General features: G+C 40.7%; 13 protein-coding genes and 1 long non-coding RNA gene across 27 annotated transcripts in view; 7 read left to right on the top strand and 7 right to left on the bottom strand.

The window, feature by feature from the left end:
• Positions 1-1,990, bottom strand: part of bhlha15 (basic helix-loop-helix family, member a15) — a 19,352-nt gene extending 17,362 nt beyond the window's left edge. For 4 of the 6 annotated variants that reach the window (XM_051417912.1, XM_051417909.1, XM_051417910.1 and 1 more), the window contains exon 1: positions 1,625-1,990. Coding sequence is in view for 3 of the 6 variants with exons in the window: in XM_051417909.1 (XP_051273869.1) it covers positions 1,625-1,661 (37 nt within the window). In the remaining 3 variants the exon portion in view is untranslated. The remainder of the gene's footprint in view (positions 1-1,624) is intronic. The other 2 variants (XM_051417913.1, XM_051417915.1) reach the window with 1 other exon arrangement.
• A 2,339-nt stretch (positions 1,991-4,329) lies between these two features.
• Positions 4,330-6,405, top strand: LOC127373789 (parvalbumin, thymic-like). The gene is made up of 4 exons (XM_051418547.1): positions 4,330-4,708; positions 4,889-5,021; positions 5,169-5,278; positions 6,133-6,405. The coding sequence occupies exons 1-4, from the start codon at positions 4,648-4,650 to the stop codon at positions 6,159-6,161; spliced, it is 333 nt and encodes a 110-aa protein (XP_051274507.1). The 5' UTR covers positions 4,330-4,647; the 3' UTR covers positions 6,162-6,405.
• A 4,435-nt stretch (positions 6,406-10,840) lies between these two features.
• On the top strand, positions 10,841-13,348 carry LOC127373137 (parvalbumin alpha). Its single transcript, XM_051417270.1, has 5 exons — positions 10,841-10,966; positions 11,466-11,532; positions 12,181-12,313; positions 12,700-12,809; positions 12,926-13,348. The coding sequence occupies exons 2-5, from the start codon at positions 11,472-11,474 to the stop codon at positions 12,949-12,951; spliced, it is 330 nt and encodes a 109-aa protein (XP_051273230.1). The 5' UTR covers positions 10,841-10,966; positions 11,466-11,471; the 3' UTR covers positions 12,952-13,348.
• A 4,439-nt stretch (positions 13,349-17,787) lies between these two features.
• kctd17 (potassium channel tetramerization domain containing 17) lies at positions 17,788-38,591 on the top strand. 4 transcript variants are annotated; one of them, XM_051417269.1, is made up of 7 exons: positions 17,788-18,241; positions 28,697-28,805; positions 29,673-29,764; positions 30,697-30,843; positions 32,547-32,672; positions 33,190-33,340; positions 34,741-38,591. In XM_051417269.1, the coding sequence occupies exons 1-6, from the start codon at positions 17,885-17,887 to the stop codon at positions 33,292-33,294; spliced, it is 936 nt and encodes a 311-aa protein (XP_051273229.1). In that variant the 5' UTR covers positions 17,788-17,884; the 3' UTR covers positions 33,295-33,340; positions 34,741-38,591. The 4 variants fall into 4 exon arrangements, with proteins under 4 accessions (XP_051273229.1, XP_051273228.1, XP_051273226.1 ...); XM_051417268.1 differs by having other exon boundaries at positions 17,801-18,241; positions 30,700-30,795; XM_051417266.1 differs by having other exon boundaries at positions 17,801-18,241; positions 30,700-30,843.
• Positions 38,422-54,538, bottom strand: gucy2cb (guanylate cyclase 2Cb). The gene is made up of 27 exons (XM_051417264.1): positions 54,068-54,538; positions 52,996-53,108; positions 52,758-52,825; positions 52,412-52,627; positions 51,631-51,743; positions 50,356-50,458; positions 49,494-49,608; positions 49,042-49,183; positions 48,004-48,086; positions 47,810-47,918; positions 46,404-46,485; positions 45,709-45,811; positions 45,376-45,435; positions 45,217-45,288; positions 44,980-45,084; positions 44,736-44,822; positions 43,526-43,658; positions 43,301-43,438; positions 42,667-42,743; positions 42,494-42,585; positions 42,220-42,378; positions 41,793-41,985; positions 41,532-41,706; positions 41,256-41,354; positions 40,929-41,023; positions 40,697-40,773; positions 38,422-40,115 (listed from the first exon to the last, which is right to left on the bottom strand). Exons 1-27 carry the CDS (start codon positions 54,258-54,260, stop codon positions 39,902-39,904), a joined length of 3,216 nt encoding a protein of 1,071 aa, XP_051273224.1. The 5' UTR covers positions 54,261-54,538; the 3' UTR covers positions 38,422-39,901.
• Positions 54,539-59,122: 4,584 nt separating this feature from the next.
• Positions 59,123-68,473, bottom strand: csdc2a (cold shock domain containing C2, RNA binding a). The gene is made up of 4 exons (XM_051418340.1): positions 68,261-68,473; positions 63,018-63,398; positions 62,590-62,712; positions 59,123-61,776 (listed from the first exon to the last, which is right to left on the bottom strand). Exons 2-4 carry the CDS (start codon positions 63,203-63,205, stop codon positions 61,614-61,616), a joined length of 474 nt encoding a protein of 157 aa, XP_051274300.1. The 5' UTR covers positions 63,206-63,398; positions 68,261-68,473; the 3' UTR covers positions 59,123-61,613.
• A 1,692-nt stretch (positions 68,474-70,165) lies between these two features.
• On the bottom strand, positions 70,166-78,832 carry aco2 (aconitase 2, mitochondrial). Its single transcript, XM_051417890.1, has 17 exons — positions 78,725-78,832; positions 77,027-77,169; positions 76,202-76,460; positions 76,017-76,109; positions 75,770-75,928; positions 75,480-75,630; positions 75,259-75,363; positions 74,686-74,777; positions 74,215-74,320; positions 73,952-74,109; positions 73,771-73,844; positions 73,547-73,658; positions 73,171-73,449; positions 72,877-73,068; positions 72,355-72,487; positions 72,046-72,167; positions 70,166-71,946 (listed from the first exon to the last, which is right to left on the bottom strand). Exons 1-17 carry the CDS (start codon positions 78,758-78,760, stop codon positions 71,812-71,814), a joined length of 2,349 nt encoding a protein of 782 aa, XP_051273850.1. The 5' UTR covers positions 78,761-78,832; the 3' UTR covers positions 70,166-71,811.
• A 368-nt stretch (positions 78,833-79,200) lies between these two features.
• Positions 79,201-81,945, top strand: phf5a (PHD finger protein 5A). Its single transcript, XM_051417453.1, has 4 exons — positions 79,201-79,328; positions 79,682-79,705; positions 81,150-81,316; positions 81,742-81,945. Exons 1-4 carry the CDS (start codon positions 79,277-79,279, stop codon positions 81,829-81,831), a joined length of 333 nt encoding a protein of 110 aa, XP_051273413.1. The 5' UTR covers positions 79,201-79,276; the 3' UTR covers positions 81,832-81,945.
• Positions 81,946-82,468: 523 nt separating this feature from the next.
• On the bottom strand, positions 82,469-93,383 carry tefa (TEF transcription factor, PAR bZIP family member a). Of its 2 annotated transcripts, none has more exons than XM_051417452.1 (5): positions 93,149-93,383; positions 87,083-87,472; positions 86,148-86,368; positions 85,170-85,381; positions 82,469-84,527 (listed from the first exon to the last, which is right to left on the bottom strand). In XM_051417452.1, exons 1-5 carry the CDS (start codon positions 93,222-93,224, stop codon positions 84,506-84,508), a joined length of 921 nt encoding a protein of 306 aa, XP_051273412.1. In that variant the 5' UTR covers positions 93,225-93,383; the 3' UTR covers positions 82,469-84,505. The 2 variants fall into 2 exon arrangements, with proteins under 2 accessions (XP_051273412.1, XP_051273411.1); XM_051417451.1 differs by lacking the exon at positions 93,149-93,383 and adding an exon at positions 88,569-88,963.
• A 1,854-nt stretch (positions 93,384-95,237) lies between these two features.
• zc3h7bb (zinc finger CCCH-type containing 7Bb) lies at positions 95,238-108,434 on the bottom strand. Of its 2 annotated transcripts, none has more exons than XM_051417639.1 (21): positions 108,183-108,434; positions 107,259-107,320; positions 107,110-107,146; positions 106,652-106,849; positions 106,199-106,357; positions 105,966-106,106; positions 105,840-105,882; positions 105,516-105,757; positions 104,998-105,292; positions 104,456-104,514; positions 104,132-104,231; positions 103,647-103,808; positions 103,322-103,527; positions 103,131-103,231; positions 102,856-103,037; positions 102,579-102,658; positions 102,071-102,342; positions 101,660-101,765; positions 101,117-101,225; positions 100,559-100,692; positions 95,238-99,989 (listed from the first exon to the last, which is right to left on the bottom strand). In XM_051417639.1, exons 2-21 carry the CDS (start codon positions 107,315-107,317, stop codon positions 99,954-99,956), a joined length of 2,721 nt encoding a protein of 906 aa, XP_051273599.1. In that variant the 5' UTR covers positions 107,318-107,320; positions 108,183-108,434; the 3' UTR covers positions 95,238-99,953. The 2 variants fall into 2 exon arrangements, with proteins under 2 accessions (XP_051273599.1, XP_051273600.1); XM_051417640.1 differs by having other exon boundaries at positions 105,525-105,757.
• A 951-nt stretch (positions 108,435-109,385) lies between these two features.
• Positions 109,386-115,248, top strand: rangap1b (Ran GTPase activating protein 1b). Its single transcript, XM_051417792.1, has 16 exons — positions 109,386-109,475; positions 109,854-109,972; positions 110,054-110,181; positions 110,329-110,388; positions 110,494-110,673; positions 110,897-111,031; positions 111,242-111,400; positions 111,497-111,610; positions 111,707-111,806; positions 111,994-112,078; positions 112,232-112,418; positions 112,580-112,663; positions 112,782-112,884; positions 113,035-113,123; positions 113,693-113,814; positions 113,945-115,248. The coding sequence occupies exons 2-16, from the start codon at positions 109,861-109,863 to the stop codon at positions 114,027-114,029; spliced, it is 1,743 nt and encodes a 580-aa protein (XP_051273752.1). The 5' UTR covers positions 109,386-109,475; positions 109,854-109,860; the 3' UTR covers positions 114,030-115,248.
• An 89-nt stretch (positions 115,249-115,337) lies between these two features.
• chadlb (chondroadherin-like b) lies at positions 115,338-122,938 on the top strand. The gene is made up of 11 exons (XM_051417791.1): positions 115,338-115,667; positions 117,665-117,829; positions 117,914-118,108; positions 118,237-118,392; positions 118,487-118,632; positions 119,363-119,644; positions 119,761-119,980; positions 120,669-120,942; positions 121,035-121,447; positions 121,571-121,737; positions 121,914-122,938. The coding sequence occupies exons 2-11, from the start codon at positions 117,665-117,667 to the stop codon at positions 122,212-122,214; spliced, it is 2,319 nt and encodes a 772-aa protein (XP_051273751.1). The 5' UTR covers positions 115,338-115,667; the 3' UTR covers positions 122,215-122,938.
• On the bottom strand, positions 122,711-134,075 carry l3mbtl2 (L3MBTL histone methyl-lysine binding protein 2). Of its 4 annotated transcripts, none has more exons than XM_051417787.1 (18): positions 133,882-134,075; positions 132,790-133,238; positions 132,542-132,653; positions 132,182-132,315; positions 128,401-128,476; positions 128,153-128,232; positions 127,670-127,787; positions 126,757-126,891; positions 126,424-126,524; positions 126,024-126,270; positions 125,675-125,745; positions 125,485-125,589; positions 125,164-125,311; positions 124,949-125,031; positions 124,519-124,753; positions 124,273-124,338; positions 123,981-124,145; positions 122,711-123,881 (listed from the first exon to the last, which is right to left on the bottom strand). In XM_051417787.1, the coding sequence occupies exons 2-18, from the start codon at positions 133,138-133,140 to the stop codon at positions 123,493-123,495; spliced, it is 2,616 nt and encodes an 871-aa protein (XP_051273747.1). In that variant the 5' UTR covers positions 133,141-133,238; positions 133,882-134,075; the 3' UTR covers positions 122,711-123,492. The 4 variants fall into 4 exon arrangements, with proteins under 4 accessions (XP_051273747.1, XP_051273748.1, XP_051273749.1 ...); XM_051417788.1 differs by having other exon boundaries at positions 132,796-133,238; positions 133,882-134,074; XM_051417789.1 differs by having other exon boundaries at positions 126,436-126,524; positions 133,882-134,073.
• Positions 130,747-132,860, top strand: LOC127373374 (uncharacterized). Its single transcript, XR_007886904.1, has 4 exons — positions 130,747-130,832; positions 131,501-131,726; positions 132,188-132,323; positions 132,762-132,860. It is a non-coding gene; the product is annotated as an uncharacterized LOC127373374 (long non-coding RNA).
• Positions 134,076-139,801: the final 5,726 nt, after the last annotated feature.

Genomic DNA, 139,801 nt, shown 5'->3' with positions numbered 1-139,801 from the left:
TATCAGCAGTGTTTTGTAATTATTATTTTCCCTTATTATTTCAGTGAACTAAAAAGGAACAAAACGCACACTGTGGATACACACATGGGCCCACATATGCACTGACACAAAAAAAATGCTTGTCTCACACACATCCAATCTTGAGATCTTGAGTGATTCATGTCAAAACAGAGCAGAGAGACACAGACACAGGACACACTGAATGCCACAGACAGCCACACAGATTGAAAGATTGGTGCCAAAACAGAGGAGTGAGATAAAACTGTTAGCAGGAGTGAAGGGTGGTGGTAGGGGCTGAGGGGGGAGAGGGGGGAGCTTATAGTGGTTGTTGTAAGGGGTATCTTGGCTGAATTTGAGAGCGTCACAGGCATGCCCACGCTGCAGCTGGTCAGATGAAAATAGACGAGGCAGTAACTGAGCCCAGGAAAAACGGAGGAGTGACCACTTTCCTCAGTGATGCATGCATGGATGGACAGGGTGCCTCGCCTCTTCTCTGTCTCTCTGTTTGAGAAGCCAAACGTTTCAGACATTACACAGGGACTAACGGGTTTAGTTTAGCTGGACATTAAGTCCTAGCCTGATGACATTATCGTCCATCTGAATTAAAATGGCTTCCAAGATAAATTGTTTCTACAGCACAGCAAACACTGACTTTTTGAAATCTGACACGTTCTTAGTCTTTTATATTTATTCTTTCCACACGGAGAAGGTTAAAGGTCAATGGGAACATCAAGGAAGAGGCAGGATAGGAGTTTACCCATGAACATATGTATGTTATATGAATGTTATAAACAGGGCACTAAACCTGGATATATAACAACAGCAGCAAATAACAGAGGTGACAGACTACTTATCTATATGCATAAGTAGCAGTCAAATGTAAATTATCATTCAATCAACGCCAGCTGAATTTACGATAAAAAACTGTTCTAAAGAAATGTTTCTATGGGGTGGAAACAAAGGCCTGGCTAACAAAAAATAACACAAAAGTTATCTAGAGCAACATTCAGAATGACATCAGTTTAGAACTACTCACGAAAAATGGTTCAATAATGAAGAGCACTTCTATGGCAGTTTTAACCTGAGATGGACAAATTTCTTCACAATGCCTCTTATCTACCTATTCTTAAATCTGTCTAAGGCCAAAAGCAATAATGATGCAACATAATCTGAAAAAGTCGCAGGAGGATGAACAAAAAGGCAAAGGTACTGACAGATAGAAAGTGAGAAACAAACACCGCAATCAACTATTCACCAGTGAATATCTTGTGCTGCTGTTTGAAGAACTTTGCAGTTCTGTTTTGGATTTTACCTAAATGATAAAACCCAGCAATCTCTATAGTTATACTCATAATATATTATTATTTATTAATAATGATGATGTGATGCTACAGGGGAAAAACCCGCCCTCCAAGACAAATCTGACAATGAATCCCCACAAAAACCAGTATGTGTGAATGCATCCATGATACATCCTGTCAGTGTCCTTGAGCAACACACTGATTGACTCGAGATAAAAGATGAATAGAATAATAATAGAATAATAGATGAAACAATATGAAAGGCTGTCTGGTTCTTTGATTTGTGTCAAATGCAACCTACCATCTGTTTGTGCAATACTCACCTCTGCTGGTGTCCGTGTTCTGTGCTGATTGTCCCATTGCTCAGTATTTCCCAACACAAACAGAAGAACAGGAAGGTTTGTACATGTGAAAGAACAAAACTCCAGGTCCAAGTTCCAACTTGATTTCTATACAGGCTTACAAAATGCTCACATTAAGTTCAGTAACACATTAGCCCACTCCCTGCCTGCCTTCCTGACACAAGACTTCTCAGTTGTTTCAAGTTTTTCATCTACGCAGAAGATTTGTACTGTAATCTTTCCTTTTCTCAGACTCCCTCACAGCTGCCTGTAGCTGTCAGGGAAGCAACCAACGCAAAAAACTCCCCCAAATCACTACGTGCACAGGACCGTCACCTCATCCCTATCCATCTCTCTCTGTGTCTGTCTTTTCCTCTCTGTCCCATCCCCCTCTTCCTCCTCTCATCCACCGCTCCATCACGCAGGAAGCCTGGTCTTCCTGAAAACAAGCATCGGAGCGTGGAAAGGGACAAGGCTGAGGGGGGCAGGTACGTGAGGGGGAGCAGAGGATGTTTTTGTCGTTCCACTGCCCCTCTGGTTGCTGCAGGCCTCACTGTCGTCCATCCTGAGGAAACCAAGTTCGCGTCACTCTGGCCAGGCCTTGGGCCCACACGTGCTGTCTGTTAGGGTGGGTATGACGCAGTTACTACAGCGCTCCAGCAGCCCCTCACACATGGGAGCAATAAAGACATATGTGGATTGAAACGGTGAAAAAAACACTGCTTTTCCAACTTTAATGGCAGCAGGCAGGAAGAGTTGAGACAAAATCACATGGAGTGCATTCCAGTTACACAAAAGGGGTCAAATGTGGTGTAGAGAGATATTGTGATGAGGGTTTGTGTTTTGCAGAACAAAAGTCTATAACTTTGCCAGCTAACCAGACTATTTCCTGTCTGTAATAGTTGCACACTTTCAAGCCACCTGCATGTGTGGGAATTCCTCAGCAGGTGGTTTTCCAGAGATTCCCATCAAATGATTTATAGCACATCAATGTAGTTTTGCCACTAGTAGATGCTGTCTTTAGTTTGCAGATTCAAAGAGACACTGTGAATCAAAAACTGAAAAAAGTTTCACATTTATATGAAGACATTAGTTTTGATATCTGGTTTTGACGCTTCAACTGGTTAATTAAAACCCTGTAGCAGGGAACCATTTGATCACTAATTCACATGTACATTTTGAACAATGTTATTTTCAGTTCCATTTTATTTGGAGAGTCCACCTACTGATATTTATAACATTTAAACTGCTTAGTTTGATTAGGTTTAGGCACAAAAAAACTTCTTGTTTAAGGTTAGGTATTGTTAGATATACTGTAATGCACACATCAGCATAACATTATGACCACCAGGGTGCCCAGGTGGTCATAATGTTATGCAACCCCAAACCAACAAACTCTGATGCACTGTGTGTTCCGACACCTTTCTATCAGAACTGTTCATGACCCTGCCTCCGGTTCACCGCTTTTCCTTCCTTGGACCACTTTTGATAGGTACTGATCACTGCAGACCGGGAAAACCCCACAAGAGCTGCAGGTTTGGAGATGCTCTGACCCAGTCGTCCAGCCATCACTATGTGGCCCTTGTCAAAGTCACTCAAATCCTCACGCTGCCCATTTTTCCTGTTTCTAACACATCAACATTGAGGACAAAATGTTCACTTGCTGCCTAATATATCCCACCCACTGACAGGTGCCATGCTAACCAGATAATCAGTGTTATTCACTCCACCTGTCAGTGCTCACAATGTTATGGCTGATCGGTGTTTATAGCCTGCTAATTTGACCTTGCAGAACACAGGAACTGCTGGTCTACCACTGCCTTAATCAGTTAGTTTGTGTTGTGTGACTTTGGTGTTTTATTACATTAGTTTGGATCAGAACTAACAGTTGCTGTGGATCGAGGCAGTGGCAGATGAGCAACTCTGTGCAGGCTCAAATTACTGTTTTTGTCAAGGTGGCTTTGGAGAGAGTGATATAACGGCTTCAGTTTCACTTCAGATAGGGCTGTATGACGGCAACATAAAGCGATGAATAAGTTCTAAATATAGTGTACTCTTCACTGATGTTGATTTATTTAGGTAGGCCTTGTTAGGTAACTAAACTATGTGTTGTTGCTAACCCAGTCCACAGCAGTACATTGCTTAGTTTCTGTAGCTATACCAGTACTCTTGTCAGCTTCTCCAAACTAGGGGCATTCTGACCGCCATCAACTGTAGGAAATACATTTACTATGGATAAGTACCTCATAAAAGCCCACTCCAAAAAAATGGAATTGCCCCTTTAAGAATTTAGAAAGGGCTTTACACTGAGACTTAGTGATAACTGTACATATAGCTGATGCATGCATTAAATGTATTATGCACATCGTTTTTAACGTACATATACTGGCAGCGTGTGACATATCGCCATCATACTCCTATAGCATGTTAGGCATTTTTTACACTCATTTGAGAACAGAGCTCTTCATATGTTAAATGTAGCAAGTTGGAACAAGGCGACTGTGAGTGGAGACAGCTCCATGGAGCGCAGCCTGAAAGGGAGGCCATAATAACAGGATGTTTACAGCCTGCGGAAACACTGCCAGGGACGACCACGCGCAGGCAGCAACTGTGGCTGGAAACACGAGCGAAGAGGAAATGCAGGCCAGCCAGGTTCCCTCCAGATGCACCAAATATAGCCTCACAGACTGTTTTGTTTACAGACAGATGCTACCTGATTGAGATTTAGTTAGGTAGTTTTAAAGGCTCTGTGACCTCTGACCCCCGGAGAAGCCGCTCTGGAAAATACGGTTTCTGCAATGACAAGATTCTTTATCTTTCAGCCTCTCTTTCACACAGAGTTTGCTGAAGTGGTCAGCTGCAGGTGACAGCAGACAGAAGGACACTGGTGGTTTCTGACACCAGGAGGGTGAAGCCTATTCACTGTCACCAGTAGTTTCTTTCTGCCCATCAGTGGTCACATATTGCTCCAGGCTGCAACATCAACCACAACAACCTCCACCACCATGGCTATTACCGACTTTCTCGCTGCCTCAGACATCACTTCAGCTATCAATGCTTGTAAAGGTGAGGAATGAAGGTGGTTGTGTTTTGAGTTTGTGATTACACTGAAAATTGCTCTTGTCACAGGATGTAAAGCCTTTATTTTTTTGCAATTCACTGTAGTTGCATGAAACCTCAAGTATAGGATATTATCATTTTCCCCGACTGGATCTAATCATGTTTTATCTGTGATTTTGCTTTCAGCAAAGGATTCTTTCAGCTCAAAGATGTTTTTCAAAACAGTGGGTTTATCCAAGAAAACCCCAACAGACATAGAGAGGGTCTTTAAGATTTTGGACCAGGACAAAAGCGGCTTCATAGAACAGGATGAGTTACAGTTGAGTTGTATACACGACACATGTCCTATAAATTAATATATATACTTTTACATTATTATGTTTGTGTTTATCCATTCAGTTCCCTGTTTGTTGTTTGTGTGTGTTCTTCTTTCTCAATGTGGTGTTTCATGCCTGCTCTTCATCAGACTGTTCCTGCAGAACTTCTCCAAAGGAGCAAGGCTTCTGACTGCAGCTGAGACCAGAGCTTTCCTGCTGGAGGGAGACTCAGATGGAGATGGGAAGATCGGCTGGGAAGGTAAGCTAGTCTGAGGGGCAATTGGTCTGTAGATGCTGATCAGGGGTCTATATATTTATATTATATATTTATATTTAGCTTTACATATTTTTTCAAATTGAAAGGTGATTGAGATCAGGGCCCATTTTTATCAAACTTAGATGAATTACACTTAAGGATGTTCTAAAATAGAAACTTTAGAATAAAAAAGCTGTTTGTTGAATGTGAAGTAGAAAAGAATAAGACACAATTATCAAACTGCCTACTACTTACAGTAGTGTGGGAGTACATTGGAGTACCTCTAAAGTGATCACATGATTTTTTTCGAGAGAGTCGAAATAGCTAATCAGATTCAAGCATTTCCCCTACATCTACATATATACATATTATAATCTATTTATTAGATTTATTTATTATTTAAATCTTAAAGTTGTCAGTAAAGAATTTTTACTTTTATCTTGCACTGAAGCCCAAAATTTCACTTTTAGCAGTTTGAAAATACAGCACAAAGGACCAGACTTCAGCAAAATAGTAAAAACTGTGATACATCCTCAAGTTGAGTAATTAGAGTTGTCCTTTAGTGTAAATATGGCAGTTAATAGTGAACCAATGGCCATAAAGTCAACACTAATCCACCCCATGGTTGTGTTTCACTGGGTTGCTAGGCAGCAGAAGTGCAGCCATCTCATACAAAGTGTCACTGCCAGAGCTACGCACTTCAGTATGCCAGGTTGTGATTGTACGTTAATAACGTATCAGGAATGAATTATTATTATTATTATTAATAATAATAATAATAATAATTATAAGCAGATGAATGTGAAAGAGCAGAATAAAAAATATTTACAAATCTCTCTTTCTGTTTTTTTTTTCAGAGTTTTCTGCACTGGTCAAATCTTCATAAATCATGTGTGATCCCTACGTGGTGGTAGTAATCTCAGGGTGGACCTCTTTTTATAATGTTTACTAGCTGCAGTAAATAACATGGATTCGTAAATGTTAAAATTAACAAGATATGTTGTAGATTTAATGGAAAGTCATGTACAGTAATAATGTAATTAAAGATAAGCACAAGTTAAATCCATTCTCTGTCCTATGTGTCTTTCCTTGCCAGAAAAGTGTAAAAAAATAAATTCTTTTCTCCATGAGATGGTCGTAGTTTTTTCCAGCTTATGTCCAGAAAGACTTGTCAACAGATGAGCAGAATTCTCTCATGTGCCTTATGTTATGATGTTATAGCGAGCACTGGGAGAGGTCCAGCCTGTGCAAGAGGCTTTGGTTTCTTCAATTAACAACATGAGCAACTTTCCACTGTGCAAATGAAGTGTTTGACATTCTGGCACACTCAGTTTGACACCTTAGATGGGGTAATTCGGTGTAAATTATATGTTTACACTTGACAACATGTACAGAACATTTAACCCATTTTCTTTGAAATGGTCAGTTGAAAGATTATTTTAATATTTTCACAACCATAAAATCAAATAAACTTAGACTTTGCTCATGGTGGCTTAATACAATGTTAAACAAGCTAATCATGTTAGCTGTTTAATTCAATTTAATTAATTCATTCTCTTACCCTCTCGCTCTTACCTCGCAGTCACCTTTCCAAAAAAATGCATGACATTCAATCTGCAGTTTGCACACAGCTAATGGGCAGCATAAAGCTTCAGCTGAATATGCAGTATGTCACTATGTCCCTCTTGTGTTTCACTCAAAGACTGCATCTGACTGTGCCTTTGCCAGAGTGGATCTTCAGTCTCAGTCTGTGGACAACATTCACAAACTTACTTAAAAGTCCTGCATTTAAAATGCTGCTGAAGTAAAAGTTATTCAGCATGACCTATTTCAGAATAATGAATTAGAAGTGAATTACAATGATTCATACATTCATGTAATAAAACCTCGCTTTAATGTTGGTAAAGGTGGAGATACTTTTGATTAGTTGTAGTAGTTTGTGAATTTCTTCCCTCTTATGCTAATCTATAATAATACATCATAACTTGTAACTAAAGACTTAAAATAAATGTATTTGCCTCTGAACTGTAGTGGAGTGGAAGTATAAAGTAGCAACAGCAGAAATATTCAAAATACCTCAAAACTGTACTTAAACGCAGTACTTAAATGTAGTTTCTTTCCACCACTGGTCACATGTGTTTCCAGAACTATACCTTTAAAAAAAGCATAGCTTATATTCAATGGATATGGATGGAAACTGTGATAATTACTTTTTTATATATGTCATTCAAAAGACATTCATTGTAATACTCATGTGATCTACTTAAAGTTCCCCATACACACCCATAAATATGTTTTACTTCTGAATACATGTCTAGAGGGGATCTTTTAGTAGCAATACAGCAGTGTAAAATACTGCATTACAATTAAAAGTCCTACTTTCAAAATGTTAAAGTACAGAAGTATTGCAAAATAGTTTTTGTCATTGTTATATTATTATGTTATTGAGTCTTTTTTACTGAAGCACTAACCTATGTTGATGTAGTTGGCTCAGATGGAAGTTATTTTAACTGCTTCTTTATACTTTTATTTACAGCTATTAAATAAATGTAGCAATGTATATATGTAAGTATAACATTTCCTTCAAACTGTGGTGGAGTGGCGTAATGTGGCATACTGAAATCAAGTAAGTACCTTGAAATTGCACTTGCAGTGAGTTCATATAGGGACAAAATACCACCAACTTCCTTTTGAAGATGTTTTGTATTACACTTCCAGGGAAACAGTTTACGTTAATCTTGTTGTCAGCAAATCGCATCAGGACAGGATTTACTGGATCAATACCAGTCACTGTGCAGCTTTTTGGCACCCTGGTCTTAAAACCACTAGAGCCCAGAAATGCTTATTGGTCTGAGGGGGGTACAGGCAGGACACAGTTGGACCAGAGGCAGCTCTGGCAGACAGAGAAGTAGCTCTGTGATGGGAGGACTGGGTGTCTGGCAGAGATTCAGCGGTAGCTGGTCCGAGGTGAGGAGTACTTGCAGTGACCCAGCAGAGGAACTCTGGGAGGGGATAGAGTTTCTCTGCCAGCACATTTACAGGACTTCTGTCAATGAAGCACATTTATTTGCAACTTTCTCTCAGATGGCAAGCCACAGTGGCCGAGAATATAGGTCACTTCTATGGTCACTTCTATTTCTGCTGCAGCATGATGGAACAAACGCCTGCTCTCAGGTGGAACATTGAGAAACCTAGTTCATTTGTAACCATAACTAGGGCAAAATGAATATCTGCAGCTTCCAGCTACTTAGCATGACAGTAAAGGGTTCTCATGCGGTTGCTGATATCTTAAAATGAAACCTTAATGAAATCTCAATGTGTTTACCAGTCAAACATGCTCACTTAAATATCGGAAATTAAGGTGTGGCTTTCTAAATAGCCCACAAATTTATCATTAATGTACATTTCAAGCATAAAGTTCAGAATATGATGGGGGATCGTCCTTCACCGTCTCAAATTACAGACGGTAAAAGCCTCGCTTCATGGGTTTCATCCCTGCTGTGAGATATTTGTAATTTTATACCTGATATTGAAGAAGGGCAGGAATAGTTACAGTATCTATGGCCGAGTCGTTTGAGGTGAGAGACCTCATTTGACCACAGCAAATGTTAAAGGCCAAAGATCAGTTTTACAGAGCTTTTCAGAAGATTGGAAGTGAAGAAGCAGTGGAGCAAAACAAATATATATATGTACTATAAGTACCCTTTGTGGATGCTGAGACATCACACACAGAAATAAAGGAAGTGTCTAATTATACAACATATTTAGGATTTATGAAGAGATTAAGAGATGCAGAACTGAAGCTGTGGTTCAAGTATGCATATATAATTATGCAATAGAATTTATGTCATGAGTAAAGGTTTTATACCAACAATTTAATTGAGCTTATATTTCAATATTAACTCTATTATCATATTAGTCACAGGATCATGTCAACACTGCCACCTGATGTACAATAGGCACATAACAGTCTGTAACCGAGAGAGCAAATATGGAGTAGCTCCTCATTTCATTCCATTGTTCGGTGCAATGTGACAACTCTGTGTCATTACCCAACGGAAGTGTTAAGATGACTACGATAATGGCGACGATGTTGATGATATCAGTTTTCGATATTTCCTGAAATAGCAGCACAAATAGTTTCATCACCATAAGGAGAAATGGTCTGAATGGGTGTAAGAGGACCAAAAATAAAAGCTGGCCAGCAGTCCTCGGCTGCATGATGACGATGTACTTTTAAATGAGAGCATTTCAATCAATCTCCAATCAAACCCTACTCCTCTTTGGCACTGGAGCTCATAGTGTGATCTTAAACCTTTATTATCTTGTTTCTCATGATCATATTGCCATTTCTATTCATTGCTATTTCCATTTTACACCAAAATGCATTAATGCATTGAGAGAGAGACATCTAAATTGATCCACTTACGGGAAAGAAATGAGGTGAAAAATGAATCTGTGGTACATATTTGCAACATTTAAGCCAAAATATGCAGAAATGTTAAAAACACAAGAAGCCATGAATGCTAGTTATTCTTTAAAATAATAAGAAAACCCCCATAGAAATGTAGCTATAGGCCTATACTTTATTTTGTTTATGAGCAACATGAGAATTACATATACTTGTTTGTAATATCCAAGTTGGTCAAAATTCAAACAGTCCACGGATGCTGCCAATACACTGAGCCAAATGCAAGAACAGAGGAATGTTAGTTATTGGACGAACACCTGTTACAATCTGTGTTAAAATCAAAAGATAAGAAGATAACAAAGAAAGAAGTCTTTAAAAAATGTACAGCTGGCAACAATCAATCACAACAACTAGACTTTTCTGACACTGGAATGCCAGCAAAGCCATTGCAGACATTTCACGCATGCCAATTGCACACAGGCTCGTTTTCACCAAAACTGTAGCGTTCAGAGGGCACGTGTAGGGTAATTAATCACCATAGGTGATTATGGTGTAAAGGTACAGGGTGGCTTGTGCTATAATCAGAAACAATTACAATTACAATGTTTGTTGTTTTGTTTTGTTTTGTTTTATTAAAGCAGTCAGGTTTATTAGGATGCCAATGTAAACTGACATTTAAATTACAACCATCGCAATAAATATAAAATGTAAAAATCATATTAGAAAGTTTGGGTCTGGCATAATAAAAACCTTTACATCACTCATGAGAAAAGTCTTGGAAACACAGTCTTCGGTTCATAACAACAGCATCAACAGCATTAATAAACAAACCTGTATGATTCCAGAATAAGTAGCTGTAATAACTTACACTATAGAAACCAGCCTAATAATCTACAGCAAAAGTTTACCTCATTCTTCTCTCCATGGAGCTCTGCACAGTTTAACAGATCAAAACTACATGGCCACAGAGTAGGTTTCACCCAAATCAGCAGCGTATATTATTAGCCCTATGCAATATCAAGCACTTTTGCATAGGCCTACACTTAGCCTACCATTTAAGCATCTTCATTTATGTGCATATAAATAGAACAGCTCTGTCTACTGGACACATTTTTCGACAGACTGCTTTGACTGCTTTGCACACAGTGTCTATTACATAGCCTATGCATCATATTTCGGGAGAGTGAAGGTATATAAGCAAGCGAGAGTCTCTGAGGGGTTCACTGCAGTCAGCAGATTCATCTGAGCGAATCCACTCTAGTCTTAGAGATAACCCCAAGGTGAGTTTCACTGAGGAGCTGCAGACCTTTAGGCACTACTGCCTGACTCAAAGAGGGGTTCAGGGCTTCAACTTCATGCAATGGGATATAAATCGAGGAAAGGGGCAGATTCTGAACATCAGAAGCTCAGAGTTTGGCTTTGGACTAACTAAGGAACCAAATGGGGGAAAAAATCTATTTGCCAACCAAACACAGCTGCAAAGGATATTTGATCTTTTGCCTTGGAGGGCTTGGTTTTGGAAAAATTGGACTACCTTTTCTGATCATTTGTGCCTTGTCTTTTGGGGATGCAGAGAGGAATACTCACAGAGAGGAACTGTAAAATATATTGCATGGCATAATAAAGGTTAGATGTAGCTATTTAACTTTGAATGCTGTATTGTTTGTGCAGCGAGGGAACCTAACACAATTTAGATTCAAAGTAAAACTGCTTCATCCTGTCTGATTTGCTACAGCTGAACTGGTGAACTGATGACTTGACTCTTCTCTCCTCCCTCAGCTAAAAATGGCATTCGCTGGAATTCTGAGTGAAGCTGACATCACTGCAGCCCTCGCGGCTTGCCAAGGTAAACCCCGACCCCAAATATGACACAGCATGCAGTATTACAACTTAGGAGAGCCTAGATGGAAGCTACACATGCACAGAATCATGCACTAGAAAAAGGACCTGGATTCTTTACTCTTAACTCATTTGTAGCTGAATGAGACTCAAGACTCAAGACAGAACCACATCACCACATTATAGTCACAGCCAGCTAGAAGGGGCCACACCTTACATCTTTCATGCATTTATCACTGCAGAATTATCCTTTTAAACACTTCTTGGGGCTGGGTCAATAGTGCAGCAGGCATGCAGACTTTAATGCAATTTCCATATGTCTTAGGAGAAAGCATGTGTTCTACTTTGTATCAGTATACCTACTGTAAGAAAAACTGCTGTGCAAATAAGGTGGAGGCAGAGATACTCAAATCTTTTTCTCAAGTAAAAGTAACAACACAACACTGTAGAAATACTACTACTTTATATACCGCTGGATACTCTAATCTATAATAATACATCACAATACATGTTGTATTAATAATCTGAATCTGAAAATTAACTGGTAACTAAAGCTGTCAAATGGATGGAGTAAAAAGTACAATATTTGCCTCAGCAAAACAGTGTGTTATATATCTACAAAGTCTGATACTATTCCTTCTCTGTCTCCTCACAGCTGCCGACTCTTTCAAGTACAAGGATTTCTTTGCTAAGGTCGGCCTGACTGCCAAGACCCCCGAGGACATCAAGAAGGCCTTCGCCATCATTGACCAGGACAAGAGTGGCTTCATTGAGGAGGATGAGCTGAAGTAAGCACCACCTCTCAGACTGCACCTCAAGCTTCTCTGGGTCCCTTGTAGCGCAAGGATTATCTTTCTTTGGACCACAGTGAATTGTCAGAGCCCCAAAGCATCTAAGAAGCTTACCTGACGACTTGATGCCAGCTCTCTCCTCTGGTTTAGGGTGACATAGAGCAGAGGAGAAAACAGAACAGACATAGCCACCTTAGAATATTGGGCCAAGAGTGACTCTTATTTTGAAATTCCAAATATAGTTAAATACAAGGAAAAATATTTTCCGAGCTTCAAAATTGCCTATGAATGAAATGCAAAATACACTGTGATCTTGCAGAAGAAATATTCTAAAGGCATATTTACTGCAATGCTCAGTATTTCTCTCTGGTCCTACTCTCCAGGCTGTTCCTGCAGAACTTCTCTGCCGGTGCCAGAGCTCTGACCGACGCTGAGACCAAGGCGTTTCTCAAGGCTGGTGACTCTGATGGCGACGGAATGATCGGAGCTGATGGTGAGAAAAAAAAATCTCCACTTTTACCACAAGAGGGCCCAGTTTATGGAGGCTTCAGATAAATCTGCAGACATGTTGAAATCTCAAAAACCTTCTTCCTCTTTGTCTCCCTGCAGAGTTCGCTGCCTTGGTCAAGGGTTAAATGAATACGCTGACCAACATCTTACTTCACTACTCTAAAGGAACAACTTGAGCCAAGACATACCCCTCCTCTCTTCTCCTTTTCCCTCTCACTCTCTCTCTCTTTATCTCCCCCTCCCACTTTTATACACCTTTCACCCCCTCCCTCCGCAAACAAACTGCCACCCGCTTCCTCCTCTCACTCTCTCTCTCTCTGACCGTGCTCACCCCTTTGCTGTCCACAATGAATGTACCTGACTAAGTGTATAGCGTGGTTGACTTGTGTCTTTCTCTCTCTCTCTCACTTCTGTCGTCGTTTTACTATGTGAGTTTTGCTTACCGTGAGATCAAATAATGCACTTTTATGGGAAACGGACGGACGATGAGAAAACAATAAAGGTTCTTTTTCAATAACACAAGTCTGACCCTGGTCTTCAGTATGGCTGTAAAAGAGCTGAAAGAAAGTCATAACGGATTTTTTTGACAGTTAAAGGTAACATACCAACAGTCTAAGTATTGGTCTTAACTATTAGTTTTTTACACTAAACAAGATTATTTACATGGTTGGTCTGGGATAGGAAACACATTTTACATAAATCTGACTATTTTATTAGATAAATCCACTAAATTATCACATTAGAGCAAGTGATTTCATCCAAAACTGTGTCTTTTAAGGAATCTCATGTATTAAAAATGCATTTTTAATGACTTGGAGGCCATCGATGTCAAATCATGATAAATCCTTTCACTTAAAGCTTGATCATGTAAAGTGACAGTGGTACTAAATGCAAAACCTTCAGCTAAAATCTCATGTAACAGCAGCACATGTGAGGAAGAGTCATAAAGTCAGCAAAATGTCTCAGTAATGTAGATAATACAGCAATAGATACCTAATGTTTAGCTCAGCGATTCTCAACCAGTGGGCTGCCATCTAGTGGGCCCTGGAGGCAGTTGTACTGTCAAATGGTTAGATTAAAATGATAAAACTAGTTATTTTTATATCTAAATGTGCTCAAGAATTCACATTAATAAAACATGTAAAATTTAAATGCATAATTTTAATGACCACTTACATTTGAAAATCACCATTCATGACACATCATTCATGTATCAGGATGATGGTGGACATGAGTGTCTGTGACTGTGCCAAATGTCATGGCAATCAATAACAGTTGTCCAGACATTTCATTTGAAACCACATGCTTATCTCAAAGTCCGAGGATCACCAAAGTCAGTAGGATTCACCCTCTGGGAACGATGAATGTCTGTAAACAAATTTGAGCCAATCCACTGCACAGATGTTCAGATGACTCTGACTTGCTGATGGTGCTACAGGATAGGTCAGGGGCTCACAAAAGTTTTTACATGTAATCCTTGAGGGGACAGGAATCTCATGACAATCTGTCCAAAAGTTGTTGAGAGATTTAAGTCTGGTCCAAAGTGGTGGAGCGACAGATCAACAGTGCCAGCCCAGACATGCCACTATGGCTACAAATACACGACTTAAACAAGTGAACCCAAAAATTCATTGTAATTACAATATGTTAAGGACATTTCTTCTTATTAAATTGGTTAAAGACAAACATGTTTACCTATCGACTGATCTAGTCATTAACATATACGTGTAATCAGGAGTATATTCTGTCCCTCTTATGACGAGAGACCTTTCCTTTCATCATTAGTGTGACCTTTCATTGAGATCTTTTTTTACTTTTTCCTGAGAAATTCAGCATGAGTAAAGTAACTTCTGTTATAATAATATAATGATGGGTCAGGACAGCGAAATAAGAACAGACAAGAGGAAAATGAGAAGGGCATGAATGATTACCTTGGTCTGAAACTAAAACCCTGGCTATGTAAAAATTCACAGGACAAGTTTCCATAGAGATTTAGCAGACTCTCAAACAGACCATCCTTCTCATTACACAATACTTGTGTGTGTTAATTGTGCAGCTGTTTTGATCTTTCACATCATGTTGCTATGGGAAGGCAGGAGAGGACAGGACAGAGTGTTCTTGAGACTGACAGGCCTCTCATCTCCCAGCAGCCTCTGCTCTCAAGCTCCCTGTCCTGAAAAACTGTTGTGGTGGCCTGCAGGCTGTTAAATCGAGAAGCCTTTCTTTTGCCTGTGTTTTTATTTCATTTAAATAGGGTTAGGTTTGTGATTTATTGTCTGTGCAAGTAGGTAAGAGCCAGAAGTTTGCCTAGTTTCTTCCACAAGGCACCAGCAAGACTCTGCTTCCTGTGCTCCTTCTTGTGTTGCCTGTGTCTGTCTTATGCTAGAAGCAATGCAACTAGAGTTAGACAAATAATGTGACTTGACTGATATTGTTCTTTTATTAAATAAAAGCAACACACTGCAGTGGCCAATTTATTTTTTTCTTTTTTGGCCCAAACCATGTATGTTTTATGTTAACTCTCCAAAGGTTTTAGTAAGTTTGATTTCTTTCCTTCTAGAAAGTCTGTAGTTTATGTCAATGCAGTATCAATGTACTGGCAGCAACTTAAGGTATATATATGCAATCCATTGCACTGAAAATTATAACACATCCTTAAAAAGTTCCAGCAGGGAGAGTTTTTAGGATTAGTATATAGTATCATACAATTATGGAGTAACTATGAGAAATAATAATAATAACAAAGAAAACAAATAGTTCACTGTGATGGTTTATTTATTTAAAGCAAGCTGAAGTCAATTCGATTTTAGTACAACTGTCTACACCCAAGAAAACTAACAGCACACTTTGGGAAATGGTCTGCAAATATGGAAAATATGTGTAACAAAACATGCCTGCCCCAAACATTTAAGTGTTTTTAGTATTAACTGATACAGACCTACAAAACCCATGTCTGTGAGTCAGGAAACAGACACACTTGTTAGAGCCAATGCAATGATGCATTTTTCAATCAAAGATCCCAGAGTTTAGAATATGTACAGTGGGTTACCCAGCCTGAAAGAGCTGCTAACATGGAAATGATTGTGTTAGTCTGGAGATTTCTGCAGAGGTTAAAGAAAAGAAACTGAGGGAAAATACTTTTCCTTTTGTTTTTGGCTTTAAAAAGGTCAAAGTTAATTTGATCAGGTGTTCTAAAATGTCATGGAACTCACATTGAACCCAAATGTTAGAGGTACAGGTTTTGAATTACCATTAATGGCAACATAGAGATGTCTTTTAACATTTTAAGCAATTACACTCACTTTCATTCACTTTCTTTCTTTTACTCACTCATTTCTTCCTACGTGCCCTCCTTACCCATTTCTGTCTCTCGGTACAGTTGACAGGACATCCAGATGGATGTCCAGCTGGTTGCAGACAAAATAAATGGCCCCACAACGCAGAGGGGGTCCCTGCGTCAGTTCTCATGGCAATCCTTCAACCTCTCTACTCATCATGGTCTCCCACACGTCTACAAATTTCCCTTTGTCAGCATGCAGCCTATGTTGCGTAAGCCAGAAAATATCTCCCATCAGACAGAACAGGTCATGGGAATCCTAAAATGTTTTATCACAACAACAGCCATTAGACACAGTGGGATGTTTTATGTAGAAATCACTGAAACTCCCATTTCTCAGTCTCCATCCAAGAGTGGCAGTATTATGACAGTGTACTCGGAATTAACACAAGGATTATGGATTTAACAGCAGTGTTGTCACAGACTGTGTAAAAGTTTGTTCCACAGATTTTGGATTTAGTCCATCAGAGAAATGGTATTATTTTATAAAAGATAGATTCTAAATTTGTTTGTTATCTTTGTTTTAAGGTCCATGCAAAGTCTACTCAGGTTTACACAGATTGGAACAAAGCTATCTGAGTGACTTTATGCAAATATTAACGGTAATGAAGTATTCATAAGTATTCATATATTGTAAACTGTGGTGCGTTTTCTCCTTTATATTATGTCTTTACTTTATTTTCTCTACTCAAAATAGGTTAACAAAAACTACAAGACCCAGTTTTTTTTTGGTTTCGTCAAGTTTGCCAGAGAAAACCAGACCACCGAAACCTTTTGCTTTCAAAATAAAACATCTCAATTCACTTTTCAAAAGAAGTCAGAATCAGAGTCAGAAATACTTTATTGATCCCCGGGATCAATAAAGTAAAGTTCTTTAACACATGTTAAAGAATAGAAATAATACTTGTATTACAATATCTAACACAATATACAGAATAGAAATATATGTAAAGGTATAGGCATATAAGTAAAAGTAAAAATAAAAATGGAATTAGAAATAGAGCCTTAGAGATATAATAAGATAATAAGAACCTATATAGAAAGTAAATGTAAACATATTCCACAGTATGTGGTGACAGAAATGAAATAGTAATGAATTTAAGAGTGTGGTGTTGTAGAAGTTATAGATGATTACAAGGAAGGGTTGAATAATTAGAAGAATAGCATAATAAAGTGTATTGCACATTGACTCAGGTATTACACCTTAATCGACTTATTGCACATTAACAGCACCAGTTTAATGACTAATGACTCAGAGTTTTGACACTGAGGGAGGAGGTGTACAATTTGATGGCCACAGGCAGGAATGACTTCCTGAGCCGCTCTGTGAATGCATCTCTGAGTCTCGCACTGAAGAACTCCTTCATCATTTTCTGAAACAATAATATATTTTTTGTAAGTTCCATACCTAATGGGGGTTAGGTTTTCTACAGAAATAGCGCACATAACAAAGGTACAGCCTGTTTAAATATCTATAGATTCATGAATTTACATTGATGTTGAGGGTTGGCAGCAATGGCGCGAACATAGCTTTTATTTTGACAATACCTCTCGGATGTCCCACGTCTTATTTCTGCAGCTTCCCGTGGCTGATCTCTGAGTTTGTGGGCGTCTGGGGCGGAGCGTGCTCGGTTGGTAACGGAGAGACAAAGCCGAGGCAACAGCGGACACGGACGGACGCCCTCGCTCGTCTTCACTTCGTGTCTAACGCTTGTTTCCAAATGGCAACGACAGCGGACGACCTGCGGGAACCGGCGGACGTCGCTGCGCTGTCGCCGCACCACGACTGCCGCCACCACAACAGCAACAACAACAACAACAATAACAACAACAACAAAGACAGCGAGGCGGGCGAGAGCGCGACCTCCGCCACCGCCAGCGCGACGGAACCCGGCGGGACGGCGTCGCAGAGCATCGGTAACGGCTCAGTCATCAACCCGACCGGCGGGAATAACGGGAAGTGGGTCCGGCTGAACGTCGGTGGCACGGTGTTCCTCACGACGCGGCAGACCCTCCTCAAGGAGCAAACTTCGTTCCTGTACCGGCTGTGCCAACAGCAAGACCTGCACTCAGACACGGTGAGTCCGGTTCCCGGTGAACGTTACTTCACAACGAGCGAAAAATAAACATCACTTCGTTGTAACGTAAAGGCTTGGTATGTGTATGTGGCACTTAGCTAACGTTAGTAGTAACGTTAGTCAGCTAAGTTAACGTAGACCTTCTTCAACACGATTGACTTTGGAAACGCTTCAGTGTTTCTAAGTTAAAGTTTTGTTATGACATTTATTATTTTCTCTTAATTAGCCTTAATAGTCTTAATATTCCTCTCTCTCACACACACACACACACACACACACACACACACACACACACACAGCGACATTAAAGAGTAACTGGTGAAAAACCACGATAACATTTTCTAACATTCCTGTAGTGACTCATGTCGCCCTCAGTGGTGAGTGTACATTGGTGTGTCTTTCACCCCGTCATAACGTTGTTATACCCTGACAGATGGTTAAGGTTTACCAGTTTGGTTGAAGCAGGAGACATGCATTGGTTTTAATCCCCACAGAATATATGATGGTGGTTTACATAGCGGAGGTATGAAAGCTGGATTTACTCCAACCTGACTACAGGGTTTGGCTAAAATATGTGTGCAGGTCTTGGCTTGAAGTAAAGCCTGCTGTTGGCCTTGCTGATAGAAAATCAGTAATATACCAACTAGAGACTGCATCGTTAAATAATTGTTGAATTGTGCACTACTTTTGTCTCCTGAGGTATCACAGTAGCCTTAAATGGACCAACTATATAACTGTGTTATGTGTGTGCAGTTCCCAGAACCTATTACTACAACTCTGTTCTGGCCCGGAAATGTTGTCTTATTACCAGCTGATGTACTGTATATGAGCAGTATAGCAGTGTATGTGTGCCTTAGCATCGTTTTGTGGTGTGAATGTAGCTTGGGTCAGATGGATGAACACGTGCCTCCTCTTCTGCAGGGAGCTGCACAGTCAGTAGCTGTACAGCTGGCATCTTATGGAGAGAGAGAGAGAGAGAGAGAGAGAGAGAGAGAGATGTATTGTGTGTCTTCCAGTCACATGTAGACTGAACACACTGTAAGGGCTGGCTGTAAAGTCTCATGAATGATGCAGATTTCTATTATCTTGCAGCCTTTGATATGCTTGTGTGTGTGTGTGACAGAGAGAGAAGGGGGTATAGGTCTTCCTTTCAGCCTGCAGTCTACTGTAAGTTGACGTGTTTTTTGCTCTCAGGTAAATATTATACAGCAGTATCAATTTATATGGATTGTTTTGTACCATATTATGCCTTTCATAGCTGACAATGGCAAAAATGTACTAGTCAAATGTAAACATTTCTGGCTTTCTCACACTTTTACAATAGTAAACTGAATATAGGACATCTGAAGACGTCACCACGAGCATTGGGATCACTGCTTGCTGATATTTTATAGATTTAAAAGGCGAGAAATTAATTGTTGGATTAGTCGATCATAAAATGATAATTAATTGCAGTCCTAGTCAAGTCATTTATATTTATATAGCCCAGCATTAGAAATCACACATTTTCTGCACAGCATATGACACCCTCTGTCCTTTGACCTTGATTCGGATAAGGAAGAACTCCAAGAAGAAACTTAAACAAGGGAAAAATCTAAGAAACGACAGAGCAAGAGAGGAGGGGATGCCTCTTTTGATAACCAATTCAAGAACTTATGGATATAACAGAATGTCTTTTCACTTTAAATGGAATATATAAAGATAAAGATTAAAAGATAATTTGTCACATTTCTGCAAAACGCCATTACTGCTGTAAAACACTGCTGTTCATTGATTTACAGCATCGCCCATAATGGTCTAAATACTACTGAACCACAGTACAAACGGCTGGAAGAATATCTGACAGTGAAAAAATGTATATAATCACAAAATATACATTGTCTTTTCGCCAAAAGACTTATCAGCCCATGTTAACTGTCAACACCGTGTGGTTAAGTTGTGTTGTTCAGTGGAGGGTCTCAAACATTGTCACATGTCTATGGGTTGCAGAAGAGCAGGTCTTCCTACAGCTAAAATGACTACGCCAAAAAACAACCACCAAAATTGGAGCTGGGAGGTTTTTACCCAGCAGCAGTGATGACTGTTCCCCTGCTGCACCACTCGGCTCTGTGGAAAGAATATTCCCATGTGACCTTCAGCCGCGACCTGTCAAGAGCTCCCTCTGCACTGCCTTAAGACACACAGTCACACACCAAATCTCTCACATAGGCACAAACACACACCTACATCTCTTTCTTTATTTCCTTCCCTCAATGCCGCTCTTTCGTCATCGTCCTGTCCTCTGCTCATCCTCGTACTCAGAAGCTGACTCACTGTAAATGCTTATCGCACGTTTGTCCTTTCTCGTCTGCATCTTTTATTGCGGCTCTTTATCACTAACTATTAAATCTCGAGAGACGTGGTGCTGAGCTGTAGGCGAGTCTCTGAATCCTCTGTGAGGTGTGACCTATGAACATGATGGTTGGGAAGTGCAGAGCTGCTTTTTGTCAGGCATCTAACACGGCCATCTGTGTCAGTATTTAGTGTATGTACATTAATGGATTCCACACAAGAGAAAGACTTACCAGAGAGAGACATGTTTCAGTTTTTTATAAGGGGTTTGTTGAGTTGGTAGTAAAGATATGTATCCTCTGTTTTTAGGATCCTTCGCATTGTACCCAGAGATTCAGATTTTTAAGTCGAGAATGAAACACCGGTCACAGGAGGATTAAGAATTTTACAGATCAAGAATATATTTGCAGCTGAGGTCGTCAGATATATGCAGAGCTGCAGTCCAGTAGCCAAAGGAAAATGTCATTTGGTTAGATAGTCACATGCTTCTAATTAATTCTGTTGCAAGTCACAAGAATAATTACAGTAGAAATGTGAAATCACAAGGAAAAGGTTTTTAAAATTAGTTTTTATTCAGCGGTTTTACCCTCAGAAGCTTCATGGTGAATGCAAACAATGTTTCTTTGAATCAGTAACACCCACTGATTTTGACAGCTGGGAATCCACACAAGCATGAATGATACAACAGATTGGATGCACAGTTAACCGGGGGGAAATATCTCATTCATTAAATTATCATTTTCCAAGTTAATTCAGTTTATTCCTCTCAGCTTGTCAAACTAGCAAAGATGTATACATAACACATGAAAGTTACAGTACAAGCTATGTTGAGCCATATCATAACATCAGCTGACTACAAACATCAGACCACTGCAGATAGCTCTGTAATGGTGCCTACATAACAATAATGGTGCAAGAACGGCAGATCACTCTGCAGATGATATTGCTCAGTTTTTTCTTCAGTGCTTTATAGCAGAAGTGGGTCACCTTGCCTTAAATAAAGACCACCTCCACTAAAATCCTAAAAAGTGAATACACAAAAAAAGAAAAAGAGCTATTGTTGCTTTTGTTCAGGCCGTCATCTATTAACTAAATGAATCAAGAGACCAGATGAATCAGGATCTGGGTGGCACACCACATCTGCTAAACAATTTACAGAACCAACCCTGTTAATGACTTCTTGCAATGTTTCCTTGTACTATTATGGATAGAGCCGTGTATTGGGAAGAACCTGGTGATACGATGCATATCACCATAGAGAAAAGAAGAAGAGTAGTGGGATCTGCCTTTTATTTATCACAGTCCCTGTAACATCCAACATCATAGCCCTGCTATCTAACACTTGGGGGTTTAAACACAAGTAGTGTTGAGAGTGTTTTTGAGAATTGATACAATAACACAAAACAAAATATCATGATACTGAAGTGTATCTGTATTTTCTCATGGAATAAATCAACTAAAAACAATGCAAAATGGTGTCTCTGAAGGGGCTCAGTGAGCCAGCATAGTGTTTTTCCCAGCAGACACCAGGCTGAAACCAGCCTCTGCTCGGGTTGTTTAGTACACAGAGAAGCAGTTCAGCCTGTGTGTTTTCGTGTCTCGCTCAGTGGAGAAGCTGATTTTTATCCGTGCTGGAGTCCCCCTCTAATCCGCTGACGTTAGCGCGTTCTTGCTCAGGGGTTCTTGGCTGTTTTTAAACCCACATACACACAGGCTGTCTGGCTGTGTGTGCCCGTTTTAATGAGATTACCAGAACCTCAGCTACCCTGCCCCCACACCAAACCAAACCCAGAGCTATCTTCCGTTAATACAACCCAAGCTGACCTCAAGCCATCCCAAGCCAATTACGTTTGGCTGAGATTCAGCTCTGATGATGCTAGATGATGTTAGCTAAACAGGTGTAATAAGGCGGCCAGTTGCAGACTATAACTACGTAATCGTATTACCACAGATTTGTGATTATCAATGGTTTAATTCAAATTAAGTACCAGGGGGATAACACAAGTGAGTTTTGATGGCCTGATGCTGTAATGTGGGTTATCTGTACACATTTCATTTTGTTTAAAACTCTGTGGGAGTCTTGGTCCCATCTCACAGTGTCAGCATGGATTCCACCACATGCCTGGACTCACTTCATCACTTTATCTGTGCACTGAGATGTCGAACATGAGGCGTTGGCAGGGACTAGAAAACATGAAGAATAATGCTAGGGCTTTTCTTGGAATAAACTGTTGAGAGTTGTGTGGACCTGTCCCATGTCTACCATCAGAATATCCCCAAACCTTTCTTATTTATCACTAAGGGTGCTCCGATCAGGGTTTTGAGGCTGCCACAAATCACTGATCACATGGTCTATTTAAAGCCTTACATTTATAGTGTACACACAATGTGTGCCCCACCCTTCCTCTCTCTGCTCCCTTCTCCATTTACAGGCTGTATGTGTCTGCTCCGTTACTTTGTTGGTCAGCAGTAAGTTTTAGAAAGTAAGAAGCACAACTCACGTTTTTAATTTTTCACACGATTCTGTTTTCACAGCAGCAGGTGAGCTGCACATTAATGAGGAGGCTCGTGAAGGACGTTGCCCATTAAAACAAAATTATTGCTTTACCTGCTCCATTGCTAAACATCCACCAGATAACGTCTCTCACTCTGTTGCTCTGTAAAATGCTAAAACAAGTCTCTGCCTGTTAATATACTGGCGGCCTGCCCAAGTAAATCTATGTGTGTCAAAGACTGAATCACCTTCCTGTGGAATAAAATAAATGCTTTTTAACACGTGGTTGCCATTTTGGAATAGTTTGCAGGGGAAAAACTATATATTTTCACAAGAGATTAAACCTATCTAGATAGACATTGGAGAATTACATGTAAAAGCTCTTTTAAGAACTTACATTTTTTGCTAAGGCAACACCAAGGGAGTGGATGTGGAAGGATGTGGAATTACATGGAAAGCCCATATATGTTGCTGGATTCAAATATTCACTAAGGCAGTATATAATTTCTGCATCTACATCACAATGTATGCATATGTCGTAGTCACAATGCAAGGGCTGCAATGTAATGAGTCAAATAAGACCCATGGTGGTAGAAAAAAGAAGCCATTTTGATAGAAAATGAAATAAAATGTGGCTTGGTTCAATCTATCCAATCTGTTCTGATGAATAAGCCACAGTCTTTACCCCAGATTCCAAGGAACTATGTAAAAAAACACACTATGGCAGAAGCCGGGATGCTCTGAAATACCACCATGCACTTTTTTTCTAAAGGTTTCCATGCCAGAACAACAGTAACTGTAAGAAAAGCTGGATTAATCAATGAGTATTGACTACATGAGACTGACTGGGTAGGTGTCATGTTGAATCAACCAGAAAATTGGAACGACTGCCCTAGTTTCTCTTAAATACTGTATGTAAGTTATTTCCACATGGTGCTACAGGAGCTACATGTGTCATACATGCAGGTATGTTTAAACAATGCCACAATGGATAATGTAATGTTGTGGGTGGGTTTGGTTTTTTTTGTTTGTTTTTCCTTCAGTATCCTTCAGCCCTAATGTTTACACATACTCGAGCAAGCAGCAGTATGCAGTCAGGCGTGTGTGTGCGTGTTTTGAGAAGTGAACAAGGCTTTTGTTCGGCTATTGGTGTTACTGTAGCCTGTGGGATGTACTTACCTCTACAGGGAGATGTTGTGGAGTCACAACCTATTTCCCTGAACAAATGTTCTATGAAACATTAACTCACCAACTAGTGTCCCTGTTCTCTCAACAACAGAAAATACTATTTGTGAGTCAATTTACTGCGGCTGCAAAAGGGTCTGTCGTTCCAAACAACTACTAATTCTGTGTGCGTGCGTGCATGTGTGAGAGAGAAAAAATGGGCTCTGACACATTCAGGAAGCTCTTTGCCAGTGTTGTCATGCCCACACTGTCAAGTCAAGTCACGTTGATGAGGCGTCGGTCTGTCCTCTACTGCAGCTCCTCCGATCTTGTGTGTGTGTGTGTGTGTGTGTGTGTGTGTGTGTGTGTGTGTGTGTGTGTTTGCATCTGTCTATGCTCTCTGCTGCAGTCACAGCCCTTCCTCACTCTAATCACAGTGATTTTCAGTGCAAACACACATAATGCTGTGTGTTTCCCTCTTTGGTCTTTATATCCCATCCCTCCACCCTGTCTTTCTCTTTCACTGGCACACACACAAACCCCAGGTGTCTTCATGCTGCGTCTCTATGGCAGTGTCCCTCTATGCTTCTTCAAGTACGTCTAGCTTTTATTTCTAATAAGTTATTTGTCATATTGTTCTTCCCACCATTTTTGTTTGTCTTTTTCTCCACTAATCCGTCCTACATTTAGCCACATCTCCATCCTACAGGCTACTTAACAGTCTGTCCAGTTGTGTATGTAGGTCTCCTTCTTTATTGCATTTGTTTCATGTCTCACATTGGGAACGGCTCATCAGAAACTGCTGTCACGCTACGACAGCAAAGATTGACTGGACTTTAAGAGATGAGTGTCAGGAACAAAGCGATACTCCTCATATAAATTGGGTTGACAACACACCATCATTCAAAACTGTCTTCTTGCTGCTAGCAGAATGTCCCTATTCTACAGACTGTCAGTCTGACTGTTTATTTCTTTTGGGATTACTTCTTTTACTAGTCTGTCATATTGGAAATGATGGGTTAGAGCTCATCATAATAGACAACGATGTAGCAAGCAGAATCTGCACTGTGGGATGAGCTGTGTATTATGAGCAGTCATTGCCTCTGGGGTTGCGCCAGATATTTGTAAATCCATTATTACGTTTTTCCATGAAGTCCTTCCATAGTTTTTAGTAGTTCTAAATAGAGGTGGGCGATATATATCGTTTGCGATAATATCGTCATTGTTGTTTTGACGATGTGCCAATTTTCATTATCGAGTATTTAAATTACTTCGCCAAAAATATTGAAACGCACGCGGAAACTCCTCACATCCACTTAAAACATGGTGCAGCAACGCTCTCTACAGCATGGCAGGATTCAGTCACACGACTAGTGGGCCTACGTGATCACATGACGTGATCACATGACCTCTCGCTAGCATCCTCCTTGCAACAGTTTAGCAGCGCGTTGTGATGGTAGAGTGAAAATGCAAGCACCTCCAGTCCCTGAAGCTACCGGTACTTCAGATGATTTAGTGCCGAGACGTGGGTCTACCTCTCTGGCATGGAAATGGTTTGGTTTTGAAAATACTTTTTTAGCGCAGCGCTCAGAGCGCTTCAAGTTGAAATCTGTTCAACTTTTAACACCGCTGGGTGCTTGGAAAAATATACATACATATATACATTTAAGGGAGCCAGTTGAGATTTAAGCTTAAATGCCATTCCTTTATAAATCTAGGCATTGCTTTGTTTTATTTATATATGCATAGATGGGGAAATTTGTGTTTCAGTTAGTATTCATACAGTTAAAAATTAGTTTGACATATCTGATTATGCTAAACTAGTTACTTTATTAGGTAATTTAACAATATGTCATTGGCATAGTGTTTTGTAATTTCAGATACGTAGTGGTATTTTTGTGAAATGTAATTAAAAAACATCCCAGTCTACGATACAATATTTTATGTGTAAAGTCAGATGTGTCAACCATATACTCATAAAGGTCATATATTTGCAAAAGCTAGCAATAGTTTTTGTCAGATTTTTCACGTTTCTCCTACATGCTTAGAACTGAAAGGTGAGGCGAGGGCATTTTAATCTGCTGGTACACCACTAGATGCCACTAAATCCTACACACTGGTTAGCTCAGTTAGCAATGCAACAGTGATACATGGCAGTTACTGGGTTTAAATATTTAGTAACAACTAATTAAAAACTACTTATTTAATAATTAAGTGATGATTAAATCTCCACTTGGTTAACACTGAAGTTATAAAGTTTAAACTTACAAAGAGCTGGTGCAACCGCCTCTAGCTCCATAAGATGGGAGTGGGGGCAGTTCCCCTATAGCTCATTAACACCTCAGAGCCTCACTGCTGCAGCTGTCACCAAGAATGACGACAAAAAGAAATATCATCATATCAATATCATATCATATTTGACTTATGTACCTTCCAGGCTGTTTGACAGGTTGACCTCCTCATAGAAAACACATATGCAGAGAGCAGGGTGAAAGGAGACACTTTTACAGGTCTTGGCCTCAGAGTGACCTAAAAGCCTCTACCTCCATACAGGAAGAGGAATAACACAAGAGAATAACAGACTGTAAGCCACCTTGTTTGTTTACAGTCCAGCTGGACAACTGTACCATTTACCTGGAACTCTCACATCAGGGACAGAAGCTGATTATATTGCTGTTCCAAATAAACAAATTGGGATAAACAACAACCTGAAAGTCCAGTTAAGCCCCTTAAATATTTGTAAAATTCTAATCAGGTCTACCTGCAGCACGAAACACATGACCAAACAGGACCAAGAATGTTAGTGTTAGAGGCAGTTTTTTTGTAGAAATGTTTTGTCCAGATTCAGCCTTTGAGGTTAAGATTAAAATCAAATAATAAAAGGTCCTAACAACATAGTTGGGGTGAGTGGTACTGTATGTGTGAATAAGTAAGGACCTTCTAATAAAAGCGATAACATGCATCTGTACAAGATGCTGCTGCAGGCTAAGGTTGTCCGTTGCTGCTTCTGCAAACAGCAATAAAAAGAATCAGTCATGTGAATGGAGCAGGTTCTCTTTATTGAGCCGAACATTTTCCTCTCATTCTTTGACTCTGTGTATATTTGTCTTTTCACATACCCCGGCCAAAAATATTACTGTGCATGCCACCAGCCAAATGTTAGCTGGTTAAAGCTGTACAAGGCCACCCTTCGGTGGCTCTTTTTTTTCAAGAGGAGAAAATTGTTTGAAAGACGTCATTATCGTGTAACTTTTCTTACATTTCTTATGGCCTGTTCTATCTTTAAATGTGCAGTTGGTGTCAACTGGTGAGAAGAGTTTGTGAATTCTTGGACTTGTTAGCATGTAGTTAGTCTAGTCTGGTTTTCAACTTAAGAACCAAAATGTGACTTTGTCTGTGTCCTAGCTTCTGTCTTCAAGGCTGTCCTGCGTGCTTGTCTCTCTACAGAGACCATTGAACTGTGTGTTAATGACACATTTTCAGCAGATGCTGTTCTTTAACTTCCCCTTTCACACACTTCCCAACAATTCAGCACTTTTCTCCCTCTGTATCCTGTATGTTTTTGTATAGATTTCTTCAGCAGTGGCTATTTTGTGAATTCAGCTCTAAATGGGGGCTCTGCTTCAAGTGATCATCACGAGGAAGAGCAGGGGGAGGGTGTGTGTGTGTTGGAGGGGCAGTAGTCATGACATAACAGCCAGGCAAGCTTGGCAGAAGTAGCCTGGAGGTGGGAGAGAAGCAGGCTGTCGACACACGTGTGATAACAAAGTCACCAACAACTAGGAGGATCTGGAGTACCAGCAAGCACTAACTTCTGTGTCCAGCTGCAAAAAGCTATTGCTGTGGCATGAGGGTCTCAAGGGAAACACAAATAACAATGTTGTATTTGAAACAGGAAGCAACAGGGTTTTAGAGAAACAGAACTTCTTATAATAAAAGCTGAAACATTACTCTTCTATCTGACTACCTGTTGTTACATTACCTTTGTAGAAACAGAAATATTGTTAATATTTCATAAATAAACAGAACCTCCAATCTTTGGGGGGCTTTTATTTTGGAGACCTCTGCAATGCATCTTGCATACGTACATCCGATCTGGGCCGCCAGTACTGCAAGATCAAAATAGCAAACCAGGATGTTATTCTCCAGTATGTGAGCTTTTGGGTTTAAAAATACTCACATTACAGAAGAGATCCATTGCTTGAGGAAGGAAAATTAAAGTAGTCAAATTTATATCCTGATTATAAATACATGAAAAAGTAGTCCATTAAAAAAGTTATGCTGAGCACTTTGACAGCTTAGAATAGAATAGCATTGCAGTGAATACCACCCTAGTTTAGGTCAATAAAAACTCTCCATGTTTCATGAATAAAAACACAAGAAAAGAAAATTACTGCAATATTTAAGTACATTGTGTAATGGACAGTGTTTTCTTCTGTCTCTCTCTTATTCCTCCTCTGTAACAGGATGAGACGGGAGCCTATGTGATTGACAGAGACCCTACCTACTTCGGTCCCATCCTCAACTACTTGCGGCACGGCAAACTGGTCTACAACAAGGAGCTGGCTGAAGAAGGTCTCATATGCTTTATCTACTCATATGGGTCCTGTGTGCATGAGTTGTTGTTTTATTTGTTGGTGCAGGTGGAAAAAAGGAAACTATATATACATGTGTTTCTAGTTTGTTGAATGGAATTAGTAAATATTGTTATGGGGGGTAGTTCTGCATTTGTCAGGGTTTTAAATATTGTGGAGTAGAACTCAAGTTTGAAATACTGATTTGATTAAAACATGTCTACATATTTACTCAACTATAACACCTGAACACCACAAGAGGTGTGTGAAAAACAGCTAGAAAGCAAGCAGAGAATACTAAACAAGTAAGCTAAAAGTAATGGAAGGAGTGCTGAGGGGGCTGCAAGTTACAGATTACAACCATTTTAATACAGCTCAGCCTTCCAAGCTGTAGGAGAAACTACAATGGCTGAGAAACTCCAGTAAAATACCCTATCTAGAGCCTGTGTTTGGTTAGTCTTTAATAAAGAGGCCATTCATATTCATGGAAAAACCATGAATGTCTTGCACCATTTAATATGACGTCATTATAGACTGACTTTCTCTCAGCACCCACAACTCCGATTGACTTAAGCTTCTCTGGCTATAAGTAGTAGATAAATGGTTGAAATGGCTAAAAGGAATGTATAAATCGATGGAATTCAATTGTATGAAAAATTACATCCACTTCTATATCAGTAATATTTAAATACTATCCGGTTAAAAATCCATGCACACACACACACACACACACACACATCCACACACACACACACACACACATATATATATGTATTGGTGGTGTTGATTGGGGTTTGGGTTATGTCTAACAACCACTTTGCTACAGTATGCACAGATGAACTGAGTGGTGCCTTTCTTTTGTTTCAAGGTGTCCTGGAGGAGGCTGAGTTTTACAACATCACCCCACTGATCAAACTGATCAAGGAGAGGATTGTGGAGAGGGACTCCAAAGCCACGCAGGTATACACAGACCTTGTCAAAGTGTTTTTATGAACAAATCTACAGAATACAGTATATAGTGTGTATGTAGCTCCAGTGTAACACAGCAGTAATATTAATATTCTTAAAGCATAATGTACTGTACTACATATTTCAACCATTATGTGTAGCTGCACTGCCTTTCAGTCATCTTTTCTTTGTTGGTGATTTCACCCTTCTGTGCTTCTCTAAAGAGAGTACATGCTGTACATCAGGCTTCCCTCTCCTTTCTTCTCTTTTCTTTTCTCAGGATGGTTGCACTTACGCTTACATAATCCCACTGCCCTCCCAAACATACACCCACTTTCCCTGTGTTCTACTGTATTTTACTGGACTGCTAATGTCGGCCTGGGGTGAAACGTGATGAAAAAATATGAAAATAGAAGTGCTGGATGTGTAGCTAGCCCACGACTACGTGATGTATTTCTCTTCGATTTTGCTGTCCACCGCCTCCATATCATGGTGCAAAGGTTTGGTCAAGGCAGATAAATATGTTTGCAAGAAGTGACCTAGGATCAGCTTTGTAAAGGTTCAATGACCAAATGGCATCTGGTCATTATGTGTCTGTGATGTTGTTGTGAGACCTTGTGGATGTGTTGACCTGAGTTTTTGGCCATTTACATTAAGGCAATATAAATGAAATATAAAGTATACACTTTCTTTTTAGTTTAGTTCAGATTATATTTTATCTTTTTTTTTCAATCATTAAAATTATGTTTTTATTTTTGTAAACAACAGCACTGGTACATAATATTTATCACATTACACACTAATATTAATTTAAGGGCAGTACTAGAGTCATAGTAATGGTTTCATTATTGCTACATTATTTTTTTTTCTCCCTTTGAAGATGAAGGTAGCTTCTGTTTCATCCATCTGCTGTCTCCTAAACCCCCTCTTCTCTCTTTCCCCAGCAGGTGCCCCCCAAGCATGTCTACCGAGTGTTGCAGTGCCAAGAGGAGGAGCTGACCCAGATGGTCTCCACGATGTCGGACGGCTGGAAGTTTGAGCAGGTCAGCGTGCGCGCCTGCAGAAAGCCCCGCACCGGACTGCTCTGGACTGTGGGTTGGACTCACGCTGCTGCTGACCCTTCAATCTTGACCCTTGGCCTGACCCCTTGGCCCTGACCTGAGCCCTGCTATCAGCACTCCCAAAATGAGTTTAGGACTCCCAGATTGCATTAGTTCGCTCGATTTATTTACCTTAAGTAGGACTTATCTTGTGTGTCCCTACATGCTTTCACAGATAGTCCCAACGACTCTAATCTTCTCCATCACACTTCTAAATACATAAAGACATCATGCTACCGCTAATCTTCCCTATCTTCAGCCTTTTTATGAAGGATTCAGACCTCAGATATGGCCCATATCCTGTGATGGTGCTAGAGTGGCACCGGATGCGGCCTGGGATAGTCACGGTTTTTCTAAGACGTTTGTCTACAGCTGTTAGACTTGAAAGTTATGTTGAAGAACCATTCTGTTTATCAAAGTCATAGACAATCAAATGTCCACTATGTATTAAATAAGTCTTTGATACTTTTAATAACACAAACGCTGTGTTTACAATGTGATCAAATACCTTACTAACTATGTAACAAACTAACTGTTTTATGCGTCTGTAATAGATGCATCATGATTGGCATGTCTGAGCTAATGCCCATGCATTGATATGACTACCGGCAAGGGACTCATACACTACAAACATTTATTCTGATAAATGCACATTTTTGCCTTAATAATATTCTCTTATTTTTACTTTCTTGGTAAGAGATATTAGGACAGACTGTACTAGAGCTGAAACAATCAGTCGATTAATCATTAAGTCAATCAATAGAAAATTAATTCACTTCAGTTTTGATAATTGATTAATTGATAGTTATTTTTTTAAAGCAAAAAAAAAAAATTCTGGTTCAAACTTTTCAAATGTCAATATTTGCTGTTTTGCTGTTTTCTAAACTGAATACCTGTGGGTTTGGTGGCTGAGAAAACAAGCAATTTAATGTCAACTTGGGCTCTGGGAAATTGTGATTTAAAAAAAAAACAATTTTCTGACACTTTACAGACTTAAGGATTAATCGATTCACTGAGTTGCAGGCTACTAGACTTTAAACAGTGGCACACAAATGTTTAAATCGTTGTAGCTGCAGACCAGTGTTTACTCTCACACTATTGACCGTCTGTTAGAATAAAGCAACCCGCTGCAACATTGTTCACAGTGTGAACACGCAGTACTAATAGGCACAGCAGTATTGATCTTTTCAGTCACCATAATGTCAGTAATAGGGAAAAGTCCTCCTAAGTTGAGAGGCTTTAGTTCATTGATGCCCTCTCCAATAGTGACACTTAGACCTTCAACTCAGAGCTTCATGGAGTCTTAATAGGTCAGCATAGCAATCCCATTTAGACCCCCCTTCCCCACTGCTATGGCACTAAGCTCCACTGCATGCTGCACAGCTATGATTTGCACAGTTTCCTGCAGAAGCTTTGACCCACAGTTGTTTTGCTGTTGCCACACTTAAAAGATACTTTTTGTTGAGTCCACTGCTGAGTGCGTAGCAGCAGGCTGCCCCCACCCCCACCATGCATGACAAGAATCTTTCCTTGCTTTAGTTTGGGATCTCGGCTCTCTCAATTACTTTCTATTTCCTGCTTTTTGTTTTCTCTGCTGTAATCTCTAATTCTTCCTGACACTTGCTTTGCTTCTCTGTCTCTGTCCCTCTCTCCTCTGTATATCTTTCTGTATCTGTGTCCCCGTCTTTTTCTAGATGGTGAACATCGGCTCATCATACAGCTATGGAACAGAAGACCAGGCTGAGTTTCTGTGTGTCGTTTCCAAGGAGCTTCACACTCCTGGATCTGGACTCGGTACGGAGCAGAGCCACAAAACCAAGGTGAATCTTTTGTCTGTTTTTCTCACAAACACACAAATGTATGTTTTAGAGACTCACTGTAGGATCAAGCTGCCAGGCTGTGTCCATGTGTGGTCCTGTCCTTGTTTTGTATGTAAGTTTTGTTGTGGCGTGTGTGAAAGAGAAGGGGGTATCTCCTCTCATTGAAGAGGAAGCGAGTGTGCTTTGATCCTGCACTCTCCGCTAAAAGCTCCAAATGTCACTTGCCTCGAAATGTCATTCACAAAATCATTCACTCCATCATTCACACAGCACTCCCTCTCTTTCCTGCTGTTATCGACCTCTCACTTTGTCTTCCTGTTTATATATAATCTCTTTTCTCCCTCTTTCACATGGATATATAGATATATATCTGTCTCTATATTTACCTCTCAGCTTCTCACTGTCCACTCACTGACACTCATTAGCGTGTTCATTCTTTTTGTCGTTTTCTGTCTTGTTTTTTTTTTTCTTTTCTTTTCTTTTGTGTTTTCCCCTCCGTCCTTCATGCTGAATGAAGCCGGCGGAGATGCAGGAGGAGGAAGCCGCGAAGGATGAGGAGGAGGAGGTGGAGGAGGAGGAGGGAGGGAGAGATACCACACCAAATGAGTGGCTTAGAGAATGAGGGAGTCATGTTTGTTCATCTTTATTCCAAAGAGAGGCGGGAATGGGTGAGGAACTGTTGCGATAGATGTGCTAATGGGTAGACATGGTAGATTTTAGTATGTGTATATATATATATGTGTGTGTGATGTCTACAGAGATCTGGGGTGTTTCATGGCACAGCATTGTGTATGACCTCTAAGCTCTTCCTCTGTTTCAGTGAACCCAGGGCTTAGTGAGAACAGTGTATATTAAACGTACTACAAGGAGTTCTTAACAGGTTATGAAACCGCGTTAGTTTAATACTGATGCCTCTATGTGACCTAGATAAACAAACAAGACTCTCAGCAATAGTTATTCTTAATGCACCACTGGGTCAGATTCCCCTTGAAATCAATCAAACGATGCAGCAGAAACACTACCACTCTTGTCCACTGGGGTCGCCAGAATCAACAAAAAAATTCTTGGTGAGGTTCTAAATATGACAAATAGACAAATGCAAACAGTGGTGAGCACTGACATTTTCTGCAGCTCACATGAGGCTTTAACATTGCTTGTGTTTAACATGTGGCTACGAGAAATGTTTTCTGTGCCAGCAAAATAATTCTGTATAAGATCCAGTACTCTGCTTTTACATTGAGATGCCCACACACAGGGAAGGGAGTAGCATCGCCTTTTTCTTTTTTGCACCCAAAGTTGGCCCACTTAGCGGCATAACTGATGACTGAGCTGAAGTGGGTGCACTTAAATTAATTATCTTGATATTGGGATGTTACAATACTCATTGAAGTATTTTAAAATAATTTAAAGTGTTATTTTAGACATCATTGTAAAAGAGATTTTAGTTATAATTTAAGGTATCACGTGTCCTCCTTTGATCAAAGACGTTGTGATCTAAAACCCCATTTGATAAAACACTTGGCATGCTTGAGGACTTTTGCTAATTGACCGTTGGATGAAAGGGTTTTAATGACCTGCACCAGCTTGTATATGTGTGTAAACATGGACATGCTCAGTCTGGTCTATCAGTGACCCGATACGGCGTTACAGATATTGATCGAACGCTGTGTCTCTATGGGCTCTCATTACCAATGCTGTGACATGAAATATCTCTGACCTTTCAGTGCAGCAGTAGTGTTAGATGTCCTTCCCAGTCTGTGTACATATTGTATATCTCAATGTAGAGTCACAAACAGTTACACCCAACACATAATGGACACATATAAAGACATTCAGACAAACAAAATGGCATAAATGTTACAAGGGCACACATTTTTAAGACATGTTTTTGTTGATGTTTCCAGCCATTATGCATGTCAGTAAAGTCATTTGCTCTCATTCTGTCACCATTTTCATCATCATCACCAACATCAAAGCCAAATCTTAACCTAGATTGTATTAAATGTGTATAGATTTAGATTGCTATGGATTTTGTAAAATCCTAATGTCTGTTTCTTTTATTTCACAGCTTTTCCAGATCCATGGGTCCCGGATGTAGAAATCACAAGAATTTAAGTTATTTTTTTCTAGACTTATTATAACACACTGTACATGGGGTATGTGTGTATGTGTGTGTGTTGCGTCTATGGATCGTCATCAAAACAGATTTGTAGCATTCCTATCCGTTCATTGACAGAAATGCCAGTTAGAAAGATTACCAAATGACCAAAAAGAGAAAAAAAAGCCTAAATCTCAGTCAGTCGCAGCAATATCGTCAAAAGTATTTGTCAGTCAAACTAATTTTATTTGTAGAAATAATCATGTTTGTGTGTGCAAACGTTATATTGCCAAGGGAAGTAGTTGAGCTTAGTAAATTATAACCAAAGATCCAGATTAAAGCCTGCTGATCTAAGGTGCTCAACCAAAACGTGACAGAGAATATAAAATCTGCATGCAGAAAAGACATTGTCTTTGTTAGCCAGTGAGGAGCTGTTGCTGAGTCACAGTGATCTGATAAATGGCGAATGGCGTGCAAGGATCAGTTTACATCCACGTTGTGGATTATTACATTTCCTAATGTTAACACAGATGGCATGGAGGCATTAATCAGTTAGTCAAAAACAACGTAAATAATTCTAAACTTACTATAATCCCAATGATGGATGCAGTTGTTCCCAAAACTGTGTATTTCAGATAATTGGACCAAATGGGTTATCGCTGGTTTGATCTCATAGTATTTGTTGGTTGGCTTTAAATTGACAGATAGAAACAGACAGACAAGGGCATTTGGTGTGGGATAGATATCCTATTTTTTACTGGTCATGTTACAGAGGTTTCATCTGACCACAGCAAGACTGTCAGACCGAAACAGTCACTGTCCAACAGAGCTCAAAACATGAGCAGCCAGCGCACACACACTGCTCTACATTTCCCCCTGCACCAACACCCTGTTGTGTGTTGATACACACCTGCACCACCTCGTGCCGGTGCATCCTCAGCAGCAGCGTCGTCTCAGTCTGTCGCCCTGGCTGGGATCCAGAGCCAGCTTTGGCCCCAGCTGACAGAGTGCTGTTGGTGTGAGTTAGGAAAGGCTTTAACAGAGAGTCACTGAGAAGGGGGGGGCAAGAGAGAGATCAAAATGAGGAGGAGAGGGTGAGACAGGAGAGCTAGGTGTGTCTCTGTTTGTAATAGTGGTAGTCACACAATGTCCTCTGTCACCACGTTAGTTTATGAAAATAAGGAACAGCACTAAACTAATACTGTAAGATCTGCCGCAGTGCAGGTGTATGATTGAAAAGGGTTTGAAGAAGCAGTTTTTTAAAGAACACATGACTTTTAACAACCTCTGTTGGCAACTTGTAGGAACTGCACCACAGATCAAATTTGTATCCCCTGTGAAAGTATGTGGCACAAACCCTGACACTACTTTGTATAATAAAAAGGAATTGAAATTTTTAGGTGTCATTCCACAAACACACCAAGGTTTTGGCAGTGCATTTACTGGTAAACTCTGGAGGTGTACTTGCTGGAAAATAATGGGTTATACATAACTTAAAAATAACAGGGTGTTTTCTTTATCAGCAGGTAATAAAATGTGTACATACACTTTTAGTCTATAATAGTCCAAAGTCATGTCATAGTTCATCAGACAACACTTAACCACATAAAACATCGAAAATACATTGATATAGAATAGAAACAGAGCAGGATTTAAGGTTAAGGTTAAGCATTTCTTGGAGGCATAAATAACAAAAAATAATTGAGTTCATCCGCAGTGGTAGGAGCCAAACAAAAATAAAAAACAATACAACACAAAAGGGAAAAAAAGGAAGGGTAACCACACTCAGTCATCCAGATCAGCTGGTTATCCCTGTTGACGTTCCGGATTTAAGATAGCTATAGTACCCATATATATAGCATATTTTTTTTATTTTTTTTTTAAAGGCCAATTTCCCTAAAACAGCTGGGCACTGTAGTTTATAGCTAACATTACTCAAACAGGTAAATTGGGAATATGTTCGGGTTTTAGCCACAAATGAAAACACAATTGTGAGGATAAATTCATATTTGGTGTTTGCTATTTTTATGCAAATTGTTGACAAAATAAAAATAAGACATCACTAGACCTATCCTTTCAAGTATGTAATTAAAGCTATCCTGCACTAACCCTAAAAACTGCAGTTGTTTGGTCCTGCCCACTGAGGTACCTCAAGCAGAGAGATTATTTCTGCTTCTAAGATTTCTGCAGCCATATTGAGCGTCGGCTGTCAGCAGCTTATGTCTGCCCCCCTCCCCTGCTGTTTGGCTCCTGACTGACAGCAACATACAATAGGGAAACACACAAATACACTCGGGCTGTTTTATACAGGCAATAAGCAGTGATGAGTTACAACGTGAGACAATCGAGAATTACATCATGGTTGGTGACTTTTTTTGATAAAACTTTGATAATTAAATCTGAAAAAAATCTGTGGATACAATGTGTGTGTGTGTGTGTGTGTGTGTGTGTGTGTGTGCGTGCATAAAATGTGTCTCTTCCATTTCAAGTGTGAAACAGAAACAGATATCCTGGACCTTTTTAAGGTTTATTGCAATATCTTATTAGCTGGATTAGCTGAACACAATAAATGTTAGATTAGTAATGAAACAGTTACTCATCGTGCTTCTGATAATCATAACAGTGATGTTAGCAGGAGGGAGAAGACTGAAAGAGACACAGTTATGTTTATTGTTTTGTCACTTCAGCTTTTTCTCGTGGCTCTTTTTACCTTGGATCATTCGGTGCCTTGAGTTCAAGCAGCAAAACCGACGCGTCGAAAGACAGACACGTCAAAATGGTCATAGGTGTTATTAACATGCATTTTTTAAAATAGCTGTATGAATATGTTAGTCGATAAATGGGTAGTTTATATTCTCACTGAGAGTCCAGGTTTAGTATCTGTGTAATATTCCAGAATTTTATTTTTCTTAAGATGTTTAAGTCGAGACAAAGAAAGTACAAAGCTGCACGTGTGAGCTGAGGCTGTTCCATGCAGCTCTTGTTGAAGGCTTTGTAAAAAGTCATGCCTTTTTTATTTTATTTTTTTGTAAGTTGTAATTTATTCTCAAGGTTTCTTTTTGAATGTTACACAGTAAAAAGAATTGGGCTTCGATTTCTTTTGGGGGGGGATTTTTGCTTTTTATTTTCTACTTGACGACTAGCTTTTATTTTTGACTAACCTGATTATCTTCAGCAGTATAAAGAAATATATCCATCAGGTTTACTAAATATGCTAGTTCTTATTCTTAGTTCACATAAATGCTGTTGAACAGACATTTCCCCACAAATAGACTTTAGTTTTCCTCTTCAATGAAAATGTGTTAATATTAGGTCAGTTTTATAAAGCTCCACTTGCATGTCCAGTTACCTTGTTGGGTTTGCTGGATCCACACTTGATTTTCTTTTTATTTGTATACTATTTTTTGAATTGTTTCTGCTGTACAGTAGTGTGTTTTTCCATAGTATTTGACGTGTAAAAGTCTACATAGCAGTCCTCTTTCATTATTCTGTGCAAAAAACAAATCTGCCAGGCAGCTGTGGATAGAAAACTGTTTTTATCTGATGCTGGAGTTTCTTTCTTCTGCTGTCCGTACAGCCTCACTGTCTGTATACATTAAACTACGTGACACATGCATTGTAACGCCTCAGATGAACCTGTACAGGCTTCAAGAAACGCTCTGTGTTTTGATTTTATTGAACTGTATTCATCAGGACCTGAACAACATACAACATTTTCCACAATGTGACAGAAGGTGAATTGTGTTTTTTTTTTTTTATTTAATGTAAATGAATGTCACCATTCTCAGCAAAAATAAATCTTTGTCCTTTGGTTTAAAATACTGATTTGACAGTCTTGTTTTTTTTGAGGCGGATGTATGTTACAACAATGATATCATGAGTCCACACGTATCTACACTGGTGTTACCTCTGAAATAACAAAGCCAGTTAAACAGTCAACAGTCACAGCCAGTGCAGTGGATACCTCCTAAACCATTTCATCTTAATCTCAGTGGTTGAAATGTACAGCCAGAGCTACATTAGAGATGCAATTGGAGTAAAATGCAGCTGTCTCCAGATGTGACATTTGGGTAAAAACAACATAAATGCAAATAAACTAACCAGTACAAGAATAAAAGTACATATACACAAACAGGCCCTGCGTTTATCAAATTGATGAAGTAAAAATCCTTCACCTTTACTGCTACTTACAAGCTTTTTGCTATTTATCAAGTTACTAAAAAAAAAAATGCTCTGAAATTTAACAGACCCCCAAAGTGTCTTAAGGTGGTTTAAGATCCTGTGACAGAGACTAGCTCACATCTGTTTTGGAGTGATTGTACTAAATTATGTCTTTTTTAGATTGTTTACTTCACATGAGAATTGCTGGGAAAACACTGGACATATTGGGGGATTTCACACAAAGAAAATAAACTTAAATAAAAAATGTTTTTGCTAAATAACATCACAGAACAAAAAAAGCATGTTTTTAAAGATTAAATAATATGGCAGATAAAGGTTAAATCCTTGTGTGTGTGATTGGCTTCTGCCCAAAGCAAAGATGTGATTAATCATGTAATAAGAGAAGTGCTCTTAAAAGTTATTCTTATGTAAGTAGGAATAATTCGCTTGATCTATTTTTATGCTACTAATTCATTCCTTCATTGTCCTGCTTCCTGAATCAACAGATGTACCCACAATTTCCTTCCACAAATGTGAAAGATATAACCACTGGGAATAATGGTAATATCTTGCCTCTCATGGTGATGGCCCAGTTTTAGACCAAGCAGTGTATAAAGTACATAGTTAAACAATCAATGATCAATTTAACACAAACAGGTCGTGGCCCTGTTGTCTTCTTATCGTTTCTTGCTGTTGCACTTCAATGGATTCAATAGGGCACAAAGAGAAAGAACAAGGAAGAAAATGATGTCAGCTGCATATCAGAAATGAAAAAGATTGGACAATCACCTTCCCCATCCTTGACCATCTTATTCATTCCTAACTGAGACTTTGAGCTCTTAAAGAAGGCTCTTATTTTGTATTAAGTGTTTCGTAATTTGTAGTATTCAACTGCATCTACCTGCTTTCTCTTACAGAACAATGTAATCAGTCAATTTGTGACGGGGATGTACTCAACAGTAGGTCTGTACTACAGGAAGGTACTGAGGGTGTTATCCACTGTGGCGAGATGCAGGTACTCAGGATGGCCGCTCTCAGACTCCACCTCTGATTCTTGGTCGTTGTGGTCCTCCTTGCTCTGACTCGAGAGCGGCCTCTTCCTCCGGACCGAGCGGCGAGAGCGGCGCTCCAGGCAGGCAAGGATCATGTGGGCGAGGTCCTGCTGCAGCCGCTGGAAGTTCTCCCTGGAAAAGCAGGAAGCAGGTTTAAACCAGTCAGGCTCAATTATCCTGTCAAGCCACAGTAAATGTGCAGTAGAATACCAAACACATGTCCTAGGGTCAAATTTGAAGTTGAAATGTACAAAGCTGATAAAACAAATAAGACACTAACCTAGGATTATTATCTATAATATAGAAATATTACTTTAACAGGACAAATAAGTATAAAAACAAATGAGACAACATCTTAATTAGTAGAACAGAGAGAGATTTTGCTTCCAGTCTTTATGCTAAGCTAAGCTAACTGGCTGCTGGATGCAACTTTATATTTATTGTACAAACATGAGAGTGCTGTCAATCTTGTTATCTAACTATTGGCAAGAAATTAAAATAAGCACATTTCCCGTATTTTACTGACGGTATTTTTTTCAAATCATTCAGCTTTAAAGAAAAATCTGATGTTGTGGAGAGTGGGAATATAAATCTATATATATTCCCGGAAAAGAGAAAGCCTCGTGTAACCTGCTCACAATGATCCTAATGCGACATTTACACTGACCCTCAAACACATCCCACAAATTTCAGCAGGTGGAGGGTTTGCTTACGTTGTGGGAGGAGTTGGGAGGTCGTAGTCTTTGCCCGTCTCACCTGTCAACCAGTAGGTTGTCTCTGTGCCTTTACCCTTGGAAAAAACCCACATTAAAACATTAAAACATTTTACATCCATGTTCAGCGGTGCAAGTCTGCAGCCATTCACACCACAATCTGTGCTTCTGGATTCATTTCAAAATGGTTCATTTGTCTCGTATGTTGAGTAAATTTAATAAATCTTATTACCTTCAGATACGTTTCTCCTCTCATCTCATACTCAAACTTGCAGTCTGTCCTCTGAAGGATATATATAGTGGGCTGACTGACGTGGATCCGCAGGGCTGGAGGATGTTATAAGATAAAAACAACAGGCATCATTTGTTTTTTACCCAAGCTTGGCTGTTGGAATTAATTTAATTAGGTTGATTGGTAAGGTCTGTAATTGCACATGAGTAATGAGCAGCACATCGCTCTTTGCAACTCGACCATACTAGTTGGCAGCATGAACGTCAGTGTAAATCACTTTGCTCATTAAATGTCTCCTTGTATGCATGTATTTATTTGTGTACTCACGGTGTCCTGTAGACTCCATGCGAGATGCCGTGTTGACTGTGTCTCCAAATAAACAATATCTGGGCATCTTTATCCCCACAACACCTGCTGCACAGGAACCTGGACACCCATACATTAACACACAAATATTCAGTCAATTTAGACAGACAGAAGATCAGATGTTGTGCAAGGATTCTGAAAATGAATGCTCTTATCTATGCAGGACCTTCAAATCAAATGAAAGCACATCAAGTCGTTTCAGATGTTGAGTACAGCCAAAGATTTTGTGCTGTCTACCTGAGTGCACGCCAATGCGTATCCACACAGGGATACCAGGCAGGTGTCGGAGCTGGAAGGTACCCATGAAGGCCAAGATGTCAAGCGCCATGCGACAGATATCCACCGCGTGCCTGTTCCCATTTCGCTTCGGAAGCCCGGAGGCCACCATGTAGGCATCACCAATCGTCTCCACCTGAGGGTAGATAGATGAAATGATGATGTCTGCGTTCTGTGCTGGCTGTCTTTCAGTCTATCCTTCTATTCCACCCGTGTCAATACCTTGTATACATCGTGGTGGTCAACGATACTGTCAAATCCCTTGTAGATGTCGTTGAGCATGTCTACGACTTCCATCGGTGTGCTGTACTGGCACAGAGTGGTGAAACCGACTATGTCACTGAAATATATTGTCACTTCATCGTACAGTTCTGGTTCCACTACGCCGGTCTCCTTCAGGCTCTTCACCACCGGGCTGCACAGAGAGAAACGTACAGAGACAGACGGAACAGGATGATCCACATGTGCCTTCATTCCAGTTCGAGCTAAACCACCAGTTCCCAAAAGTCCTATAATTCTACTGTATGATCAAGTTTTTGCATTCAACACCAAAACCAATTCTCTACTGGAGTACATGTTTGGTTTTGGTGTCTGTGCTCTCGGGCCAGTGTCTAAAAGATGTGGTGTGCTCCTTCAAGTGTTAACAGACCCAGGAAGCAGCATGAAGTTGAGGCAGTCAGCCCTGTCCCTCTCAGCTTTGTAGAGGACCGTTCTCTCCTCCACCAGGTACTCCAGGTTCCTGGAATACATCTGCAGCCGTCTGATCATGTTATCCATGTAGCTCTCATTGTCCTGGTTATGAATTTTACTGATGCACAAGGGAAGGAAAAAAACTTTCATTAAAGCCAACCGCAACACATTTATTAGAGCTTCTATAGGTTCAATTTGGCTACGTACACCAATCCCATAAAGACAGTGATTACCTGATGATTTTCCCCAGACAGTTTTCTACCTTCCTAAAATCGGGTCTTTTTTCTGGATCCTCATCCCAACAGCTTTTTATCAACATGTACACCTAGGAGATGGAGGACGCAAAGCTTCAAAGACTTATCAGACAATACACACACAATCACCGATAAAACTGGCATTAACTCACCTCTAATTCTTTCTCTGAAGCTGTCTCAAAGTTAAGATCAGGTCTGAAGTAGGACATGATGACCTTTGACAGTTTTTCTGTTGGGATACACACAGACATTAATTTCAGCCAAAAAGTCACTTACTAGATCTCTGAGTGTGAGTATCAAAGCAAAACACCAGCTTTGGAAAATCAAGCTATTAAATTGCTCCCTCTTGAATTAATATATTTGATGTGAATTCACCTTGTGTGTCTCTCAACATCTCATTTTGCATCTGTTCGTTTAAAGATAAGGACTGTTTAAGGACAGTTTGATATGTTTCTGTTGGATAAATAAGGACAGTTATTTGGAATATGGACTCATTTATGTTTATTATTCTTTAAAAACATATATGAGGCTTTCCGCGCAGAGAACAACAGAGGATAAATGTGTTGATTTTAAGGGAGAGCTGAAATAAAATATAAATGCAGGATGAGAAAACAACTGAAAGAACCTCCCCTGAACCCAGCAAAAAGAAGAAAATATCCTCCCCCCTTTCTCACTCCTTTTCTAATAATATTCATACAGTCCCTTAAGAAGAAGAAAAGTTTAATTATTTTTATTTTCAAAGGCTTAGTGTGTGAATGTGGGGGTGGTTATGTAAGTGTGTTACACCTGCTCGGTTGGAGCAGCACTTGGTGTAGAAGGTGTTCTTTCTGAGAACAATCTCCTGAGCAATGATGGCAAAGCTGTAGACATCTCCTTTCTGAGAGGTGCCCTGTTTCCTCAGGTGCTCTGGAGCAGTCCACAAGTCTGATAGGAGGAGGAGAAAGGAGAAGAAAGTTATGAAAGTGAAGTAATGAACAAACACTTAGTGAAGGATGAGGACTGAAGTTGTACCTCTGCCGGGGCTAAGAAAGGTGTTGCAGCCAAAGTCTGTGATCTTCACCACCATGCGGTTGTCCACCACACAGTTGGTGGACTTGAGGCGTCCATGCACCTGGATTTCACTGGCATGGAGGTAGGACATGCCCTGCACAGAGAGGAGGAGGAGATGAGAAGGTTTAGATTAAAGGCACAGTAAGTGACCTTTAATGACCTCTGCTGGCAGCCAGGGAGACTGCAGCAACAGTTCCTGTTGATGGATGGGTGTAACCTATATCAAACATTCTGCTTGATATGAACCTTGTAAACCTCAATTATACAGTTAATGCTATTGTACTCAATTCGTGCTATGGCAATTGTTGGGGCTAAGGCATCAGTAACACATTATCAATCACCTTTCTCATAACTATGTAGTGTGAAGCATGATTTTTTTTTATCACAGACAATGTGGCTGTAGACACAGGAGTTTTAGGAGTACTACTGCATGATGCTCCTTCAAGTTGTATGGAAATCTAGGTTATTTTCCTTTTTGATAGAAATTAGTAGTGTAATAAATTATAATAATAATAATCAAAGAGGAATGAGTGACATATTCATAACAATTTAGACATACTAGTGTTAGGGAAGGTTTCTTATTACAGTGACGTGCTGAACATGTACTTTAAGAAGTTAAAAGTTATCAGAAATGACCTACAGAATGTTAAAGTTACCCAGCATGCAGGTAGAAAGAGTAATATTAAGTAACATATTTTTTTTTTTGTGGACTAATTATAAAGGTAGATGCATATGTACTTTCTTTTATGAGAAATATTCTAAAGCTGTGTAATTTAAGCGAAACTTCTATTGTACGCATACGTTTATACTGAAAAGTTCAAGTTTAGGTCAAAATTTCTTAAATACATTCACGTTTATGTCATAATACAAAAGTAACAAAATTCCAGTTTAGGAAGCGACAACCGGAAATGACTGATTACATTAATTTATACGATGTGATTAGTTCTGTTTTTAATACTAAAAATGTATCTGAGTACTGAAAAATCCCTGACACCTCTACTATAATTGAATGTGTCATCCATGTTGTTAAACTGTGATAACATGCTAGAACATATGGCGCCTACCCTTTAGTCAATCATAAAGCCCTCTCCGATATCACGTGCCGGCAGTATATCACTTCAGTGTGACGTACTGTGACGTTCATCAGCGGAGCCCGGAGTTTCTGTCTCACCTTGGCGATGTCGTACATGACGGAGATCTTGAACTCCCAGTCCATGAAGGTCTCCTCTGGGTATGAAATCTTGTCATTCAGCACATACTGGAAGAAGAAATGGACAGAGGGTATGATTGTGGTAAAATGATGGTAATCTGAACCCTTATTTCCTCTTTTATTTCTTGTTCTGTAAGCTACTGTTATTCAGAATAGTCATTTGATATATGCAAACTGAACTTGAACTGAACGTGTGCATACGTACCCTGAGCGACCCCCTCTCTCCATACTCAAACACTCCGAACACACCCGCATCAAACTTCACTGTGCCATAAAACTTAGTGAGGTTGTAATAGTCGATTTGCTGGAGCTGCAGAGAAGAGAGTAGGAGGGGGCATCAAGACATCAAATGAGTAAAACCACGACATCACAGAAACCACCTGATGTGTTGGTGTGTGTGTGTGTGTGTGTGTGTGTGTGTGTGTGTGTTTGTGTATCTTACTGCATTAAGTTCTATCCTCTGGGTCTCATCGAAGTTCCCATCTGAGTGCTTCAGCTCCTTCAGAATCACAACCTGACAATACAACAGCAGTGTTCATACCTACATGTTCAGTAGGACTGATTGATTTGAAAACCACTGCAGGATGTTGTGTCCAGCTACCTTCTTATCATACAATGCACGGCGGATCTTGAAATCCATGTTTTTCCTCTCGTCTTCAATCTGAGAGGGGAAGATGAAGGATATTTTAACAGAGCAAACATGGCAGTTTTTCTTCTTCTTTCAATGTGTGTCCTAGTGCATTCATGTTCAAGAATAAGGTCAGCTCAAGCACTTTATAGAGAACAAATTGTTAGAAAAGGGGTGAGTTCTGTAGAAAATTAGCTCGAGCTGGAGTTTTCACTTGATCACAGATTTCTGACAGCAGGATGAGCTTCAGTGTCTCATATAGGTCAGTCAGTGAGAGAGTTTTGACAAAGCCTACACCTTATTTACCTTAAGGGAGATGACATTGAGTTCATTGTTCTCCAGCAGTGTGATGAGATCAGAGGCGATGTGGGACCAGCGCTTCCTGAACAGGCGGTCTCTCCTGTTCTGTCTACACGGGAGAGAAATAACATCAGGAAGTATAAAATGAACCCACAAAGATGTGCAAGGTAGTATAGAGATCTGCATCCATTGGCACACAATAAACGCACTTTCACTACCTGCTCAACCTCATTTAATTTCTTCTTGTGTAAAATCTACACAAAAATAAAAATAAATGATTCATGGTGGCCAGAACAATCTACAGTTCTAATTTCTGTTTCTGTTATTTCAAAAGACTCCAATACCCATGTTTCATAAGGACATTTTATTTACATCTGTCTGTAGAAGATACATTTCTGCAGTCCTCACTTGTTTAGTGGTACAAATGTGGTTTAAAAAAAATGTGTTGATTTTACATGTGTATATATCGTTCTGAGCTATTGTTTGCTTTCCTCATTTATCTTGAGCATAATGAAAACCTTTAACTGTGATCTGCCATGGAAACTGTGGTCAGAGTGAACCTGGACTTTTCAACAACTACAGTTCCGATACATTTAGAAAATACAGCAGGTGTGCTTTCATAGGCGTTCAGCTCACTCTACCAGTGTGCGGTGATGTACTTGATAAGATGTTTTATGCATTAAAGTTGGTCAGTCACTCACCTGTAGAAAATGAAGGCAATGGTGGCCACCACGACCACTGTAACAGCCAACACGATGACAAGGATGTCATGAGCTGCAGGGCCTGATGGTGTGAGCGAAAACAAACACAGTTATAATTCAAAGATCCCCTCCAGACTGTATTAAGCCATATGTATAAATAGTCTTCTTGGAACAGTAATGTGGGTCTAATTTGTTTCCGAAAAGTATAGTAATTGTCATAATTTACACATTCAAATCCATAAAAAGACATCTACTCCTTCCACCTCATTAAAAATGCCAGAAGTCCATTCTCAATATACGTGCACTAGAGGCTTCAAGTTTCTACACCACACTGTAAAGTTGCAAATTGGACTCATGGAAGAGAAGGTTGCGTTCGTAGGCTCCTAGATCTGCTGGGTCTGTTATTGGGTTTGTCATTCAGTCACTGGTTGACCACAGTGTAAACAGTGACAACCTGATGGAATTTGCGACCACCAGTAGCGCTATGGAGCAATGTTTTAACAGTGGTCCCCCATTTTGTTTGCATCCTGCAAGAAACAAATTCCTGACACCAGTTTCATTCTTTACACTGGTCAAAAGTTGGTGGCAGTAACAAACAAAAAAGTGTAGCAATGTGGCCACTAACCTGCTACAAGCAAGCAAATGTTTTAAGAGTAAGTCTGCATTCAACACATTTGATATACACAGTGGGTTTCGGTGAAAAACACTGGATGTAAACATGACTGAGTTTTGAAATCTTAAACCGGCTACCATTGATTCATGACATGGTATAAAGGGTCAAAGATGGGTTGAACCAGTGCTTTTTGTGAACGTGTTTCTAGGCTGATTTGAACTTTACAAAATGCAACCAAGTTTCAACCCACTGAATGTTTTGCTTCTTTTAAGAATCAGAGGCAAACGTCCTATGAAACAATACATAACATAAATCCAGATGGATTTGTTTGAAAAAAAACTAAACTGAAGGTAAATGCTGTCAGTTTTAATCTGGTTTTAGTTTCTATTTGAAGTGAACGGGTAAAAAATCTCTTTAACAGTATCATGAATCAGAGACACCACTCCAAACTGTGACATTTCCCACTTCAACTGTAAGACGGTAAAACTTTGAATAAAAATAAGAACGGTCCGTCTTTATGACACATCTGGAGCTCAGATCATTGTACTGCAGACTAATAGTCAATCTCACTGACAGCCAGTCGTCACTTCACACTGTCACCTGACAGATGTTATATGTGTCTGTGTGAACAATGTGTCAATGTGCGTAGGAAGTTAATGATTATAGGTTGTGACGGCCAGCTGACACTATCAGACTGGTTGTGGCTGTGTGTGTGTGTGTGTGTGTGTGTGTGTGTGTGTGTGTGTGTGTGTGTGAGTGTGTGTGTGTGTGTGTGTGTGTGTGTTAGCTGTACCACTGTCTGGTCTGAAATTAGGAAGTCTTTTTCCCCAGATGAAGGACGGGTTCGTCTCAATCAAGTTGGTGTTGTTGTACTCGGTGTCGAATGTGAACAAAGTTCGGTACTGAGGATCACAAGGGGAAAAAATTGTTAGTATATTTAAAGATCTTTATATTGCTAAGAAAACATAAATATTTGAAACAAAGTACCTGGTTGTCAGTAGTGGTGTAAATGATTGTGAGATTCACGTCTCTGTCTCCATGCTTGTCCAACTTGTAGGTTCCAGCAATTCCTGAGAAGAATCATAGAAAAAGTCTACACACACACAAACACTTCAACAGAAGCAAAGGAACTTCTCTATAAGCGTGTTTCTCAATCACACACTCACACCCAATTACGCACAGGCTACTTGCAGCTGCACCCTGCAGGCAATAAAACCTCATCGCTTAATCTTGTCAGTGAAAAACACAAATCAGTTGATAGCAGCTGACAGCTTCAGTCTGTTTGGCTTCACACACAACAGTGACCTATGTCAGCTCTAAGGGCCACTTACAGGGCCACAGAGGTTGTGCGTACAGCTGTAGCTGATGGGAATGTCATCTGCTTTTTAGGTCAAATCAAAGTATAGGAAAACATGACATTTTTGATGATTGCTTCTGTGCTTTTTGAGTTATCACTTTGTTCTTTATTCATCTCTTTCCTTGTTTTTTATCTTGGATTTCTTTTTTCTGTTATCTAAGTTTTGAACTAAAATGATTTATTAACCATAAAAAAAGATACAAACACCCACACCGACTGCTAGTACGAAAGTTAAAGGTCCAGTGTGTAGCATTTAGTGGCATCCAGCAGTATAACTGCAGATTACAACTCTCCTTCACCCTCCTCTTCCAAGCACAAAGGAGAAACAACGGTGGGTGCAAAAAAAGTGGCCGGCCCTATCTACAGGCAGTGGTTGGTGTGTCCATTCTGGGCTACTGTAAAAACATGATGGTTCAACATGGTGCTATGATGATATAAATGGCTTATTCTAAGGTAACAAAAACACAACGATTCCTCAGTTCATTCCTAAGTTTTCATCCTCACTGATGAAAACTTATTTAGATACTTATTAGATATTGCATTTCTGCCAAAATATCCTCCTAAATGTTACACACTGGACCTTTAAGTGCATTAAAAGTTAAGATTCATTTTACTTTCATTTCCTCTCTTCTTTCCTACATTATCTCCTTCTCTATCTCCTTCCTTACCATCAAAGGAGATGTTTCTGAAGTAATTCACACTGATGTACTCCATCTGCTGCATCTCCGACTGATTTTTTGCAATAATGTCCTTCATCACTTTGCCTACCAGCAGTACCGCATCGTGGTACGCAGCCATGTAATCATTCATCTGCAGAGAGAGAGAGATAAACAAATTCAAGATTGGAACTACTTTCTGTAACAGCTGTCAACACATTTCTCAGGTTGTTCAGAAAATTTGGTTCTGTTTAAATGTACTATTTCAGTGCTGAGCACCACCAAAATAATTCACCTCCACTGTATCAAATAAAACCAAAACTATCTGTGTGTTTAATTACCAGAGATATGAGTGAGTGACCCTCGGCAAGAAAGAACATTGAAGAGAATATGTCAAAGAGTTTCTTTAAAATATGGGAAACGGAACTAGGAAGTTGAGTAATCTGGAGATCCTGTGGACTCACCGTGTTGTTGTTTTCAAGGTCTGTGTTGATTGTGTATTTTCTGGTGTTGGGCATAGTCGCCACCAACACGTTCTTCATGAATGGCAGTGACGATGTGTTGGTGTAGTATCTATCGCTGTGGAGATGAAGCAAGAAATCAATTAAATGGAGAATGTGTATATATTTGTATTACTACCACTTGGAGTGTCAGAAGCTGGACGTTTTAGTCATGTATCCATTACTTTATGCCAATAATTTCTTCATTACTTTGATGTAGATGACTTTATTACTTACATCATTAATCTTTGAATGTATACTATTATTTAAACCTACTACAGTTTTTAACTTATTAAGACCATCAGCAGGAAGATTGGCTATTTCCATGTTAGTTATTTTTAATGTCTGCCACAAGGTCAGATCCCCCTTAATACCTATTAAACAAGGCCACTGAGAGGGCTGCCAGAATCAACACAAAAGGAAAGTTCCTTGTAGGGGCTTTATCTATGTATTACTTTGCTAACTAGTAACCAATAATTACTTTTAGCTAATTATTTCAACCATTCAGCCATTACTTTAAGTGTTTTCAACTCTGTATCCATTACTTTTAGCTAACTATTGCAGCCATTCATAACTTTAAGCTCACTTTTCTCTTTGCTTCCCAACTTTCATGCCCAATATTTTTATACATTTATTTAATCAAATAAAAAATTCTGTTTTATCAAATTACTTTAACTACTCCAGAATCTTTTCATGTATCACCTGGCCACTAACGTTCCCCCCAGGATGTAAGTAACGCTGGTTGGGAATCACTGCTGTATACTACATGCCAAAGAGGAGATGTAGAGAGAATAGAAAAGAGATCAAATGAATAAAGAACACTGACTTGAAAAGATCAATAAGGATGAAGAGAATATCACTGTTGTCGGCCTCTTTGATGCCATTTTTCATCTCCAATATGTCCATTGGTGATCCACAGACGATGAACACTGCAAACACAGAAGCTGTATGTAATGCTACAGACCAGCAGTGTGTCAATTTTTTGCATAGCAGCCTTGAAGGAAGTCAAATCTTCTTGACCCTGATTTTCATTTAAATTTCCGCTTCAACCTTGAAACCAAAGTTAATACCTAACCCAAATGCCCTCTTTTATAGCTACATCAACATTAAAGCAAAAGCTGTTCAACATGATATATTTGGTAACTTTGGAAAGGACAGTTCTGGACAAAGTTAATAGGTTGAGTGGTTTGGAGTAAAGTTATAAGTTTCAATGGTTTATGGTCATACTTTGAATGTCTGAAGTGGGGAAATTATCATTATCAACCTCTGAAAGTCAAACTTACTTTTGTCAAGCAGCTGGAGCTTTTTTCTACATCAGGCGAGGCAGTGCCCTTCACTAACTGGCTGAGATATCCCTCTCTGAGATTTCTGTCTCACCCCAGTGCAATATTGGGGTGAATGCAATTATTTTAGTTTTCATATTATTATTTTTTCAGTAGGAAATTGTAGACAGTGTGACCTGTAGATTATCCTTTCATCTCATCAAGAGATTGAGATCTGTGCACATCCAGTGGGAAGTTAATTTTAAATATGTATCCTTCAATGAGCGCCTGGCTCCCCTTATTTGGCATGAGATTTGTTTGGGCAGCATGAGGCAAGACCTAGGTGTCTCAAGCCGAAACCATGAGAGTAAACATTCATGTATAAGTAATACTTTCACTGTCATGTCCATTTGATGTCATGTGGTGAACTGAGTGTTAAAATATCCAGATTCATGACCAGAAACGTTAATGTTCTGTTATATGTTATTTTTCATGTTGTGCAGAAACTGAACACAACATTTCTTTTTGTGTGAGGTGTGTTTTTTCACAGCAATATTAACCACCATTTTTGTCTTCTACTCCCTGAAACGAATGCTCCTTCTCCGCTGTTTGGGAAACAGTATGTGTTGCATACCTTACTTTTAATTTGTCACCTAATACAATGGCAACCATTTTGTACAGTATATGTTCACCTTAAAAGTGCAGACGTGTGAGTTTATTCCATAACATTTTGTAAAACAGAATGTAAAATAATTACATGCACTTCCATCTATGACAATAGCTGTACAGTTAAATCAGTCAAGGAGATGTGTGTTGTACGTATTTTTAAAAAGACTTACGGTTGCTTGTCCTGTTGGATGATGTAAGTACCTTTTTCAGCTCGTCTAATTTCCATAGCACCTTGCTCTGAACATATAGAGGAAACCTGCCTGCATCCAGAGCATTTATATACCTGCAAAAGAAAATCACCACATAAAAAACAGAAGATTTACTAAGCCATGTGACGGACTGTGATATCACTGTTTTGTTCTTCTACACAAGCCATACCAGTCTGTCTAGACATCAGCAAGGTCCCAGAAGAGAAGTATTTCTGTTACCAAAAACTTGGTTCCATATATTTCTCTCACTGTTATGATATCACAAACACTGACACATTCTGATTAGTCACCATGATGATTATAAACTAACATGACCAACTGTGCAGGAGAACTGATGTTTGTCAGACTGCTTTTTGGAAGAAATCTCATTTTCTTCCAACTCTGTCAGTCCTTCACGTTGTATTTTATGTCCTGAAGCTGTTCACATTCAGATAAAATGCTAAAATGTAGGTGCAACATGATCACAAGCAGCAGATGTCAATCCACACAACACAAGATATCCCCTCTTCTGGTGTAGACGTGAAGTGAAAAGGCAAAATTACAACATCAGAACACTTCCTTGTTGATGAAACGCATAAGCTAAACGGGTCTAAAGCCATTCCCCTGCAAAATGTACAACAGCTGCAAAAAAAAAAAGACCTGCCATTGCAATAAACAATTGACAGTATAGTAAAGTCAGAGTACATATAATTAATTCACAAAAGTGGGTTGCTCTTTAAAAAGCATCCCCTGGGTGACTCACCAAAAGCAATCCTCATTGTAGCCCTGTTTCTTGTAAATATAGGCCGTCTTCCACGGAGGTTTGATCTTGTTGTTGACTTCCCAGAAGCTGATGAAAAAGTCAGAGATCTTGCGAGCCGGTGGCAAGAGGCGCTGCAGGTTGAGTGTGTTGTCGCAAGAGAGGCCAAAGCTTCCCGCTGAGAGGATGGGTGTACTGTGCTTCAGACCTTGGTCCGCACTGATGGTGAGAGAAAAACAGAAAGACCGCCAAATGTTGGGAAGCTTGTTTAGGAATAAGTTACTGTAACATTTATTCATGTCAAACCCTGTTGGGATATATATGTGACCATGGAAAAACTGGCACTTACTCAACTATATGGAAAGTAGCATAGGTGCAAGTGGGTCCAAGCACAGAACATCCAAGTTTCTGTGAATCCTGTAAGAGCAAGCCTTGTTTGTACATGTGTATTCACAAATGAACCTGTATGTGTCCACAAGATGCAATTAGATGCCAAGTAGGGGGCAATATTTCCTCAAGGTACACACAAAGCATGCAGGCAAGTCGATAAGTGTATCATGAGTGGATATAAAACTGTAGCTACTTACCAACAGGATTTTAAGCTTGGCCACTCCCTCACACACGCTACTCCGACAGCCTCTGTTTCGATAAAAGGTTGTGTTGAACCCTTCAAAGTTAGGCTTGAAATTTAATGGCCCAACTTTTATTGTGGAAAGAAAGAAAGAAAGAAAGAAAGAAAGAAAGAAAGAAAGAAAGAAAGATAGAAAGAAAGAAAAAAACATGATTTATGATATTTTTGTTTTGTAATGAGTGTCAATGTGTGGGCATGGGGCTGTAATAAATGCAGTAATCTGTATACAGTTTGATGGTGGTTTACTTTTTTTAAGCCAACCCTCAATGCTACTTTATCAAAGAGTAGGCAAATGTTAGTGGCTCTGGGGAAGCCAACGGGGCAAAGCAGGAAAGCCTCCCTCGACCCCAGATGTTCAGGGGCCACAAAAGCTTCATTTTCAATGGGTTTGTAGTCATTTGGTTAACTTGGTATGTGGATCGATACGGGTTGCTAAATGAATCTGTGTTTCATCAAATTATCACAAACAATAAGGGCCCACAACAATGTTTTACCCAGGGGCCCCTAGCAGGTTAATCCAACCATGTCTATGTGAGTCTTAATAAACTTAATAAAATGTTATCATTGTCTGGCAGACTAAAGATCCAGCTAAGCTAGTATAAAACATTAAATACGCATTATGGATGATCCCTATGGCCCATTTCCTATAATTTATCACACACAGATATCTGTTATCAGTCATTGCTTCACCTGCACCCTGAAATCTAAATGATGTTATAACTTATTTAGTGTAATTAGGTTGACAGTGAAAACAGTGGAGAAGCTGGAATGCAAGGAATTCAAACTGTGATACAACGCCGTGGCGGTGGTGGGGTGTCGGGTTTGGTGTTATGTTCAAATGCAACAAGCAATATACACACATTCATTATATACACAGATATATCAATCATTTTATTGCACTACAGGGCGCATCATAAAACAATGCAGTCACCTAATATGTTCTGCAATAATATCATTTTGAGTCAATAATTATTCTGTGTGCACACGCAGTTGTCTTTAGGTTGTATTTCTTATTCTATTAGGCCTACCTGAAGTATTGATGGTGTTAACAGTCTCCATGGCCTTCTCTATTTCTCCTTTCACAAACTTCAGACTCCAGGGAGACGCTTCGTCGTCGAGCAGGATCACATCAATTGTAATCTCTTCTGGTCTGATGCCCTGACATGGAACAGCAAGAATCCCCAAGACACAAAAACACAGCCACCACCACACTGCTCCCATTTCCAGCTCTGAAGTTCCTCGTATTTATATTTTTGAGCTCTTAAAGGCAGCCCGGGATCTGATAAAGGCTTTCAGTGTTTTGTCTATAGTCACCAAACTCTCCAAAAACTTCCTCTTAAATTTTGTTTTGTGAATTCCAGAAATGAAAGTTTGTCTGATCCACCACGTCCTCACTGAAAGAGCATTTCACAGGAGCAATATCCAGTACCCGTCCTTGTCTGTTTTCTCCTCTGAGTTGTCTGCTTCTCAGATTCACACTCCCTCTGTTCCTCTTAAGTGGCCGCTCACCTGTCCTTTCCACATCAAGCTGTTAATATACAACCTTTAAAGACACAGAGGCGGGCCGTATAACCTTCTCACTGTGGTTATGCCAAGGTCTGCATGAATTACAAGCCTGAAACACACAAACACACAGCACAGATTTTAGCTGCATGGTTGTGTGCTTGCTGCTAATAAACACAGACTTCAAAGCATTTTTAAAGAGAATGCCACCGATAATAATCCTATGCTTCAGTTAATCAATGAGAAACTGGATATTTGATGTAATGTAGGCCTAAAATAAGCTGCACTGACTTTCAACAGCATGGGGATGGTGAGGCCATGCACACATGAAACATATCTGGAACTAGTCCTGTACAGCCACTAAGGTGGTGGTTAGCAGATGCACCCATTAATCAGGCCCCACAACAGACACATCACTGAGGTTTATTCCGTCCCTCAATTATTAGTATTATTAAGTTGATTTTCAAGAGAGAAGTTGATGCAATACTCTGAGTGAAGTGCATTTTACAGAAAAAGTTCAACAAGATGGATAGCTTATTAGCACAAAGACTGAAAGACATGAGAAACGGATGGCTCTGCTCAGTGGTAATGGAATCCACCTTGCATCTCCGATATTTATTTAACTTAATCCGTACAAACACCGAAGTGTAAAACCTTGCAATAGCTAATCTTCATTTGAAAGTTCTGTTTTATTACCTACAGCTTATCAAGATAGTGACTATACTACTGCTTTTTTAAGAGACAAAAACAACTTGTAAGGAACTTCTGAGGCCATCCTGCAAATGGCAGACGACATGAGTGTGCAGGTTTTTTTACTGTATGTGTCAGAGACAGGCAGACAGCAAACACAGACAAAGCTTGTAAAGTTCTGAAAGATATCACAGGAAAAGGAAGGCAAGGAGAGAAAAGAGAAGAGCAGGGACGCCCGGTTAGCTCAGTGGGTAGAGCTGGCAACCCATGTACCAAGGCTGAGTCCTTGCTGCAGCGGCCCAGAGTTCGAATTCAACCTGCAGCCCTTTGCTGCGTGTCATCCCCTCTCTCTCTCTCTCTGTCCCCCTTTCCTGTCTGTCTTAAGCTGTCTCTATCAAATAAAGGCAATAAAAGCCAAAAAAAATACTTTACAGAAAAAAAAGAGAAGAGCAAAGGTTGGTCTGATCATAAAACTTATCACAGATAACGCGCTGTAAAAGCACACACACTTCTCTCACAGGCTTTGTGCTATTTATTTGTACCACGTACGTAATCCACACCCTTTAGTACAGACACTGATGAAGACTGACCAAAGTAAATTATTCCTCATAACTAATATCACTCAACCTTTAATACATGTCTAAATGATCAGGTTAAACACAGTCAATTAACTCTGGTGTTTGACCCATTACATCCACATGAAGACATACACACACACACACACACAAACACACAAACACACATGCGCATGCATGCACACATCTACACACACACTTATACATTTTATTTACTGGTTAGCTTTGGTTCCCTCAATGAGATTGATAGATGAGTCACATCATGCAGTGGAGGCCTGGGAAATCTGGTCACCCACTGATAGCTCAGACACACACACACACACACACACACACACACACACACACACAACACACACACACAGAATTTATGACAGGAATTCATTATCAGCTCATTACTTGAAACAATCTCAACTCACCTTCTCTATGTGTTTGTGTGTCCGTGTGTGTGTGTGTGTGTGTGTGTGTGTGTGTGTGTGTGTGTGTGTTTTGTTTCATATTAAATATGTCTGCATTGTAATTGATTTAAAATAGGAAAAAGAAAACAATAAAAACATGCTTCATCAAAACAACTTAATTTTCATTCATATGTTTTATTTGTATTTTCCTCCAGTGGTGTTGATCTTGTTCTCAGCATATTGTTCCACCATTATTGTCACCATGATTAACATTCCCTTTGTTTCTCCAGCTGGGATGGTGATGGGCCGGGTAAAGGTTTAAATAGGGTTTGTGGTTTTGTTTTAAAATACATAAAAAAGAAAATGTTTTTTTTTACAAATGAGCAGAACTGGAGCTGGTAGAGAAACAACATGTAGGGATTGTTTTTCATGTATGTCTTTATATTTCTGATCTAAATGTCTCATCCACTCACTGAGCCTGATTCTGACTCAGCTTGTTCTGTGGTTGCACTGATATGGTGTAACATATGGGACGTTATATATTAAATTACAAATTTCCAACTGCTGCCACTCACCCCTAACTCCTTATAATAACTGATAACATACGTATCTTGTTAATTATCATCCAGTGGAGACCTGTACCTTTTTGTCCCTGTTTGTTTTTATTGTATTACTTATTTCTTCAAAGCAATAATTTGCAACGGTGCTTCTGTATTCGAGCCCATAAGCTGAGTGTGGACTTTCACCTTCATTTTTCATATCAGGACCGACTGAATGAACCTTACTTAATACGTATTGTTAATGGATCTCATTTAGTATGATTATTGCAGTGTGATATGATCTGGTCAGAGCTGAATGTACTGTGGGTCAGGTGATGAAGAGATGATCAAACAGACCCTGCTGTAGCTGATTTCCTCTGATAGTTCCTTCTTTCTGGCTGATCTTTCAGATGCTGTAGTGTTTAATTAAAATCTTCATCTGGCTCCTATGAAACATGGCTGCAGGTCGATATAAAACGTCACATCTGAAGACTAAACACACAGTCTGTATGAATCTGACCAAAGTCCTATCTTTTCCGCCTCGTTATGGTTATCATCGTGTTTGCTTTCTTCATTTTTTTTATTATCATTGTCTATTGAATTGATTTCCCTTTACACCTGAAACATCCCCGGCTTTAGTTTGTCATAATTCATTTGTTTCCTTGTAAAGTTTTCAAGTTTATTAAATGTATTCTTTTTTTCTAGTCTATTTAATAAGATATTTAATTGTTCATTGTTTTAAGTTTCTATGTGTGTGTGCCGCTCTCTGTCAGCATGCCTGTGTCTGAGCTTGAACAAAATACAAACAAAGCATTAAAATCATACTGCAATACGTTTTCAACCCACAGTGTTGTAATGATAAAGCGTGAGAAGAACTGACTAACCCTAATTTGAGAAAATGTGCCTATCAAAGCATTGTAATCTCAGACCTGTTCCTCAGGTGGCTTTTCAAAATTAAAATGTTATAAGGAAGTACTTTAGACCCACTGTTGTTTAAAGATGAGCACTTTCTTTCTCATATTTCCATCCAGGCTGATTTTTTAAGCTCTATTCTAACTGGTAATGTTTCCAGTACAACCATAGCAGCCAATGGAAACATATTTGAGAGCAGATGTAATTTATTTTGTTGCATTTAATAATAAATGCTGAGGGCAGAAACATTTGTTGTTCTCCACAAAAGACAAGTGAAGTACTCTACATCTACTCCATCCGTTTCCGGTGGAAAAGACTACTTTCCTTCACAGCAGAGATTGAGTTGGAACGCTGAACTTTAAACATTACTGACATCTTGTGGTCAGAGTTTAGTAAAAAAGCAAAATTAAAAAAATAATACCCTCTTTATTTTGGTGTGGATGTAATTTGACAACAAGCTCAAGAGAGAGGGTTCTTATAGAACATCAGGCATGTTTTTAATCATTCATCTCATTACTGAATATTAAGATATCAGGTGTCAGTTGATTTCCATTAACATGTTGAAGAAGATCATCTGAACAGGATCATTATTATAGTCTCTAATTATAAGTCTGGGGTACTTTTACTTGAGTAATTCCCTTTTATGCTCCTTTATACTTCTTCTCCACTACATTTATTTCAGAGCTATATTTAGTTTACCAATTAAGATTTTACATAAACAACTTTAACATTAAACAGCTACGACAGTAAAATGCTACTTTTACAGCAGTGAAATCAATAATAATGATCTAATAATATAGTAGGCCTATATATTATAGTAGCAATAGTAAAACACCCATACAATACAACGTAGTGGAGAACAGCGTGTTATTGCTTTACTTCAGTAAATGATCTAACTATACTTCCTTCAGCGCTATAAGAAGAAATCCAGTCTGCTGTGTGGGTTGCCAGGTCAGGTCTATGGCAGCCTGTTTCTTCTCAAGCCAGTCTAATTTACCTTTTAAGTCCATTTTGCCTCTTTGCATGTGCTTACTTTGCTTTTTGTTACACACAATTTGGCCAGCAATCTAAACAGCTTTTATAAAGTCTTTTTAGACCTGCTTACAGCCACAGAAGTAAATGTAAATAAATGATTTTCTTATTGATCCGTGTGTTTTAAGCACACTGCGGACAGTTACGTAATGAACTAGCAGATTTTTTTGTGGGTTGTCCTCTAATGGACTCTAAAGCAGACATGGACACAACACAGTCTGTGCCAGAAGAAACCAAGACAAACATTTTGTAAGATCCCAAACAGCTGTCTGAGACACTGAGGCAAAGCGAAAACTTTGTGAAAGAGGGCTCTCAAAATAACCGCCCTAGTTTTTCCACTTTGTACAAAGACCAGTGAAGAGTAGACAGACAGAGGGAAAATGAGAACAGTCTTTGCCCTATATAATCGAAAAAATAAACACATTCCCACACTGGTCTGTGAATACAGTAGTAAGTTTTATTCAAACATTATCTTAATGACAAAAGACTTGACAAAAATAAAAGTTGCGAACTCAATCGAGTTCTCTCACAGTAAAGGAACCAAACAGATACAGTGTGTTACTATGATATTAAGTCACACTCATGGCAAGAAATCAAAGATGCATATGAGACCCGACAACGCCTATCTGAAGGCTCCGACTGCGTTACTGCATGTTGAAACAGAATCAACACATCCTACGTAAAAATTACGACAAACAATACAGAACATGCCGATTTCCAAAACAACAAGACTGCTTGTTATTTTGAACATCACATAGTTATTGAAAATTAGACGAGGATTATGTAGAAATTAGAAACTTGTGTTTGGAAAGGTTGAAGGTATTTTTTTTTTTTGCCCGTCAGTGATGACATGACAGTAGCAAAGGGATATTAACAGGGTAGTATCATTAGAGTAAGGTGTGCAGTGTATTCAAATAGGCTTAAATTTGCACAAATACTTATAAATGCAGCTTTTAATTACCAAACACCTGATGGTTTCATAGTTACAAATGAAAATAAATAAGTCAATAAATAAATAGTATTTTTCAGGAAGCTTTTGCTGCTCTGTTTTTTTTTTTTTAACAGTTTATTTTACAGTCATTTGCCATGACGTATGAAACTTACTGGACTCCCCAATGTTTAACTTTCCACCTAAAAATCAGCAGCTCATCCTCCTCAGCTTGACATTGCTCTCTCAAATTTGATGTGGTTGATTGTTATTTTGCTTTACTTGATCAATATCAAGACAATCTCAAAAGAGGGAGTCATTTATCACAACAATATAAAACGTAAAAAAATCTTGCCATTAAAACTTTATCTTTTAAATAATAAAGTCCAGCCTTAGAGGGGAAGACCAATACCAGTCATAGCTATGCTAAATATAAAGCTATATACAGTTAGCAGCCAGCTTGCTTGGCAAAGCCTAAAGACTGTCATTTCTTATAACACTTATATAACATCTTTTCGAGGTGCTTGTAGACAGATTCAGTTACCTTTGTCTCTCAGTCTTTGGGCTAAGTTAAGCTAACCAGCTGCAGGTTGTATCTTCATGTTTGGCATGCAGGTATATACTGGTATCAATCATCTCATCTAAATCTCAGCAAGGAAAACAACTAAGCATATTTCACAAAATTTTGAACTAACATTATCAAGTTAACCTGACAACCCATAGGTTGAGAACTGCTGACTTTGATCATGGTCTTCCTTCTTTCTTACACGTGCTTTGTAACGTTTCAAACCAAGCTGTGTCCGTGCTCAAGTACATCTATAGGTAATCACTCCATCCTCTGCCTGTTCCCTCTCTGGTTTCCTTCCCTAACCCCAAACCCTCTGGCCTGGTTTCCTAGTGGCAGGCCCACACAACATCCAGCTACTGTCTCTACCACCAAAACTTAAGACCGTCATAGGAGCTGGCTACAATAATACTGGATTTCTACATTTGCCAAGTAGACAAAATACAGTAGTGCTACAATATTAAGAAGGAAAATAATTCCTTATATGTGGAGCTTATCACAGCTCCTGAGGCCGGAACACATTAAGAGCTATTTGGATCTCTGTCAAGCTTACTTTCCACTGTAAGTGCATTTACTGTTTTCATTTGGCATCAGGGTTTTGTGGTATGTAAAAAGCATCTTGAAAATGTTTCGATTTTCCGAAGGCAGTGAGATGGAGGCATATCTGAGCAGCTGTTCCTTTCACGTTAAGCCAAGCCCGATCATAAAAAAGAGGAACAAATTTACTTTTCTCTTTGTTTCCTTTTAAAACAGCGAGGCAGCCATCGCCATCTGTTGTTGTAAACACGGACAAATATGGCTAAGTTGTACATGTTTTCAATCAGATCTTTTCTTTCTTTCTTTATTTTGGCAATGGTGGCATGTAATTTTTATCAGTTGGTTGCTTAGTTGTCAAAAATAAAAGTGGGATTGAAATCCAGAACTCCACTGAGCTGGTCCCTTGAAACTCTCCTCTCTGTAGTATGCCCATGGAGTGGCAAAATAGCTAAAACTGGGTCAAATTTGCTCAAAATGTGATTCGGCCTCTTAAGCATCCCAACTCATTTATGAGATCGTTTCCCTAACATTGATTTTCAAACTAAAATATATTCCCTAGGTCAAAGTAAAAAATGCTAGCACAAGGCCCTGAACCCTAACCACCAAACCCCAACATTCAAACCCTAAATTAAAACATTCAAACCCAAATGATGAATCCATGACCTTCAAAGGAAAACATTCAAACATATACATTCAAAGCTTAATTTCCAACCATAACCTTTATACTTCACCAACACCCTTCCATAACCGAGCCACCTCAGGCCGAACTCAGTGGTACGCCAAGCTCGGTTCCTTCTTCGCCAGACCTGGTCCCAAACCTCACACCCGGAAAACATAAAACCTAAAATTAAATTCAAATTCCCTTTGCCTTTGCCGCCTTGCAACCTGTAGCACTGGTCTAGGAGCTGATGATCTGACCTGACCAGGTCTCGTGTTTGGTGCCGGGGTTCAGGTGGGTGATCACCACGTCGACAGCCTGGATCTTCTGGTTCTTGGGTGGGATAGGGCACACTTTGTACGTGACCTCATCCCCTTCCATAGGCACGTACTCTCCCTCAATGCTGTCCAGGAAACACAAATACATTTACAAATACAACAAAGTGCTGTTGTTTCATTCATGGGCAGAAAGAATTTTTAAACATAAAGTCTCCAACCATGGAATAAACGTTATTCTCCTTCTCCAATTGGAATGAGTAACCTTCCGGGTATGAGAGCTGATATAAGTAGTGACAACCAACAGGTAATGTGACTTCTTTAGCATTCCTCCATCGCTAACCTCCAGCTCCACCAACTCAAGGCATCAACGTGCTGCAGGTAATCCAGCTATTTAGTACTCTACTACCATAAAGTTGGGGGACTTTCTAGAGACAGATTTGAATATTGATGATCAAATTCGACACGGCGGATATAGCTTGACTTTAGAATGTAGTATGGGTCAAACTTCAGAAAACACTGGCTTCTACACTTCCCATAATGCAACTGGATCACATTTTTAGACCTTCCCTGTCTGGTAAAAGGCCATGTCTTTCAGACTAGCACACTCAGTCTGTCACAATTTTCTTTGATAAATGTGTAATCTCTGAAATCAAACTGAGATTACCCTGATGACATACTATGACATAATCAGTGGTTATATTTTTAGACTATTCAGACAGACCACATTAGACAACTGTTTTCTCCCCATAAGTAATAAACTCATCTTAATGGAAAATCTTTTTTTCCCCCTTTAATTGATAACGACAGCTGAAGAGTGACAGAACAGGAGGGGGAGAGAGAGAGAGAGAGAGAGAGAGAGGGAGTGGGGAAGACACGCAGCAAAGGGGCCACAAGTCGAGACAAAACCAAAACCTGACAGTGTAAACAAATTCACTCACTCAGAGATGTGGACAAAGATGTCCTCTCCCCCGTGAGAGGGGCGTATGAACCCATGACCCTGAGACCTGGAGAAGTTTTTACACACTCCTTTAAATACTGGACCTGATTTGGCTCGCACTGTCCTGCAGAGAAAGAGAGACATGGACAGACACACAGGGAGAAATAAATCGTTACCACAAGACTTTTTTATCACCTTAATGGGTCAGTGGCATATTTTATAATTAAAGTGAAAGCTGTTGAGAAAAGATTATGTTATAGAACATTTCTGAATTCTGGTTGTGGGCTCAAGACAAACCTGCCTGTTTTATTTATACATCATAAAACCTATTGCTGACATGTAAAGCAATAATAAACAAATTATTAACCATTATTTAAGTAAATATATTGCACAATAAAAAGAAGATACAACAAGATTCCTTCTGCTCACGCTGAGTATGTGCGGGTACGTTTGGTGGGCAGTGGGCTGGGCAGCTCTCCAGGCTGTGGAGGTTTTCTCTCCCTCTCCCATACCCGACTGCCCTCCCTCAGGAAGGGGAAGGAGAGCTGCAGGGGGGTCCGGGGGGACGTGAGTGGCAGTGGCGGGTCTGCCGGTGAGGAGGCATCAGGGTCTGACATCTTGACTAGTTACAGGTTGGGATTTTTTGTTTTTGTTTTTGTTTTTGTTTTTCTGTTTTGTGTCTCCTCCGATGGTGTGTGATGGAAGTAGAGGAAGGAGGGTTACACCTCCTGCATGGCAAGTATGTGTGTGAGGGTGGGGGAGATGTTCAGGGAGGAGGTCTTATAGGTGGAGGAGTGGAGCAACAGCACCCTGCAGTAAAGGAACAAGGGGAAAAAAGGTTTTTATTAAATATCAAAGGTTGACAAAGACATACAGACATACATATGTAACCTTCAAATGTTATTTCATCCTTAAAGCTTTAAAGGTATTTGACGACCTGGGAATGAGACCCAACAGTTAACTATTGTTCTCGGCTCTGGGAGCACTTGGACGAGCCAACGGAACCTGATCATTTCACAGATTATCTGTCTCATGTGCTACTGTCAGGATATAGTGATAGTTTCTGTAATATGACAAAAAGTTATTTTTTATAAAAGTAACCTACTGCAGCTTTAAGCGCTATAAATTACTTATTGGTTGTACTTTCCCACAAACTACCAATCAAGTACCAATCATTTTCATGGTCACTTTGGCCAGTACTCATACAGATATTTGAAAATTTCACCAGCAAAACTGGTGTGTTGCACTGGAACTGTGTGCTTGGTGCAGATGCAAATGTCTGAAAACAGTGATTTATTAGTGGCCTATCTGTCCTGACCTATTAATACACACTGCCGGGATTCTACAGTTCTACTAGAGATAAGTAAGTAAATTACCAGACATAAAATATAAAAATAAAAGCATTGAGTCATGACAGTCAGTCATTGTTGTTGCATTTTCTTCAGCTGATGGATCCTTAAAGTTTTCATGTAAGATGCTATCACACAGCTGCCTCAACTAAAGGTTTTGTAAATACGTAAATAAAAGGGGAAACCAGCTTCCTTCAATCATCATTAGAGGTTTTAGAAACACACACTGAGGGAGATATCAACTCTTTCCCAAAACTCAAAGAGGCAGTCCACTGAAATCTCCGTATATGGTGAATTGGAAAAGTTCAGATAAACAGAAGGATTAAAATGCTCCTTCATGAGCTCAGACTAATGTCTTACTTTTTAGGATAAATAAACCATTTAAGAAAAAAACACACACAATGGATGATCTAAAAATGCATTGTCATAAAGCTGAAATACAAAACTCGAGCTCTTAAAATGAACAAAAGAACCATCCACATATTAACTCAGTGTCATTGATCAGGCATATTTATAATATTAAAGTGACATATTGTGGACCACTAATCCAGAATCACAAGAGTCTTCCTCAAAATACAACAATGTACTCTGACTGCTTTGCATTCTGTTCCTTGGAGGCTCGTGTCAGTGTAGAAATTATTCTTGGTGCCTCACGATGGATTTTTCTCTGTATGAATCTTAAATGTTGGTGCTAAACATTGACTGACACCAAAACTGATTTTTAATTTAAAGGTTTCCAGTCAGACTCTATTGTGGCTGTGTGAGGGAAAACAAGCGCACACACAAACGGACACAGGCTCTAAAAGCTGCCCTTTTTGTTGCCTGTGTTAAAGTGTTTCGGAGTCATTTTTCCTTGGTTGTAGATATAAAACCAGCTGTGCAACAGCTGGATGATTCTGTGGACAAAATGAGGATAACAAAGCAATTTGATTTCCAAGCGCCAGACTGTGATCCTGCTGGCTTTGAAAAGGTCCCAAGATGATGTAAATAAAAATCCAGCCCCGGAGGGCCTCGGCTCGCCTCATCACACTCTATCATATTAAAATCCCCACTCACGCAAGACTGACATGCGTTACAGGATTGCTCCTTACGGGGTGTGTTCAAACAACAAGCTGCTCTCCGAACCGTTTCAGCCAGTCATTTTATGACGGATGAGCTCGGCCACCATGCAATGACACAAACCCAATTATCATTTTGTAACTGGGAGTTGCAATGTGTGTGTTATTATCTAGCTCATCATTTTGCCACTCAGTACAAATACAAAGGGCTGCAGGGCAGTGTTCTACACAGGTTAACGCTGAAATCTGGTGGATGTGTTCTTGGGGTTATCAGCAGCCGCCTCCCAGTGAATCTTAATATTGATGAAACATCTGCAGGCTGAATGAATTCAGTGTGTGTCAGAGTGAATCCCACAGGCTCTATTCAATATCACACTCTGCCTCTCTCGTTGTCAGTCTAAATATAGCAGCTTGTGCCTGTATGTATGTTTAGATGGAAGCTGGCTTTTACGCTGGACTGAGGAAGAGGTCAAGAGGCCTGTGTTGGGATGTGTACACACTTATAAATGCAGACTCTGAGATACAGAAGCTCCAATCTTTCACTTCTCTCTGCTAGAAGATAATTTATATTAGTGTTGTTCAGGTTTCAACCCTGCAATAAAATCTTTTACTGCATTTGAAGAGGTTAGTATCAGTGATCTGCTTATTGACTGTAACTGTCATTGATGACTAATATCTCATTGTAAAATGTTTGCCTTTATTTAAGAAAGCAGCATGTACAACTCTAAACAGAAATGATGAAGATATACTTAAGAAAACTAGAGCAATAGTCTATACAATAACATAAATATGAATACAGAAAACAATGTGGGGGTTAATAAATTGACTAAAGACTAAAAGTGTTTTGGAATCTCTCTTAATATACAGTTTAATGGTTTTAAAGTAATGCTAGAAACTCAAAACAGAGGACTTATTGTAAATGAATGGTTAGCTTTACATGGTAGAATTGTTTTACTTTACATTTATTAAAATTGAAGCTAAAATTCAAGTCAATACCAACATGGACACTTGTTTCTCTACCTTCTGCGGTATGAGGAAGACACCTGTGCACATCAAACAGTCCCTCCTGGATTTCACAGGGTTTTTTTGGGATAGTTGCGACCTGAAATGCCAAATTTCTTTCTAAAACACTGCATGTAGTGATGGTTTTAGGCATTTTTTTGCAATGACATTGTGGGAGAGAGTGAACATTGTGAAAATAAACTGGGATTTTTGCATAATTCATCAAAAATTGAACGCAACTTGTTCCAGTGAGAAAAGAAAAGAAAAAATTGGTATTAGTTTGGTAGTGTACAGCTCAACATTTTGGACAGGGGACTGATTGGTCGAATTTGTGGAAAAGTTGCAGTGATTGGACAAAATTGCAAGGTCACGCAGATACTTGCGTTAATTTTTGCGATCTTCAGAAGTACAGCCGTGTCACAGTAGCTCTGAGACTGTACTAGTTACAGCAGTGCTTTGAGCTAAATGCTAACGTCAGCATGCTAACATGATGACAAATGATGACAATGACAAAATGCTAATGCTAAGCAGGTATCACCATGTTCAGTGTTTTAGTTCAGCATGTTAGCATGCTAGCATTTTTCCTGTTTGCCTTCAGTCGGGTTCTTGGACCCGTAGCGTGCTTAGGGGCTAGTTTTTATGTTTGACTCGGGGCGATTTGATTGAGGATGTATGTATTATATTTGCTTAGTCTTTGTCGGTAGAATGATACCTTTACATCAAGGATTTGTCAAACAAACTAAAATAAAAAGTAACGTTATCGATAATAATTTTCAGATTTTGCATTACAGGAGTAACAATTGACATGAATTTAACTTATATTAACATATAAATGTCCTGCAGGGTGACATTTATGGGTAATATAAGATAAGATCAAATATAACCTCATTTATGATTCTGGGAATTGTTGTGCATCAGTTAAAGAGAAACAATGCAAAAACTATAAAAAGGTCAACAGTAAGGATTATTCTTGGTGGGTTGTATAGATTTATATTAGTAGTGTATATAAGCAAACATTCTGACTAAATAATGAGGAAGTAATTGTGAGGTAGCCGTCATATATCCTTGAGAAGACCTTACGGCTCCATTATTATTCTTTCAAAAAACATATTTCCCCTATCGACAGGATTAAACAGGGGATTAGAGAAGGGCAAATTATACTTTAGAGTACCATGTGTAGAGAACTAGTGAGGTTTAGGTTGGCCTCTGTCTGCCATGGCCAAATGTCCAAATAGTACAAGGGTTCAAAGGTCTCCAGCATCATCACAGGAGTGGCTTTAATCTCTAAGCTCATTTAGCCAAAAGATCCTGCAAATGGCTGATGAGCAGGGCTTATATCCCCCCCCGGTATCATGCTGGATGGTGTTGATGCAGTGATGATGAACGCACTCATCTGTCATCATGGTGGCACAGGGGAGAGGACTGATGGATGACAAGGCATAAATATGTAACCTAAATAATTCAGCAACTTGACTGGATCAGCCCCTCTTTCATTGGCCCCTCTTACCCAGGCCGAGAGAGGGCCAGCAAGTGGACTCCTTTAATGAGTCGGCAGTGCTTGTGTGTCAGATGAGTGGATAAAACATTTAATCGGGAGGCTGCAGTGTAGAAAAGAGGAGCAGGATCGCAGGGCTGGACTGAAGCGAGGGAAAAGAGAGCAGGGGGATCTTTGAAAAGACAGACAAAAGGCCAAAAGCACCTCCCTGTGAAACCAGGGCACTGTGGCTGTCTGTGTTTCCCTGCATTAGCATTGCAGACACGTCAACTACTCTGCACACACACACACACACACACACACACACACACACACACACACGGGAGCCAGTCTTTAAACTTTATATTAACCTTTTAAAGGGACACACATTGTGTTTCATGGTATGATTTGTTTGAATGTGAGCCTGGCAGAGCTTAAATAATTCACTACAAAATAAAAGCCCTCCAGGCGGGTTGTTTCCAGAACATTCTCACACAGATTGAGACAAGGAGGTGAAAGGATGCTCAAACTAAAAATAATAATGTGACACCAGAATCCAAAAACCCGCATAAAACACCGCCACACACACACACACACACACACACGCACACACACAAAGATGCGGGTTGAGATGGTAAATGTGTTGCTCTGAGTTAAACACATTTCATCACAGCACTGCCATGAAGCGACGCCGTCTCTCAGACAGAGAATAAAGGGGGCTTGGATGTGTAAAGCCACGCTACAAAATCACACATAAAAAACCCCCGATCGATCACACGATCTACTTACCGTCCAAAGAGCCGATCAGCTGCCGGTCAGACGCGGCGGTGTGGCCCCCCCGGGTTTGTTCTTGAGCTGATATGAGGCAATTATGTAATTAAAGCCGGTGCAAGCAGCGGGGACATGTGGTGAATAAGTCAGGGGATCTTGGTATGGATGCGGCGCACACAGGCGGGATGAAAAGGCAGCAAATGAAAAGGAGGCAGCAGCAGCGGGGATGGATGGGGCGGGGAGGGGGGGGTGCAGGGGGTTACTGTGCTAAAAACAACAGCGGGCTTCACCACACTACAGTCCACTCTTTGTTCTCTTCAGGGATCGAAACGTTTCTTAATGCTTTTTTTCCTTCTCCAGACTTTGTGAGATTTAATTGGATGCTGAATGGACTGCCTGTCTTTTTTTATTTATTTGGATTTGCCCATCTCACAATACACATGCAGATATTGTGCGTGAGTGTCCTTTAAAATACAATCTGAAAGTCAAATGTAGTCCTGTTACAAGTGAGGGAGTGTTTGAGCCTTTGCAGTGTATATGCTATAATATATGCCATTTCATTTTAACCCAAACTTCATAAAGCTATGCAGTGCTTTCCAATGTTATTTCCCCTTGTTTATTATTATTTATTTAAATGTATCCCGTCATACTGGTGTACATTTAGATTTTCCCTTTAAAATGAGATGGATGTTTTATATTAGAGGCTGTCTGACAGCTTTGAAACAAAACAAAATATTCACTGACATCCATGCTCCTTTCCCACAAAGTCTCCCATTCATCTTCAATGGACCACTTCCTTCCGTGACGTTTCTGATGACATCATGTAGCGTCGCAAATGACGGTGGAAAGTACCATCTGCACCATGATCTGCACATACACACCCAGTGGTCACTTTAAAATACTTGTGTAATCTACTGCAACAGTTACAGTTACTCTGCCATCCACTCTGACTTCTAGAAGTGAATGTAATGTTCAGTTATTGTTGACATTGTTGTGTAAATGTATCTATATGTTTATTATTGAGGCTGTTAAAAGTGGACTGCAAAATATCTAGAGGTCCTCTTAGTCCTTTCCAATAAATGAAGTAGGCAGAATATTAGAAACAACTCTGAATATAAGACAGTCCAGTAGACCATCACTAACTGTGACCTGTGCTAAAACTAAATTAACACCTCTATAATGTCAACAGATAGGATAGGAGGAGACAAGCATTTTATTTTGAAGGGATGACAACATTCTTAAATGGCCACTTGGGACCTGATAATGAATAGAAGTTTGGCATGTGAGGAAATATATAGCTTAAATGCTCTTTAGACTGGTTTCCTATCCAGTTTATCCTACATCTCTTCAGCTGATCAGTGTCAGCAGTGGCAGGGTATTTGTATGCTGCATTTGCACACACATGCACTGCTTTATGTATTCAGGCCTGAGCCTCTACTCTGAAAGGCCATACTCTTGACAGCATGTCCTGTGTGTATATCACCATGCCTGATTCTGTGCTATACTCCAAATAGAAGCCTGACTCTTGAGCAGTCAAAGCGCTGGTAAACAAGATCAAAAACAGCACGACTTCCCCTTTAAATATGAAACATGAATAGGTTGGATGCAAATTTCCTCCTCTGTGAAGGCAAGGCATTCCTTATTTATTCCTTTTTTCCCCAGACGTGTGAACTCTGATGTTCAGATACATCTGAGCTGTCAGGAACCTGTCACTCAAAACAGGATACAAGGATTCACACATATACATTTGCAGAGATGATAAACACTTCATTCTTGAATATAACTATTCTTTCAATGTACAATCGTACATATATATTGACTGAGTTTTAACAAAGAGGATGGATCTGTGTGTCACTGTACGGCTTTACAAATACGAGTAACTCGACCGTAGACAGATTTTCAGTCACATCACTTGAGCCAATATAAATATATGAGATCGGTGAATTTTTATTTTACAACCCATTGGCATTTCTGTAACACAGAAAAGATAATCTGGGAGCAAATAAAACCACAAACACTTAAATGTACATGGAACCAGACACTCTACATACAGTGGACTAGAGGAACAGAGTGGTATAACTTCATGAGATTAACAACTTCTTCTAAACTGCATTGTGTTTCATGGGCTCCAACAGTGATGGTAAAGATGAGGATAAAAACACATCTTGTTTCTGCTTTGTCGTAATGGCCCCTCATGCTGAGGTTTTAGAGGGAATTTCATTTAATTGTATTGTATTGGATCACTCGTTACCCGACAGAAAGAGCGCTGAAAATATGGGATGGAAGAGGACTCCAGTAAAAGTTTACCCTGTTCAAGAAGAAAACTGGTTTTGTAAAATACACACAAGATCTGAACCTCTTGCAGGAAGAAGTATAAATAAATAAACAATGGGAAAGACCATATGATGCATTTGACCTGGTAAAGAGGTTAGGATTGATCAGGAGGGCAGTTTAAAAGTTGGTTGTAGTGATGGAGTTGAGGAAAAAGAGGGTTTTGTCACTGTATTCTTACACAGTATTAAAGTATACAGGTCCTTCAGTATTTTAGGAAATGTCTGCAATGGTTCTCTGCAACCTTTTGACTTTGTTAAAAGACAGGGATACAAAAAACTGATCCTTAAATGCTCTCACAGAACTCAATGTGCTATGTTAGCCTAATTTAGTTTTATGTTGATTGCACTTAATCTCTCTGTGATTTCCTACGTTTCCAAGAACGCCTTCAACAACACCCAGAAAACATCTGTGTCATCTAGCTGCTGCTTTCAAAGTCGGTAGTTAGATAAAATTAGCAAGCTACAGAGCCCTTTACACTCGACAGTATCTCATCATGGCCACAAGGGGGAAGGCAAGTATGTGAGAAAATGAATGAATGTGTGTGGCCACAAGCTCTCTTTTTAGATCCATGTGATCATTGACAACTACAAATATACTAAACAATAGATCCAGAGATGCAAACAACAGCAGTGTTAACCTCTTCAGGGTGAATGACAATGGTTGACTAAAGCTTCTTATTATTGCCATGCACTGTGCAACACAATCCTAAAGCAACAGGGTGAGTGTGATCAGCTGGCAGAGCTCCAGTGTGAAGTGGTTTCCAGGCTGCGCTGAACCTGTTTGAACAGCTGCAAAAACACCGGCAGCACATCAACTGGCAGAGTACTATGTCATGGCTTGGGTCAAAGCTTAATGTGTCAAAGTGTATGTGGGTGGGTGTGTGTCCTTTGCTTTTACAATAGACTGATGTCTAATGTATCACTGATTGACTTTGAAACATAGCAGCATACAGTACCTTCAAGAACACTATGCACTGACTAATGAAGGCTGCAGAAATATCTGACCAGTTCCTATTGTTCCTTCATCAACATTTGCACTTAGTCTGAAGTAATCTATTGACAACTCTTAGAGGTATACCGACACGCTACTTCAGTCCAAACTGTGTGAAAATGCAGATGATGGAACAATCATTAACAGAATCTATATTCTTCATCCCCCTTTCTTCCCTACAATCCTCCCCACCCTGCTTTCCCCTGAAAATCGTCCTCCACATTTTTGCTCTTCATTTCTCTTCTTCAGTGCTGCAGCTCCTTCATCCTGTTGAGGGCAGAGCCTGCCTTGAACCATTCGATCTGTGTCTCGTTGAAGCTGTGGTTGAGTTGCAAGGTCTCCTCACTGCCGTCGCTGTGCTTCACGACTGCGCTAAGAGGCTGGGGGGCACGGGAGGAAGAGGAGAGGTTCTCATTAAAGACGCTTTTAATTAATAACAGCTGTAGAAAAGACACTTTTCAGCTGTAATGCCCTCTCACCTTTCCTGGAGCGAAGGTTTTGAGACCTTTGATGGAGATCTTGTCATCAGGGCGGATCTTGTCGTAGTCTGATGGGTTGTTGAAGGTCAGAGGTAGGACACCCTGCTTCTTCAGGTTGGTTTCTGAGTACAGGAGGAACATGTTTGTTAACTTAAAGAATGATAGTTTGAAAAAAGATTTCACACTCCTTACTTCACATAAAAATAAAAAAAACACTATTGAAGATGAACCGAACACTGCCAAAATTGGCCTTCTAAGACTTTTTTAAAATATATATAGAATCTTTTGGCAGTAACGCCATCTTCGTACCATGAATTCTGGCGAAGCTCTTGACAATGATGGCTCTTCCTCCCAGATGCCTGGGCTCCAGTGCAGCATGCTCTCTGCTGGAGCCTTCACCATAGTTGTCATCTCCGACCACCACCCATGACACACCGCTGGCCTACACACAACAGAACGGAAAGAGTAGTAAGCCGGATTTAAACTTGAATCAAGTATAATTGAATTGCCATGTTTTTGTTCTTTTATTCACTGTGATATTGAACAGTTGCTTGAAAATAACTTGCTTATCAGGATTTCTGCAGATTAATTGTCTGTTTGTCTACTGACTGATACTTCAACTGAGCATTGCAGCTCTATACGCACCTCTCAATGCATATTTGCACTATAAATAGTGCTTTAGGAAAGGAAGTTTATTGTTCCTCTATTTGTGTTGATCCACAATGAAAACAATGCTAAAGGGTAGACTATCTGAGGAAAGCAGTGGTGCGCTAAAAAGCAGCTTCGGCACAGTAATCCAATACCTGTACCTTCCCCCTCTGTAGTCCTCACCTTGTAGTGACGAGCCACATCAGGGACTCCTCCGTATTCCCCTGTCAGGTGGTTCTTGATCTTGTTGATGCCGTCATTCTCGCTGTTGACTGCACCAATCAGCATGTTGTTGGAGATGTTATCCAGGTGACCACGGAACTTCAGCCAAGGTCCAGCAGCACTGATGTGGTCTGTGGTGCACTTGCCCTTCACCTGTGTCGACAGAAATGGGAAACGTTAAAAACATTCTCAACACAGGCTGCAGTGAGAACATGTAAATCCCAACAGGGGGATGCCATTTTCAAAAGACCTGACCTTGATGAGGACATTCAGGTCCTCCAGATCATCCCCGCTCCATTTGTCAAAGGGCTCCAGCAGCTGTAGCCGGTTGCTCTGTGGGCTGACGTCCACCCTAACGCTGAGGCCGTCAGGGGGTGGGTGCTGGTAGGTGTCCTGGCCTGGGTCAAAGTCCTTGGCAGGTAGTTCGTCTCCGTTTGGGGGCTCCAGCTTGAACTTCTCACCGTTGGGGGCTGTGAGGTAATCTGTCTCTGGGTTGAAGTTCAATGTGCCAGCGATCGCCATGGCAGTGACAATCTGAGGAAGAGGAGGAGGAGATGGATGGTATTTAGCTTCAAAATGTATGCTTGAGGTTGAACATCCAGTGGTATGGATTGGTTTGGTGTGGGTTTACCTCAGGGGAGGTAACAAAGGCGTGTGTTGCAGGGTTGGCATCATTCCTGGCGGTGAAGTTTCTGTTGAATGAAGTGACGATTGTGTTCTTTTCTCCCTTTTTCACATCACGCCTGAGTGCAAAAACACACAATACATTAAGTTACAGAACAATTGAGTCAAATTGAACTATTTTGACACCATAAGTCATGGCATCAACACTTCCGAAGTTATGGCTTCACCTACCTGTCCCACTGACCAATGCAGGGTCCACATGCGTTGGCCATGACCACACCTCCAACATCACCAAGGATCTTTGACTACAGAAAGACACAAACACCTTTGAGCATTGGTCAACTAATCCAGAGCTAAATCATCAGTACAAGGGAGGTGCAACCCCTTGCTTTTTTTGTGCACCAACACTCACATATCCATCTCTTTCAATGGTGGCACGAATCTGCTCGGAGCCGGGGGTGACTGTGAACTGAGCTTTGCACTTCAGGCCTTTATCCAAAGCCTGCTTGGCCACAGAAGCAGCACGGCCCATGTCCTCGTAGCTGGAGTTGGTACAGCTGCCAATCAGACCTAAAATGGGAGGGGGTCAGACCAAATCTCAGAGACTATCTTGCTGAACACAAAGCGTGCACAAAGTGAGAATGACTGAAGCTGTGCAGGCTGGGCGGCTCTTACCAACTTTAACCTCCAGCGGCCAGCCATTCTTCTCAGCAACAGCGCCGACTTCAGACACTGGGTGAGCCAGGTCAGGAGTAAAGGGTCCGTTGATGTGGGGCTTCAGCTAGAGAATGAAACAACACAACATTCAAGGTTCAGTTATTCTCAAAATAACTAAACATTGTAATTGACATTTGTGTTAAAGAAAATTCTGACAGCAAGACCTGGATGTAACAACCAATAACATTCCTGACTTCAAAGATCTAACAGAAAGTATTTTATACCAGTTTCATCTATTCTAAGATCAGTAAAAATAATAGAACAGTCTGGTTCCTAGTTGGTTATAAAAATACTACCGAATGCAAACCAATTTCTGAATTTTTCTGTGCAAAGTTCAGGTTCTCCTTCAAGGCAACACCTCCTGTACTTGTTGTTGTTCTCCACTTTGAACCTAGACGCACCAAAAGATCATTTTAAAAATAGACGGACCTCGTCAAGATTGAGCTCGATGACCTGGTCGTACTCGCAGCCTTCATCTGGCACCAATAATCCAGAGTATTCATCAGCCAGGGCAGCGATCTCTGGGAAGAAACAAGAAGAAGAGTGTTAAAGACACTTGTGTCACACTAAACTCTCTCCATGAAAATAGGCACTGACAGACACAGTTTAGTATGCTATTACAGACACTTCTACTTCCTCTGTAAGTCATTAGAGCAATTTTTCTTGTAATCTTGATTACCCATCCTCAATTTGTTGGGAACTGAATTTGTTTAAATGTAATGTAAATATTTGTAATTTAATTATTTTTCTGGGATTACATTCTTTTGTGAAATTTTGCCAGTTCACATAGGAACGAAAGAACAGATGGAAGGCGATAGAGGGAGCTGACAAGTGACCAAGATTCAAATTAAGGACAATTAATGGTAATTACATTACCATTAGTTTATTGGCTAATTTGTAATTATTTTGTTTTCCCATGTCTCTGTCACTATGCAGCGTGATAAAATTGAAAACTCTAACACTGTATGACATTTTGAAGGAGCCCTAAAGCCCTAAACATACCTCCACGTCCAGTCTTCTCAAGGTAGGTCCTCATGCGGTGGTTGTAAGGGAACACGGATGTCGTGGCTCCAATCTCTGCTCCCATGTTGCAAATGGTGGCCATTCCTACACACATCACATCACACAACCAAACATATGAATACTAATATGAGCCACACAATTAATAAAAGATATTAAAGTGTAATGAAGTCAGGTTGAAAAGGCTTTTTTATTTTACTAACCAGTACAGGAAATGGAGTCAACTCCTGGCCCATGGTATTCTACAATGGCTCCAGTGCCTCCTTTCACTGTCAGGATGCCGGCCACCTTCAAGATGACATCCTTAGGAGACGTCCAGCCTGAGAGGGTGCCTGTGAGCTTCACACCAATCACCTTGGAGAAAGAGATCAGTGAGTTAATTGTGGTGAAGAAAAACAGCTACTGTTACTGAAGAAATAAAACACTGTAAAATTTAAGCTAGGGGTGACAGGACACACACAACAGAATGTTAAAAATGTTGTTTTCTGCCAACCTTGGGGCACTTGAGCTCCCAGGGGATTCCAGCCATGACATCTACAGCATCTGCTCCTCCAACTCCGATGCAGATGGCACCAAGCCCGCCACCATTTGGTGTGTGGGAATCTGTGCCAATTAGCATCACTCCTGGGTAGGCGTAGTTCTCCAGGATGATCTGTTTGTACGTGAAATCTGAATGTTAGCCTACAGTGGCTTTAATAACTGGCATTTCCAGGAACTGTGTTCAAACTAAGTGATGATACCTGATGGATGATTCCAGAGCCGGGTTTCCAGAAGCCAACTCCATACTTTGCCCCTGCGCTGGACAGGAAGTTGTAGACCTCTTCGTTGACTTCCTAGGATGGGAACCATGATGAAAAAGCATGTTAACAAGTCATTACCACATTACTTTTGAGTATATTTACCGTAAACAAATGAGATCCCTCACCTTTGCTCTGGCCAGATCCTTCACTCCTCCGACCTGGGCCTCGATAAGGTGATCACAGTGGATGGTGGAGGGCACAGCCACCCTCGGCAGACCGCTGCTGATGAACTGGAGCATCGCCATCTGGGCTGTAGCGTCCTGCATGGCCACGCGGTCGGGACGCAGTCGCAGGTATGTGCGACCGCGGTCAATCTCCTGGTTGTGGGGGTCATCGAGGTGGCCGTACACGATCTTCTCTGACAGGGTGAGTGGCCGGTTGAGTCTAAACAGAAAAAATTAAACAGAATTTTATTCCTTTCAGGTCGCTGCCATGCGATAGGAAGTTTCAGCAGGTAAAAGCAAGATGATAACAATACAGGCAGCTGAAAAGTGGCTGTAAAAATAAAGTAAATAAAACAATTTGGAGTATAAAGAGTTGAGGTGATATGCAGATATGTTATGCTGACAATTTTTACATATTTAAATTTAAAGCACTGTAGAAATGGTATTAAAACCTGAGTTTGATCCTAGTAGAAAAGTATTTTTCTTCGTCACACAGTACAGTGAAATCGCAAGCCACTGTTTCAGCCCTCATCTCTTCATTCTGTCATCTATCTAATTAGCAGTTTATGGCAGTCTAAACCTTGGGACTAATGACAGGGCCGAAGAATCAGAAGAGAATGATCTCCACACCCAACACAAAACCATCTATAAAAGCTACAACTATGATGAGAAACTGTGGCAAAGGACAAACGGTACCAGTCAAACATTCACACAGATAAGAAAGTGTTGTAGGAAAACAGTGATGTGAGCCAGAGCAAATATAGAGTAGACTAGGAGAACACTGACCTTTTTCGCACAATGTCAACGTTGGATTGGAACTTCTCATAGTTGACAAAGGAAGAGGGCTCAAAGCGGCTCATAGACACTTGGGCCTTGGCTCTGTACGCTGCTGATACATGCAGGCGCCGTGCACCATGGCCCAGAGCCAGCTGGAGACGACAAAACATACAAGTATGAGCATAATCACAGAGCACACACACACACACACACACACACACACACACACACACACACAGTGCTGTAACCTCAGCCTAAACAAACAGATTAGCCCTCACCCAAACAAATCACATTTTTGTATTCTCCTTGGAAGAGCGGAGCCTTAAATTATATTTTTCGTATCAAACTGTGTGCAACTGGAATTACATTGAGTAGTGTTCGAATCAGATGAAGTAACACAAGGAAGAGGGACAAAAACTTCCTGGACCCAACTACAGTTCAGTTGCCCTTGAGAAGGGCTCTCAGCCCATATAAACTGGAAGGAGAAGACTGTGTGTCTACAGGCAGCTCTCTTTGAATATGTACCAATGTGTGACTGTAAAACAAAATATTACCAGGAAAGAGAAAGCCTGACAGTAGACTTCCAAATAGGTAAATAAGTTATCGATGAAGATGCAAGAGAACAACTGAAGGTCTTAAACGACCAGGCAATGTGTGCTAAAGATGACGTGTCCTCCAGCCAGAGAACTGACAGCAGCTGAACCTACAACCATTAATCAGCTGACTTTTACTGTCAAGGAGCTAATAGCAAGGAGGTGCTGCCAATCAACTGAGTTGTTGTTAAAACATCATTAGACATAATTTAGAGCAAATGAAGGGTTCAGTTAAGGCTTTGCAATTTATTGATATTTAATGTTCACTTGCTATTAGCATAAAGCAAACTGTGATCATGTTTATGAGTTGTGATGCCCAGTTTTACTGTCTGAAGGTTCTTCAAGACACAAAGACTTCACAAACAATACCTAGTGTCAATCCAATGTCATGAACTAGACAATATGCTTTTCAAAGCTATTGTTTATTATGCTTATATTATATTATTATTAGAGTGTTAGGGTTATCTGCTCTTTATCTTCTGTATGACCCAGCTCGATGAAGACATCTATGTGAGCTTAAAAACAGTTCACTTTGGATTCAGATAGGAGTTGAGACATGAATAGGTCAGCTGTACAAATATTTACAGCACACTGCTGTTATTGGACGTATGACACACTACCTGCACACTTTAAAACACACTGGATGAATTGCCTTCACTTAGAACAATCCAAAAATAATGAATGGGTTAGTCTGTGTTTGTTGTATTGTTACCTATTATTTAACAAACATGTGTCTTTCACACGCTTCTCGCCCACTGGGAGCTCTAACCTTGTGTTTAACCTTGCTATTAAACACCACACACCTCTTCTGAAACTAACCTAGCTATGTTCGTTAGAGGGCTGAGGATGTCTGTAGTGAGTTACAGTAAACGGAGACATCAGCAGTGTTTCAGTAAGCCATTGATAAATTAGTTGCTGCATACTGGATCCGTCAGTGCAGTCAGGACACGATGACCTGGCCAGCTCGCCAGTGACTGCTTCACACATTATTGACCCCCAGCAACCACTCTCACAGCTTTAATTAGGCAGGATAAACGTTACCTAGGATTTATAGCAGGTGACATCCTTCACACATTTATTAATACGGTAAAAAATAGCATTTTTCGCCACTTACCTGGAGCCGGGCGACTGTGAGACAGTAGGTTGCCATTTTGTTCACTGACAAAGATGTGTTGGTCGGCAGTGACGTCACAGCTTTGTAAGCCGCGGTGTCGCAGGTCCTTTAAGGATAAAATATTTTACGGCACTTACATTTCATTTTTAGATTGTTTATAAGTGTGATTTTTTAGTAGTTAGTTAGTTTAGTTTAGTTTTACATCACTTCTACATTTAATGAGATAAAAACTGGAGTTTCACCTATGCAAGATAGACTTTTGACGTGATTGACTTTTATACAACTGAGAGGATGAGGACATTTCTGTTTATTTAAACTGTATATTTATAAAGATATAAGTCCTACACGATCCTAAATGTTAATGAAAATAAATTATTGTGTTTTTTTTTTTTTTTTTTTTGGTAAAACAAACAAAAAACACAGAGTAATTGATTTATTTTGTCTTTCTCTGTGGAGACGCTAGGTGGCGGTAATCAACTCCTCATTCAAAGTTTACCGGTCAAAGGTGAAAGTTGAAGCAAGTCAGCAGCGCTCTCCTTACGTTAGCCGACAATGGCTAAACATCATCCAGATTTGATCTTTTGCAGAAAACAAGCCGGTGTCGGTAAGTTTAAACCTATTTTACTTCGCTCATTATTATTTAACTGTTATTTCTGCTGCAGCTCGATGTCCATTATTGTTGTTTTACTCGAGATAACGTTAGCTTCAATGCTAACGGGAACAGCATGGGTTTCATTGAACGTAACGTTACGTTAGCCCTGGTGTTCGCCTAGAAATGTCTGTAAGTAGATATATCGCTAGAGAGGATTAATGTTAGCTGCACAGAATATTACTGCGGTGTATTTGATCAAATACTTTACAGTAAATATGGTAATGATAAAGGTTATTCACTATAATGTAACGTTAGCCAGACGATATGAGTTAGCTAACACTGACTGCTTTGTTTTCTTTCCTCAGCTATCGGGAGACTTTGCGAGAAATGTAAGTGTTTCCATCTACGATTCATCCAACAAACTGAGTGTTTTAGCAGTCATGTGCTTTCCTATAAGCTTATTGTAATGATCTAAGCCTGCTGTCACAAGTTTTAATTCATCTTTACTTACTTTCTGCGCACTAACAGTAACGTTAGGTCTCCGTACTCAGTTACATGTTTGCTTTGTTTGCACTCTCACTCCACCTCCAAATGCCAGGCATGGTTCTCCAGCTCAAAAGAGAGGTGTACTTTAACCTCTTCTACAATTAATGACATATTACAGTCATACTAACCTTCTGTATACTTACTTCCACATTGTTGTTAAACCTTTGACATTCCTACAAGTGTGTGATTCTAGTGTTGGTGATCAGTGTAGTAATATTTAGATACAAAGGGTTTGCTTTAAATTGCAGCATCACACACATCCACATACACACGGTGTGTGTTTTGCTACATGGCTGCTGGGAAAACATCAGCTCAGAGATAGCCTATGAGTTGCTGATAGTTCAGTAAGTTTTATAGGTTGATGGCCAATATAATGATGGTATAGCAAAACCAATACCATTATTAGAGTGAATGTTTATTAATTAATGAAACAGAAAAATTCAAATTTCCATGGCAGTATTCTGATCAGAAATAGGTTTGCATTTGAACTGCAGATTGCACTGATGCATTTATTGATGGGAGAGAAATAAGGAGGAACAGTAACTCAGCCAATTAATGAAAGAATAATAAACACTGATTGTAACCAAACACCTCCTAGGTTGCTTTCAGTTTTTATACAGATGTCAGTACAGGGAACAACTTGCAGAACTTACGTGGTAGACCAGAGTGAGTCAATAAGTTACTGGAACAAAGTTATTAAATATATTTAGGTAAAATGAAAAAGATAACTTCAGTTTTGGAGAGTTATTAAGTCTGGGACAATTGAAAGTAGAATTTGGGACAGTTAGTTAATTTTGAGCCCTGGTAAAGCTGTAAATTTCAGAATGTGACTGGTGCTTAAAGGAGAGCAGGAAACAGTGTGTGTGTGTCATTCAACTGCATTATTATATATATTCTAACATAATATATATTTAACGCTAGGCAGTAACTGTTTATGGTTACATTTACTGTCATTTTTTAGAAAGACAATGGTGACTGAAGAAATAAAGGCAAACATTGACAGAAGGATGTAGAGTTATAGTAAAAGGCTCCAAACTAACCTTTCACAACCTTCCAAAGACTCACAAGGGAGAGCACTCACATCGCCCCAAAGCAGCCACACTCACGAGGCTGCCTGCAGACTATTTTTGTTTATCGGCCTCGTGAGCACAGCCATCAGCCAGTGCGGTTATCTCAAAATGCCAGTAAATCAGCTGACTGATGGTCTATCACTACTTTATACAACCAGTAATGAAGTTATAATATACAACCTCTAAATTCTCAATCCTCTCACCATTCTCCCTTCAGGTGATGGAAAATGCGTCATCTGTGATTCCTATGTGAGGCCGTGCACACTGGTGCGCATCTGTGATGAGTGTAACTACGGCTCTTATCAGGGGCGTTGTGTCATCTGCGGAGGGCCTGGAGTATCTGATGCCTACTACTGTAAAGAGTGCACTATCCAGGAGAAAGACGTGAGTGTCCTTGAGCAACCACTAAATAGAAAAGAGACCGTTATGAGGATTTAAAGGTCACTGTGTAACATTTAAGAGGATCTATTGGCAGAAATGGAATATAATATTAATAGGTATGTTTTCATTTGTGTATAATCACCTGAAAATAAGTCACTGTGTTTTCCGTATGAGCTGATTTTATCTACAAAGGGAGCAGGTCCTCTTCTAGGAGTCCCATTCTGAACCGCCATGTTCCTACAGCACACTAAATAGGGCCTCACAGTCACCACCTGAATATCATATCATATATATATCTTCTCACCACCAGATGCCACTGAATCCTACACACTGGTCCTTTAAGGAAATTAACAGCATTTTTCTAAACTGTCTTCTTTGAGATGAATACATTTTTTGTAAAGAGCCTCCTTTTTCTGTTTCCTTCACAGCGAGATGGCTGTCCGAAGATTGTAAACTTGGGCAGCTCTAAAACAGATCTGTTTTATGAAAGGAAGAAGTACGGCTTCAAGAAGAGGTGAAGACTCTACGGCCCAGACCCCTTTTTTTTTTTTTTTTTGAAAGTGTTTCTGTTTTTTATTTTTGGAACCTCAAGAAACATTTTGTTTGACTTGTCAATAAAGCTCTCTTTTATATTTCTCTCTTCATTTGTCTAGCTTTTTCCTTCACATCTTCTCTCTGAGCCTCATCCACCAGATGGCAATGTTTCACACTGTCTTCTTTTGCTTACTCCAACAGCATGAGAGCAAACAGTGCTAATGCATTGACCAATGAAAGTGTATTGCTTGGAGAAACTCAACACAAACAGAACCCATAAATTATATTGAAACTGTTTTAATTCAATGGTTTTGTCCTTAGAAATTTTATTTAAACTTTGATGCAAACTCAAAAGACAGTAGAAGAAATGTAAACGCTAGAATACAATCCAATACTAATTTATATATTACATAAAATCAGAAGGTGGTCTGGTATTCATACTTTTATACTAGTCCAACAACCTCAAGTCCAGAACTGAACTCATTAGTTTCAACTTACTGAACCGCTGTACTTCACTGTGGATCTGAGCTTTAATTATGTATATTAGGTCTTCTAAATTCACTTTTCCATGATAGAATCTAAAGAAACATCTACAAAAGGAAAGAGCTCAACACTCAGAGATGTTCTCAACAAGGCTTTATTTATACATACTGTATATACAAGACAAAAAGTAGCCACACTCAAAATGCCATGATGTTTCTTTACAAAGAAATACAAAGACGGAACCAGGAAGGTTAAAAACAACCCCTCAAAGTTAACAAATTGACCTGTTGCAAATAGAAGGCAGATGCAACCTGTATCATAGCAGAAAGCATTAGAAAATTATTAAAACCAGTCAGGAAGCTCAGAATTACTCTAAATTATTGTCTTCTTTAATTACACTTCAGAGATCTTGTGATGAAGGTCAACAAAGATTAAACATGTCTGTTAATGTGAACCAAAAAAGCACAATGTAAGAACAGACAGCTGTATGTACTGCAGGTTGTAATGATAAAAAAATAACCATTAAAAGGTTTAAACTTTTCCCTAAAAAAAGACAATGAACATTGAATCCTTTTGGTAAAAACTCACTATATTTATGGATAGAAGCACAGCAGCAAAATAACAGTTTCCCATTTTCGTCAGAACCGGACAGTAAAATAATCCTGGGTTTAAGTCACAACTCTAATTTGGGTTGTTAAACAGAAGCGCCTCCCCCGTAAACTGTCAGACTGCACACTGCATTGAAATGGCTTCAAGAGTTCTGGGAGTTCCTTGTTGATGAAATACAGTCTGCACCTATTGATGCTTCCTGGTCAGTCAAAAAAACAAAACAATTCTAAAACATCCATTGGCAACAGACAGTGCCAGCCTACAAGCCTCAGAAAGAACAGACTGAAACAATTGTCCAGCAACACAGTTGTTACAATCTAAATGCACATACACTCCCAGTCAAGTTTTTGAATAACTGACTGTTCATTTCAAGCAATATATTGTGAATTTTAAGTTTAACCAGCAGACAACATGCTTCATATTGGCCTCGCAGCTGATGCTAGCACACTTCACCTCCAACTGCCTTCGGTGAGTCACTAATTAAAGCCCTGTTAGCATCATCTCATTATGAAGGCAAAAGCCAGCCCACCAGAGAGACTGTGAGCTCTTATATTCAGGCAATAAATGTACAATTGCATTGTAATTGCTTGATATGCATCTAAAACTTAACAGTAGTTCCAAAATTTGACTTTTGCACTGTATCCGAGTCTGACGTATAGAAAGTATGTTAGGCTACAACTATTTACAGTACATGCATCAGTGGATTCTACACGCAACACTTCTGAAGTGTTACTGACAGAAATGGACGAGTCAACGTTGAGCACCTGCAGGGAGGGAAGCAGGGAGTCCTACTCTGTGAAAAAAACGGCACAGGAGCGACTGTGAGAGACATACATTAACACACGGAGACATTTATGTACAGCTCTGTGCTGCTGGTCGTGAGTATTTGTACACGAAGAGAAGTGAACATGGCCACCTGTTTTTTGGTTTTTTTGCCACGTCACTGCAATACCCTGAAGAAGCTTAAATTATTGGAAATGTCACAGTCAAAAGTTACTGTGGGCATAGAAAAGCCCAGCTCTTCACATAATCTGCCACATAATATAAATTTGAAAATATAAATGTGGGTGGGTCTTAAAATTCATAGTGGAAAGAACTGGAAGCAACCTGCAAATCAGTTTATTTCTACAATACTATAATAACGACAAACAAATGTAATCTAAGCTATTGCAATTGCTACTAAAGTGTAAGCCATCTCGTTTTAAAAAGTAAAAATAAATCCCATAGTTTCTCCAAAATAAACGTCACAAATGATCTCATTCGGCCAAAGGCATACAAAACATCGTAAAAGTACACTTCATAAAAGAAGTGTACGGAAGAAGCACTTGAATATCCGCTCGCACTCATCTCACATGGATAGTAAATAAAATTAATTAACAAAAATAACAAACAAAAGAAATAAAAAAAACAGATTTACATGCTATTGCATCTCCATGGCAACATCACGCCCTCACACACGCTCTCCTCCTCTTCTTTGTCTGATCGATTCTAGCATTTTCACATACCATCCCCACTGGTTTGATTTATTTATTCATCAGAAAAACAAATGAATAAATCAAGTGCTGCCTATTGGTCTTCTTCCACCTCACTTGAAAGAGAAGAGAACAAGAATGGAGGAGGAGGGGTGGAGAAGGAAGAGGAGGGAGAGAAGTCCACATTAAAACAGCAAGAACACTATTCACAAAGATCACATGGTTTTGTTTTGTACCAAATAGATTAGCTCTGATGTATAACGCCACTGTGGGTAAATCAGTGAATCAAGAGGTTGAATTATAAACTATTCATATTGTAAAGTAGAATATTGGACATAAAGGCTGAGTAATGCGTCACTGTATTTGGACATCAGTCCATATAACTGCAGTTATAACTGTTCACACTCCTCCTTCTGTCTCATTTTTACACAGGATTGCGTGGCGCCAGTTTACTGAACCCACATTTACATGAGACTAATTTCTACCCAGGGGGTGTCTGACCCACCTCTGGTCGGGGGGGGGTCTACCTTTTCAGATGGACTGCCTGCTCAGATTTAACCAACGTGCCTCTCCTTTCCCCCCCTCTTCCTCCTCCCCTGGCTAACCCCCTCTGTAGCAGTTAAACCCTGTCTTCTCAGCAGTACAGAGGGTTTAATATCCGTCTGCCTCTAAGCTGACGTGTGAAAACAAAGTGACTGATATTGTCAATATGAATGTCCGATTGCGGTTTTGTGTATTTGCTTTTCGTGGTCCCTTACAGTGGCCCAAATTTGGCTTCGTAGCGACTCGCGACGTTCTTATAGCGGCCGCAATCCTTCCGTAGCTCTGCGACCTCGGTCCGCAGCGCCGCGTTCTCGCGCTCCAGGAAGGCTGCTCGGACGGTGATCTGGTTCTCCTTCAACCTGCGGGCGTCACGTGAGCGTTTGGCAGCCACATTGTTCTTACTCCTTCTTTGCCAGTACTTGTCATCCTGGAGAGTTGGAGGAAAAAAAAGGAGCAGCACGGTTAGACGCAGTCAAAGAAACACAACACCAGACCCTACCGTGCTTTCTGACTTTGGTTACCACGGTAACCCGGTCAAAAAGCCTTGTATATTTCTTCATCAACATATTAGCTCAAATCTGACAGCAGCTATGTGTATAATACGGCAGACAGCAAGGCTCCTTTGTGCATATAAACAAAACACTGGGAGGAAAACATCAATTTGATGTTTATCTGACTGCTGAGTCATTGTGAGTCGCCAGAACTGCTTCACTGTGACATGACTCGATTACTACCCTGCAGCTCAAATGTGTGCTGCTCTTACACCACTGTGCACTGGGAAGTTGATATCAAATTTCTAAGATTTCTAAGAGGTTGGTAAACAATCCCTATTCTAAGTATCAGGGTATTAAGTAAATATGAGCCAGTGGCACATGGGAAATGATCATAATGTATTATAAAAGTTGCCATATTAAACCATTTTAATTACTCGCTATGTGGTTGACATTTTTTCTATCAGTGTCTAAACTACAAATCAATATTACACCCTAACATGAGTATAGACACCACTCATTAGCACATTAAGTTCTTCCTACAGCTCTACACCTTATTAGAAGTAAAGTTTATTTTGCTGTTTTCCCTCAGTAACAAAGAATATGTTTTCAAATGTTAAATTAATTATTATAAAAGCTTGAGTGTGCAACTCTAAATATTGAAGCCCTGTTGAGCCCCCTGATGTCTCCCTCCCAGCATACCTTCTGTTCTTCAGGCACAAACACCTTCTTGGCCTTTTTGATCATAGGTTGTGGCTTGAGCTCCTCCTCAGAGAACTTGTGTTTGCGGGGGTCAAACAGCTCGCCTCCAGGCACACTGGACAGGACCAGATCAGTGGGATCGGGCTCGTAGTTGATATCCACCTCGATCTCATCGGGGCTGATGGGCTCAGGCGTCACCCTGCCTGCCTCAGTGATCACCTCTGAGCAGACAGAAGAGGAACATGAGAGCTCAGCAATGCTGTCAGCACCCATTTTTTTAAAGAAACTTATAGAAGTTGTTGGGTAATTTAAGATCTTTTCTGTGCTTTACTTTGTGGCTGTTTCCTCAGTGTAATTGGTGAAATAAGAGGTAATGCTGGTTTACAGGTGATCTGCACCAAGGCCTCATTTCCTGTTATGTATGCAGGGTGGGTGAGTGTTCTCACACGTACCCACTGCTGATCGTTCCATAGTTAACTCTACTATGTTTGCTATGCAAGGGCTCCAGCAGCTATTTCTGTCGTCCCATCAACCTTTACCACCCATGGCTTGTTTCAGGATTGAGATCACTCCAGCATATCAGGTTTGTCTGACATTAGTGGCAGAGCGAAATAAATCCACATAATTTCAATATGGAAACCAGATGCAAAGATTTCTGAGGTAACCGGTAAACTGGTTAACAGCCAGGTTAAAAGCATTGGTATTCAATTGAAGGCTGTAGTGCTGAGGCTCTCTTTCATTGATGCCGGCCCATTTTAATATTCTAACTGGGCCAACAGCTTTCTAAATGTAGATCTGTGTAACATAGTAAACTGTCACATCAACTTTTTCAGTCACTTCACTTAACCTGAAAATCTGGTTTTCTGCCTTGTAAAGCACACTCAGCAACAGTTTAGTGAAACACTGCAGTCGCTGATCTTCAAGCCTCCACTCACCTGTAGTAACATCGCAGATGATATCAGAGTCGCCCTTGGTGAGGATCACCACTTCCTGCTCACACTTGTCCAGTTCCTGAATGGGCAGAAGGGCCACTGGGGAGACAACTGCTGGCTTTGTAACCTTTTTCTGTGTGGCCTTTACTGTCCCTGTTTTCATGGTGCTTGCTTCTGGGCTGCCCTTTGGAGAGTCCTCGTCTGGCAAGGTGGCAATGCCGTTCTCCATGAGGAACTCCTCCAGGTCCATGTACTCGAGGTGGAAGTTTTCACCATCATAGGGAATGGTTTTCTCCCAGATAGCGGGGGTCAGGGCGGCTGAAGGACCCATATCGCTGTCTCCTCCACCCAGGTCAACATTATCTCCCAGACACAGCTTTTCTTTGTCGGTGTCTGAAGCACAAGAAAGATACACAAGAAAGATACCCGTTTAGATATAAACAAGACAGCTTGCCTGGAAATGTGTGAACACGTCCGTCATGAGTTTTGGTGTAATCGCATAGAGGCAAACAGAAAAACTGCTCAAGTAAAGCAAAATTGAAAGTTTACTGTTTTTCAGGAAGTAGGACAGAATTTATTTTTCCCGTACAGAAATGTCCCCTGGGCACCAAACCCCAAGTTTTTATTGCAGCTTTTCACAACCTCACTGCTTCAACAACTGCTAATGAAATTCTCATCTGCAAACTGTTAGAGAAAACACTGCATCCAGCCGATGTTTGCTGAGGTCCATCTGTCCGTCAGAATATCAGCCACATCATTGTTCACTTACAGCAGATGAGGAAATCTTTTGATTGGATCTATGTAAAGAAGTCCATTACTGCACATGCAATTTGTACAGAGACATTTACTGTTCATGAATACTGTATGAGCACTCTAAACCACTAAAAGTGCACACTACCTTTTACAAGTTTTATGACCATGCTGAAATGTTTTTTGAAGAACACAATAAGAACCTTCCTTCATAAACATCAGACACAATAGCTAGGACTAAATATTAGCAGCTTTTAGTACAAACGTTGCCATGTCACGCACTAACCTCCGTGTATTCAGAACATGTCTGTCAACAAAATACTGAATCATTGCAACTGGAAAGGAAAGGAGGAACTTTCCGTCAACAAAACCGCATTTAAACTGGGGGGGGTCTAGAAAAGTCTGCGTGGTGATGCGGGTCTGTGTTTCTCATCCTGCCTCAGTATTTAAAACTGAACCGCAGACTCTATTAAGAGGTGATCCGTTTTCATAACACAAGTCTTACAGAGATCAATAACAATAATCGGTAAACCTATTTCACCATGGTGAAAAAAAGAAAGCTTCTCTGCCATCACTATACGAGAGACCTGTGTACACAATAACACCAGTGGGGTATCCGTGTCGGTTACACTGTTAGGACACCATTTTTTCCCCATCAATTGTTTCGGCCTTTGTCGACTGAGCTCGTTTTTACCCTACATCGCTCGCTGCTTCCTCTCCGTGTATGTACTGCATTTACCGTCGTCGCCGTCCAGTATATTCGGCGGAGGCATTTCCATTATTTTCTTCAAAACCACGGGGAAAGAACCGGGGGCCCCCGTGGCTGTTGCCAGTGTGATGAGAAGTGGCTCTCCCGACATTTTCAGCCTTGTTGTTGACACAGAAGTTCCACAGTTGTCCCTGTTTGCTCGATAACGTCAGTCAACTTAACTATCCAGTCGGTATCACCGCCGATTCTGGCTCTAAATAATCTTTTAAAATTCAAAAAAACCACGCTAATGTGTGCCAGCGACCGTCAATACATTCCCGGCAGCTCGCTGCGTTAGCTCACTTCCTCGGTAGGTGAAGTGATCCGGAGGGTTTTGGTGTTGAGGACAAACTGCACCCCGTCAAAGCACGTAGACGAGAACAAAAAGTTCCTACTTGTTCTGAACGAAGCCCGGTTGACGTAGAAAAATGGGCGGGACAATAACTCCGCCCTCCCGCGGGGCCGATTGGCGGGCCGTGCACTCTCCTTATGAATATGAACTAAATTATTAAATATGGGGGCGGGGATTATAGCGAGGAGCCAATAGCGGTTGTCTTGTTGCACCTAGCTGAGCTCTCATTGGTTGCCCGAGTTATATGTAACATTAACCAAAAAAAAAACGTGTCACGAGCAAAAAACATTAGCACATATATGTGTGCAGCCTGACCTGGATCCATTTCAATGGACCCAATCCGGTTTCGGTGTTGTCTATTAAGGTTTGTTGTCTTATGTAGGTTTTAAATAAACGTTAATATTGTATACACTGATATACGCCAATACAGGCGTTTACATCTTTCCATAAAGGATGATTAGTTAAATAATGTCTCTGCAGTGCCATCAAATCAACTTCAGACATGTATATTAAACACGAGCTCCCATTTTTAACTTGATTAACTATCCCAACTAGTGGCAAAGCGATGTTCAGTAAGTACACAAATCATATGGTTAATGTATCTCTCACTGGTGCTTCATCGACGCCGCGGCGCTCACATGCAGAAACATGTGCAGCTGCCTCTCTTACATATCTAACCTACAGGTTCAGTGGAAAATCACTCAGTATGTTCACACGCAGGAATGATGGGCGGGCTGCAGCCTCGTAAAAGTGTAATTGGCCATATTGAATAAGCACCATGAGGTTTAAGTTACATTAATTCTGTGTGAGTCCCAAGGGCAGAGATCTGCTTGTAACACTAGAGTCCTAATGCTGAGTGGCCACAACAACAGCACAGAACATATAGTGTTGTATAAGTGTCAGTGGCTGATACCTCCGCCCTCTCACCTTCAGCTGTTAGTAAACTGCTTGTTGTTCTTATTATGTAGCAGTAACATAAGAATCCAGATTTCCTGCTAACCCAAAACATCATGCTATGATTTGTCTGGTTCATACTGATGTTGATATGTGTTTGGTAGATACAAGCTGCAGCTAAACCCCACTCACTGAATTTTTTTTCCTCTTTCATTAAGAAATCAAGAAGTACAGAATGTACTGCCAAACAAAAAACAGGATGTACGTATGTCCATTGAGCTTCAATAAAACATGGTTATAATGCAAGCCCATCCTGTTGTCTTTGACTGATGAATACATTTAAATAGAGGATCATACATCATCCAGTGTTCTCTCAGTATATTTCTATACCAAAATCAGTATGAGTTGCAAAAGGTGCACACTATCTAGCCCAGGGTTTTACAGCAGTGGCGTTCTCCTCCCATGTTGCTTGTATGTGGCACACAGAATCTGTTTTTGGCACAACATTGTGAGTGGTCAAGGTCAGCTGCTACAGTGTTGGGTTCACAACTGTTCACCAGCTTCTACATCACCTATTAAAGCACCACAATGCAGTGTTTCCTCTATGTTGATTTTGTTCGGACGGGCCTGCCCCCACTGCTAAAAAAAATCCTAGAAGAAACACTGCAATGCCTTATTTAAAACCTCCAGCATTATCACAGAATACTTAAATTCCACAATGAACCTCTTACTTGAGTGTCCAGTGCACTTTTCTACACAATGAATTCCATGCTGCAGTCTGAATCACAAAAACAAGACACACTTATATTATTAAAGACTAATAAAGTTAGCAGTCGCTCTGTTTAAGAGTATCTGTGCCAGGACTAGAGAACAAGGTCTACAGAAAACCATATCCACTCCATTTGAGGGCATGTGCTGTGTGTGACAGAAACATCCTGTCACCCTGCTGTTCTACGTACACCCACTTTGCCAACAGGTGCAGATATGGCCGGATACAGCAGCAGACACAACCTCTTTAATCTAAAGTTTAATTTAATCTGTCTACAGTGCCATTTCCCTGTCTGGCAAAGATAAAAAGTGAATCGATTTATCTGAAAAGACAAGCTTTGTCGTCAGCATGACTCTGCAGTTTGGAACAAAATAAATATGCTGAAAAGCTACGTCACTTTGACCAGATTTGTATATTTATACTGAACAGCCATAAATGTACAAACTTAGGAACGTACTGCTTTAACTATTTTTTAAATTAATTATATGTGTTATGGCTCAGAAAAGGCATTGTTCTTTATCTCACACAGTGAAAACACTCAGAGGGAAACAGATATTGAGCCTGTGTGAGATTATATACATAAAGAAATCTGTCTCAAAGTACATTATGTTAAGTATTTTTCCACAAGTGTTATACAGTTAACAACACAATCTAAAAATATAGAAGGGATGACTTTGAAGCCAACATAGTAAATTCTTGCATGTTGAGGGTCCTGGATCAACACACACACACACACACACACACACACACACACACACACACACACACTCACTCCTGGTCACTCTTATGTGTGTTTGATGTGCCACATATTCACTGTAATTATGGTCAGTGTTACTTTGGGCTGACTGACAGTTACACTGTCTCTGCAGGTTATGATCATGGTCAACAGACTGTATGATGTTATTCTTTAATCTAATTATTGCATTAAAGGAGCAGTTCAACCAAAAATTATACTTCACTTCCACGTTTGTATGACCATCAGAGACACTCTGAGTCACAATCTACTACTGAAGTTAATGTGAAAATGTTTGGACAGCTCTAAAATTTAAAAATGATCAAATAAGACATTTCACAAGTATAGAGGAGAGAAAATGATGATTGACATGTCATTAAATATACGTTCGTGGGGCTCCCATAAAAATAAAAAAGTCCTGCAACATACTGAGATGTGTTTTTGAAATCCTGCTAAATGGGGCCAGCAGCAACAGTACACCTCTCAATGTAATGATATTACTAAATCTAACCCGATTTATCAAAACAGGAACCAGAGAAGGAGGACAGAGCCATCTAGTGATTTAATCAGGAATCTACAAACCTCTTTACACACACACACACACACACACACCAGATGAAAGCACGTCACAAACACAGATCCACACACACTAGGTTATATCAGCTACCTTCACCATCAGTTACATTTGACCAAAAGGTTCCCTCAGTACTAAAACATCAAACAGAAGCACAATTACAGGACCAAAATGTTGTGCCCATCCACATTGGTGCTGAAAGCCACTTGTAACATTTGTTTAACACAGATGCAGCAAAGAGAGGCCCTGCTGGGAGTAAATGTTGTTTTTTTCCCCACTATGCAGACAAATCACTGTTCATCTCAGTCAGCTACAGCAGACAGATATATATTGTGTGTGTAACTTGTCAGTTAAGGGCCATAAAGACATTTTAAATAGGCTGTATTATAATATGACGAGTTCCCAAAAATGCTTAGATCGCATATATATATATATTTCCCTGCTCCACCTTGATATACCTGCATTACTTTGCACTATTTATCTCAGGTTAGATATCCTACCAATTCATATTTATACATACTATATTAACATAGGCTATATACTTATAAACTTGTAATTTATAAACATAGTATACATTATACACATTATTCATATGCATATCCTTTATATAATTTAATTTATATATCCTTTATATTTATACTTTACAGATACACACACACACACACACACACACACACACACACACAATGCTACACACACACCAAGTGTGTATTACAGAGCAATAAGTAAACCCATTATTTTCATGTGTATAAGTGAAATGTGTATATATTTATATTTATATTGTATTTTCAGTAACTATTTTCCTTTTACTTTTGACTCTTGAACTTCTGCAGCAAATGAAGTTGTTTATTTGTGCGATCAATAAAGTTTATCTTACTTTATGTCTTGTCTTTATGCAGACTCTATGGCTACTAAAGATTTTATTTTGAAAAGGTGCTGACAAACTACCGAAACCCTTAAACACTGCTTATGATTCACTCTGCTAACCTTTGGATTACAACTAAAGCCAGTCAACAGCTGCAGATCCCTGCAGTCCAGCCTCTGGCACAGTCACCACTTCAACTCAGCTGACAGGGATTACGCAACAAACACGCAGTTTTTTGCTGATACACAGAAACTGTTTATTCCTACTTCGGCGATCTTCTTCGAACAAAAAAAACCCCAAACTCTTGAATCACGGTGCTGCATGTAACTTGAATCAAAAACTCAAACAAAACACAATTCACTGTTTGATTTGACAGCCACTTACCATTCTCATCAAAGCTCGGGAGAGTGAATGGATGCTCAAGAAGAGCCCTGAAGATCTCCGGGATCTCTGTAGTCATGTTTTTACCCCTTTAAAAGAAATTAGTTGGACAGATGTTTGAGAGCTGTCAGCGGCTCACAGTAAGTAGAAGCAGAAGCAGCTGAGGAGGCCGACTGTGGTTTACACGGGCCTGACAGCTCCTACACAGTGCTGGGAATATTAAACCTCACACGGGTCACACACTACGAACTCTGGACAAGTTACTTAACGCAGATCCGCCCCTTCAGCTTCGGCGCAGCCAATCAGAAGCCCGCGTTCCTCAAGAAATCTACGGATCGAGCACCGAATGGTCGGGACGCGCGTCCGTCACAGCAGTGACAGCCAATCACGAGTGGCGTCAAGATTACCTAAGGTTAAAAAAAAAAAAAAAAAAAGCTGGAAACCCTAAAAGTAGGCCGTTATTATGCAACGCGGCGGGTAATAAAACAATACAAAAGAACAAGTTACTCACACCACCTGTAGCTCCTCCCGAGTCGACTGCCTACACGAAAACTGAAATGACACATATGAAAAATTTAAAATAAATTCAAAAATAAATTCAAAAAGCTTCTTTTTTGTTACTAAGGTAAGTTTAAGCCCATTCAACAATTCTAATGCTTTAATAGTCCTGTATTGCATTTAACCTGTTGTCTGTGTCACAATGACAAAAAAGGTAATAGGCCACTTAATTAAATTCACTGTTTCAATTATTTAGGATTAATATATGCCCTGTTGTCTGAAGTATATTTGAAGAAATATAAACAAAAAATGATGTCAAATTATTTAGGTTTTAATAAAATATTTATTTACCATGAACGCCCATTGTGACTTATATGTCACAAAACAAATATTTGACATTTAAAAAAAAAAAAACATCAGAAATATGTTCTATGTGTTCCACTTGTTCTGTGGTATATCCCCAATAATTTTCCTTCAGGGAGAAATGGATCTGGGTTCTTATGGGTTAAGCAATCACGGATTTCAAGTTCCAACTAGAATTTTATTTCGTGGATGATTTACTTTTACATAGCATATGATAATGCATGTGTATAAAGAAGACACACGTGCTATGTCAGACGTGTCGGAGCAGGTAGAGCACAGGTGAAGTTAAACACATTAATAACGAGTCATTTGCCTGAAAGACATACCAGCGAGCCGGCACGAGATAGTCTGACAGCTCATGAGAAAACAGAGAGCTTTATGTTCCCAGGGTCCTAAATGCCCTAATCCCATAACTCTAACCCGAGAAATGGGCAACATGACCCCAGAAAAAAAAAAAGTAGATTAAACAAAATGCTCAAAATCCGAGTCTGTACCCAGACTGAAGAGCAGCCTGTGTATTGTATTTGTATTGTAGTGCATTTACACGTGCAAGGCTGCTTCTACCATTGGTCTGTGGATTATTGGGATTTTAAACAGAGAATTTGAGGATAAACCCAAAAGCTACACAATATGGCCAAAAGTATGTGGACACTTAGTTCTGTGTACTTGACTGGTCTGCACAGAGCCCCCTGACCTCAACCGCACCTTACCGCCCAGCATCACTCCCCAAACCACCATCACTGGCCAGGCTCCAGCGTGGAAAGTCTAGAGTACATATGGGGGTGATGGCCAGCTGTCCACATACATTTGGTGTATGTGCAGTGTATGTGCATAGGTAGATACCACTAGGGGTATTTATGATTTGACCCATAAACCGACCCTGTGTATGAGTTTATTAGTGAGTCTCCATTTGGGCAAATTTGGACACTGAAATTGTTTTTGCTTGTTTTAATAGTTTCTACTGTCCAAAGCAGCTGTTAAGAGATTCCTTTAGTCTATAGTTTACAAATGTTTTCTATATATATATATATATATATATATATATATATATAAATAAAAAAGCACTATTTGTCTAACTCAGGCTTCACATTAAACTTTGGACTATAGTGTTTAGAATAGCAAACATTCACAAACTGAACTCAAGATGTATAATTATTGTAATAATATCAGTAACATTTCATGTCAGGGTCCTATAATGTGAATTATGTGCATCAATTAACAAATACAACTATTATTTTCTAAAACAGTCTGTTTATTAAATGCTTTCAAGAGATTTGGTCCACTTATGTGATCATGAACGTCCAACCAGGGAGGAGAAAAGAGAAAACAAAGTCAAGAGGATAAAACGAAACATAAAACAACGAAATGTAAAAATACAGTACAAAAAGAGGCCTTGTTTTTTCCACTTCTTACAACCCTGGTTTCCTCATCCGAGTTGTTGAAAACAATCCAAATAATCAATAATTTCCAACTGATTGAAAACCGATAAATTAAGATTCTTTTGTGGCTGTGTGGGTGTGTGTTGGTGCTGGGGATCAAATGACACAAACTGTATTGGGGGTCAAGAGGGGAAAGGCAACATGTGCCACGTGGATATCTGTTGAGCAGACACTTATCTCACAGTTAAGAACCGTATAATTTCATTAAACCGCAGCAGGATGTAATAACCAGGACTGATCTACAAAGTCAAGTCAGATTAAGACAAAAGACACTTTTGTCAGACAACGAATAAACAAGTTTAAGACAGAAAACCTGAGCCAATGTAGACGAATGAGTACGTGAGATCGATCACGTGTACAGATACAGTAGCAGAAACCTGTCTCTCCTTGAGTTTGTGTCACAATTCCCCTGCCTCCGACAACACATGCAGAACATGCAGTACAGCTATCCGGTTCTCTCTTTTTTTTTTCTGTGCGTGTCAGTTACATCATTATGTAAGGAGGAGCCTGTCTGCAAATGCTTTGCTGCTTTTTTTAAAATGTTATTTTACAGTTTACTCCGACGTGTCTTACAAGGCCAGGATTTAAACATGGATGGACATTTTTTCCCCGACTTTTCACTCACTGTGTATAAAAATGCCAGCCATATTCAAAATTTTATGAATGAATGAAGCCAACTGGAATTTTAAAATTAAATTTCAACTTTGGGTTTTTTACCACTGACTTTTTCAGACAAAATTAAGATTTACCAAGTACATTTTTAATCCCAGCTGCTTTTCAAATATCCTGATATGAAAATAATTGAATGATGAGGAGCATTTGAGTGTGCAGCACTCTCCATACACCCTAAAAAACAAGATGGAAACACTTTACTGACCACAGCAAACTCTTCCACAGCCACAGAAAAAAAAAAAAAAACAGCTCCACCATCTCTTATCTAAATTACCTTATAAGGGTGTCTAATATTATAATAGGTATCAGGTATCATATACTGTATATAGTAAGCAGGATTATACAATAGGGGTATGTATCATCTTATAGGTGTAGTATATCGAATAAGGCGCTATACGGGAGTATATAGGCTACTATGTATGCTTTTGTTTCCAGATCTGTCTTTGCCTGGTGAATCAATTTAAACAAAAACGCACAGCACAGGCAGTGAGCAGCGAGCTCTGTTTGTAGGACCAACACAGCAAAGGGCAAACAGCTAACAGTATATATACACTGTAAACTTCAATCATCAACTATCTTTTTTTTCTTTTTTTCTCCCAAAGGCCAACAAACAGCAGGTCTGCCGTACTGCGTAAAATGTCTCGTACCACAGATAACCTCCAGCTGTTGGTAGCTGACAACTGACATCGCCACCTGTAGCATTAAAAACTCAACAGCCTTACATTTAATATCAGAAGCTGGACGTTTCCTGCTCACTGCCTCCCAGACAGAGCTGTGCACTGCTGCATACACAGACGCATATTTACTGTCAATTATTATATTCATACATGGATACATATATAAAGAGAGTTATACATTGCAATTAACATACATATATCAATAGCATATAGAGAAGAAATAGAAATAGTCAATAGATAGCAATCATTATCGTCATCATATTCATCATAATACTAGGAGTAGTAGTAATACGATCCCTCAGAGAAGCTATTAGCTGAGTTGTTCCAGACAAGGGCTCATTACCAGCAATCCCCAAAACCACTGCCGAGTGACCAGCAAAACTGACCTGGGATCTGCATTTTAAATGTGTTTGTCTAAAATCTAATGAGGCATGAAGTCAGGTTTTAGGACCCTTTTCTATTTATCCACTGAGTTAGACTATGCTGTGGTTTTTAAGATCTCTATCGGTACATTTCTGTTCTCAGCACTCCCCTCCATTAACAATTTGCTCTAATTGACAGATGAATGATCTTCAGTAAATATTTTTGGGAATTCAAGTTGTTTGGTGATTTTAAGCACTGAGCCGAGGTCCCTCTGGGCAGGAAAATTAGATTTCATACTTAAAATATAAAAGTGCAGCACACATTGCAGAACAGGAACATTTCCATATTCTGTACATCCAGTTCATCTGCTGCACTAAAACAAAACCTCTCAAGCTGGGTAGTTACTCACTGGATTTCTAGCCCCCTGCTCAGTGTAAAGATTTAACCCTCAGTCTAGTCCATTTCTACAAATTCAGCATTAAACTTAAAATCAATCTCTGCTGTAGCCTTCATTCATACCATGTCTGGAACAACCCACACAGAAGGAAAAATTACAAAATAAAAGAACCCAAAAAAAAAAAAAAAAATAATTCACTATAGTCATCTAGTTCAGCGATACATGTCATATAGCAATACCTCAATAACAAGAAGTTCTCCTATGTAATCAATACAGGTTCTCAGGTTATATATTTATTAAGCTTAACCGCTAAGTTATCAATTATTATTAGTAGTATAGCATTATTTGTAAATATGTATAATATGTCTGTATATGTATCTGAATATAGACATACCTCCATCGTGTCTCCATCCACATTAAAGGCTAGAATAAGATGGCAACAGATATTCTGCCTGTTCGTGTGTGTGTGTGTGTGTGTATGTGTGTGCGCGTGTTTGTGTCACATGTTGATGTGTTTGTTTATAGGCACAATATGGGGTGCGAATCATTTCCCTGTCTAAAGCTAGCAGGTCTTCCCATAGTGAAAGGGCTAATCTTAGGGGCTACCGTTAGCTATCAGGAACGTAACACTTGGATGCATATGAGGAACACAGGTTTCCATTTGAAGGCGGTGGGGGCATGATTGGTTTTCAGTAAAATAATGACCCCAGTTCCAACTGAAGAAGTGGCAACTCGCCCATACTTTCAAATCATTTTAAATATCCTCACAATAAACTATAGAAAAATACAGTCTAATCTTAATCTTCAATTCTTTCATTTTCTACCAGCTTCTCACTCATTAAATTATCTATCATCATCACCTGGACAGCTTTTTTTCCCTTTAATTATTACAAAACTCAAGTCTTCTGCACGGTCAGTATTTTCACTGTTCCTCAGTCCAAGTGGGGTCATAATTTTTTCTTTTTCAAATGGGCATCTGCGGTCTGAGCTGATCTATTGCTGAGAGCTGCTCTAGCCAGGAAATCCGTGTGTGCACGCGCTGCAGTCACTTCTCGGGTCAGCTGCTTATCAATACAGTTTAAAGTACGTGATGGTGAATAGCACCTTGGTCGCTTTGGCAACAATTGCTCTGAGCCATTAGCCATGTGTACTTTAGCCACAGGTAACTGAAATTCTTTATCCCCCCCTCTTTTTGTCAACCTGAGAAGAAGCTGACATTCACGCATGCTTTGATTCACCTGGACATCAGCCGGCAGCAACTACGGGGTTAATGTGTAATTGTGTGTGCGTCTGTGCTCGTTCCCATGCACGAATGGTTGGTATGATTACACAACCAGCTATCAAGGGTCCTTTTCTTAATCAATAAAGAGGAGGGGGAGGGGTAAAACTGTCATGTTACACAAGTTTGTTTTTGGGCATGTAAATATACTTGCATACATTCCACAACCACAGCAATGTTTTAAATGACTAATTTCCTAGTTTTAAAGGCCCATGCAGGCATTACATTCATAGCGTTCTACCAATATGGCAGACAATACAACAAGGAAGTACAACTCCCATTGAAAAAAAAATAAACATTGCGCTGAAAATCGCTCATCTCCAGAAATTACTTTGACCCTCTCACTATATTTCCAAGAAGGAAGGAGAGTGGGATTTGGTTGTCATGCAGCCCAACAAGGACCAAGAACCTCTTTTTATAATGCTTCATAGTTTCTTCAGACTTGTTAGCCATCGACAGCATTGAGGGCTTGGTATTTTTGGCACTCCAAAGTTAAAATTCGAACTTTTAAGCGTACGAGTGCCCGAGCTTCAATTCAGTTTCAAACTACCACCAAGCGTAATTTAAGGGCAACGACCAGCGAGCCCCACCTAAGAATTGTTTCAGTGCTGCGAGGATTTAGACACAAAAATAATAATAATAAGAGATACTCAGTCCAAAGAGCACTAGGGAATACTAGTTGATTGTTTTAGTCAGAGCAAAACTAGTTGTCTGTGGAATCTCTGCGGTATGATCTGCTGAAGGGGAACCTAAAGATGCTGTGTGTAACTGCAGCATGATATCAATTAAAACAACGCTAAAGCCAAGTACTGTATTTTCACTTACAGAGCTTTCTCTTTGTGTTAACCGGTGCCTGTGATTGTGTTTCATGTGCTGTGTCAGAGTGTTTGCGTGTGTGTGCGTGTGTGTATATATATATATATATATATATATATATATTTAAGGGGGTGGGGTCAACCATTTTGTTGCACGTCAATCTGCTCTCACACTGCTGGCTAGATGCTAGAGGAGGTCAGACTGGAAAGATGACAGACTGTTCGGTTGTGGCTGGTATGGCAGGCCTGTCTCTCTGTCTCCGCAGTTCAGCGGCAATCAGCTGACTCTGTTCACACAGTTGCTCTCAGAGATCGTCCCCGTCCGACAACCGCTGGCCTCCCTGAAACGATAAGCGTTGACAGAGCTCATCTCTTACACTCCCCAACAATCCCAACAACTTTAGCAAGCAGAGATGTCAGTGAGTTACTATAAACTAAGGGGCGAAGGTCTCCAAATCTTTCATAAAGGATGTTCTGTATGCAAATGTATGATGTTTGTGCTTTTTAGTTTGAGCAGTATCAAATACAAATACGATGAGCAATCAGACAGCTATGTTCCTATAGCAGCCAGTTGACCTGTTTAAGTCTGAAGTCCCTAGTGAAATACTGAAATGTAATAATGCAAGCAACAAGCTGGAGTTAGTTTTCAGTAACCGCACCATTTTATTATTTTGTAACCTTGTAATGGTGTGCTATCATGGTCTCTGTCAAAAAATTTATTTTAATCTCAAGGGACTTCCTGGTTAAATACTAAATAAATAACCACTGGCAGCATATTATATATAAAAATACTTCAAACATCTCTTTCAACAGATTTTAAACAGATTTTTCATCAGTGGAGAAAATAAATGCGCCATATTCACTTGATACCCAGACCACTATAAAAGAGGGCTGTGTTATAACCACTTACCATGCTTTCTGTGTAATCTGCTGTTATGGTGACCTGCTTGTCCTCCGGGGGGGGGGTCACTGCAGAGCTATCTGTGCGTCTACTCTGATTGGTGAGCTGCAGCCACAGTTCGTACATCTGTTGCATGTCCCTTACTGCAGAGGGGCGAGGTAAGAAAGACGAGAGAAAGAGAAAACAACCTCTGTAACCTTCAATAAAGTGGGTTACACAAAAAACAATCAGGGAGAGTGGAGTGAAGAAGAGTGAGACAGGCACTTCAAAAATCAATTAAACTAATGGTGGTGGTAGGCAAAAGGAACAGACAGACCACAGGCCATGACTAGAAACTGGAAAAACAGGCCTCGATAAATAAAATACACCTCCCCAAACCTTTTTTTTTGTGGTATTTTAGAAAGAAAACAAAAAAAATATTCCAATTAAACTAAAATTTGAGGGGATAATTAAATCTAGATCTGAATGTGTGAAGTACCAATCACATATCACCACTCTTTTGTAAAGCACTTTTTTAAAGGCTCTGATATAAAACCGCAGTGGTTCTAGATGAAACCAGGAGCTTACAGCTGTTGTTCTTCATGTACGTCCAGACGTCCCTCTCCTCCAGACTGTGAGCAAATGAGCAATTCCCAATGTAGTGGCACTTCTTCTGCTTCATCACATGCACACACATCTGAATGAGACACAAGCAAAGGCAAAGGGTTACAGGGTGATATCAACAGCACCGCAGCTGTTTAGCCTTTTCTCCGCTACTTTGGGAAAATTTAATTTTGTCATTGTTTATTTCAATTACAGGCCATGATTCAAGTCGTCGGACAACTAGTGTTGCAATTCCTGTTGGATAAAATATAGCGATTGTTTCAAACACCTTAAAGTGAACTCTTTATAATCACCATGAAGTACTGTGTTATTTAACAGTATCAGTGACGTGTAAACACTGTCAAAGACACACTAGAAGAATAATAAGACACAGGGGTAAGGAGGTCTAAAACAACACCTCTCCCCTGGGGCAAAAACAAAGTTAGCTGTACTCTCCATGTGAGAGAGGTGTAGGGGTGGAGAAGAGAAAAAAGCGTTTAAGGACCAAAGGAAAAGGGAGGAACTCACGTCATATTGCTGTGGATATGTGCGAGAGAAGGGCAGAGGCCGAACAACAACCCACTTCTTCTTCTCAAATGATTTCACCAGCAGGACCCGACGCTCCTTCGTCCAGCTGAAGAGACAGAGAGCCAACTTTAATCCAAAAGAAACAAAAGGAAACAAACCTAGAGGCTAAAAAAAAAAAAGAGCAGCGACAACTAAACAACAGCCAAGCGTTTCATTTTGTCCTTTTTAGTTCAACTCTGCCGCTGCTATGACAACCGGTGTTATAATGACAGCAGATGATTATATGTCCTTAACACACAAATCAAACTCAGTGACATGTCAACGGTAATGTAGACAGTCAGCCTCAAGGATCAGATGACTCACGGGACACAAACAATGTGTATGTGTACGTGCGTGAGAGACAGGTCTCACCTGTGCCGTGCTTTGGCGGTGCAGTACTTCAGGTTCTTGTCGGGCTCATTGACCTGTCCTTCTCTCCAGCACTGGCCGCACACAAACTTCATTTTCAAGTTGAGGGGGCGCCCTCTTCCCGCCACTGCTCCAAACCCTCCCACCCCCACCCCACCCACTGGGCCCACACCACCCCCGCCAATGCCATCACCCCCTACTCCTCCGCCCCCACCCCCCATTCCCCCGACTCCTCCTACAGGTATGCTGCTGCTCGGATGGGGGATATGGATAGGCTGAAACACACAGAGAGAGAGAGAAAGAAGAATGTCGGTCTTGGGGGTTGTAGCACAAACTACAGGGGAAGTTCCTTGTCAGGTGAAAAGAACTGTGTACCACTGTATGTGGCTGTCCTCACCCTCCCAGGGCTAACAAGAAATTTGCATTGCAAACACCGCAGTACAGAGGGGAACCGGCATAGTTAATTGGAAAAACAAAACAAAGTGCGAGGTATCCAACTGTCCTGTCTCACCTTCTGCTGCTTCTGTGCATTCTGCTCCAGCCTTTGCCAGTGTCTCTTGGACTCTTGCACCATCTCTTCATGGGTGATACCTGAAGGAAACATTAGGGGGGCAGTAACGTGAAAAACCCTCCGACGATCACTTCCTTTACAAGATACTGTGTTCATAATCAGCTTCTCACTGATACAGCAAGACATCATTTCAGTATTGCCAATATGATAGACCTCTATAATTAATCATAGAAAGTATTTAACTAATTGAATAGACCAATGCGTGTGTTCTACCCACCAGTATCCTGCTGCAGGACCCAGCATTTAAGCTCTATGACGGAGTGAGCAAAGGAGCAGCTGTCCTCACGTTGGCAGCCGTAGCGAACCTCATGGCGACACACGTCAAACTGGCAGAGAGGGTGCAGGGGACGCACCTTACTGTAGCGCACATTGGCTGACCTAACCACGTGCACCAGGCACCTGCAGCGGACAGAGGTGTGTAATCATTAATAAACAGGACAACAGGACTTTTTTTTAAGCAAAATGAAGACACAAAACCTCCATTACACTCACTTGTTGTCATCGAACGGGTGTCGAGCTGTGAGGTTTGAGCAGACTGCTAAGTTTTCTTTGCTGCGTTTGCTGATGATGCGAGGCTTACTGTCAAAACATTCCTGTTGAGAGAGGAAAGAGAGGCAGAGGCTCTTAAAGTGCGGGAATAAAGAGACCAAAAAGAACGAGAGAAACACAGACTGTGATCTCACCTCACAGAGGAACATGAACATGCCCATGTGCAGCTGCAGCAGTCTGGTGACGCTGAGCGCCCGTCTCTCTGTGCTGCCCAGCGGATCGAACAGCAGCTCTCGGCTCAGCGCGCCCTTCCTCTCCTGGGTCCACACATCAATCTCCTCCTGGCAGTAAGCAAACGTACAGTTCTCCCCATACTGGCACTCCTGACGCTCCTGCACCTCTGCGGGACCCAGGGAGAGAGAATAGAATATAAACAAAAAATTGAAATGGTTTAACTTCAATATGGCCATTTGGGCTATTTCCCAAATGGATTTCCCCTCCTTCATAATACATACGTACCTTTACAGAGTACAAACGCCCCAAGGAAGTTGTTACGTGCAGGACGTGGCCGGATCCTCTTCCAAGTGGGGTCATCTGTGTTTTTGAGGCGACACAGCAGCACATCCCTCTTGCAGCGGTGAGCTGCCTCCGGCTGATACTTGTAATCCATCACCCGTGGACCTGTGAGCAAGAGGAGGAAAGAGAAGGTTACATTACCGTGTAAAACGATAACAGCTAAATTTTTTAGGACTTCTGTAAGATGAGATCAATTCTGTGAATGATGTTGCAATTGCTAGGTCAGTGATAAAGGCCGACAAACACCTTTAATGACTCAACATCTCTTAAACCCTGTTTAGATATTTCACATATAACACATTTGGTGTACTAAAGGAACCGGCAATGTTGCAGCATCCCATCATAAACATTTGTTTAAAAAAAAACAAGGAGGGAAAGAGTAGTTGGTGAAAGTAAGAGAAAAGTAAGAGAAAGTGACTTGAACCGACCTATTCGGCTGTAACAGGCATGACAAGCCTGCCGAAACTCATGTGTGGCTGCCAGAGGATTCCTGGAGAGCAGAGACAGGTTGGTTCCTGCTGGACCATTCTGAGGAAGAAGATGGGGACACGGAGATGTGACTTTTAACGCAAAGACTACTTAGCGGCATAGTCAGAGATCTCTTCTAATTAATAATGAACGCCACTATTAACACTTAAAAAGTACCACGAAAAGTCAGTTTGTCCTACAAGAGATGATGCAAAAGAATTTACCTAATGCAGCACTGTGTGTGTGTGTGTGTGTGTGTGTGTGTGTGTGTGTGTGTTACTCACTGCATGTGCAGCACTGTGGTTGCGCATTCCAGGGATGAAGCTGTGACACACTCGTCCCCCTGAAGACCGAGACACAAGGACACTGATGTCAGACACCGTATTGTGATGCTGCTGATGACTCACATTTTAGGTTAAAGCCAAATCCTTAAGAACTGTGCTCTCGTAACTAAGCAAGAGTAAGCTAAGACATTACACTGGATCAAAATTATACAGCGTGGCAATTATTACTGATCTTGTTTGTACTTCAGCATTCGGTTACATAGCTGACATGCTTATCGTTCCTCTTAACAACAGCAGCAACAACAACTTGAGCAGAAACTAGAGTTGAAGATGCACTACGTAACACCAAGTACAACAATGGGGTTACAACAATGAAGCGGCACATGTTTTTAATGTAATTCTGGTGTCACCTTACAAATTATACATATATTTTCCTCTGTCCCTTTGATTTTCTGGTTAAAGTTTAGAATAGTCCAACAGTGTGTCTCCATCTAGTGCAACAAACATGTCAAAACAACTAAAAAGACAAAGACTTTGCTCACCAGGGAGAGTGTACTCAGACAACGAGTCCAGTCCGCCAGCAGCGACTCCTGCCTTCCCTTCTCCATCCGTAGCCCCCGTGGGGAAGCCTCCCAGTGCGTCCTGCGCCTGGGTAGAGCCCTGGTCCCGCTGGCCCAGCGACGAGTAAGGCTCCAGAGAGGGCATGTCACTGATGGGGGAGCTGAAGAAGGCAGGGGGAAGCTGTGGTGATGGAGCTGGAAGGCTTGGGGAGTATGGAGGCCGCAGCCCTACCGCTGTGTTGGGGAGGTTGGTGGGGATAGCACCCTGGACTGGATTCTGGACCCGGAGACAGACAGGAAGCAAGCATTACATCATGTAAAGGGCCTACCAATAAAAGTCACTCTTTATAAAAACATGTGCCCCAACTGACTCAATCTGTTTTTAAAAAAAAATGCTACAAAAAAGAGCATTTCTTAATGTAATTAAATAATAAAATGAAATAAAACATTTCTGGTCCCACAGTTGTGCCTGACTTCTTGCTTATCTGTCCCTCACTCGCCTCACTGACTTTCTTAGGGATGCAATCCAGCAGACTGTCTAGCTCGTCCTTGATGACGCTGCTACTGCATTCCTCCATGTGCTCCGACACGGGGACGGAGTACGGCATTGGAGGCAGGGACTGGCTGCTGGGGCTCTCTGACAGGTCAGTGCATGGGGTCACCACGGGTGTCGCTGGGTCATCGCTGACTGGGATGGGTGTGGCCAAAGGAGCAGGTATGCACTGCGCATTAGACATGTCCGCTGAGGAGGACAGAGAAGGAAATTAATATGAGAAACAGACAGGAATCTGGGTGGGAGCAGACATGTCTGAGGTCTATCATACCTTGTCCAATGTCACCCAGAGATTCCAGCCCATTGGAGGACATCTGAAGGTACAGAGAGAAAAAACAACAAGATTAGCCTCTCATTCGGTCACCAATAATTTAACTTACACCACAACAGCACCCACCTCTCCTGTGGGTGGGGATGTCTCCCCATGACTCTCTCCTTCTGTGGCGGTGGACTCTGTCTGTGGGCTGACGTAAGCTTTACGGACTTTCAGGCCCAGTTTATTGGCCAGATCCTGAGCCAGGTCACTTACCTGCCTGTCCTGAAAGATTAACCACAAAAACAAGAGGTCAAGAGATCTTAAAAATTACGTGGGAAAAAGTCATTTGCATTAGTATTCTCTTGATGACATACGTGTGGTGCTGTGAGGAGACATTTGGTTCCACACTCGTAGGCCTCTCTGAGTCGTCCCAACTCCCTCAGACAGATCGCTTTGCGGTATAAAGCTCGGCGACTGCCTTCCAACACGCAGAGTGCGCTGTCACAGTCCTGAATGCCCCGCTCATACTCCCTCTGAGACAGATAAAACATAAATAAATGTACATAATTTTCCCTGCAAATTAGACCTATAAGACTTTCCTTCTTAGTCAAAGTGCTAGATGTAACTTTTAACAACATCCATACAGAATCAAAAGCACCTTGATATAGCAACAACAAATTAGACCATATTCACTAAAAGCCTGAGATACTGTGTCTCTAATTATAATTATTGTATTTTCCATTAACCATAAGTCAAACTGATTGCATTTTCCATTTGTCCACATGAGCATCTGCAAGTGACATGGCCCCTTTCCTAAGCTCCCTCACCGTCTGGTAGTGGGCAGCGGCCCTGTTGACATAGAGGCTCTCCAGCAGCTCATGGGGGATGACGAGGGCCTCAGCCTGAGCGTAGCGGGCAACACTGATCCCCTCCCCGTACTGCTGGCTCGCCTGACGCCAGTCCCCATCTCGGAAGCAGGAGTTGCCCTCGTCCAGCAAGTTACACACCAGCTGGGTCAGAAATGCCTGAAGAGAGCATGCAGAGAGAGGTCAAAGAGAGAATGTGACATAAAACATAATGGAAAGGTAACATGAGATGGTCAGAAAGACAAGGAGAGAAAAGAAAGGGAGGGGAACAAAAAAGCAAGAGATAAAAAAGATTGAGGACAAGATAGATCAATGCCAAATTTAGGTCCAGGAGGTAGCAGAATAAGATGTGAGTTTCATGGTGAAATCTGAGGAAATACTGTGAATACAAAAATGGGATAATAAGAATCAATGCAGACCTCGTAACTCTCTGGCTCTGGGAAAGGCAACGACGACCTGTGGACAGGAAAGAAGGCTGTCATTGATCTCCATTCACAAGTGGTGTCCACAGATGCCGCTAGTTAATTGTAAAGAAGGCATTACAAATCAACATTACTTGTCCACTTACTGGATAAAGCTCATTGCTTTCTGAATTTCCTCTCTTCGTTTCTGTCGGTCAGGATCCATAGCCTGAGGGCAAAGACACGGTTGACTTCCAACAGCTTAAACCTGCACTTCTTGCACAACAGTATTAGCAGCTCCGACAGCTACGTTTAAAAATGTCCACACACACACAACACGAGTATCCTGGCGTATAAGGTTATGTTCTACAACCTGAAAGAAAAACGTTTCCAAACCTGCTAACTACTCGCAGTCGTCTCAGACAGGCCGAGGCCTGCTACTGAAATGCTAAGCAATCACCGGACTTGCGTAAATAAACAGCGGGGACAGCTAACGGGGACAGCTAACGGGGACGTTGGCTACTAACGTTAGTTCACGTAAGACAGGTTACGTTAACATTTAGTTAATCTGAGGATGACACAGTAAGATGAGAAATGTTAAAAACAAATATATATACACAGGTTGTTTTGACAAGCGGCATCTGAGCGTTAGCTACATACACATTTTAAATGCTATCCATTAACAGCTAACGCTAGCGTGTCATATGCAGACATACAGATTGTCAACGCAGACTAAATGTTACAAACACAACGATGCATTTAAAAAGCTCAAGTTGCTGCTCACAGCGTTAGTGTAGGTATTGTTAACACTACCGGAGCTTAATCAGCCCCAATGATAATCACTAACTTAGCTTAGCTGAAGACGTGAAGAAAGGCTATTAGCTTTTTCAAAACAAAATGTTTGACTCCTTCAAAGTCAAACGCATTATCGTTTAATTCACAGTTCTCACAGAATGATTGTGCAGCTGACATTTGTGACAACACTGCACACAAACTCAGTGTTAACGAGCTACCAGGTAAGTTACGGAAACTTAATTTCCTAGCGGAGACTCGGCTAATAGCCACAGCTATCACTGAGCACGGACACTCACCGAGAGTTTAATGCGCTCTTCAGATCACAGATAGCTTCACACAGCGTTGGCGATAAAGTCAGGAAAAACTAAATATCAGTCAATATCCAAGCGCATATTTGTAAGTTTAGTGTCCCTCTCATTGGTGTGTGGACGGAGCACGAGTTTCTGCTGCTGGACACGGGCTTGTTCACTGCTAGCTGTTTCTGCCAGTGCAGAATCGCAACAAGTTTCCAGGAGGAGGATTTCCAGAAGAGGGCAGCATGAACTGTGTGTGGTATCCTCCAGAGCTGAGGACATACCACGCTGTAAAATATATACTACGTTACTATTACAGGACCTGTGATGAGGAAGAAGTATTATTAACGACATTTTAACCTTTAACCTGCTAGGGACAGCTGTATTTTATTTTGTATTGCACAATACCCTGTAACATTGTACTTGTACATCTGGATTATATTTAACTTTATTGTATACAGTGTATTTATCTTATATATTCTAGATTGCTATTATATTTTTTATTATATCTTTATCTTATTATATTTGCTGTTTGTACATCATTTCCCCTGTGCTGCTTAAATTTCTCCTACGTGGGATCAATAAAGATAAATCTTGCCTTAAAATGTTCTGTATGATGTAATAATAATTTTTAAAAATCCTTTTTCAGTGTTACATTATTGCATCTGGATTATTCAGTATGTAAGCAGCATTTTAATGGTTTAATGGAGATATTACTATTGGTTATTGTAATAAGAATACATCAATATTCTGTTAAATTATTTTTATATTTTGTATGTAAAATTCAAATTCAATCTGCAATGTAAATAGTAGTTGGCAGGTCAGATAAAAAGTACAGTACTGGAGTAAATTTGCATAGTTAACATCTCCCAACACACACAATACAATTCATATGGACAATATTTACATGATTTATTATTATGTAAAGCACTTTATGTAAACTGCTTTAGTATGAAATAGTGCTATCCAAGTATTATGAAATTGAACATAAATAAACTATTAGCCTGCTCTGTCTAAAGTTAAGTTAAAGTGTTTTAAAGCCTAAATGTGTCACATGAGTACTGAAAAACGCCGCAAAGCATATTGAAAAGTATTGTTGTGTATATCAGAGCAACCAAAGTATAAGAAATATAACACCACAATGAACGTCAAGGTGTAAACACTTTAACTGACGTCAGCGGAACCAACGAAGAAGAAACCGGGGCGGCATGACGTCACGTGGTTTAGCAACCGGCGCGCTGTACGGAAGAGCGGAGTTTGTTCGCTGTTATTTTTTACTGGAAATTACTCTTTGTGGTAAGGCTAAGTGCTTCAGTTGGAGCTGTATGGCGGATGCGTTTGCCGAGAAACACGAGAGTACACTTTTTAAAGTCCGTAGTGACCGTTACATCACTTTTAGTCGAGCTAAGTTAGCTTAGTGGTCTCAACGCTTCTCATGTTGCGTACTTCTCACCAGCTAGCACCGGCGAAGCTAAAGCTACTCTGACTTGTTTTAGTTCTTCCACTGATGTTAGAAAATGAGCTGTTTGTAGTGTATCAGCTGTCACTTGAAATCATTTGATCGATTTCGTGTATATATTCGTGATCTAAATGTCATTTTGATCATTCATATGCAGAAGAATGTATTAAAATCTGATCCTGTCTTTGTTGTCTAACTTCTGGGTGTTTCCATAGAGTCATTATGGCCTCAGATGACATCGCTCAGCTGGCTGATGCTCTTTCAAAGACCCACGTCGGGGATGGAGAGTTGAGCTACAAAGGCCTGGGACTGAAGCTGGACAACGCAGCATCAGGTCAGATGCTGTATTGCTGACATCAGATGGCTGGTCTCTGTTTTCTCTTCAGACCTGACAACCTGTTCTCTGTGCTTTCAGTGGAGGAGCTGGTCCGTGAGATTGAGCAGTACCAGGGTCTGAGAGCTTTGCGCCTGGAGGGCAACACTGTCGGAGTGGACGCAGCACGGGCCATCGCCAAGGCTCTTGAGAGCAAAGACCTGCTTCAGGTACTGCTCAGTTCATAGTTTACATCCACAGTGAACAGACATAGGCCAGACAACAGTTTGTCTCTTCAAGTAGCCTATGATCAGTGAAAGTCTTGCCAGCATTGGTCCTAATTGGTGGGAAGGTTTGAAACTCTTTGTGTCTTTCAGAGATGCTATTGGAGCGACATGTTCACCGGAAGGTTGCGCTCTGAAATCCCAACAGCACTGGTGAGAATTGCATCCTCTGATTTATGTAATTCATCGGCCTTGTGATGAATCAGATGTGAAGCAGGCAGACATGCTTCACGTGTTCTCTCTCTGTGCTGTCATCAGAGGTCTCTGGGCAGTGCATTAATGAGTGCAGGGGCCAGGCTGACTGAGCTGGACCTGAGCGATAACGCCTTCGGGCCAGACGGTGTAAAGGGAATCGAGCAGCTGCTGAAGAGCCCTTCCTGTCACACCTTGAGGGAGCTGAAGCTCAACAACTGCGGCATGGGGATCGGAGGAGGAAAGGTGAGCTTACAGACAACAATGCCGGATGCCCTTATGTGTTTTGTCCCATTGTCCCTGTGTTATAAACATGCAAATGATAATTTTCTCTTATACCCAAACAGTCCAAAATAAAAAAAGAAGGAAGTTATCCAAATATACAGTGAACCAATGCGGAAAATGTTCCACAGAGGGGAGGTTTTAAGACATCAGTGCAGACTGTAACAGTGCTGTATGGTTTGTGTAGATCCTGGCCGAAGCTCTGATTGAGTGCCACAGACAGTCATCAGCGCACGGAGCTCCACTCAAACTGAGAGTGTTCATCGCAGGGAGGAACCGCTTGGAGAATGAAGGAGCCCGCGCCCTGGCCAAGGCCTTTCAGGTACAAAGCACTCGCTCCCAAATTGATTGACACGTTGTTTAATACATATAGTAACACTAGCCTACAAAATCAAGTTTTCTTTTTCTGATACTGTTAAATCTTCATTAATATTTGTAAACGCAGGAGTAATTGCAATTAAAAAAATATTTTTTCATTTCTTTTGTAACTCAGCCAGTCAACCCTCAACTCCTCTCTGTTTTTCCATTTAAGCTGATGGGCAGCCTGGAAGAAGTCCACATGCCCCAGAACGGTATCAACTACGCAGGCGTGATGGCGTTAGCGTCAGCCATGCGCCACAACCCAGAGCTCCGCGTCCTCAACTTCAACGACAACACCTTCACCAAGAAGGGAACGCTGGCCATGGCTCAGGTAAGGCCTGTTCTCTATAAGCAGAAGAGATACGCAGCCACTGAATTTTAGGACAAACCCCTTTCTGTACACTGTGTTCTCCTGTCGGCTGTGCAGGCTTTGAGGCACTTGAGGAACGTACAGGTGATCAATTTTGGCGACTGCCTGGTCCGCTCTGAAGGAGCCATCGCCCTTGCTGCAGTCGTGAGAGAGGGGCTTCCAATCCTCAAGGTCAGTCCACCATTGAACTTCAACTTTTTCGTGTCTATCTGTGACTCCTCCGTCAACAGCCTGATTACAGTGCTCTGCTATGTTTCTTGTCTTCAGGAGCTCAATCTGTCATTTGGTGAGATCACAGAGGCAGCAGCACTAGTGGTGGCTCAGGCTGTCACAGCTAACCCTCACATGGAGAAAGTGGATTTGAATGGTACGTACACTGACTGCTGATCACTGCAGAAGCAGCAGCTGTGTGAAGAGTTCCTGTGGCCGAGAAAAAACCTAGAAAAGTTATGGAATTAGAAAATTTTTATTCAAAGTATAGAAACGTTCTATTAAATGTTGTGAAAATGGAGATGAACAGATGACAAAGGGACTCTTGTATGTGTCTTTAACAGGTAACTGTCTAGGAGAGGAGGGATGTGAGGCTTTGAGAGAAGTTATGGAGAACATGGACAAAGGAGACATGCTGGCATCACTCAGGTAATGTGTGTGTGTGTGTTTTAGAGGGTGTATTTGTGTAATTTGTCACATAATCAGATGAATCCTTCCTGGAACACGGATTTGTGTTCAGCTTTAACAGTACGGATGAAATTTACAGAGAAAAAAAATTATGTTCCTTTGACTTAACCACAGTGATGATGAGGGAGAACCTGATGAGGAGGATGATGATGATGATCATGAAGATGATGAAGAAGAAGAAGAAGATGATGATGATGATGCCAGTGATGACTGTAATGAAGACAATGAGGAGGACAGTGACATTGTGAAGGAAAATGGAATAACAAGTAAAGAAGGCAGTCCTGAAAAACCTCAGAGCCCAGTAAGATGACACAACATACATGTTTTTCTATTTCAGTATTTACCACAGAACCACACCCAGATCCACTTCAGGTTATTATTCTTCTGCTGTTATAAATGCCATGGGGTAAAATATCAGGATATCTGCTGTGTTCCTGATTTAGACTTTGTGTCCTCCCTCAGGTAGAGATCGTGTCTTTCCTCAGCTGTCCCTCTGCAGAGAAGCTCCTTCAGCTGGGAGAGATGAGAACAAACCTGCAGCAACAGGTAGGGATTTAAAATAAGGGAATAATTAATATGTAACTGTGGGTTAGGTGTACCAACTGATTTTTGTTTTGCACAGAATGGATATAACCTGTTAATAAACTCTTCTTCTTCTCACCAGGTGGCTGCATCTGACCCACACAAGGGAGCAGATGTCCTTCTGAAAATTGCTTCTTTGTACAGTGAGGAACCAGAGACCAAGACAGCTGTCCTTGAAACGATTGGTGAGTAACATGCTGCGACTACTGAAAACAAACTCAAAACTTAAATACTTTTCTTCATCATAATCCTTTATTTACAGAGTGATATCGTTGGTATGAGACTTGTCCCTGATGTCTCATTTAAATAACATCTAACACTGTTTCCCACCACAGACGCTGTCTTAAAGAAGCTCCTCTCTGCTTCAGCCCTCCAATCACACTGCTTCCTCTCCACGCTGCTGGTCATGATGGGACTCCTCAAGGTACAAAACTTTAAAAGTACCCTAACCGTGAATTTGGACACCAGGACTTAATTTTTATGATGTGAAAGACTCAAACCACAAAGTTCTACACATATTAAAAAGGATGAAAGGGAGCTGATAAGAATGCAAGTACAAGTTTTTATGGACAACTCTCTGTCCAGTACAGTTTTGTCAGTGCATCAGAGCGCCATGATGGCTCTCTCCAAGGTTCTGAATCTGAAGCTGACAGAATCCTCTTCCATTATGGACACTTTGTCTACAAGCGTTTCCTTGGATATTTAAACTCTGTTCTTTAGTCCTAGTTCAGACAATATTTGTGATTTGTGAAAAGGCTTTTACTTAAGAGTCCCTCTACTGTTAAGTCTCACATACTGCTGTTTGTTTTCTTCACACACGTCTCATTATATCATCTGGAATAGTTAAATAGAAAAACAGCCGATCCATTCAATCTGCTTTTCTGCAGGGCACCCGTTGTCCTCGCTTGCTTTTCTTTCCTTTCCGTCAGTTTGATATGCAATTGTATAACTAATTAAATTCATATTTTTGTACTTTTCTCTCCTGTCTTTCAGGGAGAGGGGAAGATGAAAAAGGTGCCACTGGTCCCAGGTCAGCTGCTGTGTTTGGAACACGCTGTCCAGCAGGATTACTTTTCCCAGCAACATGCCTCGCTGCTTCACACCTTCATTTCCAAGTACGATCATCTTTTATCCAGACAAGTTTGGTTTACTTGTCAGTCAATATGAATAAAAGCCAAAATGTAGTGTGGGACAGTTTGTAACCTGTTGGGGGGAAAAAAAATTATTCTTTCTTTGAATCTGCAGGAACAATGAAGCTCTAAAGTCCTGCGGCAGTGCTGGAGAGAGGCTGAGGGATGCTCTGGAGAAGAAGTGTCACGACCAGCACTGATCACAGCGATCACCCACTGCCGGTACCATCACTGAGACACAGACACACACTGTACTGACATTCATCTCTTCACCGACAGGGACGCTTCACACTTGAACAAGGGACCTTGACAACCACTTAACATATCTCCACTCCTGATTTGTATATTTTATGAAGGCACGACAAAGACTGTCCAGAATCTCTTAATTTTTATTTTTCTACTTATGCTTGTGACTTATATTTTTATAGAAAATAGTGATACAAATAACAAAAAATATAGAAATGCACATCAGTTAACCCTTGGGTTCATGGGTTATAAAATTAAGCCGATTGTAACCAGGAGTGGAGCTAACGTAGACGATGTCAGTCTGGCACATTTTGCAGCATATTGCTTTGCATTTAGTTCTAGTACTGTTAAAAACAACAAAACAATGCATTTGACCGTGTCCTTACACCGCTGTGGAAGTGCCCGCATTAACAGATTAGGGTTATTTCCAAGTCTTAATAAATTTTGAGTATCTGCCAGTGTTCACAGCTACAGATTTGCTGTATTTTTACCAAACAAAACCTAGAAATACAATCTATAAATCATAATAAATTGGTCCAAAAGATCAGACTATATTGTTCCGTTTTACTGATGGGATGCATTACAGGCTTGCTTATTGCTCAATTGAAAAATTCTGTGGTGCGTGCAAAGAAAACACGCTTTTAGGACAGTCTGTCTAATCACAATCTGTTCATAAAGTCCACTCAAGTCAGAGTGCTGTGTGCATCAGACTGTGAGCAGGAATGGGCCGCATGCAGGAGCACCATAAACACACACCCCCATGAGCTTGAATACATTGTGTGTTTGTGTGTGCGTGCGTGCGTGCGCCTGTGTGCATGCGTGTGTGCATGTGTGTGTGCATGCGTATCGCCCGGCACTGAGCACAGTCATAACACTGCACAGCTCAGGGGACCACAATCACTTCTACCTGATGTTTCTTTTTTCTATCCATACTGTCTTATTGGGAGAAAATGTGCTCTTATATGACTTGTGTTGCACAAGTTCAGCTGCTGTGTGTTACCTCATATAGCCATTTATGTGTTGGTGATGTGATGGAGCATTTAAGGGAAATGGGATGAGAATGGAATACACATTAATGGCATTTAGTTGCTTAGACCGTGTGGACTGCATTTAAATTGTTGTTGATTTGTACTGAAAGCCCTGTCAGAAATATAACTGATCTAACAAGCCTGACTCTTTGTGTGTGTGATTTTCAAATTAAAAAGCAGACAGCTCTTTGTACATTAGTCTATATCAGTGAATATTGTGGATAATGGATTTTTTAAGCTGTAAGCAAAATAAGAAAGCTGAAATGACTCTTCCAACTTCAGTGGAGATTGAACAAGTGAGTGAGCAGTGAGGTGAAAAGACTTGATTTCTCATTTTGAAGCGAACTATTCCTCTAACAGGCTCAGCGGAGCCGTGTGCAGACTGTAAAGGTAGGGGGTGGAGGTGTGTGTCGGGTAGGGGGAGTGTCGGTGAATGAAGGGATAAACGGAGTTTGTTTTGGATGGGGGACAGCCGGGGGAAGAGTAGCAGAGGGAGCAGAGACCGTGAGAGAGTCAGCGGCCAGTGAACGACCAGCAGCTGGACGGAACCACGACGAAACCACGGTGAGTGCGTAAAATGGACACCTATACCCACTGTAAACGGTCAGATGTTAGGGTTTCAAACACTTACGTTTATTTATTCGAGTGATTGTAATGGTGAGAGATGAACTATTGAACGCATTAAATGAAAAATTGTAAGTTTAATACCCAAATTGCTTAATTATCCAAACAAGTGGACAGGTTTTGTTTTAATTTGCGCGTTTTAGGGTCGAAAAGAAAAATGTTATCCAGTAGTTTTCCAACTTAGATTATATTGCAGGTTTTTGTCATCCCCAAAACTTGAATCATCCGTGTTTACGCACAGGACAACATTAACATCATGTTGAAAATGTGAAAGAATATTGTAAGGTGAGTTCTGGTTAAAAAAAAAAAAAAAAAAGCATTCAGAGCCGATTGAGAGTAGCTTTCTCACTGTCTCTGGCCAGGGGACACATTTTTCAGGGGGAAACGCAGTTTGGCACAACACCGGCAGGGAAAGACACTGTGCGTCTTTGTGCGCGGCCGGCGCGGCAGCTCCTCTGCGGTCAGCACTGTTGATCCCGGGGGGGACGCGGACAAACAGTCCGACCAGAGGAAATTCCTCCGTCTCTAGTTTCTTGGCCCCTCTCTACTCAGGGGGTCTTTGGGACAAAACGTGGTATGACGCTAAATGATAAAGACTTTTTCATTACTGTGTAGTCAGCTTGACGTCCGCCAAGTTCAAATGTACATAAATAAAACAAACTGAATGTACACAGTCAATGGTCACTGTCAGGTCCATGTCTGACAGGGTTTGGTGCAGCAGTTTTTTTTACAGAAAGGTTTAAGCATGGCACCATTTCACCGTGTCAACAAGTTGAAACTCCAAATTTCAGAGTGTGGAGCTATGAAGCTTTTCATGTCCATTCCTGCGGATCAAGATTGTTGATCCGACATGGGAATGTGGTTTTAAGGCATTCCAGAAGACTAGGGCAGCCCAATCCGACCAAAATGACACTAATCCCCAAAAGTACAGAATGATGGAGATGTATTTCGTCAATTTGAGGTTTAGTAAGGAAATATAAAACAATGTGACACACATCTTTCTCCAGAACAGTTGATTTAAAAACGTTCATGCTGTGATAACTGTATAGAATATAGAGATACCCTTTCATATACTACTGAACCTAGATTCACCAGACAATATGCTCCATCACAGGGACTGTATCTGAAAGTTGGACCCTGAGTTATCCACTTTACATTTTTATTTTACCTGCACAGGTTCACATTCTCCCTGCTGTAAACAGTTATATACAGTGGTGGAAGAATGACTAGTACTACTACTTGAGTTAAAGTACCAATAACACAATCTTAATTACAAGTTCCTACATTTAAAATCCTACTTAAGTCAAGTATTTTTAACTAAATGTACTTTAAGTAACAAAAGTAAAACAACACATTCTGCAGAAATGTCCCCAACTGTATATAGGACTTTTATTAAATTGTGATTACTATTGAATTAATGTTTAAGTAGCATTTTCCTACTAGACACAGATCAGTCCAGTGGTTCCCAACTTTGACCCCCTCCAAAAGCATCACAAGAGAAATATGACGGGTTATGAGACAGCTATGCATTGTACTTTTGCAAGGACATTTTGAAGATCTAACAAGTTTTTACAATCACATAATTAATAATTAGGTTAGTTAAAAAAAGGCATTTAATGCTGAAACAGTTGATTTAACAAACCACATAGGGTCATAGATGTGAAACAGTTCAGCAGTCTGCAGAGAGCAGAAGAGTGAATGATGAATGATGTTGATTCAGTGTTTCCTCTGTAGACACTGCCATGGCCAAGTAAGTTAACTGTGAGTGAATGAATGAACAGGTAAGTGGTGGATCTATTAGAGTACCTCACCTTACACCTTTGGGTGTTAATGGAAAAATAAACACATTTATTTACTGGCCAAGAGGAGCCTCAGACTAATCATGAATTACTAGCACATACAATAGTGTGAAGTAAATGCTGCTCTTTCCGTCTTAGATGTACTCCCAGCTCTGTCCATACATCCTCTGGGTCCTGCTGCTCCTCGGCATCCCTGCTGCACACATGGCAAAATGTCCAGAGGAGTGCGTCTGCGACCAGATCCAGCTCACTGTGACCTGCGTCAACAAGAACCTGACCCAGGTTCCTCCCACTGTAGACGAGGTCTCTTATTCACACATGTATACCAACATTTCTATTATTTAGTGCCCATTTTTGATCATCAAATAAGTTCTGTTTTCTTTATAGATCACAGTGAAATTAGACCTCAGAGGTAACGACATTCAGGAACTTCCCACCGGGGCTTTCAAACACACCCCGTACCTGACTCACCTGTCGATGCAGCGCTGTAACATCCGCAGGGTGAAGGAGGGGGCTTTCCGCGGCCTCGGCCGTCTGGTCTTCCTCAACCTGGCCAACAACAACATTGAGATCCTCTACCAGGTCACCACACACCCACACACACAGAGATCCAGTTCTCACAGGCATCATTTATCCCATCACCACTTTTAATGTTTTCAACTAGAATTCTAGCAGAGTAAAAACCTTTCCTTTGTGTTTTGTGAGTCCAGGAGTCATTCGACGGCCTGTCCTCACTGAAGCAGCTTATGATCGACCGCAACCGTGTGGAAGAGATCCAGCCTGGAGCTTTCTCTCAGCTCGGCTTCCTCAACCTGCTCTCCCTTACACACAACCAGCTGGTCTACATCCCCAACATGGCCTTCCAGGTACACACAAACAACAACATACACAAAGTACCTCACAATGGCAAACTGAGAGGAAGGTTTAAAGAAATGCAGCTCCAACCTCTTCTCCTTGCAGGGCTTGCAGAACATCAAATGGCTCCGTCTTAGTCACAACTCTCTGAACTACCTGGACACAGAGGCCTTCGCTGGTCTGTTCACGCTCACCCGTCTTAGTCTGGACCACAATGAGCTGCAGTTCTTCCCCTCTGAGACCATGACCAGGTAGAATACTTGACATAGGACACTATCCAGGAACTCTCATGTGTACTTAGGCACAGTGATGCTTTGAGCTAAATGCTACCATCAATGTTAATATGCTCACAATGACAACCCTAACATACTAATGTTTAGAGGGTCATGTTTACCATGTTCACTGTCTTAGTTGGTTACTTCTGCAGGTATTAGGTCATGAGCCAAAGTACTGGATGAATTAAATTTCTGATTTTAAACTGGCACTAGATTAAAAGGGTATCACCAAATTTATTAGGATTAATCCAGTAGGGGGAATAAATACATCTACTAGATTTCATGTCGATCCATCCGATAGTTGTTGAGCTATTTCATACAAAACTACAAATGTAAGCCTCACGGTGGCGCTAGAGGGAAAGACAGGGTACGGAAGTCAGTAGGATCCTCTAGCACAGTAGTGTATTGCTGCGAAGCCAGAAGGAAAACAGATAATTATATATATATTATGGCAAGAAACATTTCATGTTATAACATAACTTATTGTTACAAGAAAACATCTCACCTTACAATGTGTTAACTTGTACTCTGGTATTATTATAACTAGGGATGTCCCAATCAAGGTTTTTTAGCCCCCAGTTTTTTTTTTTTTTTTTTTTTTTAAATACAGCGCGTAGTGTACACTTCAAGTACATTAAAGTTATCTTCACACCTGACAACTGAATTTCCATCTTAATTTCCTACACTTCTCCCTCTCGGTATCCAGACTGCCAGAGGTGACCCGTCTCGATCTGAGCTACAACCCAATGACTTACCTTGGAGAAGAGGTGGTGTCCATGGCCAAACTGACCCACCTCTTCCTGGACCACATGTCCCTGCAGGACCTATCTAACACAGCAGTATCAAAATCCCCCAGCCTCATCCACCTGGACATCAGCTACAACCAGCTGCGTGTCATCCAGCCCTTCTCTGAAGGTTCACCCAATCTGGCACGCGTCAACCTGGCTGGGAACCCCATCTACTGCAACTGCTACCTACGTCCGCTCAGGTACAGCACATCTTTGTGGGTTTTAAACCAACGGCTGTCATCTATCTAGGGCATGGTGCTTTAACTCGGTCAACTGAAAGGTACTAATCCCTAATCTCTTTTTGACCACACTGCAGGGAATGGGCGATCCGTGGCAAGGTGAAGCTGATGGGAACATGTGGAGGACCGGCCCATCTGTCAGGAGAGAACCTGGAGGCCGTTTACCCCCCTGAGCTGCGTTGTCAGAGCCAGGAGGCCATGCTGAAGGCAGAGTTCGAGGAGGCAACCAGGATCACGCCACCGCCCACTGTAGAGCCAGAGAACAAGGTCAAGTGTCCTGCCAACTGTATCTGCGAGGTGAGTGGATTCCAGAGGAGTTTTCTGATTTACTTTTACTACTGATACATATTTCTTGTCTACTTACACTTCTGTTAGTTGTTTACCAGAATGACTTATAATTAATAATAACATCTTATATCTGGTTTGTTTAATCCTGTACCAGCGACTGAAGCAATAACAAAACCTGAATGGCTTGATTGCCAACAAGAAAAGAATGCAGCCTATAAACATAAGAGTGGTCTCAGTTTACTCATTTCATTTCTGCTACCAAACACCATTGTAGCCAATGGAAATACCAGAACATAATGTCATGTCAAATACTATTTACTGTTAACCTATTCATAGATATAAAATTCAAGTTTCACGGTAGGTTTTCCTTCAACAGCAGAATTTAGAAGTGACTGTGAACTAATAAGAGATATGATGGTTTACTATATTTATCATACAGGTTTGTCCTGAAGCTAAAAAGACAAACTCTTGAAAGGAAAAAAAAAAAACAATCTTACAACTTACAAACAAAAAGTTTTAATTTAAAACCAAAACACATCCACGTGGAAAAGTTGTAGTCTTGCTTTAGGTTATATTTTGGGTCAGTTTCCTGCTACGTCCTCGTATAACAGATTCTACTACCACTACCTAATATTTGTCCTGCTTTTTAAAAGGTTGGCCAAAAGGTTATTTAAGTCTTTGTCCTCCCCGTCTTCAGGCTGAGACACACCACTCCTCGTGTGAGAACCGCGGTCACACCAAAGTTCCTCGGGGTTTCTCTCCCACCACGCGTCTCCTTGACCTGCGTGGCAACCACTTCCACTACATCCCTGGCAACAGCTTCCCTGGTGTTGCCCAGGTGGTGTCCTTACATCTGCAGCGCTGCAAGATCGTGGAGGTAGAGGGAGGGGCTTTCAGTGGAATGAAGGGGCTGATCTACTTGTACCTGTCGGAGAATGACCTCTCTTCCCTCAGCCCCGATGCCTTTAAAGGTCTTTTAAATGCAGTTTAAGTTAAATTGGTAGAAAATTCCTTTATTCTGACTTGTGTCTTAATACTCAAAGTCTACAATCTAAATCCACAGGCCTCCCTCAGCTGACTTACCTCCACCTGGAGAAGAACCGCCTCACCGGTTTCCCCAAAGGAGCCTTCAAACTGGTGCCCAGCCTGCTGGCGCTTCACTTGGAGAACAACGCTATCACCAAGCTGGAGCCGGACACCTTGACCGGAGCCTCAGGCCTCAGAGCCCTCTATCTCACCGGTAATGCCATTGATCACATGTCACCCAGGGCTCTGCACCAGGCCAGTGACCTTGATACGCTCCATTTGGGAGGAAACAAGCTGGACGAGGTGCCCACTGAAGCACTGAGCAAGGCGGGAAACCTCAGAGACCTGAGGCTGACTGGGAATCCCATTCGGTGGGTGGGGCCAAATGCCTTTCTACCACTGGAGAGGTCCCTGAAGGAGCTGTATCTGAATAACATGGGACTGGAGAAGGTGAGCAACACCTACCAACAGTTCTTATTTCTCAGACCTGCTACATGCTACAGTAGTCGCTTTAGGATTTAACACAAATAATTAGGTTATTTAACAATTTCCTGATGTGATATCTCCCACTAGATGTCGCAGAACTCCCTGGCAGGACTGGGTCCAGGGTTGAGGAGTCTTTTCCTGGAAGGCAACCAGCTGGAGGAGTTGCCTAACTTCCACCCCCTCACTTCTTTGGAGGTCATCAACCTGGCCAACAACCCTCTGATGTGTGACTGTCCTCTGCTGCCACTACGCTTGTAAGACAATAACAGCACGAGTGCAGAAATGATTGTGGTTTGAGGCTTTTTAGCTCCTTAAAGCAGGAAAAAGCTTGTTTTGTGTCTAAAACTGGGCTGATTATTTACAAATTTAGCAACTAGTAACACTAGTTACTCATCTGAAAAGGGTTAACTTAATGTTTCTCTTTATTTAGGTGGATTGAGAAAGTAAACCTGAAGGTACGAGCCACTTGTGCCAATCCCCCTGAGCTCAAGGGTCGCAGGGTCAAGGACGTCCACATCTTCAAAGCCTGTCCTGGGGGCGAGAGCCTCCCCTCCGCCCCAACAGTCACCCCAAAGCCCGCCAAGGCCCCCAAAGCCACCAAACCCAAACCAATGCACCTCAACAGCCTTCGGCAAGTCAAAATGCTCAAGGCCAAATCCAAACTTCGTAAAAGCCCCAACGCAAAACCGGCAGCATCCAAGAAAACCGCCAAGAGACGCAGCATGGCCTGAACCTGTTGCCTTTTGAACTGATGTTCTGAGACCACAGCAACTGTTGGAAGATTTCGTGGTTAAACCACGGAGTCAACTAAAACTGTAACCTCTGCTGACTTTGAAAGCTGTAGCTGCTGAGGCTGTTTCACATCTCCTGCCAGCCAGTTCCCCTCAGCCAGCTTTTTTGCAGTATTTCCTCTTTGCTGTCTAATCAATAGTGTTGAAAAAGGGCAAAAAGATTTTTTTCACATCATCCAGGAAACCTACACCGAACACAGATGCTCTCTGTCAGCGCAGCCCTGCTACGCATTCACAGCATTTGATACACATTCTCAGCCCGTCAAGTTCCTGAGCAGCACTGTTGAAGGAGGCAAATGAACTGAATGTTGTTAGCTTTAGTTATTTGCTCAAAAACTGATTTGGCCTTATGCTAGTAACCACTACATCACAACTGCAGAATGTACTGAATTCAGTGAATTTCAAGCCACATTTGTAGAGAGACTCTGAGACAACATTCAAATCAGAAAGTTTAGGAACAATATATATTTTTTTTATCAGTGATTTCATATTTACAAAGAGAAGACATCTAGGTATAAAACAGGAAAAAAATAAAACATTACAACAGAAACGTGTCTTCTATGTCAACCCAGAATGAACACTTATATTTACAGGTTTGATGTTAAGATTCAGAATGATAAGTCGTGTTAAACTCCAATAAAACAAAGTCATTGAAACCTTTCAATTCTGCATGAATATCATTGTGTAGTGGAGCTTACAGACACAAGAAAGTGAGGTAGGTTTGAAATTGGTTAAATTAATCCTTATGAACCATTTTCAGTCATAATTTAGAGGTACATCAAGTATCTAAAGTTATGACCCTTAAGATTTTCCTCCCCCATTTCTGCTCTGGATCCCAACTGCTTAAAAAAAGCCAGAAAAGAAAAGAAGCATGCATGTAATCCAGTGTGATTCCACTGAATTTTATCTCATTGATTCCACTGAATTTTATCTCATTGATATCAGTTTACTGTTCACTCTCCCACAGCTGTATCAGAGCTGGATTAAAGCATTGTTGCCAAATCAACCAAGACTGAAACCTTGAAGATCATAACTTTAAACACTAGAGAATAAAAGATGCACCTTTTTATTTTCTCTAAATAGCCCAGCCTGCTTTTGTTTGTATCGGTTTGTCTTTTTTGGTCAGTGGTTTTCCTTTAGTTTTTCTTTTCTTCGACACATTGGTATAGTTGTCCCCATCTTTTTGCTCATCCACCTTTTCTAGTGCTCTTTATTCTTTTAAGCAGACGTACTCGTCTTCGTATCGCTCTCTGAAATATTCTCCATGGCACTGTCGTCTCCTTGGCTCCCCTCCTCCACCTTTTGACTCATCTCTACATCACTGCCTTTTCTGTTTTCACTCTGCTCCATGCTACTTTCACCAGTAGAGCTCTCTTCCAATGATACCCTCTCATCACGTCTTCCTGCTGCAGTTTTACTCTTCCTCGTCTTGTCCTGTGCTACCGTTTCCAAGCTGCTCTGCTCTGGTGCTGGGTGTAGTCCTGACTTACTCTGCTCCCCGGCTCCCTCCTGTTTAATTATACCCAAAGAGACTGGTTGAGGGTTGTCTGGATGATCAATGGGGGTCTCCATCTCCACCTCCTCCACTTTCACCTGCACTGCAATGACTACAGAGACAGAATTAAGTCAGCAAATTGCCAAAACTGACTCACGAAAATAAGAATATGTCTGTTAATAAGTATGTTCGTATTAGTTTGCCCACTTACTCTCCTGCTCCTCTGGCTCAGTCTTGGGCTGCATGAGAGGCACTTTTGGAGGAAGACTTGGGCCTTCCAGCCTTGGAGGACTGTCATTGTCAGTGACCTCAGGCTGCTGACCCGCATCGTCTTTAGCCTGGTCCTGAGAAAGCCTCTTCTTTGCACCCCTCTTTTCTATACACAAAAAAACAAATAAGGTGAAAGAAACTGTTCTGTAACTGTCAGATGTAAGAAAAAGCTCAATTTGAAGGCAGAACTGTTTGAGGCAAGACTCCATGTGCATTTCTGAGTCAAGACTTACTCTTTTTCCCATATGCAAAGGGTTTGTATTTCTTGCTCTGTGCTGCCTGGGTTTCGATTAAATCAACTGAAAAACACAATGAAACACTTTTAGAGATGCTAGTTGCTCCTCTGTGACAGTGGTACACTACAGGGACAGTTTTCTGCCTCATTTGGTCTTTATTCTGGTTGAACTGTAATTTGGATTATTGGTGGAAATAAACTCTACAACACACTCGGGGGTATTGCTATTTGATGAGGTGTTTACCTTGTCCAGGAGGCGGCTGGAGCTGGTAGCCCACGAGCTCGCACCAGCCAACAGGGTAGATATCTGGGGACTGGTAGTCGATCCACTGGTCGAACTCATCATCCCAGCCGTCGAAGTGGATGAGCAGTAGGCGGCCCACGTAGCGCTTCACGGTGGCCACACACACCAGGCGCGGCTCCATCAAGTCCACTGCCTCCAGCTTCATGTTGGGAGAGAAGCTGTGACCCGTGTAGTCCTGAGGAGAGACAAACTGTGGGTTCATATGCCGTTTGATGTCTTCTCGTACGAAATTTCAAAAACAGAAGGACTGCAATTTGCAAATGGCAATAGTGACTAAGGAAAACAAACTGTTGGTGTGAGCACATTGATATGTTGCTAAATAGAGAGAGCAATTTCAAATGCTGCACTAGGTTTGGACTTCATGTCTTACAGTGTTAAACAGTTGAGCCGGTGCAGCTTTTGCTGTAGTCTCCTTCAAGTACTTTTCCCAGGTGAAGGTCTGAGGGTCATAACCTGTCAAGACAGACAAAGAAATCAGCAAGTATTTTCATTGATTGTATAGTGAAGGATACAGAATGCTAAAGCAAATTAGTACCAGCAGAAAGTGTGAGCTGAAGCTGAATGAATAGGCATGTTTATATTTACCTTGAGGAACCGTGAGAGGGATGTTGTTTGTTTTACAGAAGTGTACAGGAAGGATGGCATGAGATGAGGCGTGGTAACAAAACCAGTCAGAGCCGTTGTTTGATGTGGTTCCATCGATTCCGACCATCAGGTAGCCATCTAACAGCACCTGGGAGAAGTAGAGGGCAGCAGAGTTAAGGTCCAATTCAATAATTTTTTGACTGCTGCCAATGTATTATAAACACAATTGAAGCAGAGCAGTCTAGTCTGTCAGATGAGATTCAAACAAGGTTAGACAAACACAACACACAAAACCAAAACAACAGGAAGTAGCTGTCTTACCTTGTGTACAGTAGCCACACAGATATTTCCAAGGTTAAGAGGATCAATGGCCTCCAGCTTCATTCCTTCCTCAAAGAAACCTCCCGCCATGTAGACAAACCTGGGCTGCGGATCACACAGTGGTTGTCAAGAGTTGTGCTAAAGCAGCGTGAGTCTTTTGCTTTTTCATTTCCTTTTTGATTTTCCTTACCTTTTTAAAGAGCAGGAACGTACTGTCAGTGTTACCCTTCAACCCACTGCCAGCAGCTTCCACACTTTTTACTAGAATTGAAAAAATGAACATTTTTATTTCACATTTTGTTGCCATCTATTAAAGATGTTAAAAGCTTTACTTCCAGACAAGCATGGAATGTGTGTGATTGCTTTCAGTCAAAGGAAGAAACCACCGTATCCACCGGCCACGATACGATACCCGTCAAGGTGGATGGCAATGCAGACTTGACACTAGTGTGTTTGGCGGCCTGTCCCTCCTCGTGTAATTTCTTCTGCATGGCACACTATCAATCATATGTATGAGTAAAATAAATCCTCAGACCTACCAGGTGCTTTCATGGCATGGCCGACTTTGCTGGACCAGCCTATCGGGTGCAGGAGGGGACTCCATATGTGGCACCAGAAGTCAGAAGTGGAGTTTTCGGGGGCGTCGCTTTGGTCTGCGTACACCAGCCGCAGGCGCCCACCAATAATCGAGTCTATGATGGCCACGCGGGTCCGACTCACGTGTTTAGGGTCCACCACCTCCACACGCATTCCTATTCTGAAAGAGGTCCTCATGCTCTCTGCCAACTAGGAAGAGCACATAAGGAAATGTGGCCAAAGGCAAAGAGATGCTTTTTATGTGTTTAATTCATTCAGTAAAATTACACCATTCATTTAATTTTCTTTCATTATACTCTTGTATGTGTCTCTCTATTTGTGAGCCAAATCATTTTCAGTTACCATTTTTTTTACCTTCAGGTAGAAGTCAACAGGTAGTGTGTTGGCCCCCACCAGCTTCTTCATCAGATACTCTTTCCAATCTGGGATGTTCTGCTTCACATCTATGGACACACAATGTGTCAAATTAGAACATATCCTATCGCTAAAATATCTGATCAAGATATGTTTAAATTTATCCGTATCTGCAATATTAATCTTGATTCAATTCTAATGCTTCATTTAAAGTCTACTGAGCTCCACGTTTCTTAAGATCTTATCTTTACTATCCTAATACCATCAGGAAGCCCATGACCCATGGTCCTGCAGTTTTTTATTTGTTGTGTGAATCCTCACCTTGTGGTGGTACCAGCAGCTTGCTCGTCATGGCGCACCAACCAATCGGGTTCAGCTCTCCCGAAACCAGGCTGCACCAAAAATCGTGGCTGCTGTCGTGCTCAAAGCCTTCATATCTCAACAGGGCTTTGTATCCTGGAGATAAGAGGTGACAGGAAGGCAAATGTCACTATCAATTCAACTGCATTGGCAAAATGTCTAAAATATGAAGCCATTTCTTCTGATTATGGATTCACTTACTTTTGATTAAAATGACAATTATTTATTTATATCTAATATCAATACTATTGCCATTGTACAGTCTCTTTATTGTTGTCATTATGAGATTTAAATGGAAGGGTTTAGTGTGTCATGGGTGTCAAGTGCTGTTTCAGAGGCCCAAGCTGAGGAAAATTCTGGAGGCTGAACATTTGTAATTCAGTTAATTCATAAACTGAGTGTCTTTGGGTTTGGGGTTGTTGACAGGACAAAACAATACATTTGAAGAGGTTACCTAGGGCTCTGGGAAATTGAGATGAGCACTATTATTTTCTCACATTTTACATACCAAATGAGAATGTCCGTTCAAAACGTACAGAACAAGAAGCCTTGACAACTGCAGGCCACAAAAAAATGTCTATCCAGTCATCAGAGTATGAATCCTAATGTTTTGGCAGACTTCATGGCCTTTCTCTATCCCAACATTGGGACTACTACTTGGAAGGCTATAAGAACAAACATCAGTGCAGTGTCCGTCCTGACAACATTTTTATACAATGTAGTAATCACTGCAGCCTTTAGGGGACGCTAGACAGCTTCATGCCTTCAGTTTTTAGAGGTGATGTTTAAAACTGGCCACATTCATAATCATAAAACTGATGAGTCGATGATCCGTGGCCTGTTAAAACAAACACTGACACACAGATGTGCATACCTGCAACCTGGATGACTGTAGCAATCCAGTAGACTTTACTGGGCAGCACTGCATTTGTGTTCAGGACCTCCACCTTCATCCCTACGATGATATCATTCCACTGGGCACACAGGGGAACCTGCAGGTGGGAAGTCAGGTGTTTCCTGTGTGAGGTGTTTTATGTGCTCCACGTCCATATATTCAACAACACTCAGTTTATCTTCTAATGTTTAACTAATCTTCACTTTTTCACAATGTTCAATTAATTAATTCTTCATTAAGACAATATCATATTAAACTGTTGCCGTAGCTACTGACAAACATGCGTCACCTTACATTTGTGAGCTGTAGCAGTAGAAGTTATTCACGCTGTTTAAAAGGCTCTGTGTGTGCAAGTATAAACTTTTACATACGCTGGAATAATTGTCCCCACAACAATATTAGAGACAAATCCACAGACACATTTAGTGTCTCTGTGAAATACACCTGACAGGTTGGACTCACATGTCTGAAGCAGGACACTGATGCAGCCAGAGAGGTTTCCTTCTCCAGGTAGGCTCCCCACTCAAAACCTGCAGCAGATGCTACATAATGGAAAGAACAGAGAAATCTCACAGTTGAAGTGAGATTGTGTCCTAGAGAGTGTGTGTGTGTGTGTGTGTGTGTGTGTGTGTGTGTGTGTGTGTGTGTGTGTGTGTGTGTGTGTGTAAAATGTATTTCCTGGTGTATCTGTGTGTATTTTGTGCCCTCACCATCCAATCCTGTGGGGGCTGGAGGAGCTTTGTTCACCTTGTTCAACACTGTGGCTTTTTTTGACGGGGGCTTTCCCTGGAGAGAGAAACACAAAGAAAGATTGTGCAAAGTCATCTCATTGTCCTTGTTTCTGTGATCATGATGTCTTACCCTGTGTCTAGACCCAAAGCATATCAGACAAGGTTTTTTTTACTCACGATTCACGCAACAGATACACCCTCATTTTAGACTATGCACATCTCAGCTGCATCTCACTGCTGCTACTGAGACCTGAAGCCTTTGTTTGTCCATGGTAAATGCACCATTTACAGTTTATGTACAGATCAGTGTTATTAGTTATGATAACTTAGGATATCTATTTACTTGCATTATCCACACATTGATTGCACAATACAACACAGAAAAGCGTATAATGAGTGTACGTCGATTGTATTGTAAAATAAAACAAACTGCTGCTTTGTGTGATGCCAAAACACTTTATTTAATTTTTCTAGTGTTAGATTTATCACATTATCTGTGGATCCACAGGATACTACACAGAAAGCGCTGTGATAATAAACTGTGAATAAAAAATGGTTGGGTTTTGGTTAAGATTAAATAGTCAGCCATGCAAACATACAAATATCCCTCGAGTATGTGCATGGTGAGCCCACTTTAAAGGGACTTCCGCTCCTCGAGGTGCACTCCGTGATGGCGGGAGCGATTTTCGGGTCACGGGAGGAGGAGGAGGAGGAGGGAGGACGCGAGGAAGCTTAACTTTGGGTAACGAAAAGCTGCCACAGTCACCTGCTGACTTCTGGTGGTTGCGCAATACTCCTACCTGTGTCTTCACTGCCTGGCTGTCGCATTTCTGCGTCCTTCCCCTGCGGTGGACGGGTGTCTCTGTACCGCCGCTGTCAGAGCCTGTTGGACGGACGGTCGAGTCCGGGTTACCGGCGGTAAGACTGAAAACGGACGGTACAGCGTCGGGCTTTAGTTTGTTGGTCCGGCGAGTCACTAGCTTGTCCGACTCAAAGGCCTTCTCCTCTATGTAGTCTCCATCCAAGAAGTGATCGCTGCAGACTCTGGCATTGGGGCCCATGTGCGGGTTCTTTCTCTTCAGGGCCGCTATCCACTGCAGCAGCACTGTTCTCCGTTTCAGCGGCATTAAATGAAAATGGGTTGTCTTGTTCTTGGCTTTAACTCTGTAAAACTCGTTCTTACACCCAGGAGCGGCACAGTAGTGGCCCCCCTTGCCTCTTACACTTCTTTCCTGTGGCTCCTCGGCCTCCATCTTCCAGGGTCTCTGAAGTTTGTCTCAAGTCCGCCGAGCAAACCAACCCGGTGACGTCAACGGTCGTAGTATTTCAAGATGGCGGTGCCCGCGCCACGACGCACACGGGGCATTGTTTACTTTTTGTTGTATACCGTAATTGTTGGTTGGAGGTCAAATGCATTCAATAATCCGTTTTAACTTGGTTGACAGCTTCATTTCCACAGACAGAGAAGAGACGCACACAATAAATTACAACTATAGCTGCACATAATTACAACCAGCAAAAGAGTTAAATCAATAATAATAATAATAAATCAACTGATCAATTAATTGTTCGATCAGTGGACATGTCAGTAGCATAAGAAGCCCATCAAAATAGTCAGTATTTTTGCTTCCTTCATCTGTCCAACAGTCCTTATATATTTGAGAAGTCACATTCATTCAATCTTTACAACTTGGCTTAAGTGACTTAAACGATAAATAATTTAAAATAGCTGGCCTGAATTCATTTTATATCACTGACAAACGATGGGTTTTAATCTAGATTAATATTGCATCTTTCCCCCCATTGTTTAACAATATTCTATAATAAAAATGTACATTTCATGCCAAATACAGCAAATGCTTTTTTAAAATTTACAGTAATTGCTGTTTAAAATTGAAGGAATTCATCTTTTTTAGGTCCATTGTTGGTTGCTTTGTGGTCCAGTCTCAAAGTTATAATGGAGTAAAGTGCACTGTCATACTCTTTGTACCAACTCACCAGCTCATCCAGGTACATGACACAGGCGGTGGGGTCACCTGTCTCGGAGGTGTGCATGTGTTTGAACTGGGTGGGGACGGCGGTGGTCTTGAGGAGCCGGCCCCGGCGGGCCTGCTGGTTCGGGGTATGGTAGTAGTCGTCCGGCTGGAAGTGCTTCTGGCAGACGAACAGCTTGTTGATAACGTGGAGCGGAGTGTTTACATCCATGTTGAGCGCAAACAGCCATTGCCTCAGTCTCTCTGGGTCGACGAGTGGGAACCGATGAAAGGCGAGGCGCGGGCGTTTGGTGTTCGAGCAGGCGTCAACGCAGCACCTGTGAACCATTTGTTTGAACGTACCGAGGTCTCCGGTGAACCGAAGAGCGGAGAGAGACAGACAGAGAGAGTCAGACCCGCCCGCGGACAACCTCCCAGGTCAGTGCACTGATTTCAAGTCCAGCGCGGTCGTCTTCTTCTTCCTCCCCCTTTTTCTGCAATGACGACCGACGGCTTGTAGCGAAACACTGCCACCTTTTGTTCGTAATTATAAATGACGGAAATACAAATAATCAAATAAGTACATATACTGGAGGTGCAGCCATAAAAACATGGCGTCCTGGATTTGAATATTTCACTCAGTGTAAACACCTAAGGGGTAGGGTACACCTAAAATGTTTGAACCTCAACAATCACACAGAAACAGGTAGAACAGATTAGTAGCGCAGACGTTTTTGGCTGAATGTTTGTCATGTTCGACCACTGAAGCAACAATAATCACAAAAACCATAGAAATGGCTCAATCCTGGTGCTTTTCAGTACTGAAACAAGAAGTGGCAGCTCACATCACCTTGACAATATGTATTTCACATTGTTTTGCCTTCCTTCATCACTAAACATACTCCATTATTCTTTGTGCCCAAACCTAGTCTGAAAAATATGCTCTGCTGATTTTTGATTGTATGTAAATCTCAAGTCTCCAGTATCACAAAAAATATCAATATGATTATGATGAAAACAATTTTCTTGTATTGAAATTCTTATACTGTAGACTTGCTGATGTCTCACGTATTCCAAGATGGCAGTAAATAATTTCTACTTGACAGATGCAGAAGCTTTATAGGAGCCTTCACGGTCTACCCTCTGAGAGTAACAAGAACAAAACTGTCAGTAGTGCAAGTAGAAAAGAGGACAGTCAATGAGTTTGAAGAGAAGGGGCAGCCTTTGTCTCAAGAGGAAGGACACGAGTTGGGAAATAAACAACAGCTGGATGAAGACCTGTGAGGTGTCACATAAAGAACCTGGTCACTGCTTCTTCACAAGAGAATGAGGGTAATGTATCTGTCAGTGGTCTACAAGCAGTGGTGGAGGTTCAGCAGACAGAAAAGGGTGAAAAATCTACTTTCTTTCTGTTTAAGAAATTATTTAAGAAGCTACGCAACTGGAAAACAACACTAACTGTGGATATGAACGTTGTCACCTGTTACTAACTTAATGTCTGATACAGCATCAGCATGCACAGCCGACAGAACTTACTAAACCACAGACACAAAGGACATTTTGGCCAGAAAACCTCAACATGATACCTTATGTAAAAGTGTACAAACTTTTGGGAAGCATTTGGCTGGAATACAAAAGTCTGCTTGAAAACAAAGCAGCTGAAAGATTGTAAAATCATAACAACAAACACCATTATGTATGAAGGAAAAGTCTCACCCCAAATTGTTACATCTTGCCACATCCCTGCAAACAAATACACCAGTCAGTATTGTTGGTTTTGTTCTTACCTGCAGACGTGCCAGTATGGAGGACTTCTTGGAGTTGGAAGAATAGGAACGTGAACATGATATACTGCAGAAACGCTTGGTCTTTGAGAAGAAGGTGCTGGTAGTGCCTGTGGTGCCGCACATCTCACACACCACTGTAAAGGTAAATAAATACAGTTTACAGAAAACATCAGCTAACTTTAACAGTCAATGGATCTTATACAGATGTGTTTTTTATTGGTTCAAGTGCTTTGTGGAGAAGTTTCTATTACTCCTTTTGACTCTTTTAACAATGTTAAAATGGCATTTAAAAGGAACAGACAGAAAAGGGACATTTTGACTTTCAACCATAGTTTTCTTGTATCCTCGTTTGAAACTTACCTGGTCGTTCGTCTTTGTCCCTCAGCTTCACCGCTCCTCCCGTAGGATGTTCTTTGACTCCTCTTCTATCAGTATCTTTAAACTGAACGTGCGCCGTTTCATTATATTCTGCCTGTAATAAGAAAAAAACTGAATGGTAAACAGAAAGCATGAATGTGTCTCTGATTTTAGACTGTTTAAAGCTCTCACGGTGACAGAAACTCTGGCTTTCTCTATGCAGTGACCTTCCCACAATAACAACTACTCACACTTACTGCACGCTCTCTTGGTTCAGCTGTAATGCCCCGCCGTTGGATAGCAGGCAGGCACTTACTACAACCCACTCCACTGCAGGAGAAACAGTGCGGGCGGACGAACACAGTGGGTGCAGCTCCCGGCCTCAACTTCAGACTCCCTGTGGATGGTCTGGGCTCGAAGTACTCCTTGCCAAAATGCTCGCTGCAGAGGTGAGAATTGGGCGTGGCAACCCACTGGGTGCGCGTGCGCTGGACCTGCTTCTCCCATTTGCGAAACTCCTCAGGGTCCTTGGGGAATTTAAACAGTGTCACACCATCTTCAGCAGTCTTCCCACATCCATAGGCCACGCAGTGGTACGGCATCCTGTGTTCTGCTCACGACAGGACCCTCGGTGCCTCACAGTACAAAGCGGGATCTACAGCCAATGCATCCCACCCTGTTTTGAATTGTTCTATGAGCTCTGCAGAGGAAAGTGACGATTGTTTGTTACATCTAGGAGACAGTTTCATAATTTTACCACACAAAATACACATGTGTAACATTTACTGTTAGATCATACATATTTATAGACACCACAGATAAGAAAGCAGTTGTTGAGCAGGGGCAGAGACAGGCAGAGCTGTGTGAGTTTATATAATATCTATGCTGTTTCTTGGCCCAATATGTCTTCACTACTGCATTATAGTTAACTTACACAGTAATGTCTCATTGAAATAAAGATTAATAACAACTGAAGCAGGATTATATCAAGCCCACACACAGTTTAACAATCAAAACATGTAGCTTGTAGCTACAACAGATAATGAAACCATCATTTCTAGGCGATATAAACTCATACGAACCAGAACATTGAAACATTTGTTAAACGAATGAACAAAAAGTAGACAGGCACAAACATGCCAAAGAAATACTTTAAACTGAATGCTGCTGTTACACTCACTGTTATGAGCCAATTCACACAGATAACTGGTTTATAAGCGAGCTGGTCAAAACATAAACAAAAGTATGACTAGCTCACATGCTACATGCACGCTAACTGCTAACAGTGCTAATAGCCCGTTGGTCCAGTTGTGAAGCAGCGGTTACTTAAAGTGGCTACTTACAGAGGCTCACAGTATCTGGGCCTTCACTTAAGGGTTTCATATCACTGCAACACTATAGATGGAAGTTGTTCAACTACATCGGAGCACACCCGGCACCGTATTGTGGTCGCATACCTTGGACGTCACCGTCGTTATGCACGCACAAGGCATTATGGGAGTTGAAGTTTTAGCAGAATTGGAAGTTTTTCACTTAATCTCGAATTGATTCATGTACAGGTATTAAAGTGTTAAGATGTTGGCTTATTCACCAATAGCCTAATAAAGTAAAAGTTAGTAGAAACTGAAATAACATCACTTGTGGTTTTGTCTTCAAATCAATCAAATCAAATATGAGCTTTCCTGAAGGAAGAAAAGCATTGGTAGAGTCAGCTGTTAGAGTAACATAAAGTAAAATAGAGTGAGTAAAATGAAATTGTGTCCTGACCATGTTTTTTTTTAACATTTTCAAAACTTTTTTTGATTCATTGGTATTTAAGGATAGCCCTGATAGTAATGCTATCCAGAGTTGAGCCACGTGATGCTTTCTTGGGAATACACAAATATACTGACAAGTGCTACATTTTATTTTCAGGAACACTTTGCCATGTAATATAAATATAATCAAACACAAACTACTAAAGAGCCATAAGGAACATCAGAAAGGGAGATTTGGTTGGCTATACGCCAAAGCCGAAGGAGCATAGTTTAATATGAGCATATAATAAGGTATTCCCAAAGAGCAGCAATTTATGTGTTTTCTGGGTCATCCCGACTGTTGTGTCTAGTGTCTTGTAAGCCCATATGGGCTGGGCACCACATGGTGCCGGACACTTGAATAAAATCAATCAATTAATCATGTAACAGTAACGTTTTTAGTGGTTGCCTTGTCTTGTCAAAAACAAGCAACATTAGCCCACTTCCTTTTTTAAAAACTTTGAAAACCTCTAGTTAACCCAAGTGCTCTGTAGCTTTGCAACTGCAATATTGTTTGCTTTATACCATATTATCGTATTATAGAAAATACACTACACATTTTTCAGTATATTTCTACAATATTATTGATAATCTGTTATTGCTATATGTATGTGCTAGTACAGTGAGCTCAAATATGTAATAACTGCATGTTATAACTAAAATTAGTTTGTAAAACTATTCTTTGGTTATGATATTGGCTGGTACCAAAACAGTGGGGATGATATAGGTAAGATGTTTTATTTTTCAATACACATACATAAATATTGAGTACAAATCATTACTAAAAATGAGGACAGTGTCTCTGGTTGATGATAATCCAACAGCCATCATGAGTATAAACACATTAGTGATTAAACTCAGGAAGGAAAGGAAGGAAAACTTCAAATAGGCCCAAACCCGAGCTTTAACACTGACATGAAAACCAAAAAGGTACTTCTAATAGAGTCTACAACTGAGTCCGAAAGGAACTGAAGTATTCACATACTCAGGTGGGGTTTTTTGTGAGCATGCTGACAGTTTCAGTCAAAAATATAAATATTAATAACATCCAGGCATTACCTCCACTACTAAAATTACAGACCATATTAAACTACGACACATTAATGATCACACATTATCGTCTCCTTTGATTGTACACACACGCACAGCTATGCAACAAAATCATTCTGTTGCTCTCTTAATCTACACAAAGGATTGAAATAAGTGTATATGTCGGCACTCTGTATGGTTTTCATCACCTGTCTCCCAGCGTCCTCTTGTCTGTGCAAACACCACAGCAGTTTATACTTAGAGGATTTCTGCAGTGTTGTTAAAATTGCACTGAGATTTGCAGAGCTTCCATGGTTCTGATTACTCCCTGTAAATTTGGTGACTCTGTGACATCTATCCATGCTGAGCTGTACTCAAAATCTAATTGCAGGATTTCTTTGTAATCTGCTGTGGAAATTAATGGTCCTCTGAGGATGAATCCTAATATTTTAGGTAACTTCCCTTTGGTTCCACCTTAAGGTCTAGATTTCCTCTTAGAAATATCAAAATCCAATGGGCTGTGGCCCTTAAATGTACTAAACACATTCATGCTCTCCAGAAAATGAACTTTTAGAGTTAAATGAACCCAGGACTTTTTTTTCTGTGGCCACCCTCAGGACAAACTTTACATGTTAAGCCTCACTATTGGGCTGTAAAAAAGCAACAGCAAAATCATCTGTCCTGTGTTTGTACAATTAAATACTTATATATATATAATCATATATTATATTAAACTACAGAGTTTAACAGACATTGCAACTTTTAGTTTCAGGTTTGTGGACTGTGATTTTAGTCTTGTTGTCTTTAAATCCAGATTAAAAGCACCATGTGTGATTTAAATTTAAATCAAAAACACTATGAAACTGCCATCACTACCAAATGACTTGCCAAGTCCTTCAATATAGCAGCCAACACCAGACAACAACTAAATCTAATCAAATAATGTCTGTGTATTGTTTAATTGCCTTTTAACATCAATAATGTTTGTCAAAATAGAAACAAAATGGTATTTTCAATGAAGATTAATTGAGCCATAATTAAATAGATTATTTACACCTTTTCCTACTGTGACATGTCAAAAAATCTTCTGTGAGAAAGTCCTACTTCCAAAAGAGCATTGCTGATTTTATCAACCAAGATATTTAGATAAATACAGCATACGTATTTAGAGAGGAATGTATACCACCATACCAACAGACTCAAACATAGCATTACTCTTGTGACAGTATATAAGCACCTAATGTATTTCATTGATTTTACATCATCATCAATACATTTCTAAAACCTTTCATAGACACGTGCAGAGTACACTAAAGGCTATTATTCACATACGCTTGCATACAGACACTACCAGTCAAAAGTTTGGACACACCTTCTCATTTAATGGTTTTTCTTTATTTTCATGACTATTTTACATTGTAGATTCTCACAGAAGGCATCAAAACTATGAATGAACACATATGGAATTATGTAGTAAACAAAAAAGTGTGAAATAACTCAAAACATGTTTTATATTTTAGATTCTTCAAAATAGCCACCCTTTGCTTTGATTACTGCTGTGCACACTCTTGGCATTCTCTTGATGAGCTTCATGAGGTAGTCACCTGAAATGGTTCTCCAACAGTTTTGAAGGAGTTCCCAGAGATGCTGAGCACTTGTTGGTCCTTTTGCCTTCACTCTGCGGTCCATCTTATCCCAAACCATCTCGATTGGGTTTAGGTCAGGTGACTGTGGCGGCCAGATCATCTGGCGCAGCACTCCATCACTCTCCTTGGTCAAATAGCCCTCACACAGCCTGGAGGTGTGTTCGGGGTCATTGTCCTGTTGAAAAATAAATGATGGTCCAACTAAACGCAAACCGGATGGGATGGCATGATGCTGCAGGATGCTGTGGTAGCCATGCTGGTTCAGTGTGCCTTCAATTTTGAATAAAATCCCCAACAGTGTCACCAGCAAAGCACCCCCACACCATCACACCTCCTCCTCCATGCTTCACTGTGGGAAGCATGCATGTAGAGACCATCCGTTCACCACACAGCGGGGGGAACGAAAGATCTGAAATTTGGACTCATCACACCAAAGCACAGATTTCGACTGGTCTAATGTCCATTCCTTGTGTTTCTTGGCCCAAACAAATCTCTTCTGCTTGTTGCTTTTCCTTAGCAGTGTTTTTTTTTAGCAGCTATTTGACCATAAAGGCCTGATTCGCACAGTCTCCTCTGAACAGTTGATGTAGAGATGTGTCTGCTACTAGAACTCTGTGTGGCATTCATCTGGGCTCTAATCTGAGGTGCTGTTAACTTGCGATTTCTGAGGCTGGTGACTCGGATGAACTTATCCTCAGCAGTAGAGGTTACTCTTGGTCTTCCTTTCCTGGGGCGGTCCTCATGTGAGCCAGTTTCATCGCTTGATGGTTTTTGCAACTGCACTTGGGGACACATTCAAAGTTTTTGCAATTTTCCGGACTGACTGACCTTCAGTTCTTAAAGTAAATGATGGACTGTCTTTTCTCTTTACTTAGCTGATTGGTTCTTGCCATAATATGAATTCTAACAGTTGTCAAATAGGGCTGTCAGCTGTGTACCAACCTGACTTCTGATGGTCCCAACCCCATTAAGAAGGCAAGAAATTCCACAAATGAACCCTGACAAGGCACACCTGTGAAGTAAAAACCATTTCAGGTGACTACATCATGAAGCTCATTGAGAGAAGGCCAAGGGTTTGCAGCGCTGTCAACAAAGCAAAGGGTGGCTACTATGAGGAATTGAGTTATTTTACACTTTTTTGTTTACTACATAATTCCATATGTGTTAATTCATAGTTTTGATGCCTTCAGTGAGAATCTACAATGTAAATAGTCATGAAAATAAAGAAAAACCATTAAATGAGAAGGTGTATCCAAACTTTTGACTGGTAGTGTATATAAAACAGGGATATATGCATACATACACAGACAATGCACTGCAAATGCAATTACTGTGACTTACTTCCATTTACAAGTGTGATATATTGAGTACTAAACAGCCAGTAATGTCTGTGCTTTAAAGGTGCAGCACAGCACACTGAGGGTGTGTGAATGGAAGGTCTATGTACTTGTGAGCTTCTGCAAAATGGAAATAGAAAATATGTTCTGGAATAAACACAGCAGCTCATTGTCCTCACAATATTTTCCATTTATGTTGTCTGATAATGAGAAGATGTGTCTTAAAATCTTTCGGCACTACCTGAGACATGGTATGCATGAGCCACCTGGTTACTATGCCCTGACAGTAGTACTCAGACTACATCGTGGCTATATTACTGTAGGCCATAGATGGTTGTATCAGCCTCCAGTCATTTCATAGAAATCTGAAATTCAAATGGCCTCTTTAAGTAACATGTTTCTCGTCTTGTGTGTAAGCGGTTGGTACTCAAAGTAATGGTACAGTATCACCACTTACTGATCATAAACTCACCTAACATTGAGACTACACCAGTATACTTTCTTAGCTTGCTCTTCATTATTTACCACTTTTTGGATTTTTACAATCCATTTAAATGAGCTGCATTTCTTCATTCATTCATTTACCTAATATTAATTATGACAGTAGCCTATTGTTGATTCACTTCTGGGACTTGATACACCTGCTATTGTCTCAACAACAATAAACTTTGCAATGGTATGATAACAATACAATACAGGTGTTCATGTTATTATATCTATTCATTGACCCTTCATTATGTAGAGACCATGTTGGTCTTTGGGTCCAGGGTAGGTGTAATGGGGGGGGAACCAATAAATATAAATAAATATTTTCAGCAGCACAATAATGCAATTGTTGGGACCCTAATAAGGAAAGTGACAGTATATAGTAAATATATGTATTCTAGGGGAGCTATTTGATGTGTAGGTTTTTCCATTTCATAGCTTACATTTTCCGATCCAAGATGGACTTATGTATGTGTGTGTCTTTTTCATCACGTTTACGAGGCCCTGGCATGTAAATTGAATGACACATAATAAAGTTGTGAGTAAATATTACTTTATTTTTGGATCCTGCACAGAAAGAATCTGATAACTTTGCATCAACATTAATGTATATGAAAAATGTACAAAGTAGGTAATGCTGATCACTGTTGGGGGCAGAGTAGATTTTTGCCCTGGGGCCCCCTAGTGGGTTCATCCAGTCCTGGTCCTGGTCCTGGTCCTGGTCCTTGTCATGTGACTCAGCGTGATACCTCCACTGCCAGGGTGTGATGTCCACTATCATGGATCAAGGAAATGTATTTATCTATATACAAGTATGAACATATGAATGGTCCTGTGGCATGATTCACTGATGTGGTTATTAAATGTTATCGCAGGTTTGGTGAAGCTTTGATATAGTTTTTTTTTCATGCAGTGGAATCCCATTTTATAGCAATAAAGCCGGTAAATGTGGGGCGCCCGCACAGCTCA

The sequence above is a fragment of the Dicentrarchus labrax genome, unplaced genomic scaffold (genome assembly GCF_905237075.1).
Source record: "Dicentrarchus labrax unplaced genomic scaffold, dlabrax2021, whole genome shotgun sequence".
Taxonomy (NCBI): Eukaryota; Metazoa; Chordata; class Actinopteri; family Moronidae; genus Dicentrarchus; species Dicentrarchus labrax.
Note: the sequence above shows the minus strand (reverse complement) of the source record. Positions and strands in the feature narration are given on the sequence as shown.

What these genes read in the sequence shown, in the direction of transcription:
- aco2 (XM_051417890.1), bottom strand. Translation starts at nt 78,760, where the DNA reads ATGGCAACCTACTGTCTCACAGTCGCCCGGCTCCAG. An exon ending in ATGTGGCTCGTCACTACAAG is followed by an intron (nt 72,488 to 72,876) that starts GTGAGGACTACA and finishes TGTTGTGTGTAG; the next exon opens with GCCAGCGGTGTGTCATGGGT. An exon ending in AAACCTTCGCTCCAGGAAAG is followed by an intron (nt 71,947 to 72,045) that starts GTGAGAGGGCAT and finishes CGTGCCCCCCAG; the next exon opens with CCTCTTAGCGCAGTCGTGAA.
- csdc2a (XM_051418340.1), bottom strand. Translation starts at nt 63,205, where the DNA reads ATGTCAGACCCTGATGCCTCCTCACCGGCAGACCCGCCACTGCCACTC. An exon ending in CGTACCCGCACATACTCAGC is followed by an intron (nt 62,713 to 63,017) that starts GTGAGCAGAAGG and finishes CTTTCTCTGCAG; the next exon opens with GACAGTGCGAGCCAAATCAG. An exon ending in ATCTTTGTCCACATCTCTGA is followed by an intron (nt 61,777 to 62,589) that starts GTGAGTGAATTT and finishes TTTCCTGGACAG; the next exon opens with CATTGAGGGAGAGTACGTGC.
- zc3h7bb (XM_051417639.1), bottom strand. Translation starts at nt 107,317, where the DNA reads ATGGATCCTGACCGACAGAAACGAAGAGAGGAAATTCAGAAAGCAATG. An exon ending in AAAGCAATGAGCTTTATCCA is followed by an intron (nt 107,147 to 107,258) that starts GTAAGTGGACAA and finishes TCCTGTCCACAG; the next exon opens with GTCGTCGTTGCCTTTCCCAG. An exon ending in GTACATGAAGAACAACAGCT is followed by an intron (nt 100,693 to 101,116) that starts GTAAGCTCCTGG and finishes GCCCCTCTGCAG; the next exon opens with TAAGGGACATGCAACAGATG.
- l3mbtl2 (XM_051417787.1), bottom strand. Translation starts at nt 133,140, where the DNA reads ATGCCGTACCACTGCGTGGCCTATGGATGTGGGAAGACTGCTGAAGAT. An exon ending in CGGCTCAACTGTTTAACACT is followed by an intron (nt 124,754 to 124,948) that starts GTAAGACATGAA and finishes GTCTCTCCTCAG; the next exon opens with GACTACACGGGTCACAGCTT. An exon ending in CTTTGCATATGGGAAAAAGA is followed by an intron (nt 124,146 to 124,272) that starts GTAAGTCTTGAC and finishes TTTTGTGTATAG; the next exon opens with AAAAGAGGGGTGCAAAGAAG.
- LOC127373137 (XM_051417270.1), top strand. Translation starts at nt 11,472, where the DNA reads ATGGCATTCGCTGGAATTCTGAGTGAAGCTGACATCACTGCAGCCCTC. An exon ending in ATTGAGGAGGATGAGCTGAA is followed by an intron (nt 12,314 to 12,699) that starts GTAAGCACCACC and finishes CCTACTCTCCAG; the next exon opens with GCTGTTCCTGCAGAACTTCT. An exon ending in CGGAATGATCGGAGCTGATG is followed by an intron (nt 12,810 to 12,925) that starts GTGAGAAAAAAA and finishes GTCTCCCTGCAG; the next exon opens with AGTTCGCTGCCTTGGTCAAG.
- kctd17 (XM_051417269.1), top strand. Translation starts at nt 17,885, where the DNA reads ATGGCAACGACAGCGGACGACCTGCGGGAACCGGCGGACGTCGCTGCG. An exon ending in CAAGGAGCTGGCTGAAGAAG is followed by an intron (nt 28,806 to 29,672) that starts GTCTCATATGCT and finishes TTTTGTTTCAAG; the next exon opens with GTGTCCTGGAGGAGGCTGAG. An exon ending in GGGACTCCAAAGCCACGCAG is followed by an intron (nt 29,765 to 30,696) that starts GTATACACAGAC and finishes CTCTTTCCCCAG; the next exon opens with CAGGTGCCCCCCAAGCATGT.
- phf5a (XM_051417453.1), top strand. Translation starts at nt 79,277, where the DNA reads ATGGCTAAACATCATCCAGATTTGATCTTTTGCAGAAAACAAGCCGGT. An exon ending in CAGAAAACAAGCCGGTGTCG is followed by an intron (nt 79,329 to 79,681) that starts GTAAGTTTAAAC and finishes TTCTTTCCTCAG; the next exon opens with CTATCGGGAGACTTTGCGAG. An exon ending in CGGGAGACTTTGCGAGAAAT is followed by an intron (nt 79,706 to 81,149) that starts GTAAGTGTTTCC and finishes TTCTCCCTTCAG; the next exon opens with GTGATGGAAAATGCGTCATC.
- chadlb (XM_051417791.1), top strand. Translation starts at nt 117,665, where the DNA reads ATGTACTCCCAGCTCTGTCCATACATCCTCTGGGTCCTGCTGCTCCTC. An exon ending in TCCCCAACATGGCCTTCCAG is followed by an intron (nt 118,393 to 118,486) that starts GTACACACAAAC and finishes TTCTCCTTGCAG; the next exon opens with GGCTTGCAGAACATCAAATG. An exon ending in TGCTACCTACGTCCGCTCAG is followed by an intron (nt 119,645 to 119,760) that starts GTACAGCACATC and finishes ACCACACTGCAG; the next exon opens with GGAATGGGCGATCCGTGGCA.
- rangap1b (XM_051417792.1), top strand. Translation starts at nt 109,861, where the DNA reads ATGGCCTCAGATGACATCGCTCAGCTGGCTGATGCTCTTTCAAAGACC. An exon ending in TGGGGATCGGAGGAGGAAAG is followed by an intron (nt 110,674 to 110,896) that starts GTGAGCTTACAG and finishes TGGTTTGTGTAG; the next exon opens with ATCCTGGCCGAAGCTCTGAT. An exon ending in CCCTGGCCAAGGCCTTTCAG is followed by an intron (nt 111,032 to 111,241) that starts GTACAAAGCACT and finishes TTTCCATTTAAG; the next exon opens with CTGATGGGCAGCCTGGAAGA.
- tefa (XM_051417451.1), bottom strand. Translation starts at nt 88,689, where the DNA reads ATGTCGGGAGAGCCACTTCTCATCACACTGGCAACAGCCACGGGGGCC. An exon ending in TATACTGGACGGCGACGACG is followed by an intron (nt 87,473 to 88,568) that starts GTAAATGCAGTA and finishes CTTGTGCTTCAG; the next exon opens with ACACCGACAAAGAAAAGCTG. An exon ending in GAAGCCAAATTTGGGCCACT is followed by an intron (nt 84,528 to 85,169) that starts GTAAGGGACCAC and finishes TTCTCTTTCAAG; the next exon opens with TGAGGTGGAAGAAGACCAAT.
- gucy2cb (XM_051417264.1), bottom strand. Translation starts at nt 54,260, where the DNA reads ATGGGAGCAGTGTGGTGGTGGCTGTGTTTTTGTGTCTTGGGGATTCTT. An exon ending in TGTCTGGGGAAAATCATCAG is followed by an intron (nt 42,379 to 42,493) that starts GTAATCACTGTC and finishes CTTGTGCATCAG; the next exon opens with TAAAATTCATAACCAGGACA. An exon ending in GAGGAGAAACGTATCTGAAG is followed by an intron (nt 40,774 to 40,928) that starts GTAATAAGATTT and finishes GTTTTTTCCAAG; the next exon opens with GGTAAAGGCACAGAGACAAC.
- LOC127373789 (XM_051418547.1), top strand. Translation starts at nt 4,648, where the DNA reads ATGGCTATTACCGACTTTCTCGCTGCCTCAGACATCACTTCAGCTATC. An exon ending in ATAGAACAGGATGAGTTACA is followed by an intron (nt 5,022 to 5,168) that starts GTTGAGTTGTAT and finishes GCTCTTCATCAG; the next exon opens with ACTGTTCCTGCAGAACTTCT. An exon ending in TGGGAAGATCGGCTGGGAAG is followed by an intron (nt 5,279 to 6,132) that starts GTAAGCTAGTCT and finishes TTTTTTTTTCAG; the next exon opens with AGTTTTCTGCACTGGTCAAA.